This window comes from Vicugna pacos, chromosome 19 (genome assembly GCF_048564905.1).
Source record: "Vicugna pacos chromosome 19, VicPac4, whole genome shotgun sequence".
Classification (NCBI taxonomy): domain Eukaryota; kingdom Metazoa; phylum Chordata; class Mammalia; order Artiodactyla; family Camelidae; genus Vicugna; species Vicugna pacos.
Window position 1 is genome coordinate 25360357 of NC_133005.1, and position 116692 is coordinate 25477048.

General features: G+C 42.0%; 2 protein-coding genes across 9 annotated transcripts; one reads left to right on the forward strand and one right to left on the reverse strand.

The window, feature by feature from the left end:
- The first annotated feature begins 1315 nt into the window (after positions 1–1315).
- RALY (RALY heterogeneous nuclear ribonucleoprotein) lies at positions 1316–79277 on the forward strand. 8 transcript variants are annotated; one of them, XM_031687912.2, is made up of 10 exons: positions 1316–1341; positions 35806–35888; positions 71341–71605; positions 72764–72836; positions 73031–73078; positions 75081–75247; positions 75977–76090; positions 76286–76488; positions 77721–77769; positions 78922–79277. In XM_031687912.2, exons 3-9 carry the CDS (start codon positions 71350–71352, stop codon positions 77763–77765), a joined length of 906 nt encoding a protein of 301 aa, XP_031543772.1. In that variant the 5' UTR covers positions 1316–1341; positions 35806–35888; positions 71341–71349; the 3' UTR covers positions 77766–77769; positions 78922–79277. The 8 variants fall into 8 exon arrangements, with proteins under 8 accessions (XP_031543772.1, XP_072800190.1, XP_031543774.1 ...); XM_072944086.1 differs by lacking the exon at positions 1316–1341 and adding an exon at positions 1555–1845; XM_072944085.1 differs by lacking the exon at positions 1316–1341 and adding an exon at positions 1555–1839.
- Positions 79278–87701: 8424 nt separating this feature from the next.
- EIF2S2 (eukaryotic translation initiation factor 2 subunit beta) lies at positions 87702–104827 on the reverse strand. The gene is made up of 9 exons (XM_006202634.4): positions 104656–104827; positions 99579–99756; positions 97968–98071; positions 94472–94607; positions 93644–93744; positions 92871–93019; positions 91274–91330; positions 88763–88848; positions 87702–88171 (listed from the first exon to the last, which is right to left on the reverse strand). Exons 1-9 carry the CDS (start codon positions 104668–104670, stop codon positions 87996–87998), a joined length of 1002 nt encoding a protein of 333 aa, XP_006202696.1. The 5' UTR covers positions 104671–104827; the 3' UTR covers positions 87702–87995.
- Positions 104828–116692: the final 11865 nt, after the last annotated feature.

A 116692-nucleotide genomic window follows, 5' to 3' on the forward strand; every position in this document is an offset into this window, starting at 1 on the left:
GAGACCTCAGACATACAAGAAACCAAAAAAAAAAAAAAAAAAAAAAAAAAAAGAAGAAGAAGAAGAAGAAGAAACCAGAGTTAGAAGAGGTGGGGAAAGACGTAAGAACGTTCCTGGCCTTGCTTTCAAGTTGTCACCATCCCTCTAATTTGATTTCTCTTCCTTTTGATGTGAGAGCCAGAGGTCGACAAACAGAAGTATAGCTACAATTGCTGGTCTAGCCGATCCAGGCAGGATTCATTTCAAACTCTGCCCCGTTTTCGAGAATCCTCTTAGGCATTCTGGGGGGAAGTGATGTGAAAATACAACCACAAAAATCACAAGTCGGACGATGCATAGAGAATTTGTCTTCCCAGCCTTCAGGGAAGTCTATAGGTGAGGACTAAAGGTATGTGGTCCTCGGGTGCTCTGGGAAGACCCCCTCCGGCTGTTCCGCGGAGGCTGGAACACTGATTTAAGTGATAGTTTTCAACAGGAGAAATATTCAGGAGGGAGTACAAACATCCAGATCCAGATCAAACTATAAAACATGTCCTGCACCCCAAAGGGTAAATTTACTTGAATTTAACCTTTTTTCAGATGGAAATGGCACCTCCTCCCCAGACTCGCCCTCACGGCGGTGTCTCCGCCCACTCCCAACGGGCAGCGTGGAACTTCGTCCACTACGAGCAATAGTTTCCTTGAAAGTGAAAGGAAGAACCTGGTACTCCTGCCTTCTTCGTCTCTTCCGCACCCCTCGGGCACCGCCCACCGCCGCCTAGTTTGGGCCCTATCTTCAGACCCTGCCCACCTCCAGGCCTACCCCACCTCCCCACCGTCCTTTGGGTCAACCCTCCTTCCGGCTCCTCCGCAGAGGCTACCTTTGGGCCCCCTCTTCCCGCTAGGCTTCCGGGCCCGCCTCTTTCTGTCCCGCTACAGTCTTTCCACCCTTCTAGACTTCTCTTCAGCCCCGCCTCCAGTACCTTCTCCCCAGCCGCCCCGCCAAGGGCCCCTCCTTCCCCAGCCTCGCCTGAGCCTTCCTCCACCCTTGACTCCTCCTCTGGGCAGGCTGCCGTTTAGCCCCGCCCACAACCCCTCCTTTCAAGCACCTCCCTGTTTCCTGGCTCTGCGAGGCCTCCACTGTCTTCCATACGCATCTTGCGCGCCTCTCCGGCACCGTCAACCTCTCAGCCCCGCCCCGCCTTCAGCTCGGCGCTGGTGTAAGCGAGTCTCTTTTCCCGCCCTAGCCCCGCCTCCCCAGACTCCCACTTCAGTCCCTCCTTCCTGTCAGGCCCCGCCCCGGCCCCTCCTTCTTCGTCTCCCCGCCGAAGCTCTGGAGCTTTCCAAACCTAGGCTGAAGAGGTGGGGAGAGCTCGTGCGCCTGGGGAGCTGGCTGTGTCAGGGCGGGATTGTGACTCCTCGCGCTAGTGTCGCCGTGTCCTTCTCTGGATACCTAGGCGGGGGCAGGGGGTGTCCAGGACTAGGGCCAGAGCGGCGGGCGGGGCCTAGGTGAGGGAAGCCGCTCCGGGCGCCCCCAGCCCCCTGACCCAGTGGTGCCGGCCAAGGGAAGGACTCGCGGCTGCGGGGCTCGCGCTGCTGTCAGTGCGGCTGGGCGCGCGAGCGGCGCGGGCGCAGGGCGGTCTGATCTGAGAGAAGCTGAGGGGGCGGTGGCGGCGGTGGGGACAACCGCGCGTGTGCTCAGCTCCTCACGCCGCGGCCAGGGCCGCCTTCTTCCTCCGTCCCTCCCTCTCTCCCTCCCTTCCGCCCCCGTGTGCAGCGGCACCGCCTCCTTCCGCGCCGCGCGGCTTCCTCCAGACCTCTCAGCGCGGGTGAGTGGGGGCCGCGGGCGTCTCCTTAAAGGTGCGGGTGGGTATTTCTTGTTCCTTTTTGATCTCCCACCTCTCGGTGCGGGCCGCTGCCTATTTTTAGAAACTCTTCTTTCGGCCATTCTGGGAGTCCCGGGAGCCCGAGTAACTCCCGGCCCCCTCCCCCCGCACCTCCCTCCCCTTGGGTCCCGCCGCCCTGGGTCGCCGCCCTGGCCCGCCCGCGCCCGCTCCTGGACGCCCCCGGCGTTCCCTGCCCGCTTCCTCCCCGCGGGCCGAGCCTGGCCAGGAGTTGGCGGGGTGGGCCCCGCGCCCGCTCGGAAGTTGGGAGTCTTTTGTGCTCGCGCCCCGCCCCGCCCGGCGAAGGGAGGAGGAGGGAGCGGAGGCCGCGCTGGAGAGGCCTCGGGCGGGCCCGGCCCGGGCTCTGCCCTCGGCCGCGGGCTTCTTCCGGCTCTTCTTCTCGTGCTGGGGCTGCGGGCTCCCGGAGGCGCGCAAAACTGGTCGCGCTTCGCTCCTCGCGGGGCTGAGCGCCTCCCTGGCCCCCACTTCTCCCCGTCCTGGGCTCGATGCACACCTTGGGCTTAGAGAGGAACAACAGCAGGCCCTGGAGCTGAGTCTGTGTTCCGCACTTCACGCAGCCTCTTTGGCTGCGGAGCCTCAGTTTGCCTCTCAGTGAAAAGGGAGAAAGAAAGTCGCCTCGAAGGGTGTTTGGATTCAGGGAGGGAATATGTGAGAGAAGTATTTATTACCAACAGGTAACGTTTAATGGACTTGACTCAGGAACTTCGTAAGTCTTATTTAATGCTTACGACGGCCTCTGGGGTTATCCCCGTTTACAAAAGCAGAAATTAAGGGGCAGAGAGGTTAAATAATGTGCTCCAAATCACAATAGCCTTAGAAGGGTAAAGCCGTGGTGTTAGTACCTGTTACTTATTTCTTAGTGTGAGCCTGTGCAGAAGGGATTTTTGACTTAACCTTCGGTTACACCATTAGTTAAGAGGTGTAACTCCGTTCTCCCTGACCCTTGGGCCAGTGTCCACTGTGGTTGAAGTCCCATTCTGGATCTATGGGAGGGAAAGGAAGTTACTATGAATTTCTTGCTAATATTGCCAGTTAGAAGTTGTTGGGTGCAGAGACTCCAGATCTCAAACACAACTGAAGTTACCTGGGGGTTTGATTCAAGGAAGGCGTTAAGTCCTTAAGGACAATAAGGTCCGTTTTTTATATTTGTGGTATGTACCTCCCCAAACGTTGCTTGTTCTCTGTGGTGTTTATAAATCCTGACTCGGGGAAGGGGAGCAGAAAGTGGCTCAAATGAACTGCTTCTGCTCGCTGTGCCTTCAAATAGGGATTTATTTCCTCTATTTTCACATAAGGCCCAAAGGGGTAAAAGTGAACTAAAATTAACTTTGGCAAGTGTTCTGATTTTCCAACGTCTAAAGATCAGGCAGGGGAGTTCCTAGGCCAGGTCTTGAGGAGTCTCCTGAGGTTTGCATTGGTTCTTTGGAGTCTGAAGATTCTGGACTTAAGCGTTGTATATAGGAGCTGGAAGGGGTCTTAACCTGGTTCAACTTTTTTGCCTGTTCCCTTTCCTGTTAACTGAACCTTGGGAAGTAAGTTGTCTAAATTCACAGACTGCTTTAGTGACAGAATCAGAACTAGAATTCCAGTCTTCTGCCTACCTGTCCAGTAATATTTTTATTTCTACCATACTTTACCACCTTTTGAAAGGGCCACTAAACTATTTATTCAGGCCTTAAGACCAGGAATCCTGAGTAATTTGAAATCACAAGGAAGTTGTTTAGTCCCAGCATTGAAAGGAAGTTTAGCATTAAAAGGAGGCCAGGTTTTGTGCACATGTGTACCAGTTCTCGTAAGTCATCACTTTTATTGTATAGTTACTTTATTTATGGTTTATAGTGCTCTTCTGTAACCATTATCTGATCTCATGTCTCATCCAGTTCTATGAGAGAGTTCGCAGAGTTGGTTTATATCTCCTTTTTACAGTTCTAATTGAGAATTGCGGCATAGCGAGGTTATGGCACTTGCCTTACTTAGATCACCAAATTAACAATTGGTGAGGACAGGACATCTCTCATGGGCAAAGAATTTGATTTGATGTGACATCATGAACTCAGCTACTCGTGGCTCTGAGCCTCAGTTTCCTTACCTGTAAACTCTCACAGGGTTGTGGGGGACTATGAGAAATGGCTGTGAAAGTGCATTGTAGTAGTTGTAGTAGTAGAAATAATAGCTAACATTCATTAAGTACTTTCCATGTACGAGTCACTGGACTAAGGACTTTCTGTGGAGTATCTTATTTGATCCTTAGAGCAACTGTATGAGTTAGGCACTGTTATTATCCCTGTTTTACAGAAGAAGAAACAGAATTAGAGAAGTTAGATGACTTGCTTAGGGTCATGTAATTGATAATTGCAGACAAGAGAAAGCCAGTGTGCTTTTATTTATTCTTTTGTAAAAAATATACATAAGATAAAATCTACCATTTTAACCATTTAAAAATGTATAGTTATGTGGCATTAAGTATATTCACATTGTTGTGCAGCCATCACCACCACCATCCATGTCTAGAAATTTTTCATCTTCCCTAGCTGAAATTCTGTATAAACTCTAACTTCCTATCTACCCCCAACCACCATTCTGTTTTCTGTCTTTATGAATTTGACTACTCTAGGTACCTCATATAAATGGAATCATACAATGTTTGTCCTTTTGTGACTGGCAAAGCTGGCACTCTCAAGTGCCTCATGTAACCCCATGGTGCTCTGTAAATCCAAAATGATTATTAGTCCTCATCTGCAGTATGGTGTGGCATGCAGCTCCAGAGCAAGAACCTAGGCCTGATTGTACCCCTCTGATTAAGCTTCCTCCCCCTCTTTTCCCTGCTCTGTATATTAAAGTTCCTTATCACTGAAGTCTTTTTTGGAGATCTCTGCTAGCTTCTTCTGTATCATCTAAAGAGATCTCCTGCTCTTGAAATAGAACCCAGAGGACTTCCCACCCTCGCTTTGTTTGCATCTTCCTTTCTCACTATCCCAGGTTTGGGCATATGGGGCTGCAGTGATCAGGAATAGCTGTGCTATGACGGCAGCTCGGATCAGAACTACTCAGGATGATTAAATGGATTACCTTTATGAAATGCTCCCTCTCTTTGCCCTCCTCTTTCCAAAAGGCACACAAGAGGGATTAGCTTTGGGTTTCCTAGAGGGTGTTTATGGATCCTTATTGCTTGCAGGTGGTTAAGATGGAATTAAATGCTACATTTATAGTCTTTCAGAATTCCCTTTAGTTTGTCTGTGTCTTTGTGTATTTGGGGGGATGCAGTGGTGGGATATGGTATTTATGTGGTTTTTTTTCTTTACTTTTTTTTTTTTTAAGTGTTTTTTTGGTGGGGGGAAGTCATTAGGTTTATTTATTTATTTATTTAATTTTAGAGGAGGTTCTGGGGATTGAACCCAGGACCTTGTGCTTGCTAAGCACACATTCTACCACTTAAGCTATACCTACTCTCCTGGTATGTATTTATGTTTTTGTAGTTGGAATTTTGTCCTGATGCTGACAGGGGGTTGAGATGGTAGGGTTGCAGAGATGGATAATAGGTCAACAAACACAGATCTGAGCATGTTGCACTTTCCTTAAAAATGTAATGGGCCAAAAACATCATCTACATATTAAAGTCTAAACCCCTGAGTGTGATAATAAGGTCAGAGTGTATTGAATTGTTTATTGGATACAATCCTGTAGTTGAGGGACTTAAAGTCATGAAAACCAGCCAGCCACCTGGCCAACATTTGAATTGGCTACCTGTTGAGATTCTGTTTCACTGGGCACCTCATTATTGGAAAGTTTTCTATTTATGGAACGATTATTAGCATCTGCCTTGCATAATACTAAGCTTGGGAATTTGGGTGTCTTGGCAGGGAAGACAGGCAAGGAAATATTGTTAGAATTGTGACAGGGACAAGCATCTTGAGAGTACAGAGGAATGGTAATTAACCTATCCTTGGAAGGTCAGGGAAGGCTTCCTTGGAGAAAGTGGCTAAGTCTTGACCTCAAGGGAAAGACGTAAACTAGGAAAAGAAGATATTGGGAGAGTTGAGGACAAGACAGGAAAGACTGTTCTAGGCAGGAGGAGTAGCATGTCTAGAGATGGTGGTGGTAATAGGTGAGACTTTTGGCCATTTACTGTATCTACCAGGTGCCATTCTAAGCATTTAACATGTGTTAACTTATTTCTTTACATAACCACCCTGAGAGGTATATACTATTACTATTCTCATTCTGTAGGTGAGAAAACAAATCCAGAGGGGTTAAATAAGTTTCTCAAGATTCCTGGGTAGAGCATAAACATGAGATGGGTGGATGTGCAAGAGATGAGACTGGCAGAGCAGAGGCCAAGTCATAAAAGGGCTTTATTGCCCAGGCTGAAGAGTTTGGACTTCATTTTGGTGAGGGGGCCATGATCCTGCGTGTACTTTAGAAGGATATCTCTAGCTGTTTGGGGAATGGATTGGAGGGCTAGAGCACCATGGACAAAGAGACCAGTTGGAAGGCTTTTGCAGTAGTGCAGGCAAGAGGTGATGGTGTCTCAAATGAATGTTTTTTGTGTGTGTGTGTAGAGAAGAGATGGAATTGAATGATGAGATGCAATCATAGATTGTTGGTGTGGAGGGTAAAGGAGAAATCAAGGCAGACTTCAAGATTTCCACCTCGTGCAGTTGTATAGACAGGGATGCTGTTTATTAAGGTGAGGACACTGGTGGAGGAGCACATAAGAGGTGGGGAGGATTTCTCATGTAGCGTCTGCTTTCACTTACCTTCTTCCAGTTATTGATTGTAGTTCTCCGAGGGGAGTGACTGGGGAGCAGGGGTGAGGGAGAGTACAGCACAGCAAATTTGGTAACTGTCCTTGGCTAAACAGGATGATGTAGACGCTGGTTTTGGAAAGGAGGAAATATTAGCTCTTAGACATCCAGGCCTTGCACAGCCCTGAAGACTGCTTATGTTAAAAAAAAAAAAAAAAGAAAGGAAAGCTTATGTTTTCTCTAGACAACATCCTTTGGCATTGCTCTCTCCATTTATTAGTGTCCCTCTTTAAGTCACCTCTGCTTCCTCTCTGATAGGCATTGGGAAAACAAAGATGAGTCAAATAACTTGAGGAGCTTTCTTTCAAAAGGGCAGCAGAACTCAGTAGCTTAGATACTGTAGTGGAGGGGAGCGAGTGGGCTGAGACAGGTCAGATGAGAGTGGGACAGGATGGGGAGGGACCAGGAGGGATGTTTATTAGAGACTGGGGACCCTGCTCTGTGCTCCAGTCTTTGTCAGGTGGCAAAAGTCCATGCTTATTCAAAGGGCCAGGTTTATTCATTTGAGTAACAATGGGAAATAATGACTGGATGACCCCCAGGGTCCGTTCTAGCAATAACATTTTATGATTCTAGGATGATAATTTAGACAGTGTATCTCATGGAGAGAGATTTTCTTTCTTCCCTTTTCTTCCCTCCCACCCTCTCTCCCTCTCTCCTCCCATTTCTTCCTTAGTTAGGCAATGGTAGGGGTGTAGGGGTGGACATAGGAGGGTTTTCACATGAGTGTCCATAAAAACCTAGTTTTATTCAGTTTTAGCTTTGTATATAAAATGTACAACTGGAGGGGAGAAGGTGGCAAGTAGTAATATTAGCCTGCTGTCCTACAGCTGCCCCCTGGGTACTGAAAGGAAAGTTTGAGACCCATGATGGCATGAAGCTCATGGACTCTCAGGACCAGAGAGAAAGGGCATTGGGATGAATCGGGAGCCTAGTCTTAAGTCTGAGGATCTTTGGTCTGGTCCCTGAGTTGGTGTGGGCTTGACCAAGCCATTTTTCTTCTCTGGCCCTATTTCCTCATAAAATAATCTAGTGGGGCCAAAGGGTGAGGACTGGGGACAGAAAAAGGATTGGAGTTTCCTCTCTAGGGAGGAATAATTGGTGAATAACTAGAGACAGGCATCTGCTCAAGTATTATTGTTAGTTATCTCTTCTGACTGTTTCTACAGGCCTTCCTTTTTCCTTAGAGTTTTAGTGTCTTTCTGTTACTTCATAATGGCCTACATATGAATAAATGTGCTGTACCTCCTGGGAGGAGATGAGGAAGGATGAATCCTAGTCTATATCCCCAAAGAGCCATTTAGACGGTCTGCTGCCCTCTGCTCTTTATGCTGGAGTAGGAGTGGGGAATTTGTGATTGAATACTCAGGTTTTCTGAGGCTCAGACACATGTATATGGAGTGCTCCACTGACTAAAATGCAAATCTGGCCATCTTCCCAACATGCCCAGTGCAGTTCCACTGGGGGAGATAGCTTTCATGGGCTCTTACTGCTTGCCAAACTCATGTTAATTGTAATTACCTAATACTCCCTGGTTGAAGTTTACTGACAAGTCTTCCTGTCTCTAAACAGGGGGGTTGGACTGGATAATCTTGAATCATACTTTGACCTCTTAATGGTCTGAATATCTGATTTTATGGAAGTGGCTTAAGGATTCATCTCTGGAAGGAGGAAGGGCTTTGTTAGAGGATTGAGAGTATCTCACAGGGTTAAATTCTGGATTCACAGATACCTTTCAGTATATAAACAGATGGATATTGCTTTTTAGAGTGGACATATTGCTGAAAAATTGCTTGTGAAATGAATTTATCAAACTGAGTCTACTGAGTTCCATCATAAACTTGGAGCTGTTGTCCCGTGGGGCAAACTTGAAGTCTAAGACTAACAAACTTATCTAAATAGGTGGCAAAGTGTTTAAAATCATAGAATAAAAGGAAAATAAAAACCACTATAAGATTCCCAAGCAGTACTAGGACTGGAAAAACACTAGACCAAAAATTTGCATTTCCTCAGAGCTTTAGCTTTATGAGGTAGACAACTCGGCTGAAGTTACCTGACCCTTGAAATGCCATCTCTAGAGCCTGAGTAGTTCTGTTTGTCAAGATAAGAATCATTGCTTTATTCCAAGTAAGTATTCTTATTTAGAAGGCCAGATTTAGAAGCTTAATGTTATTGGCCAGGTTTTCTTCATTCTAGAGGTATTTACTTGGTATTTAGCGGTCTCCTGTTTTATTAAGGATTTCACTAAGCCTAGTTACAGGTGATGTTTGCATGGTATCTGTTGATCTGTTTGTTTAGCTTCCTTTAATTCTTTTTGTTACGGAAAGCAAGCTCAGCAGTAGATTTAAAAGAATCATTTCCAAAACTCATTATTTCTCTATGTCTGGGTTTCCTTTCTGGAAGGTATGATCATGCTACACTGAGAAGTCAAATGTTGCTCCCTGCTTACACAGACCATTTTAAGGCTTTGGGACTTTGTTCTTCCATATGGCTGTAAGCTGGCACTGAGGAATGGTGCTTCCAATATAATAATATTGCTATGTTTGAATCAGTTGAACACAAGAATAAGTTTTCTTCATACCTTAAAGACTCACCCTGAAATGCTTTTTCACACAGATTAAATTAACTCTTACTAAAATTGGGATCTTAGGTAGAGTTACCCTGCTAAATAGTTTACCTAGCTGCTGTAGCAAGATTGTGCTTGGAAGTCCAATGGCCTTCCATCCCTAAGTTCAACCATTTGTTCCAGGAATTTGGAGTACCTGCTATGTGTACTCCCTAAGGAGAACATAAAAACCAAACAACACGTGATTCCTGCCTTCAAATCACATTCAGTCTTGAGAGAGACAGGGAGAAGTACAACAGGTCCTAGCTTGTTCTTACCTCTTGCTACCCTGGCCTAGATATTTGGGTTAAGGGTTCTGACTGGAAATAGCAGAACTGATGGGTGTATCACTAGGCAGGGAGACCTATTTGAATATCTGACTTCCAGTGTTTCAGTTTATTTTCAGCCTTCCCTCCCTCTCTTCCTTTCTTCTGCCTGTTGTCCAAGGTTTTATCCTCTATTGCTGAGGTGTCTGACACCCAGTGTGTAAAGTCAAGAACCTTCAGGTAGGGGACAACATTGTCCTTTAGGTTTGGGTGTTCATACATCTGCCTAGCGCTTTCCCTGTTCTCCTCACATTAGTTCTCTGGCTGGGTTCTAGAAAGATTTGACACTGTGTAGCTTCTTATTTAGGAATGAAGAAAATTAAGTTTCATATTGAATTATTTTAAGTTTTATTATACTCAGTTTTGAAATAAAATAGCTCTCCATTTTGCTCACAAGTAGAATTATTTGAGGTGTGGTTTCTGGCTCTTAATCAATTTGTGACTTATTAACTGTGACGGAACTATGGTTCGTTGTTACTGTCTCTGCCAGTCTTCTTTGACCACTTCAGCATGGAGCCCTAGGAAATGAGGGAACATTGACTCTACCCTGTCTTGAAGGGCTCTTCTTTTTCTCTTGTCCCTACCCTCAAAAAATAAATGTTACTTGGAATGCTATGTTGTCTTCATGATTTCTTCCAACAATTTAGCCTTGTCTATGAGGTCTCAAAAGAAGAGGAAATATGCCTGTGTTTGTCCTCAGAGGTTGGGGAGAATATCGAAATCAGTCAGCTAAACTGTATGGACCCCACTAAGTGTCTTCCTTGGTGCTGTGAGGGATGTAAATGTGTAAAGCATACTCTTGCCTTCAGGAATCCTATGGTCTCTTAGAAGAGAGAAGGTAATCATGAAGATACAGCTAATAATAAGGCAGTTTTGGTGTAGAGAGTTTGGTTCGGAAGACTAAGGTCCTACTCTTGTTCCTTGGAACTAATTTGGCCAGGTAAACTGGAGTAAGTCATTTTCCCTCTCTGAACCTCCATTTTCTCATCTTTGAAATGGGATTAATATCCTATATCTTGCTTTCCTCACAGTGTTACTGTGAGGAGCAAGTTAGATAATGTTACTAAAAATGCATTATGAAACCAGATGATGCAATTTATATGTGAAGAATCCTTGAGTCATTTGTCAGAGGTAATAGGTAAATAGAGTTTTCCATAGAAGGGGAGATGTTGTTGGGCTAGAGTGATCAAGAAGAGTGATCTGGACCAGGCTTGGGATTGGGAGAAAGAATGACGGAAGCATTTAGACAGGCTATGATGGAGCAAAGGACTGTAGGCAAAATTGTTAAGGGGAAAGAGTGAGTGAATGTTCTCCCACCACATACTCAAGTCATAGGGTTCAGCTTTAGTAGTTATTGACAGTTTTCAGAGGCATATCAGATCACACTCTCATCAACTGTGAATGAAAGAATTCCTGTTGCTCCACGTCCTTGGCAACACTTAGCATTGTCTGTCTTTTTCATTTTATGTCATTCTGGTCAGTGTGTAATTGCAGATATTAATTTTAAGAACCACGATAAAAACTCTCAGGTAGCAGTACCATAAAGGGGTAGAGTGATTGGGAAGTTCAAAGAAGGGAGAGATTACTTCATGAGGGTGTGGTGTCCAAGGGTCATTTAGGGAGGAGTGAGCATTTGAGCTGGGCCTTGTAGGATAAGGATAGTCACCATGTATTATGCAGGACCATCCCAATTCTAATATCCTGTCTGGTTGTGATTATAAATTATGAAGCACCAATATTTCTGTGGCTGGACCAAATCTCCCAGACTTCCCAGAAGCAGCACCCAGGTATCTTAGTTGTTGTGCTGCTCTCCCCTCCCCCTTTGCTTCCAGAAAGTATGGTCACAGGAGATATAGGCTCCAGAGATGGGGAAAGGACATACTGTGCAACTGGAACAACTTGAGCAGAAACACAGATAGGTGACTATATCAAGTGGCATTGTATTCCTGCTAATGAGCAGAGTGGGGAGGGCATGTCCCATACTTTGTGGGTGGGTGGTGCCTTCTCATAGCCTCCTGGAGCAGGTGGCAAATACTGTTCCCAAGCCAATTTGTATTTAAATTGGATAGGATAGGAATGGCCTCTTTGCCTATGAATTACATTATTTTAGGGAAGAAATTAATCCAGCAAACAGTCATACTTGAAGTGTGTCAAAAGAGAGTTTGTCTTCTCTTAAAATGGAGGGGGAGGAAGGGGAATGCCAAGACCTAAAGAGTTTGGTGTCTGAGTGCTCATCTATTACTTGTATATTTGCTTAGGGAAAAATTGCCATTTCTTTGTCAGCTTTTATCCTGCCGGGTCGACCCTAGCTGGATGTTTATTTTCTGTAGTTTTACCGAATCACTTTGAAGGCTGGCATGAACATTGATCATATCTTAGAGCCTTTTTCCTTTGTTCTATAAGCAAATATTAGAAAATGTACCTTAAATTACCTGGTTTGGGGAAATAAGGTGGCCCTGCCTGCTCTCTGAGAGGCATATTAAGCATTAGTCAGTTCCTGATCCTATGTCAGGTCCTCGGGTATTTGTCAGGAGATACGGGGTGCATTAGAGCTGTCAGTGGGACATTGACAGGAGGGTTTCTAGGCCTTCTGTTGAGGGGACTTGTCAAGTACTTGATTAAAAGTCCGACCTGGATTCTAGACCTGACACTGCCGCTTATATTAACAATAGCTTCCATAAATTGGGTGACCACTGTGTTGAGATACCATACTTGGTAACTTGTATTCATACTAATAGAGCTGATATTTACTGAAAGTTACTGTGTGCTAAGCCCTTGTGTGTGTGTGTGTGTGTGTGTGTGTGTATGTATGTATGTATAATCTATTTAAGTTTATATATAATCTTAGATAAGGCATATATTTATATAAAATTTATATGTATGACATATTTACATATAAATTTTTTTACATATTGCATATAAATTTTAAATATAATACATAAATGTGTCTTAAAAATCATTTATTTTCACCTCAACCCTAAGAAGTAGGTTCTGTTGCTCCTTATCATACAGAGAGACACCTGTAGGTTAAGAAATATACCCATAGTCAACTGCTAGTAAACGGAGTTGCCAGTATTTAAACCTAACCAATTTGGTTTTATTTTTAATAAGGAAAATTTCAAACATACACAAAGTAGACAGAATAGGTTAATGAAGCATGATGTACCCATCACTCAGCTTCAGTAGTTATCTATTCATAGTCAGTCTTCATTTGTACCCCTACCTACTTCTCCTCATCCTGTGCTTTGAAGAAAGCTTAGCTGTCATATTTTGTCCTTAAGTATTTCATAGTGTATTTCTAAGATGATTTTTAAAAACACAGTCACAATGCCATTATCAGACCTTATAAAATTTAACAGTTCCTTACTACCGTTAAAATCCAGATTGTGTTCAAATTTCCAATTTTCTTGTAAATGTCACAATCTTATTTTTACAGTTTGTTGAGTTAGGATTCATATAAGGTCCACATGTTCTAGTTGTTTGTTACGTCTGTCTGCCCCTCCCCGCCCCCAGCTTCACGGAGGCATTGGGGATTGAACCTAGGACCTCATGCATGCCAGGCACACACTCTACCACTGAGCTATATACCCCTTACCCCTGGTTGTTACGTCTTTTAAGTCTTTTTTTAAATTTGTAAGTTCACTTTTTTTCCCCTCCCTTTTTTGTTGAAGGAGCTGGATTGTTTTTTCCTGTAGAAATTTTGCTCATTGTGTCTTTGTGGTGTGTTTAATATGTTCCTCTGTCTTCTGTATTTCCTGTAAATTTGTGGTTTTATCTAGTGGGCAATATCTCTTAATCCTAGTGGCAGCCCTACAAAAATAGATAGTACTCTTATTTTGCAGATGAGAAAACAGACTGAGAAAGGTTGGGTGACTTGCCCAAGACCTTACAGCAGCCTTGGATTTGAAGCGACCTTCTTGCCTTCAAAGCCTGTACCCTTTCCTTTTCACTATTTCCCCATTCTGTGAGTTTGAGCAAATCACTTTCAGTTCTCTGGGCCTTAGGTTCTTTGATGTGTGCACTGAGAGCTCTTACAGGAGTAGTATTCTGTGTGCCTATGACCATTTGATGGCATGATGCTGGATGCTGTGGGTGATACTCATATGAATAGGACTGTTTTCTGTTAGCAAACATCTTTTAAAAGTCTTAAAAAAAAAAGTAAGTTGACAGTGGATCAAGCCAGAGAAGAAGGCTATGAAATCACGGATTCTAAAGCTCAGGAGCTGAGTAACCTAGGACCCTGGATAGCTCCTTAGAAAAGCAGTTTCTCTGATAAAAGTTCGGAGTCGTTAGGGAACGCCTAAATCCTTTCTGTTCCAGTTATTTTCAGAGGATCTTACCCTCGGGATCAGAGGTTGCAGAGTTGGCAGCCTCTTGGGTTGTGTTTAGCCTGCAATATTTTTATCTTGTGTGGGACCCCAGCCTGGGTAGATTGGGGCTTTCACTGGAGATAATATGAGATCAGATGCCCTGGCATGTGGGCTATGAGGATAACTGAGTTCTCCTGAAGAGGGAGTAAAATTTTTGAGAATGTATCAGGGGCTGGAGCCTGAAGCTGCCCATGAGCATTTTCCTATTCACAGGAGTGGGAAGTCCCCAACTATTCTACAGGCTTCACTTCCTGAGCCCTCTACAGTGGACTCCCTGTATTACGACTCTTTGTGCACTGGCCTGTCCATGTTTAAGAAGCTTGTAGCTTAACTCCTTTGGGACTCTGAGGCAAAGGGATGCAGCTCTGATTTTTGGGTAAGCCTTTGGAGATCCAGGCCAATTTAACAAAATGCTTGGGTTTACAGAATCATGTTCTTCATTTCTCTCCTTCGTTCCACATGCTCCTTTATTGGCTGGCTCCTTTAAGGTCATATTTATTCTCAAGTTTGTCAAAGCCCACACCAATTCATGTGATTTCTTTGCTATCCAAGCCCAGTGCCAGTTGCACTGGCATTTATCACCAGGCTAGCTTTTTTCTTTGAAACAGTTAGTCAGCTGTACTTATTTTTGCCACCTGCTTGGGTCAACCTAGTTCTAGATGGAACTCTAATATTGAAGAGATTTTGCCCAGTTATAGTGCTCATAGTCCCTGGGACTGGATGAATTGTCTTAATTTTACCAGGAACTTTTGGGGCCCCCGTTGCCCAGCAAATCTGTCTTTGACTTGCCTTAGGACTTCACAGGAACAGCAAACAAACTAGTAAAGGCTCAGTGAACCTCATCCTTGTAAAATTGGTTTTTTTTTTTTTTTTTTTGCATCTAACAACTCACAAGTGAAATGGGCCTGCTGTCTCATGAAAGAAATCACAACATCCAATAGAAATCAAAACTGTTTTACTTATGAGCTAGTACCTGGTCCGTTCCCCTTGCCCTCCGCTTCAGTTAGAGCAGCTCCTGTGTATTGACAGTGAGTGACTTTCTGAGTGACTCTTGCTGCCTGTTCCCTTTGGCTTCTTGTAATTACTGTAACATCATCATCCAATGTGTGGAGGAGCATGGTAATTTCCATGACAACTGATCACGATTTCCCAGATAAAAGGAGGAAGCTAATAAGTGTTAGGAACTTGAAAAGGGTATTGGGCTAAGTTCTTGTGATGCTAATAGAATTTGGAGCTGGAAAGGAGTTTTTAGCAGCAACTGCCTGATAAAACCCTTTCCATTTATAGGCAAGAAAACAGATCTAAAGAGGTTGAAAAAGTATCATAAGGGGTCACTAGGTTGTGGAATATATGCGAAATCTTCAGTTTAGTGTTTCTTTATGCCTCCTATTTAATTTTTTAATTTTTAATTGAAGTATAGTCAATTACAGAGTATCAATTTCTGGTGTACAGCAGCATGTCCCAGTCATGCATATACATACATATATTTGTTTTCATATTTTTTATTAAAGGTTGTTATAAGATATTGAACATAGTTTTCTGTGCTATACAGAAGAAACTTTTTTTTTAATCTATTTTTGTATATAGTGTGTGCCTCCTATTTTATATGGCTTCTTTCCATTATGTCCCACTGGACCTTGAGCTCCACAAAGGTAGGAACCATGTCTGTCTTGTTAATTAATGTTTTCCCAGTACCTACCATAGGACCTAAGTATTTTTTGAGTGAATAGATAAACTATGTTGGAGTTTCTCAAACTGGGATGCGTGAAATCACAGGATAAACCATGTATCTTCCTGAAGTTTTGATGTACTCAAAATATTTTTTGTAGCTGGATTAGTTTAAATATTACTAGTAATTTTGAAGTATACTTTTATATTAAGTCATGTTATGGAATGGATGATAAATTATCTTAAATTTTTTAGAGAAATTGAGAGTGCATCAGATAAATTATAGGATCATATAGGATCATTTGATTTTTTACCCTAGAGGGTCTAGTGTTGCCAGATCACTGATATTTTTAAGAGAAGCTAAAAATCAAGTTAGGGAAAAAAAAGAGATCTGATTTTAAATGTTGGCAGTTAACTGGGTTTTTAAACAAACTTGTGTGGGTCAGATAAAACACATCCTTGGGACTGAGCATCTCCTTGTGACATATGAGATAAAAAGGTCTGGGCAGGAACAAAACTTTGGACAGGGCCAGATGGATGATGGTGTCAGGGAAGACTTCCATTCTGGGTCTGGCTTGGCTTCAAACTGGCCATAGCTTGGAGTGGAAAAAATGAAGTAAACACTTGATAGGTTAGGAAAATTCCCACGTTAAACATCACCCTCTATGGGAAGCAACTTCTATAATATCTTAGCCCGCAGCCTCACGTTACTTCCTTTGCTCTGCAGATGAAGCTAAGGTCCAGAGAAAGAAGCAGAACTTTCCTCTAGGACCCTAAGCAGCAGCCATAGATCTTGGGCAGGCCCCTGTTGGAACTCCAGACCTTTGTTTGGTGTTCCTGCCTCATGCTCTTAGGGCACTCGGCTAGGGGCTTCTGGCATACTTTGGGATTGGTTGGTAGAGGTGGGTGAACTCCCCTACTTAGTACAGCCCTATCATCCTGAGCAAAGGGAGGGTTGAGGTGGCAGTTAATAACATGCTCAGCCTCATCTTGGCGCAAGAGTCTATTTCTGTCACTAGCATCAAATTGACCTTATTTTTTCTACCTGGAAGGATGTAGAGGACAGCTCAGCAACAAAGAGCGTCAGTGCCAGGATGGACCCATCCCTCCTGTGCCTTCCTTGCCTCTTCTCTTCTTCTCTGTTTTTCCCCTCCAGCGCCTTCCTCCTTGTGTCCTGCTACCCTCCTTTGCACCCCAACCCCCCATCCTTTCTTTTTCTCTCACTGTTGCCCTCCTCCTCCATGGAAAATTCTTGTGATGCCACTGCAATAGGCAGAGCCTGGAATTGGGCCTGTTTTCCAGTTTTGAGAGGACTTGGTCTAAAGTAGGGCAACTAATAAGGAAGATTATATGTATTCTTCTCCACCTCCACCCCAACTGGAAAGATAAAAATCTCAACTATGGGCTTGGCTACAAGGCTTATACCGTCTGGTACCACCTCACTTTACTACCTTTTGTCAGCAGGCCAGTGCTTAACGTCCAGTGTTTCCCTGTGCTCCTGCTTAGGAGAATGACTGTTTTGACTATTCCCTTTGAGTAGAAAGCCCTCTTGGCTCTCTGTCCTCTACCTGACAACTCCTACTCATCTGTCATAACTGTTCAAATGCTTCCTCTTCAGTGAAGCTTTCTGTGATCTCTCCATAAACAGAATTAATTTTGATCTTCTCTCTACTTTGTTTCTAATTCTGTACTCTGGTTTTGTATCACACCTGAGTCTGCTCTCATTCATGAAAATTGAGACCTTATGGGCGAAGGGACAGTGTGCTATTTATCTGTTAACCTTGTGTTATAGGCCTGGCACAAATAGTACTTGTGGAATGAATGAAAGAACTGTATTTGTACACATACCCATGGTATAAGGTTGAATGTTAAATGCTACAGGTGAAATATGATAAAGTGTTTTGGCAGTTTACGGAATTCTTGAGAGAGAACTACTGAGAGAAATCTTGGAAGCTTCCAGAAACTGGTAGTATTTGCATATGTCTTTGAAGACTCGCAAGTTCAGTTGGCAAAGATGGTGAGAAGAACATTCAGATGGTTCGAGTAAAAGCTGTGAGGAAGTACAGGGGTCAGGCCTCACTCATTACCTCAGCTAGAATTCCTACTAGAATGTGTGCTAAATTTCTAGGCCAGCCTGAAGGAAATTCTCTCTTGTCTCCTGCCTTTTCTACCTTTTTTTCTTTCTTTTTTCCTTCCCTTCTCTCTCCCTCTCTCTCTCTCCCTCCTCACTTGCCTTTTGCTTTTGGTTTCTTCTCAGCCTTTTCCCTTTCTTTCATCTTTCCATTGCTCCAGTCCTTTTTTTTTTTTTTTTAACACTTTATTGGTTACTGTTCTCTATCTTCTTTCTTCTTTCTTGCCTTCTTCCGCAGATAACACAGGAAATCCAGGCCTTTAAGTTGAGATGTGAATCAGCTATACAACATTTAATTACAAATAACACCTCCGCTTGTGAAGCTGAGAAGTAATCATGGCCTAATTGGTTCTCATCTGTCTCTTGTGTTTTATTGGCATTGACTTTTTTAACCTCCCATGATGTTAGAGGTGTTGTTATCATTTTATTTTTTTTTTAGTAGTTGTCAAAATGTCAATTTTAATGAGAAATTTCTGTGGACAGGCCTGCCCTTGAGTGATATGAACCTTCAGGTAAAGCTGGGACTGGATAAATCAGAAATGCTCATGGGTCTGTTTTCTCATGCATACAGGTGTCTAGGCCACACAGACAAATACACACTCTTCAGTCCCTACAGGTTTGTATGCTTTGTGACATAGACACATACAGTTGAGTCACAAAGGTGCACGTGTTTCTTCTTTTCCATACACACCCATACTGTCTCCCTTACACCTTCAGGTCATCTACTTCCTCCTGCCATGTTGCTACACATTTATCCTCCTATACCCCTGTCCCACTGTTTTCTACCTAAATACCCAGAATTTTGTGTACCTTGAAAATATCTGCAACCCTGTCTCACAGACATCACACTGTCCACTCCCTTATATAGCCACACAAGTCCTTCCCTACACACAGATGCTGACATGTGTCTACTTTTCGGCCCCACATACTCAGTACCACACCATCTCCCATTATTCTTTGAATTTCCCACCTTAAGTATTTCTAATCTTCATAAGAGATATTGTAGTTTCAGACTAGTTTTGAAAGGGAAATGTCTTTGTTGACAGCCAAGCTAGTGGACCATAAGGAAGTCTGAACCATTTATGACAGATCCTTTGACTAAGGCCCCTAGAATAACTCTGTTATGGTGGAGGTGGTGAAGGCTATATTGAATAATAGCAGATTGCTTCTAAGTGGCACCATTATGAGCCAAGGTGTATTTGAACCTAGTTCCAAACAATCCTGTGATTTCAGGGGTCACTTCCACTGTAGATACTCGAAATCAGACTTTCTAGGGTAGAGCCTGGAAAGCTGTATTTTTAACAAGCTCCCGGAGTTCTTCTGTTGTGTGTCCAGGTTGGGAAGCACTGCTCAGGAGGAAGGAACTAGAAGTAAGAACATCTGCATTATCTTTCTGTATCACCTTGGACAAGTTATCTTTTCTGGACCATAGCTTTCTCAACTGGAATTTAACAAGACTCATGCTCATAAAGGGCCTTTTCAGCTCTAAAATTTCATGTTGCTTTATGATGAGTTCAATCTGGGATACTTTTCTACCATGAAAGTGTCCATTCTCTGTCTACCCTGGACAGGGCATTTCAGGCTTTGGCTAGGGGCCAGCAGAGGCAGCCTAGCCCCTGACCTTCTGTCAGAAGCACTGACACTGCTTCTAATTAGAAATGGATCAATATGGGCCTACAGCCAGGCCTTGGCAGCGTGGGAGGAGGCTGGAGGAGTGCTCCTAGCTTGGGAGAATCTGATTACTATGAAATGGATCTGGTTACACTTGTCAACACAAGGGTTCTGCTGGTATAACCCTCCTCCCTAGGGACCAGCAGGCAGAGCTGTCCTGAGCAAATGGGGAAATGGATAACTTGTATTCCCTTTTGATTGTTTTCTTCACCTTTATAAACTCATACATAATAAATACAGTGCTAGGTATATAGTACAGGCTCCCTCCTCAGATGGAAAAAATCACTTAGTGCTAAATACTGCATTAAGCCTCCTTGTGTGTTCATTTCCCCTAACAGCCTACGGGATACGTTGAAAGGGGAACTGAAGCTCAGCAAAGTGACTTGGCTGCCCTGTGTCATGTGTTTTTTCTCTGTTGTACTATACCACAACATTTCTGAGCATTTGCAGCACTGATTCTAAGCCTGTGAACTATTTTTGGGGTTTTTTTTCTTTTAAGCTAGGGCCATCCCTTACGCTTCTACAGACTGAATTGGAACTCAGGCCCTCTCCCTTGAATCCTTCAGAGACTAGAGGAAATTCCTTAAAACCAGTGCTGAGGAGGATGAGGGGAGATGATCTGCTTGCTTTGGCTTTCTCATCTCCTTTCCAAGGTCTCTAAGGAATGAGCAGGCTCTAATGGGAGAGATCAATCATTTGGGATCAGTGGGAGGGCTGAGTTAGGTGTCTGAATTGGCCCTGTGCAAGGATGGGGAAGGGACTCATGATTGGGTATTTCTAGGCATTGCAGAACCTGAGGGCTTAACTTGACCAGTGTGATCAGACCAAATTCTCCCTATAGCTGGTCATTCAACAAATATTTGTTGAGTATTTCCAATATGTCAAGGCTTGTGCTAGTACTAAGGATTCCCAGATGAAGACCCAGTCCATCACAATCTAGCATCAGACAGAAAGGGAAACAAAACACAGTATTCTGTGTATGTCTTAATAGAGGCACATAGAAGGTACTCTAGGATCACAGAGGCATGAGGGTGGGCTTTCCTGCAGGAGATAACTTTTATCTGGCTTTTTTTTTTTTTTTGGTTGGGGTAGGTAATTAGGTTTATTTTATGTATTCTTAGAGGAAGTACTGAGGATTGAACCCAGGACCTCATGCATGCTACTACTCTACCATTTGAGCTATACCTTCCACCTTCTCTCTCTCTCTTTTTTTTTTTTTTTCGGTGGGGTGATCTGGCTTTGAAGGAAGAGTAAGAATAGAGGCAGGCAAGGCAAGGAGTGCACTTCAAACCAGGGAACTAGCACAAAGGAAAGCATAAAGATGTGTCCAAGAACCCTTGATAAAGGGATGGACATTAGTGTAGTCCCTAACTTGTAGCAAATCAGATTGACAGCCCTTGCCTCCTGCTAAACTTAAGGCTATGAGTGTAGCCATTGAATGGCAGTAGCATAAGAGCAGCAGGTGGGGAGAAGGAGGTGGATTTATTAGCAGATGTGGACTAAAACTTAATTTCAGGGAGGAAACTAGGGAGGAAAGCTGAAGAGCAGCAGCCCACTGTCCCCTGGGCCAAGCCTGCAGAGATGCTGGGGGTTCTTGGCAGTGGCTTGAAAGCTTGTCTGGCCCAGGCACATGGCTTTGCTTCTCTGATGGCAAAATCCTCTGCTCCACTCAGCCTTCCCCTCCTTCCTGTGTTCTTAAAAAAAAAAAAATTAATGGAATCTGTTCAAAATACCCCTGAAATGAAATTACATTTTTAACTCTAATTACCCTAATTAAAACTTGACAGCTGTAATCCTGGAATGGCAGATATGCTAAGTACCCCATGCCTGTGACAAGCTTACTTACCCAGATGGAATGTTGTTCTGTTCTGGGCTTAGGAGAAAAATTCTTTTGTGTGTTTGTTTTGTTTTTCCCCATCAGCAGTTTAGTCTTTGGTCTCACAGCTTCCCAAGCTAGGATAGTCACTCGGGGGTTACAGGCTTGTCTAGAGCCCCTTAATCTCAATAGAGATCCTTTTGCATCCAGAGGCGATGCTCCTGATGATTCTTACCACATACCTTTGAGTTCTCTCTTCAGTTGAGATTGGACTGCATGTCCTGAGCCTTTCCGTCAGGCTTGGGTGAAATCTGCCTTTGGAGACCAAGGATCTGCGTGTGTGAGAAAGCTGTTGCTGATCTAGGGCTAAATCTGTATGTGGGATTAGTTTATGTCTGGTATTAAGGATACAGTTTGAGGTCAGGGACAAGGAGCTCTGAAAATAGGGTCCCTCTTCACATTTCTCAGAATAGGCTAGAGTCATCTAGTGAAATGCCTGGTCTTAGCTCCTACCTTAATTAGTTACCTGGCTAGACAGGGAACATGATGGGATGGGAGGGGGGCCAGCCCTTGAAGCCAACTGAAGGCTCTGTTCATACTGTGAGACACATCATGATTCTGTTGGAACCAAAGATCCCCATGTTCTAGTGACTTCCTCTCAGCCTAGAAGCCTGTTCAGTCAGTGGACACTGTGTGTTTTGTTAGGTACTGAGTTGAAAAAGACATACTCTCTGCCCCTGAGAAGCTTAGAATTGTGAGGGAGTTGGGGAGGTACTCGTGAATGAGGGACAGCCATATAGTGACTAATTATGTAAGGCAGAACCAAGCAAAGACTTCTCACAGGTGTTGGCATTTGAGCTTGTCCCTGAATAGGTAATACTGGCAAAGGAATGGAGAAGGGCAATGCAGGTGTTAGGGAAGAGCGTGGTGGAAGGTAAGAAGTTGCCTGGTGGCAGCCTGCTGTGATTGGAGTACAGTTTGCAGGGAAGGTAATGGTAGAGGATGAGGATAGAGTTTAAACTTAATCCTATAGGCAAAGGGAATCTACTGAGGGTGCAGGGCTGTGATATGAGTGTGTATGATGGATTGGGAGACAGGGTGAGTGGAGACAGTAGATTAGGTAGAACAGGTGTCAGCCTACTGGCCTGTGGGCTGAATCAGTCTGCTGCCTCTTTTTTGTAAAATTGTACTGGAATACAGCCACACTCATTTGTTCATCTATGACTGCTTTCATATTACATTGGCAGAACTGAATACTGCAGAGACTGCTGGCCCTGTACAGAAAAAGTTTGGTGACCTCTGAGTTAGAAGGTAATTATAAAAGTTCTGTAAGAGCAGATAAATGTCAGGACTAAGCCTGAAATGAATTGGAGGTGTCAAATGAGACTTTTCAGAGGGACGGACAGCATGATTTAACAGAAAACACCTCCCCTACCTATTGCTCAAAACTTTGTAAAGATCAAAGCTGCTGAAAGTCATCATGGTCACAAAAGGACACAGGATGCAAGCAAGTCCTGATTTGCACTTCTTAGCTTTGTGACCTTGGGCAAATTTTAACTTCCCAGAAGTTCAGGTGAATATGGTGAATAAAACAAAAGAATCAGATTTTTCTTCACAGAGCAGAACTCTTACTCTGCTACTTCTCTGTATTTCACCCCACAGTTTATAAGTCTGAGGGCCCTCTTTTGGGAAAGACAGATATCCTAGAAAATCTGGAACATAGTTTATAGTTTGAGTTGTGAAGTTGGGGATAAGTGGGCAGAGGTTTTGCTCTCCTGGAGCAGCTGGTGGTGTGGGAGAGGGGCTCAGGATACTTTGAGGACATCCTCTTCCCTTCCCTAACTGCTGGCACTTGTTCTGGCCAGATTGAATTTATTTCTACCCTTTAATTTGTAGAGCACATTAAGCCCCTGCAAAACTAAAGGCTGAATTTATTTCTCAGTCGCCTTTTGCAGCTACATAAGTACCACTTGACAACCCTTATGTGCCTCTCCCTGCCACTACACTGAACCCCCTATGCCTCACTTCGTTTTTCCTACAACATTGTGCATTTGCCCTATAGGATAGGAAAAAAACACTAGAAAGGAGACTGCAGTGGTGGGTTCCAAACTCATCTCTCCCTTTAACTTATCATCTGACCTCAGCCAATCTGTTTCATTTCTCGGGCCCTTCAAATGATTTTAGCCACCTCATAGGATGTAGGCTTTCCCTCCTTATTTCAATCTGGAATATTTGTGTATGTCCATACTCAAAATCTGCTTCAAATTCACTGCCTTTGACTGTGAGGAGAATAGTCATATTTCTAGCTATTTTTCACTGGCAGGGTTCCAGCAACTGGCACTCAATTTAATTACTGGAGTGGAACAGACCTTGGGGGTCAGATTCAGCTGACCCTAGGGTTCAGCAAGGCATAATGTCTTTAGGAAGGGCAGTCTGGTTCAGTAAAGGCAAACATTTGGCCCTGGCATCCATGATACAGTAGAGGGAAAAGGGCCAGGCTCTGATCTGGGCAATTATTATTTTTTTGTTTATTTATCTCATAACTCTGAGATAGGTGATATTATCACAGATAACATTTTACAGATGTGAGAACTTAGGTTTAGAGGATCATTCAGTAGACAGTGACTGACTCATTGAGGATACAGGGAAATACCTAAATATTCCTTCATCCCAAGCAGAGGAAGAGTTGTGGAAGAAACAGTAATCAAAGCTCTTAAGAGGAAACGGGAGAGCAGTTAAATAACAATGCCTAAGGATACCCAGTTTTGGCAGCCTGAGCCAGGGCTTACACCTAAGGTCTGCATGCGTGCTGTTTTTACTATAACATGCTGCCTTTCCTGCAGAAGGGTGGGGGCTGTAGCATACTCAAGGACTAGTCTAGGCTGGCAGGCAGTCTCTGAAGAGTGGCCACTGGTGGGAAGGCCTAACCTTAGATTCAGAGCTGGACTTTAGTCCTAGGAGGGCCTGAGGTGTTAGGCAGGTGACCTAAGGCAGGGGCTCTCACATGGACCTGGGCCAATTTGTAGAACACAGCATGTGATTTTATGCCTTCTGGAAGGTGAAGCCGGGTGGTCAGCACTGGCAATATCCTAGTCTACCACAAGGAGCCCCACAGTCAACTCTGTGGTACAAGAGACAGGAAGGAGGCATTGACATCCAGGCCCTGTGGCTAGAGGGTGGGAGTTAGGGCCAAGGCTGTTTTAAATATTTCCTGCCTGGAATCAGAATTAGTTTGAGGACTGGATTTGAGTTGCTGAATCCAACCTGAAATGATACAGCTAGGATAGACAGTGAGAGGGAAGCGAAGAGATTTTAGGGGCTGAAAGAAGCCAGTCTTCAGGTTAAAAAAAGTAAGAAATTAAAAAAAAATTTTTATTAGAATCTACAGATTATTTCAGTTTAGAAACTTGAACCATTTTCTTCTTAGCACAGTCTTTACATATATTCTGGCTCCTTTTCCCAGAGACCCTGTCTTCCTTTTTCTCTGACCATGGCTAGGCAGACAGGTGATGGCCAGCTCTGGGCCATAGCATCCCTCAGTCTGCTGCTTTACTTTGGGTCCTCCCCTTGAAGCTCCCAACAGTGCTAGATTTAGTTTCTTCATCTGTGAAATGTGAGGATCTGTCTAGCGGACTGAGGTCCTAGTGTTCTATATTAAAGTGGTTCTTTACTCACCAGACTTGAGGTTCATTCTTAAGGCTAGTTCTGGACCCCACCCATGGTATCTAGAGTCTTCATGTAACTGAGCTGAATCCCATAAAATTCATAGATTCTTTTTTTTTTTGCCTGACCATCTACTTGTGATTTTAATTTTGGTGTAAAATTGGCATTGTCTCTCGGATCTTGGCCACACTCCCCTGCCCCCTGCCCTGCCCTAAACTGGGGTTCTGGGGCTGAGTCCACTTCTGCAGAGGATTGTCATTGTTTTTTAAATATCTATTCAAAAACCGGTATGTGAGCTTGAAACTTGCAGTTCCAGGTTCCATGTTGAGGACACCTCCAAAGTCATTCTGTGCCATAGAACGTCTAGATGATGTGGGAAGTGCCCTGATTGGGAGTAAGGAGACTGATTCTGGCCCTGCCACTGCCTTCCTTCTGTGAATTTGGACAGATCCTCTCCTCTGGTCTTACCACCCCTTCTGTAGAATGGTGGGGCCTCTTCTAGCTCTGCTCTCATTAGAGACAAAAAGCCATCTTCTGCACAGTTTAGTTGCAGAGCAGTGTCTGGTCCCAGCTTTGGTGTGTTGGTTACAGATTATAAAGCCTTAGATTCTCTCTTCAACTCAGGAGGGGGAAGGGGAACCATCCAACTGTCTCATTAGCATGGAGAAAAGAAACAGTAATTACTTGTTCCTCCCTTGATGATTCCTGCAGGGTTGGTTCTTCTAGGGAAGGAAGAGGGGGAAACTGAAGACAGCTTCAGCTGAGGAAGGAGAAATACTGTTAACTCCCCCAAAAATGCAGAGGCAAAAATGATTGTCTTGCATGTCTGTTGTGTTCTCTGAACATTCCTCTAGGCAGCCTAGAGACTGGATTGAGTTTCGTCTATTTATGGCATGTATAATGTTCTCACACATGGACAAAGATTGGGCTCAAGGGCTCTAATATCACCTGTCATTAAGAAACCAGCTGCCCTCCAGAGCCTCTTTTTGTGATATGCTGGGCATCCTGACACCTGTCTTTGTTGGGGAGTAGAAGAGGGTTTTACTGAACCATTTTGTGACCTGGCTGCATTTTTATTATGTTGTGAGGTCATCTTTTTAACCTCCAAGGCAACACAGCCAGTTGGTTTATTATGCCAGGGCATAGGCAGCCCCACAGTAGAACTAGTCACAAGAGTCAAGGTCAGGTATTCTTGTGAGGAGGGAGGAGTCTGGTAGAACTGCAAGACTATAGAGTTTGGTTGGTCCAGGCTGGGAAAAGCAGGCCTTGCAAAGATTGAAGCAGTTAGAGTTTTGAGGCCAAGAGGTTGGGAGCAAGCTGGAACAGAACTAAAATAGATTGGCGAGTGTGGCTTCTGAGACAAGGATTGTTTGCTCTGTGGCCAGTCTTGTACTCCCTGCTGGATGTGGGCAGTTGTGCTGACTGTGGCTGAAATGGGTCTGAGGCTACCTGCAGATGAGCTCTGCCTGATTGAGCCTGGGTTATGCTGTGGTTATCTCCTGTGACTGCTCACTCCTGCCCTTGTTGCCACCCCAGAGGCCTAAAGAATCCAGCTTCCATTTTTCTTCCCCTCTCCCAAGGAAGATACCACTTCAGAAACACCTCTTTCAATCAGTCTTCCTGCACCCCCTGGAGATAGCTGTACTCTAAACACCAGGGTTTCTATAGGGACATGCTATTTAAAAAAAAAAAAATGTTTTACAAATGTAAGAGATAATTTCTTCTGTCAAAATCTTTCCTTAGCCCCCTGAAGCACCCCCTTCTTGTCCTAGGTCTTTTGCTTGGTTCTCCACCCTTCCAAAAGCCTTTGATATCCAGGCCCTAGTTCTTGCCAGAATTTTCTCTTAATTCACTTCCTGGCTTCTTTTCCCTTCTTGTCAGCTGTAAATTCCTGGTTTCCATATACTCCTGTAAGAACCTGCTTGCTCCCCCACCTCTTTTTTTTAATGGAATGCTCCAAAATAATAGTTTGGCCCAAAGGAAGGAGTGCTTCTGTTCAGACTAACTTGCAGTCATCTGGGCCACAGTAAAGTGCTTCCCAGAAATAGGGACAGTATGTACACTCAGGACACAGTACATGCTGACTCTTGAGGGGAAAAAGTGTTCATAGCATTGTATTCCCTCCCAGTATAAGGGATTTTGATCAGGTATTTTAGTTCAGTCTAGGTACCTTTCATGGCTTTTTGCCCGTTTGTTAAATCTTATAATATCTTGTCCTTTAGATTGTGGTATCCAGTTTGGCAAAAGCCCCTATCTCCTCTTTTACTGTAACAAATCTGAGAGTCCATTGGGAGGGTCTGGTAAGTCAAGTCCACAACTCTGGAACTTGATGGTGCAGTTGCATTTTATTCCTGCCCATCTTTTCCCCAGGCACGCAAAACCAACAGTTTCTTCATCAAGTACACAATGGGAGAATTGGGTCCATTCCCTAAAACTTTTATTATTGGAACCTACTTTGATATACAGAGCTTATTTTTGAGCATGAGGAAGTGCAAGGTGTATATATATATGTAGTAGAAAGAACAGTCTTTTGAGTCAGACCTATTGAAGTAAGTTCTGTTTCTCAACTGTGTAGTTTTTAGACAAATTACTTCTCTGAGGCTCAGTTTCCTTCTGTAAGATGGGGCTAATTCTATGGATTCCAAAAGGTGATTGGGAATAAATGAGAATAATTAAGGCTTAGGGCATGATACATAATAGGTAATAGCAAATGTACATTTTTTTCCTTTCTCCTAGGCCTTTTTAAATTGCTTGATTCATCCTTTTGTGGCACTTAAAATGCAAAAACAATACCTATCATTGAGTCACTTATGCCAGGCCCTGAGGTAAGGGCTTTCCCATGCTGTTTCTTTTATTTCTCCCAATAACATGTTTATGAAGTAGGAAATCTTTTAAAACAAATGTAGGAAACTGAGGCACAGAACGTAAATGTAAATATCTTGCCTAAGGTCAAACCTAATCAGATACAGAGCTGAGATTCAGATCTAGGTCTGATTCTAGAGCCTGAGCTCTTCACTACTAAATTGGTCATTACTACTTTTTGTTACTTTCCCTAAGCAATATATGATTTCTCATGGTTCTTATCCTCTTTCTACTTGAACCTGTTGGGATTTGAATGCAAGTAGTTCTTGAGCTTTTTCTGTCTCGGTTGGTGCCTGGCTGTCTTTATTTTATTTTGTTTTGTTTGTTTTTAATGGAGGTACTGGGGATTGAACTCAGGACCTTGTGCATGCTAAGCACGTACTCTACCACTGACCTGTATCCTCCCCCTTGACTGTCTTTTGATGGAGGTATAGACAGTGACACTGTGTCTTCCACAGCTCTTCCTGATTCTTTTTAGTCAGAGCAGATCCCTTCAACTGAAAGGTGGTACAGCCCTATTTTTATTTTATTTCATTTTTGAAAGAAATCATCCCCTCATTCCTTTGCCATTCATATTAAAACAAGTAGATTTGAACCGTTAAATTGTTCTTAACAGTCTTGTTTGATCCATCAGGAAATCCTTCAGAAGAGTAGGTACTAATAACCTAATTTTATAGATATGGAAACTAAGGTCCAGGAAGGTGAAATGACTTGACAAGCTCATACAGTGAATTAGAGGTAGAGCTGGAACTAGCCTTTAGGTATTCTCTCAGCCCAGTGCTCTCCCTACTAATTTATTTATTTTCAGATTTACTTTTTATTGAAGTGTTTATTGATTTACAATGCTAGTTTTAGGTGTACAGCAAAGTGACTCAGTTATACATATACATATATATTTTCTTTTTAGATTCTTTTCCATTGTATGTTATTACAGGAAACTAAATACAGTTCCCTGTGCTATATAGTAGGTTCTTGTTGTTTATCTGTTTTCTACTAATTTAGTAAGAAGAGAGGCTGTGTGTGTATAATATGCAAGTCAGATCTAAAGTGGGTCAAGCTGTATTAGAACCCAGGATCTAGAGAGTTCTGAAGGGACCTTGCCTCCTTCATCCATATTTTCATCCCAGTACATTCACACACATTTGAGAAATTTAGCAGAAAGGGAAAAACACTTCTCCCCTTAGGGTTCAACAAAGCTTTCATGATAGGGAGCTGTGGGGTTGGGTCCAGAGGATGTCTGTATCTCCTTATCATAGGGAAGGTTAGACTCCCAGGGCTTATTAGCCTGGAGTAACCCTTGTAGAAGAAGCAGAGGAATAGAGGAAGAACCTGCATATCTTCTGATTTCTGCAAGCTTCAGCCTAAACCAGGTGAGTGAGGGTTGGGCTGGAGCAAGACAGTGGTGACAACTGAGGATGGGATCCCTGAGGAGCTTCACTTTACCTCCTGCTGACAGATTTAGTCTGGGATTTGGATAAGCAAGTTCCCTTCATTTAAAGTTTATAAGGAGGAATTCCTACTATTCCTCTTAAAAAAACAAAAAACAAAAAACAACTTTGTTTCTGGAATCAGAATAAAAAAGAAACCTTTCCCAAATTGTAGGCGTCAGACATTTTAATCCTGCCCAGTCATTCCCTTCCTTTTTGTCTTTTTTTTTAACATTTTTTATTGATTTATAATCATTTTACAATGTGTCAAATTCCAGTGTAAAGCACAATTTTTCAGTTATACATGAACATATATATATATTCATTGTCACATTTTTTTCTCTGAGCTACCATAAGATCTTGTATATATTTCCCTGTGCTATACAGTATAATCTTGTTTATCTGTTCTACGATTTTGAAATCCCATCTATCCCTTCCCACCCTCCGCCCCCTTGGCAACCACAAGTTTGTATTCTATGTCTATGAGTCTGTTTCTGTTTTGTATTTATGCTTTGTTTGTTTTTGTTTTTTTGTTTTTTTGTTTTTTTTTTTTAGATTCCACATATGAGCGATTTCATACGGTATTGTTCTTTCTCTTTCTGGCTTACTTCACTTAGAATGACATTCTCCAGGAGCATCCATGTTGCCACAAATGGCGTTATGTTGTCAGTTTTTATGGCTGAGTAGTATTCCATTGTATAAATATACCACATCTTCTTTATCCAGTCATCTGATGATGGACATTTAGGCTGTCTCCATGTCTTGGCTATTGTAAATAGTGCTGCTATGAACATTGGGGTGCAGGTGTCATCCTGAAGTAGGGTTCCTTCTGGATATATGCCCAGGAGTGGGATTCCTGGGTCATACGGTAAGTCTATTCCTAGTCTTTTGAGGAATCTCCATACTGTTTTCCACAGTGGCTACACCAAACTGCATTCCCACCAGCAGTGTAGGAGGGTTCCTTTTTCTCCACAGCTTCTCCAGCATTTGTCATTTGTGGATTTTTGAATGATAGCCATTCTGACTGGTGTGAGTAATACCTCATTGTAGTTTTGATTTGCATTTCTCTGACAATTGGTGATATTGAACATTTTTTCATGTGCCTTTTGATCATTTGTATGTCTTCCTTGGAGAATTGCTTGTTTAGGTCTTTTGCCCATTTTTGGATTGAGTTGTTTGGTTGTTTCTTATTAAGTCATATGAGCTGCTTATACATTCTGGAGATCGAGCCTTTGTCAGTTTCATTTGCAAAAATTTTTCCCATTCTGTAGGTTGTCTTTTTGTTTTACTTATGGTTTCCTTTGCTGTGCAGAAGCTTGTAAGTTTAATTAGGCACGATTTGTTTATTCTTTTATCTCTGTTGCTTGAGTAGACTGTTCTAGGAGAACGTTTTTGAGATGTATGTCAGATAATGCTTAGCCTATGTTTTCTTCTAGGAGGTTTGTTGTATCTTTTCTTATGTTTAAGTCTTTGATCCATTTTGAGTTTATTTTTGTGTATGATGTAAGGGAGTGTTCTAGCTTCATTGCTGTACATGCTGCTGTCCAGTTTTCCCAACACCATTTGCTGAAGAGAATGTCTTTATTCCATTGTGTATTCTTGCCTCCTTTGTTGAAGATTAGTTGACCAAAAGTTTGTGGGTTCATTTCTGGGCTCTCTATTCTGTTCCATTGGTCTGTATGTCTGTTTTTGTTTCAGTACCATGCTGTCTTGATGACTGTAGCTCTATAGTATTGTGTGAAGTCTGGGAGAATTATTCCTCCAGCCTCTTTCTTTCGCTTCAGTAATGCTTTGGCAATTCTAGGTCTTTGATTGTACCATGTAAATTTTATTATGATTTGTTCTAGTTCTGTGAAATATGTCCTGGGTAATTTGATAGGAATTGCATCAAATCTGTAGATTGCCTTGGGCAGTGTGACCATTTTAACAAAATTGATTCTTCCAATCCAAGAGCATGGGATATCTTTCCATTTTTTAAAATCTTCTTTAATTTCCTTCATCAGTGGTTTATGGTTCTCTGTGTATAATTCTTTCACCTCCTTGGTTAGATTTATTCCTAGGTATTTTATTACTCTGGGTGGTATTTTAAAGGGGATTGTTTCTTTACTTTCTTTTTCTGTTGATTCATCGTGAGTGTAAAGAAATGCTACTGATTTTTGAATGTTAATCTTGTAACCTGCTACCTTGCTGAATTCTTGAATCAGCTCTAGTAGTTTTTGTGTGGACCTTTTAGGGTTTTCTATATATAGTAACATGTTGTCGGCATATAGTGACACTTTTACCTCTTCTTTTCCAATTTGGATCCCTTTTATTTCTTTCTCTTGCCTGATTGCTGTGGCTAGGACTTCCAAGACTGTTGAATAGGAGTGGTGATAGTGGGCATCCTTGTCTTGTCCCATATTTTAGTGGGAAGCTTTTGAGTTTTTCACCGTTGAGTGCTATGCTGGCTGTAGGTTTGTCATATATAGCTTTTATTATGTTGAGATATGTTCCCTCTATACCCACTTTGGTGAGAGTTTTTATCATAAATGAGTGTTGAATTTTATCAAATGATTTTTCTGCATCTATTGAGATGATCATGTGGTTTTTGTCCTTTCTCTTGTTGATGTGATGTATTACATTGATTGATTTGCGTATGTTGAACCAGCCTTGTGTCCCTGGGATGAACCCCACTTGGTCATGATGTATAATCTTTTTTATGTGTTGTTGGATTCTATTTGCTAAAATTTTGGTGAGGATTTTGGCGTCTATGTTCATCAGTGATATTGGCCTATAATTCTCTTTTTTTGTAGTGTCTTTGCCTGGTTTTGGTATCAGGGTGATGGTGGCTTCATAGAATGAGTTTGGGAGTATTCTCTCCTTTTCAATCTTCTGGAAGAGTTTGAGAAGGACTGGTATGCGTTCTTCTTTGTATGTTTGGTAGAATTCCCTGGTGAAGCCATCGGTCCTGGACTTTTATTTGTAGGGAGGTTTTTTATTGCTAATTCGATTTCATTCCTAGTGATTGGTTTGTTCAAGTGTCAGTTTCTTCTTGAGTCAGTCTTGGTGGACTGTATGTTTCCAGAAACTTGTCCATCTCCTCTAGGTTATCCAGTTATTCTTTATCTGCTCTCCCTTTTACCCTGTCCTCTACTTCTCTTTTCTGTGTTAAACACCCATCTTCCCTTTCTTATCCTTTTCTCTTCTCACCTCTCTTCATCTCTCCCCTAACTCCTGAAAACAAGTATGGGGAAAGGGCACCATCAGCTGGCAGATACTAGAGGTATCCAGGCTGAGAGTCAGAACATGAAGCTTGAGATTTTGGACCTTAGAACAACATTAGTAGGGCAGGTATTTTATTCACTGGCAAGTTCCCCAAATACTTAGCGTCTCCTACTTGCCAGGCTCTGTGTCAGATACTTGGGCTATTCCAGTTAATAAGACCCTAAACCTGCCATAAGGTCACAGTCTTACGGAAAAAATATAGCAGCAATAAACCTCTTCTTCTCCCCTTACACCCCCGCCCCCCATTCAAATCACTGGATTTTAATCCTTCACAGTTAATCTGGGCCTCCTTTCATGTTGCTACATAATAAGTAGCAGACCATGAAGTAGGCTAACACATAGGCTTTGGATTAAAGTAAAGCAGACCTAGGTTCAGATCTTAGCTCTGCTACTTACTAGCTGTTTGACCTTGAATAGTAAACTTAGCCTCACCCATCTTCAGTTACCTGGGCCATAAGATGGGCGTGCCATCACTTGCTTCACAGAGTATTACGAGGATTAATAAGTGTAACACCTAGCCCAGTGCCTGGTGCATAGTAGCCCGTATTTTTCTGTCACCCTGCATCAAGGCCTTGCTTAAGCCCTTACTTTTATGAAGCTTCTGAGGTCACTTCTATTCAGACTGATTTCTTTTTCCACTTTTACAATACATAGCATTCTTGGAACTATTAGGTCCCACCTAATATTCTTAAGTAGTCCTTTGTAGGAAGTTGACACAGTCCTACCCTTAACTGCAAAGAGCCCAAGGATAAGGATTGTTCTCATTCATTCCTGCATCCTTTATAACCACTATCCCAGAGATGGGACCATGGCTTACGAGGCCCTGGCAGTATTTTTTGGTTGATTGGATAGAAGACTTGGGGTTTTGCAGCTGACCAAAAGAGCTAATAAAGACTTTCTCCATTTTTCAACTATCTTTACCCAGTAAAGGAGAGGATGAGCATAGAAACTCTCAGAGTTTCCCATCTTAACTCTTCCTCTTTCTTCCGTTATTACCTTGATTCTGACAAAATCCCTGTATTGTAGGCAGGATTGGATTTGTATCCTAATTTTGTAGTTAGAGAATCTAAGGCTCAGATATGAACTCAGGTCTCTTGTTAGGAGATAGATCCAGAGTACGATAAGAGTAGCAGAAATGTGAACAGAAATCTTAACTGACTAGGTCTTCATTCTCTGGAACAGCAAGAACCTTTACAAGGAAGAAGAATAGGGGAACTGTAGTGCTGAGGGTTTAGTGGTTGGTGAAGCCAGAGCCAGATGTAGTTATAGCTAGAGATGTTTCAAGAACATGACAGAGAGAAGGGTGAGAAAGTGTTCAGGATAAATTCATTGGATTGCTAGCCCTTGAAGGTTAAGAAGGATTTGAATATGTACCAATGAAGACAGGCATTCCAGGTGAGACAACAACATAGACGCAAAAGTATGGGATCTGGAAAGCCCACAGTAGAGGTATGGCAGATGATAGATGACCAGACCATGGTATGAGAGTCTGTAGAGAACAAAGCTTAGGTGACTGGGAACCATGATTGTTTTTGAACAGGGGAGTGGCATTAGGAACATTAGTCTGGCAGTGTGGGCCCAGTGAATTGAAGTGGGAGGGGTGGAGGGAGACTGGTGAAAGAGAGATCAGGGAAGAGGCTACTACAAGAGCTTGCCCTTGTAATGTCAATAAATTCTAAGAAATGTTCCAGCAGTGCAGGCAGGCAGCAGATAATGAGATCCTACCAAGAGGAAGTTGACACAGCAGGAAATAAAGAAGATGGTTTGGATGCAAGCTCTTAGAGAAAAAAAACACCAACCCAAAGCCACACACCACAAGGACTTGGTAATAGCGGGAATGGGGAGTGAGAAAAGAGGAGTTGGAGAGCATGAACATTCGGAGTCTAAAAATGTACTTGGGAGAATTTTTACACTATTTACTGAACCGTAGGGGCTGGGAAGTAGGAGATGAGTTCAGTTTGTTGACATGTTATTTGGAAGTGCTGATAGTCCATTCCTAACCAGCCACCCGTCTAGTGCCTCTGCTTTTGTACTTTGACCCTGGCCTACAGAGATCCTTTAGTTCCTTGTGTTTACTGCTTTGTTCCAGGACTGGATTCCCCCCACAGGTCCCTCTACCCATGTCGAAGAGCAGCTATCACTTCACTGAAATAACATAGTACATGTAAGGTGCTTATCCCAATAGCAGGTTTATTTAAAGTGTGTATTAAATGTTAGTGGCTTTTCAGTGGCTGTTGTTAACATCATAGTTTTATGATCCCAGTAGCCTCTGGAACTCCTGGCTGAAGGACTCAGGAGTCGTTAAACCGGTATTCAGTAAAAAGCCTGGACTGTAAGTAAAATAAAAGAGGATCTCAGGCTTGAGGGTAAATAGGGACTTTGAGTCATTCATGTCAGCTAGGACTAGAGAACATGTTTCCTGTCTTCTTTCTTCTGTTTTTGAGAAGTGGTATAATAACGTGGTTAAGAGGGCAAGCCCTGGAGTTTGGACGTCTGGAGTTAAAGTCCCAGGTTTACTATCTATTAGCTGTGCAGCTTTGGAAAATTTACTAACTTCTCTGTGTCTCAGTTTCCCCATTAGTAAAATGGGGAATTTAATAGCACACCAACCTTAAAAGAGTGTTGTAAGTATTAAATGAGTTAATACAGATAGAGGGTTTACAGTAGTGCCTGGCATGTGCTGCTATTCACCTTACCTGGTTACGTCTATCCCACATTCCAAGTATATATGGGAGTTTCTCCATTTTTCAACTATCTTTACCCAGTAGAGGAGAGGATGAGCATAGAAACCTGCAACCAGTCTCAGAGTGCTTGAAAATTTGTCCTAGCTAGGTTCCAGGTTATGTATACCTGGAACCTCATTTTCCTCATCACTGCATTCTAACTATATTGACTGTCTTGTTCCATGGCATAGCAAGTTTATTCTTGCCTAATATTGCCTCAGGTCTTTTGCACTTGATATTTCCCCTTTCTGAAACACTTTTCCCTCTGACCTTTGCAGATCCTGCTTCTTGACTGCATTCTGGTCTCTATCTAATAGTCACCCCTTAGAGAAGTCTTTCCTGACCATTTTATCTAAAATAGACCCCATTCTCACTCCTTGTCATTCTTCCTTCTCTTACTCTGCTTTATTTATTTATTTTTTGGTTTATTTTTCTTCATACTACTCAGTACAAACCTGAAATTATGTATTTACTTGGTAACCTAGCTTTTGCTAGGATGCAAGACATGTAAGGGCAGGACCTTTGTCTGCATTGACCTAAGTTCATGCCTGTTCTGAGCAAGATCCTGACTGACTTCTCTCTCTGTTATAGGTGAGCTCTGTTCCCTAAGGCAGTTGGTGCTGACCCTGTAACCCAAAAGAGGAAATTGCTGGCTGAGCTCAGCCTTGGTACTGGTGAGTGAAAGTACCTAGGTAAACTCTGGGCAAATTTGGGCCAAGATACAGGATAACTAGATTGGGGGCTTAGTTTTACCCTTAGTACAGGTACTTAAATATAATTACTCTCCTACTCTGTGCCTAAAAGATTGTCATAAGCAGCCTCCTGTATTGAGAGAATTGAACTTGCTTTCTTAGAGCTGCCATGAGACAGCCTGGGATCATTTGCCGTGAATAAAGCAAAGCAGGCCCAGTTCCTTCTGGAAGCAGCTCCTTCCTCTGCCAGCTGCTTTCTGCTGGGGAGTATCCCGGACCTCGCAGCTAAGCCCATTCTCTCATAAGTTCTCTTAACATGACTTCAGAGCCCTTAGAGACTTTCCTGATTTCCGTCTTGATTGTGACCTACCAAGCCCAGAGTCAGCTTCAGAAAATCTTGTGGTTTTATCAATCCTACAGAATGTAATCATGAATAGTGGTGAAGATGGGGCGATAGAGTGGGGCTGTATGATGGGGAAGCTTAGAAGGAAAACTGAAGATAGTGAGACAGGAAAAGAAATCGACACATGAAGAGCCAATTGTGTTATGGATCTCATTTAAATTAGACAAAACCTCATTTTATAGGTGAGGGAGTTGAGGCTTGGGAAAATTAGTTTGCCTAGGGTTTACACCTGGGAATCCATAAAACTATTAGAACCCAGGTCAGTCTAACTGAATACCATTGTTCACGCTGACTTGGCAGACTTTCCTTGGACTGCTGATACCCCTGGCATCATGATTTTTCTAATAAAGTTCAAGAAGACAGATCTCCTTAGGGATTCAGAAAGGAGGTCTAGCTATTTGAGGGGCCCAGCAGGCCAAATAGGAGTTAGGGGTCCCTTCTGAGCATTGGCATTTTTAGTGAGGGGGGCCAAGAGGCTGAAAGATATGAAGAACCTTCAAGCAAGCAGAGACTTAGGCTAAATATGACTGGAAAGAGAAGAAAACATCTGTAACACATGGGATGCTATAAATATTTGGGCCAGCACAGATAGGGACCCGGAGAACTGAGTTGCAGTTGGGAAACCTAGATTTTTATCTTCTTTCTCAACATTTGCCTTTAGATAATCTTCATTTCCCTCTTTGTAAAATTGGACCCACACCTCCACATATTTATTTTGTGTACACCAACCATGCAGAATGTTGTAGAAAATCAAATGAGAAATGCAAGTTGGAAAGTTTTGTGAGTTGTAAAACAGCATGACTGAAAAGAGAGAAAGTGAGAAGAAAGTGTTACAAGTATTCCTGGCATCTCAGTCCCTGAACTATTTGCCACCCCACTCCCCAAAAGTAAAAGGGAAGGTTTTGCTCTGGAAATTTAAACTGTAAATTTTCTCCGGTGCCCTTCCCTCCTTCCCTTCTTCTGCAGGCCCTACCCAGAGTTCAGTCGTTCCCCAAGTTCAGTCTTTCTAGGGCACAGAGACAAAACCAGGCAGTATCGGCAACCATGACTTGCAGCATGTGGGCTGCAGAGCGCAGGTTTAAATGCACTCATACACCCTGGTTCCAAGACCACTGCTGGTACAGATAAGCTGTTTTCAAGAGCCCATCCTCAGCATGTGTCTGTACTCACTGACTAGTTCCACTGGGTTGTTGCCATGTTACCTGCTGTCATCTCAGAAGAGGAGGGCTATTCCTATTTTGGCCCTAGGTTCCCTGCCTTACCACCTCCCCCTCCCCACCCCGCCCTGCCTCAACTGCTCCAGAAAAAAATACTTATACTGTAGTCTAGTATTGTATCAGAAGCCATGGGCATTCTGGTTTTCTCACCATCTCTCTCTTCGCCCTTGGCCAGTGATATAGGTCACTCTCTTCACTGTAACAAGGGGCATTCTGTTCTTTCCTCGGCCTACCTGAGGGTACACAGGGTCTGTTCCCCCAACTTGATGCTCTTGGAATCCCTGTTGGCCAATCTTCCCTCCTATGCTGAAACTCCAAGCTCTTGCTGTCACCTCTTTTTGTCTTGGTTGATCTAAAAGTTCTATAGCTTCTGGCCTTTTCATGACCTGGGCATCAGGCTTGCATTTTATTGTTCTTGTAACAACTGCCCTGTGAAGAAGTTCCACTATTGACTATTTTAAAATATAAATGATTCCATATAAAAAAGTGTATAATATACTGATATCCATATAGTGGTTTATTTATCTCAATTTTTCAGAGTCCAACTATTAAAAAGAAGGAAGCAAAGCATTGTCATCCTTAAGGCCTTGTACATCACTAATTTATTCCTGTTTTCACATGTAACAAGTAAAATTGCTTAGCAATCTGGTTTCTAAACCCTCATAAGATTAAAAGCAGCATATAAAAAGGAGAGGAGGAGCTAGCATATTAGCAGCAGCTAGAGGTGAGAACTGAAAGCTAACAGGGAGAGGTAAAAGAAGAATCATAAAGTTAAAATGAGTATGAAGGCCATGTTTTAGGAGCAACAGCCCTATAGATATCTATGTACTTCAGTAAGGTGGGGCTAGGTAATTTTTAAAGTAGTTCTAGGTTCTTTTTGAAGGCCAGAGGTATCAGAGAATGTATAATTACTTGTAGTGTTTGCTATATTATCAGGTGCTATATTGAATGCTCTACATAAATTGATTTCATTTTGATAACAGTTTGGGAGATAGGTGGTGATATTCTCATTTGGTAAATTACTGAGACTTAGGGAGGGTCACACAGGCAGTGATTGAAAGAGCTCAGCGTAGAACTTTTAAGAATCTGGCTCAAGAGAACCAGATTTTTTTTCTATTACTTTACATTGGCTCTTTCCCCATGACGTAAAACCCTGGTCCTTCTCAGCCTCTTGGGCCAGTGGTTCCTGTTTCCCCCTTTATTCATTGTCTTGTATATGAACTTATTAAAGACATTCATTCATACAGTTTGTATTTGTTGAGTGTCCACCATGTGCCAAGCACAGTGTTAAGTGTTTGAAATGTAGCAGTGAAGAAAATAGCTTTCTCTCATGTAGTCTAAATTCTAGTGGAGGAAAAACAAATAAGTACATATGAAGAAAAATGAAGCAGGGTAAGGGAAAAGGGAGGGACTGTTGTGATGAAAAAGGCCTCTGACATTCATTAACAAAGAAAAAAATCCCTCTACATGATTATACCAGCTATGACCTCCAGTTTAGTGATGAACAGAATTGGTGAGAGTAGACACTTTTTTTCCCAGTTTTAGGGAGAAAATATTCAGTTTTGTACCATTAAGTATGATGTTAGCTGTAGGATATTTTTGTGGATGACTTTTATCAGGCTAAGTTCTCTTCTATTCCTAGTCTATTTGATGGATGTTGAATTTTGTTTGTGTGGTTTTTGTCCTTTATTCTACTAACATGGCATTACATTAATTGAGTTTTGGATATTAAACCAAACTTGTATTCCTGGAATAAATCCCACTTGGTCATAGTGTATAATCCTTTTTGTATGGTGTTGGGTTTGGTTTCCTAACATTTTATTGAAGACTTTTTTCATCTGTTTTCATTAGGGCTATTGGTCAGTAGTTTTCTTGTGATGTCTTTGTCTGGCTTTGGTATCAGGGTAAAACTGGCTTCATAAGTTGGAAAGTGATCCTTCTTCTATTTTCTGGAAGAGTTTGTGAAGGATTAGTGTGTGTGTGTGTGTGTGTGTGTTTTGATTATTTGATAAAATTTACCAGTGAAGCTATGTGGGCCTTGGCTTTTCTCTGTTGGAAGATTTTTAATTACTAATTCAAATTTTTTTTTTTTTACTCGTTATAGGTCTACTCAGATTTTCTATTTCTTTTTGAGTCACTTTTGATAATTTGTGTCTTTCTGGGAATTTGTCCACTTTGTCTAAGTTGTCTCATTTTGTGGCTTAAAGTTGTTCATACGATTTCCTTATAATCTTAAATACTCTGGAAAGTCAACAGTGATATCATTCCCGGTTTTGGCAGTTTGTATCTTCTTATTTTCTTGGTCAGTCTTGCTAAAGGTTTGTCAATTTTGTTGATGTTTTTTGAAGAACCAACTTTTGTTTTCATTGTTTTCCTATTCCATTGATTTCTTACTTTAATCTTTATTATTTCCTAACTTTAGCTTGCTTTGGGTTTAGGTTGCTCTTCTTTTTCTGATTTCTTCTGGCTTAGGTTACTTTTTTCAGGCACTGTGCAGCCCAAATGAAACTTTTCTACAGGCTTGACTGACCTGTGGGCTGTCATGTGCTCCTGATGTAGTCTCTGGAGCAGTATCTGGAGACTCAGAGAGGGCCTAACTCAAAAACAGTTGGGGAGAACAAGTGGTCAGCAGTATATGCATTACCAACAGGAAGGGGCCTAGGGCTCAACCCATATGGGCAACGTGGATCCTGCCTGCCCCATTTGTGTGAAGGTGGGCCTGAGATGGGGTGGTGTAGAAAGTAGTCAGGTAACATATGGAAAGCCAAGAGCTCCCCAGACTTCTGAGGAAATTTTGCCTGATACAGAACTGGAGGAGACGGCTGCCCACTTCATAGACTTCAGAGGCAAATGGCTTTGGAGGCCTTGCAGAATACCTCTGTTGCTTCTTAATGAGTGAGATTCTAAGCAGAGATTTGATTCCATCAAAGAAATAAGTCTTAAAGGCAGACCCAATAGGTAAATATTGATATGGGAAGAGATCTAAGCAACCCATGGACTTGTTGGGTACTTATTTGTGGCCTTCAGTTTCTTCCTCTATAAACAAGGAGTAACAGTTTCTACCCAGCCAACTGTGTAAGGCACATTCCAAATAAGTGCTAGATAAAACTGTTAGATACTGTACGCATGCAAAGGACTGTTAATGTTAGTAATTATGGTCCTGGGGAACCTCGGTTGGAGTTTGAGAAGGTCCAAGAGCAGTAGCAATACATCATCATCCTTCGAGGTGTGGAGGATGAATGTCTGATCAGAGCTGATTTTGTAGCTTAGAGGTTCATTGTCTGCCAGTGTAGTCATCAGATGGCTCTTGGAGAATTCTACAGAGAAAATCTGAGGGAGGCCACCAGAGCAGCTCCTATTAGAAGCAGCTGTTCCTGTTCTCTCCCCAGCCAGGAATTTTGCCCACATTTTATTACTTTGGTTCCAGAGACAGTTGGCTTTCTTGAGGGTTGCTGTCAAGGGAAAGCAATAAGGTCCAGCTCAGTTGAAGGGACAGAGTAGTGTACACAAGGCTCTAGGCCCTGTGTGCCCCTCCTTCCCTAGTTTTCATTAAAACTAAAGAGGATCTTTCTGTCCCACTGGAGCAGCATGCCTGACAGAAAAGGGACTCACAGGTCTTATAGATCACATCAAACTAGGACATTGACTGTGGCAGAGAGGTAAGGTTCTGAGCCTGAGAATAAGGCCAAAAGATCAAAAACCCAAGCTGGGAAACAATGCATTAGGAAACCAAGGTTCATCAGCACCTGTGGTATTAGAATCCTGACATGAGTAGGACATGAATAAAGGAGACTTAAGATCTCATGGGGAGGATGCAAAAAAAAAAAAAAAAAAACACAAAACCCCAAATCTATCGTACAAAAGATCAGGTTAACACAAAAGCAGAAATTGCTTCTTTTGAGTTGTCTGTCATTTTGTATTATTAGAGTCTCCACTCCTCCTCTCTACCTTCATCTCCCTCCCCTCACCATCTCTACAATTAGCATAATGTCAAGATTTACTGTACTAAGTGCATAGGGCAAGAGATGAACATTATCTACAGTATAACTGGTCTTTGGGAAGATTAATTAACTGCATCTTTCCCACTGTTTTATATATTATTAAAAACCTTAGGCCATATGCTGCTGGAGAAAGAGAGGAAGCTTTAAAACCAAAGGTTTGAATCCTTGCTCTGACATTTATTTCCTGTATGACTAACCTCTCTGAGCTGTAGTTTCCTCATCCTCAAAATGGGAATAATGCCTATATGGTTACTATGATGCCACAAGGAGATGATAAAAAAATACTGTCTTGATTGAGGTTCAACCACTAGTAGTTGAAATAAATTCTGATGCCACGTGTTCAGTGTCACTTTGTAGTAGGAGGTGAGTGTTGTGACCCAGGCTCTTAAGCCTAACTCAAGCTTGAGAAAGCATTTAATATCTCTGGGCCTCAGTTTCCTCAGCTTCAAAAAGAGGGAATGAGAAGTAGAAAGTTGATCTGTAATTGCTGATGTGTCTCTTCCAGTTTTGTCCTCCAAACATACTTGGTCTGTAGTTTAAAGGGAAAAAAAAGTCAGGAAGAGCCAAAGGAGACTAAGCTTTAGTATTGCTTAAGGCTGCAGCAGGGACAGTTAGAAAGAAAGAGCCATTATCTACAATAAGAAGTGTCTGGGAGTCTACTGCAGGGACAGTGACCTGCCTGTCACCCAGCATTTGGAAAAGAAATATCAAAGAGAAGATCAGAATGGCCCGAAAGTTGAAGACTGAGTAGATAAAAAGTATGAGACCATGAAGCATAGGACCCAGGTGTCCTCCATTACCCACTTTCCGCACGTTCCCAGTCAAGCTTTTCTCTTTTTGTAGGCTCCATATCCCCATCTGTAAAATGAATTAGGATATGTATTCTCTAAGGGCCTCTTCAGGGCTTCCTAAAATTTCTTGTCTACTCTGGCTCTCAAGTTGGTTTGTACCCCAGCTTTGCCCTTGGTGTTGAAGATTTCATTAATAGGAGAAGGCTCCTTAACTAGCCAGGCTTTGTCTAGCACTAGAGTATGTATTTAAAATACTCTTGAAACCACAATTTCAGGCCACTAAGGATCATAAGATTTTTCAAGTCCAGAAATTCCTTGGTCTGCCTGGTCTGACCCCCTTACTTGCCACTGAGAGATGAGACAACAGAGTAGAAAGACTACGGGCTTTGACAACAGACCTTGAATTCAAATTCCTGCCAGCATTAGCTTAATCTCTCTGTGCTAGAGTATCATCGTCTGAAAATGAGAATAGTGATGATAGAGTAAGCACATAGAGAATTGTATTTGGAGGCGAAAGAAAAAACAGGCCTGAGAGATGATGCTACCTGCTCAGAGCAGAACCCAGGTCTCTTGTGTCTTAGTCTAGGGTTTTTTCTTTGAAGCCAAGGTCAGCTGTACCCATATGTATGTAGTAGCAAAGATCGAAACTGAAAGCATGTCAGCTTTCTTAACATCTCCTCCAACAGTCTTCTCAATTCCCTTGTGGCCTGTGTCAATAACACAGCTCGTACTTGTTTTAGAAACAAACGCTTCATAAGCACTTCCTGTTTGATTTGCTCTGGCTGGTACAGGATCCAGATGCTCTTAAACTAGCACAAGACTCTCCAAATTAGCCCATTCCCATGCTAAGCCACTCACAGCCCTGATCCGTTGTTGGCTGAGGTTTGTCCCCTAGTCCTCTTTACCTGTCGTGTGAATCACATTTGGTCATTTTTCGTTCTTTGCCCTTTCCCTCTTGATGGAAGTCGCTTTTATTGAGTGCCCACTATGTGCCAAGTATTGTGATAGGTATTCTAAATTGATTATCCCCCTTAATCTTTATAACTCATTAAGTTATTAATAGCTCCAGAGGGAAAAGCTGAGCTTCAGTGAAGTAAATGAGTTTGCCAGAGGTCTAATACCCAGTCGGTGAAAGCTGGGGTTTGAACTCAGTTCCTCCTGTCCCCATAAACCCCATGTACTTAGTATAGTAAGCTCTTTCCTGAGTATCATACTGCCTACGGCCTCTGCCCTCCAGGAGGGTAGAGTGTTCAAGAGTGCCCAGGAAGGGGCATTCAGTGGCTTTAGTATAACGGGAATATCTTCCATGCCTACAGTACAGTTTCACATGAGTTGCTTCTGCTCTGCCCTGCCTCAGACCAGCTTCTCTAGGATCCAGGTGTGTGGCCAAAGTTCCAAGCACTAAACAAGAGGCCAGGTTTCCATCTTCAATATGGAACACAGAGTCTCTAGTAAAAGTGTACTTGTTTTCAAAGTTGAATGCGGGGAGTATTTCAAGCAGTAAAGTAAGCCCCTTACTTTTGTGCTCAACTCTGAAATGCAGAGAAGGTACATAGAGGGTCTGTACATCTCAAGTGTGATGAGCCTTCAGGGAGGAGATATATACATGTAAAAGATCTAAGAATAAGATTGCTCTAATAGGTCTTCAAATCTGTAATTGCATTTCAGTTTACAAAGCACCTTACTTGTAGAGATTTTTCTGAGGAAACTGAAGACATCTGCCTTTATGTGGCAGAGTTAAGGGCTAGAGTCCAAATGCTTAGTCTTGATAAGCCCTCCCTGAAAGGGTTCTGCCCTGACTTTGGGCCCTACCCAGTGTTCATTTGCAAAAGGGCAGGCCTTTAGTCTCTCTCTGCCCTTGTCTGAGCCCTCCTCTGCCCACATGTCCCCTTCCTCACCCCTTCCTACTCAATTGCTAGGGCCTTCTTAATGAAACCCTCTTCTAATGATGTTTTTAAGCACAGGGTAAGAGGAGATAATTTTGGCTCTGTATTTTCCCCAGGACCGTTAGTTATAAAATGATGGAATTTTATATGTCAGAGTGGGAAGAGATCTTAACTAACAGTCTTCAAGTTTACAGAGGAGCCCTTTATTTAAACATATAATCCAACATCTGAAAAAAGAACTGCTCTGGTGGGGAGGGTATAGTTCAAGTGGTAGAGTGCATACTCAGCACGCAAGAAGTCCTGGGTTCAATCCCCAGTACCTCCTCCAAACAGAAATCAATAAATAAACCTAATTCCCTCCCCTACTAAAAAAAAAAGAAAAGAAAAAAAAAAAAGAACTGCTCTGTTTGAAGTGGTGGTAGGGGCACCAGAGTCCACCAGTTCAGCCTTACCCTCTTCATAGACAGCCTCTGAGGCATCTGCCTCAAACCTGCAGGGCTGCCAGGAACAGTTTGTAAAACAACAAAATCAACTCTCCCCATTTATTTAATTGTGAATTGAGGCCCAGCAAGGGGCAGTAAATAATAGGCCCAAGGTCACACAGTGAATTAGTGGCAGGTCTCCTGACTCTCATCCTGGTGCCCTTTCTGCTACACTGAGCTTTGTCATTTCGTAAGTCACCACCTGTTCCACTTCACTAACATCCTGTGCCTGGATGGCAGGCTTCTTTTGCCTCCTGGCGTCTGGTTCCTGTGAGTTAGGCAGGCCTGTGGATGTGTGTACTTTGACAGGGCATAATTCTCATACATGTGGTGAGCATATGTCAAGTTTTGTCTAACTCATTGATGTGGGAATTAGCAGAAAGAATAACTGAGAAAGTGAATTTATGTTGTTAGTGGAAAAAGGATAGCTGAAATTAGGTTGCTAAATTAGATCCAAAATTGATTAATGTTCTAATAGAAATGTAACATTTCATATTACCTTTTCTACTTAAAGTGCTCCTTCTCAGTTTTCTATACATTAACCCATAACTTTGCAGAGTTTAAAAATATTTGGGCTCTGTTTGTGAATAGTAAGTCAAACAAAATTCCATTCTCCAAGAGTATCAGACAACTCTCAGATGAATACTAAAAAAAGTCCTAACATGACTTAAAAGGTCACATTGTCATCTTTTTGCCTTACTTCCAGTTATAAATTTCCTTAACATAGTACCACTGAAAATGATCATAGCCTCTGGTATTAAAGCTGGGTAGAACTGTCCCAATCCAAGAAGGCATCTTTCTGCTCAGGGAACAGACTTGGTTTCTTTGCTGAAATTTCTGCAGGTAACAGCCATCAGTAAGACCTTGAGCTGTCTGCTACAGCCCTACTCACTGGCTTGGACCTTGGCCTTTGCTAATCCCAGACTTGCTTCTTCCACTGTATCTGGTCACAGAGATTTTTTTCCCTGCTTCTGGTTACCCTCTGGGCCATTTTAGATGCAAAGAGTTCAGAGTTCCATCTGGAGGTTTTGAGCAGAGTTCTACTCAGGTAAAGTAGGCTTTCATTCTGTAGTTTTGTCTCTGAACTGTTTTGCCCATCTTCTCGTTCCTTACTGCCACCATCCAAGGCCAGATCTTACTGAGACTTTTTAATTGTCAACTAACTTGTCTCTCCATCTCCTGTCTTTGCCCCTGAAATATAACCTCCCTTTTCTCTCCATAGATTTTAAGATACAGATCTTATTCCTATTACATCCCTGCTCATAAAACCTCTAGAATAAATCCAGTCTCCTTAGCATGACATTCAAGGGTCTGCAAATTCTGTATCTCCCTCTTCTTTCCAGCGTCTGTCCAGTCCCACAGGAGTTCATATTAGTGGGTAGAAATATTAGGGAAACCAACTTTTGGATAATATGAAGCAAGAATCACCTGATCAAGTCTGCCAGTGAAGGTTAGGAAGTGTTAGTTGTGGTGCTATGTTAACATCCAATATGAAACATTTGTGTCAGTCACAGGGATAGGTTCTTAGGGATAAGGAGTAGGCAAGTACATGGTTTAGGCCTTTGGAGATACAGTTGATCAAGGAAAACAGGTAGATTAAGTAGACAACAGTGATGATCACTATGTGTGTAGTTGTGTTAGGATGTGATTGTTAACATTTGGAGATGATTTTTAAAGATCCGCTGAGGCAAAGCAAATATTAAAAATGGAGCCAAAAAGACAGGTTAGACCTAATCCCACCTGTGCTTGAACTTCTGAGATGTTTACCAGTTCCACAAGCCCATAAGTTAATCATAGCATAGCATGCCAGAATTGGAAAGGGGATTTAAGGACCAGTAGTTCATACATTGATGCATTCAATAAATGCCTAATACTGTTCTTGTACCTGGGATATAGTAGTGAATAAAACAAAGACTGTTTACATGGAACTTGCTTTAGTGAGGGATCCAGAAAATGAATAAATAAATAAATTAAATTAATTAATTAAATAAATTAATTATTAGATTATTTCTTATGTGTTATGAAGAAAAGCAGGGCTAAACCCAAAGGTAAGAGCATGTTTGTAGAGAAACTAGAAGGCAAACAGTATGGTTGGAACAGCACTGAGAAGAAGGAAGCAGAAGATGAGGTTAGAGAGGGCAAAGTTGAGGCCAGAACATACAGGGCCCTGAGGTCCATTTGGCCAGTGGGAAAATAAGGCTAATATTCAGGGCCACATACCAAGTTCGTAACAAGGCCAGGACTGGTACCATCCTGGTTCAGTCTCCCTTCCCTCCGTGCTGTCTTCTGACTTTTACCCTAGATTAACTTGAATCCCATTTAATTCCTTTATTCTTCTCTCCCTCTCTCAGCTCTCTTTCACTACCCCTGTGCTCAGGGCTCCTGTCACACCATTGTTCTGTTTCTGCTTTGCTTAATCACAGCATTAGCATTTCTCAGACTCATATTTGCACACATGACCTGGTAATAGTGATTCCTGAAAAGCCAAAGCTTGACAGGTCCTTAAATATCCTTTAGTTTGGTTCTCTGGTATTAGAAACTCAAAGAGGATAAGTGGCTTGCCCAAGGCCACTTATCTAGTTAGTGCAGAACTTGATTGCTTTTGCTTCCCAGTCTTTGGTCCTTCATTTTCTGCATGCTACCTCTCTTTCTTTAGTGTCCAAAAAAAGGGAGTCAGGTTGTAACCCACATAGTTGGCAAGAGCAGCCAGCATTCAGTGGCCCTCTGTCATCTGCCCTTGAACTTTTTATTTGGTTTTTGTTGTGTAGTTTTACTATTTTATTCTGGCCAATGTCTTTGAACTGCCACCCTTTACAAAGACTGTATGTTGCTAGATTTCACACCCTTGTACACTCTAACCCCCTACTTCACCCAGCAGCCTGCTCTTAACCTCCGTTCTACATCCAGGCTTGTCTTTGAAGCCCAGCCCCAGTCTCATCTTGGGAGAAGCAATGTTGAAAGAGCACAGTGTTTGGAATTAGATATATTTGGATTTGAATTCTGGCTTTGGCATATACAGGGACAGAGTAATCCTGGACAGCTTATTTGACCTCTGAGAGCAGTTCTCTCATCTGTAAAATGGGGATGTTATTACTTGCTTGTTCGGCTCATTGGGAAGATTATTTAAAGTATTATATGTATACACTTAAGCATTCTGTAAAGAGAAACTTAGTCATTCTTCCTCAAAGGCCCATTCTTAGTGCCCTCTCCTTTTTTCCTAATTATCTAATAGCTAACACTTCTTGAGTAGGTTTCTATGTGCCAGACACTTGCTTTTAAAATTAGTACTTATAGTGCATGTGAATCTGTAATTATCTCAGAGTAAAAACGTTTAAAAACAACTTTGAACCACTGACCTAATTTTTCTATATTTATTATTCTTGCTGTAAATAGGTAGGTGCCAGGTTAGGATTCAGTATATGCCTTTGTTCCAGTTGTCGCTATTTTCTAGCTATCTAAATTTGGACAAACCTCTTGATCTCACTCTTAAGTGTTTTTTCCACCAGAGCCCTAAAATTCTGTCCCATAACCATTTGGAAATTTTGACTTGCTTACCCTCTCATCTTAGAAAATGTGCCTCTCTTGATGACATTGCAGTGGCAACTGGCCCCACCCTGTGTGACTTAGGACAATATGGGAGACAAGAGAAGTAGGTGCCTGGGAGTCATTAGATCAAGGATTGGTAACTCCTCACAAATCAGATAAATCAAAAGATTTCTGGGGTAAGAGTCTGGGGGTAGTGTTGATGGTGACTCTACTTGGATTATGTTCTGAGGATAAGTGGGATGGCCAACTTCATTGAATGGAACAACTAGCAATACACAGGTGCCCTTCCTTATTCCGTGGGCAAAAGACAGTATGTTAGTGGCAAGTGTCTACCATGGCCGTGGCTGCCCATACGCCATCTCTGCCATTTAGGACATCAGTTGCTGGCCCTGTCAGCCCCTAGGCAAGGTTGCTGTGGTTCGATAGAAAGAGCCTAGTCTCTGGAATTGCACAGATGGGAGTTCAAATCCCTGCTTGCGAACTACTGATTATGTTCTTTAACTAGCTCCTTAGTTCTTAAAATTCTTACTTTACTTCTTAGAGCCTCAGTTTCCCTGTCTGTGAAATAGTGCTGTTGATACCTACTTTGGAGGTTGTTGTGAGGATTCAAAATACCATAGGCAAATAGGTGTCACATAATACCTTATACTTAGTTGGGTGAATGGCAAGTTGATCTGCTACCAGATTAGTTAGCTTTTTGAAGACCAGTATTCTTGGAAAGTGGCATTCAGGTCAGGGCTGCTCTGATTCTCTGACCACTTCCCCACCCACCCCAGAAATACCCTGGAATTCTTTCCTTCCTCAGGTTCAGGCCCCAGAAATGTTGGGCAGTCTCTGTCCCACCAGGTGGCATATCTGAATAAGTAAGATTGTTACATAGCAGACATAAAGGGCCAGGGCAGGTAGCTCAGACAGCAGCTGATGAGAAAAAGGCTTCTCTCTGTTCCCAATATATTGGTCCTTGGGGATCCTAGCTTTGAAATGCTAATTGACATAGGAAGGAAAAGATTCATTAGGCTCTGGACTCATTAAAATGCTCTGCTGCTCACCTACAATTTATTCTTGGCACTTCATCACGAGGAATTAAGTAAACCAGTGGGTTGAGAGGCTGCTGACAGCAGAGTTCAGTGTGCCTGATGCTGCTTGTGGGCTGAGGATGTTGGGCCTTCCATACTCCAGAGCACACAGCTGGCTTCAGAAGTTTCTCACCCTTAGGACTTAGCATGAGTTGAAGTCTCATATATTTTCAGTACTTAAAGAACCTTCTGAGATCATTCATAGATGATAGCTTAATTATGGATGGTCCAGAGAAGAACTGGGGCTTGCTAGAGATCATGAGCACAGTAGTGGTGGAGCTAGAATTGGAAACAAGTCAGGCCTGCTGACTTGCAGGCCAGGAATTTTTCCCTTGCATCACCTTTGTATTTCTAGATTGAGTATTCCATTCGTTCAACCTCCAACAGATACATTTGACACATTCTCTGTGCCAGGATTCTATGATAAATGAAACAGACATAGGGGGAGAGGGAATACTTGACTCAGTATTGAGGGGTTAAAAAGGCCTCCAAGGCTGAAGGGTTGAGTAGGAATTAGCTTGCAAAGAAATAAATGAAGAGCGTTCAAGGCCAAGGGATCAGCACCTTCAAAGGCTAGGAGACTCTCTCCAGGAATGGAAAGTTTGAGTCTTGCTAGGGTGGAGGAAGAGATGATAAATCAAGACAAGTCGGTCTGTGAGGTTTGGACCACTTTCTGTTGTAAGAACCCTGGGATTAGGAGTCATGCGTGTTCTAGATGTGTTTCTGCTACCAGCATTTTTAAACATTTTTCTTTTTCAGTGTGCCAGTGCTGGGCATTAAGGTACAGAAATGCATAGGATGTATGTAGCTCTGTCCCTCAGAGATCTGTCAGTTTAATGAGGCTAACAAACTAATAAATAGTAGTATTTATTAGTAAATTAAAGTAATACTTGCCTTTGTTGGAGAAAGTCAGAGTTGAGCTATGTGTTACCATCAGTATTTTCTCTGGGCTTTATCTTACCTGTCATGTGGTGATAACTACTGTCCTGTGTAGCTTATGAGCTGATGGGAAGATAGCTTTGTAATGACTGATATTTGTGTGACATTTTGTGGATTACAAACCACTCTTCCATCATTAATTAGTTGAATCTTAACTATAATCTTATGATTTAGGAAACTTCCCACCAATTTATAGACAAGGAAACTAAGACTTAGGAATGTTGAGGTTTGTTTATGGTTTTATAGCTTTTGATTAACAGAAGCTAGAATTACAGATCCAAAACCTGTGCTCTGTGTTGCAGTATAGTGGATCTGAACAAACTTTGAAAAGTAGAGAGATTGCAACCTTTTTGTCCCTTCTTTGAGTGTCAGGTTTCCCTCTCCCTTCACTAGAAATGCAAAGAAAACTTCATTGTGAGAAAAGCAGACTTACATTGGCTGGAGAGAAAGAAAAGGTACTTATTTCAAGTCTTCCCCAGGCTGGTCTCTAAACTTTTAAGACCATGTGCCTCAGTGCTGTCAGCTCCTGCTCTTCCATCTCATGCCATTTACGGAGTGCTGTCTCAACTGTTACGTCATTGGCTACACATAGCAGCTACTTTGATTATTCAGTTCACACTATTCTTGAATATACCCTATGAGCCAGAGAGACTTGGCTATACAAGAGAATCTCTGGTTAGGCTCAGACCGTCTTGGTGCAGTGCCTTCCTCTAAGAACAGGGGCTTGGGTTATTTACTTCTCTGTCTGGCTAGGGCCTGGTTCCAAGAATAGTTTGCCATTATTTTTGGCCTTATTGTACCAGAAGCTGAAGGGAGCAGATGGTCACAGTAGTGTGGCTCTTGAGGTGTGATCCCAGGCAGGGCTGGAGGATGAGTTGAGAGCCCTAGACCCATCTACTGCTATTTATGTGTCCAGATTCCTGCCAAAGTATTTTCCATCCCAGAGCAAGGTGAAGCTGGCCAGCCCTCCTTCCAGTTCCAATCACCTCCTCCTGCCCCCTCCTCTCCCCATATGCAACATACTTGTTTGTCCTCTGAATAGATTTCATACAAAAGCTTCTATGATCTGCTGTCCCAAATGACCCTTTGAATCTATTGCCCATGCATGTTCCAAGATTTAAGGAGTCTCTCCCCACAGCCAGTCTGGTATCTCCTTTATCTACAGGCCTTCCAACAGGCTCCTGCACTCTGCTGTTTTCACTCCTGACTCCTTAAGCACATTGGCTGCTTGGTGTGAATCTGACAAATACCCTAAAGAGTAATTAACACTGAGAAATTGACATATTTCCTATTTATCCAAAATCCTAACTGGAAAATTCTAAGGAACACTGTTTTGAGGTTTGTGCGGTGACTGGGATAAGGACAGTGGATGTCCATGATGGGAAGCCTGTAAGAACCTTAAGTACCTCAAAAAATCATGAAAGGAACTATCAACATGTGTTCAAAATATTTCCAGTGTCCCTGATATTCATGTACATTACAGAGTCCTTTCATATCTGTTATCCCCTTTGAGTCTTAAAGCAACACTTTGAGCGTAGTTGTGCAGGGATTACTATTCCCACTTGACAGCTGACACCAAGGAAGGTTAGGGAAGGTTAGTGATTGTCATGGTGGTAGAGCCCCAAACAAAACTAAGATTTGGAAGACAAGTAGTCCTGGGTTTGAAATCCGGTGCTTCCCACATTCTAGCTCCGTGAGCTTGGGCAAGTTACTTAGCCTCTCCAAGCCTCATCTTTCTTGTCTGTAATAGGATAACAATATATTTACGTCTTATGGTAATTTAATCTAAAGATTGAATAATATAATGTATGGAAAATGGCAGCACAGTGTAGAACAAGTATTAGGTGCTCAGTAACTGTAGGTTTCCCAACTAAGTGTTTTTAAATGTCCTGTATTCTGAGTCTTTGAAAATTAGTACTCTCACTACAGTAAAATAAATTGTAATAAATAAATAAAATGTAATAAATTTCTGTTAAGCAGAGTATCATTTAAGTGCCCCACTGGATTAAGAGAACTGGATTAGTGGAAAGCAGGGATGCTCCAGGCACTGGCTGAGTACTTCTGATTCAAATCACGGTGGATTAGAGCTGACAGAGACCTAGAGATCTGTTCCAGTGTGTCTTCTTCAGAAGAGATGTTAATCCAGGAAAAGTCAGACCAAATAATGCAAAGTACATCTCTTTACCATTGACTTCTCAGAGCCTTAGCGTGCATGTGACTGAAGAGGAAGGGATGGAGCATGCCAGTTTCCTATTTTTATTTGATCTTGGAGCCACTTTTCTTAGGAACTCAAGATAATGTCTTGAGGAATGGTGGTTTTTCATGGAAGAGTTCATGCAACACTGATCTGGTTAAATTCTTCCATTTTCTGAGTAAGGCCATTAAAGTCTGTATCACGTTTATGGAGCCAGTCCACAGTAGAACCAAATCTAAAGTTCAGGGTGCCTGACTCCTTCTTGGGCCACACCACTGTTTGCATTCCATTATTCTTCCTCTTCTAGCCAGCAAATCACTAAAATTACAGGGGATTCTGCAAACCACTAATCAGAGAGCATTGTTTGAGCATCAAGCTTTTTGTTTTGACATGTTTGTGCCAGTAAGCAGGCAAATGAGGAAACAACAGGCTTAATGGCCACCAAATGTTTCCAAACAGATGAAAGACCAGGGGTCAGGTAATTGTAGCTCAATGTCTGGAAAGGTGCCTCTAACCTACAGAGTCTGTTTAAGTCTGTTCTTGCTTTAAGAAGTTTCACTTGCTTCCAAGGAGCTCATCCAAGAGGCCCAAAGTGCAGAGGCCCCAGTGATGAACACTCTGACACCAGTAACTCTGGGAAAGATCCTGAGAGGAGTTTGAAGGGAATGGGTCAAATTTCTATTCTTCCGTCGCCATCTCCACCGTGGAATTCAGTGCTGCTGGATTTCTGTCTAGACCCTTACAGGGGGAGTTGTCCTTGGCATTTGGTGGGGGCTCTCCTTCCTTTTACTAAGCCTTCTAGTTTAGACCTAGTAATAATATCACCCTTACTTTTGCAGAGTGGTATAGTAGACTTTTCGAAACCATCTGATACTCAAAACAAACCTAAGTTACCTTCCATGTGTCATATGAGGACAAGGCTCAGAGAAAGAGTGACTTGTCCAGGGTCTGACAGCATAATTTAGTGATATGTTCATTGTTGTATTACAGGTGCCTAGTGCAATCCTGACATACAGTAATCCTCAAATATTAAAAAGAATATTTTTGATGTCACTATTTTTTATTTCAGCCATTTTGATGGGTATATAGTGATATCTCTGGTTTTTTTTTAATTTTAATTGAAGTGTAGTTAATTTATAGTGTTAATTTCAGATAAACAGCAAAGTGATTTGGTTATACATATGCATACGTATGTTTTTTCTTTTTGGATTGTTCTCCATCGTATGTTATTACAAGAAATTGAATATGGTTCCCTGTGCTATACTTAGTCCTTGTCCAACAAGGTCCTTGTTCTCAAATATTTATTAGTTGAAAAATTAGTTCTTTCTCAGGACTGAACTTCAGATCTTCAAACTCTATGCCCAATGTTCTTTCCATTAAACCACCATGGTGGGGCCCAGCGGTTGGGCTCATCTCAGGGTCACCAGATAATTCAGATTGGGTCTCCTTTGCTGAGTTGATTGTTGACAAGGACAGCAGTTCTAGGCTTTGTTGCTCTCTGCTTGGTGAGGACCTTGTACATTTTCCCCACCACCAGAAGCCCAGATTCAGCAGTTTCTAGGCTGCAGATTCAACTTCTCTTTTGAGTCTCTGCTCCCTGTAGTCTACTGAACAAAGACACTGTTGCTTCCCAGCTTTTTGCTCTGCCCTCCTTTGTTCTCTTTCTCGTCAATATTTTGCCTGTGCTTCTGCCCTGCTAATGGATGAGGAACTTGGGCTCATCTCAAGAACACCACAGTTCTCTTTTAAGGAGCTGCCATGTCAGGTACACTGGGAAGCCATTTACTGACACTGTGTCCACCTCGGATTCTTTCACCTGTTAGGAGAAACTCACTGAGCATCTACTGGTTGCTAGGGCAATGCTAGAAGCTGGGTTTGCAAAGATTAATAAGAGTCTCTACCTTCTAGGAGTTCAGAGTCCAGTGGAGAGAAACAGATGTGTAATTATAAGAGTGCAGCGAATGTTGCTGAGGCAGAGGTCTGTAGAGAATATCAGGATCCAGAGGAGAGAGTGACTATATCTGCCTGTGGGATGGGAAACCAAGGCTTTCCTTAAGAGTTTTCATCTGGGGCATGATGTCAATGGCTTTGTGCTCAGAAGACTTCTTCTGGCTCCAGCCTCTATCACCAAATCAGAAATTGGTTCTGGGCCTACTTTATTAATGAAACAATCTCTCTCTTAACCTTTCTCAATGTTGAGAGTGTGATATTTGGAGCCATCTATTAAATGGGACCAATAGTAATTAATTTCATTCAGAAAATTCCTGAGTACTTAACTTTCTGGTACATTATCTAATTCTCACAACCTATGGGGAAGGTACTGTAATATTTTTCCCATTTTACAAATGAGAAAACTAAGGCACAGAAGAGTTAAGTCATTTACCCAGAATTATACAGCTGATAGATGGCAGAGCTGGGATTTGAACCTGGTAGTCCGACTCTAGAGTCATTGTCTTAAGAGTCTCAGAAAGGGCCATTGTGACCTTGTATAATTCTTACTTCAAAAAGTTGTAAGAACGGGAAGTAAAATACTTAGCAATGCATCTACCATATAAGAAGCAATTACAAATTATAATGATCATTTATTATGTTACAAAACAGCCTTTCCTAAAAGCTGGAGTGGATTGGGCCCCTGCCAAGATGTCTTCATTCTGTCTCCCCCCCAAAGTCTCCTGTGGCTTTGTTACCTCTACTGCCTGCTTCTTTGTTTCTTAAAGGATGAGGAAGGGGGCGGGGTCAGTAGTACATGGAGTGCAGTTCAGCAGATACTCTCCAAACACCTACTCTGGGCCAGGATCTATCCTGAAAGACAGGAGGGATGCCAAGATTAGATAGACAGTGCTCCCTGCCATCCAGGAATTCACAGTCTAGGAGGGGAGGTGACACACAAATATTTTAATACAGTCTTCTCATGTGGGTCTTAGGCAGTACCTCAGACCCCGTTGCCCATGGCTCATACCACAACTAGCAGGGCAAGAATGACTTCTGTTATATTAATTGTTTAAATAATTATCCTCTTCATATCCTTGTCATCATTAAAGCAGATGTTATTAATGTAGAAAGTAGTAATACCTTAGAGAAGGTCAGCAGCTACTCAAAGGAGACTTATTAACATGCCCAATTGGAAAAAAAAATTTATTTTTATAGGATGGGGTGGGAATGGGCACTGCTAAACTGCCAGTAAGTCCAAGGGAATCCTTGGCTTGAGGAATGTGTGCTATGGTGAAGGATTTATGTCCCTTAGGCCTCCCCTCTGGCCACCCAATGTGCTCCTTAGTTATCACATACTTTATAGTTCCTTGTACCCAGGCATATTTTTGTATTTGGCAGAATGAACAAGAAGGAGGAGGTAGCTTTCTGAGGCAGGACATTTGCCAAGAGAGGCAGTGACAGAGCATCTGCTGAGATTGGCAGGCACTATGCCAGGGCAGCAAGGGTTTCATGAGTGTATGTGTTACTGCATGAGGTACCTCCAATTAGCTGATCCATGAGCATTATTGGAGCCCTTGCCATGTGCCTAGCAATGTGCTAGGTAATGTGAAAAAATACCCTAGAAGTCCTGCACTGCTTGGTAACAGAAGACTAACATAAGAGACACAAGGAGTTGACACAGATGAGATGCTCCAATCAGGGATTGATTTGTGTGATTCAGGCTCTCAGCACCTGTAGGGGCTTATGAATGCCTTCTTACTGAGCACTGTCCTGCATGTGACAGGAGTGGGTCCTGGCTCCTATGAAGTCTAGGCTCTTCAGCAACCCACAAGGCCCTTTCTCATCTGGCCTCTTCCTGGCTCTCTGCTACCATCTATTGCAACGTGCAGTCTTACACCATACACTGCAGCCAAACCATAATGCATGTTATTTTTTACTAAGTATGGAAGCTCTGTCCAGCTTCCACACCTTTGCTCATGCTGTTTCCTCTTTCCTAAATGTTCTCTCTCATCTGTGTGTGGGCTAACTTTAACTCATCCCTGTGGACAAAATCAGAACTTCTTGATGACTCCTCTGCTCTGACTCCTCTACCTTCTCTACCTTCTCTACCTTCTCTGTTGTCCCTTTGGTAAGTGACATGCTTCTGAGTTCCCCTGTGTTCCTGTCATAGCCCTTATCAAGGTGAAACATAGGTTCTGATTATCTTGCGAATCCCCACCACTGGACTGTGTGGACTGTGAATTCCTCCAGGGCAGGGATTGTACTGTATTCACTTCTGCACTTTGTATAGTGTCTGGCAGAAACGGGTGCTCAATAAATGATTTTTTGGTAAATGAGTAAATAACTAAATTTTCAGCATGTTATTCCTCTGCCTAAGACCCCCCTATAACTTCTTTGTGGCATTCAAAACTCTGTAGACTCAAAAATTAGCATAACAATCACAGGAGACTATTATCTTCACGTATACATGAAAAAAACAATGAAGATTTGCTTTCCCCCTACTAATTAACTCCCCCTTCCCCAAATACATACAGTAATACATGAGTCTGGTGAGGTGCCATGAAAGGGGCATTCATTGGTGATAGCAGTATAAATTGGTACAGCACTTTTGGAAAACAGTTAGGCAGTGTGTCTCAAGAGCCATAAAAATTTCATACATTTTGACACAGTAAGTCCACTTCTGGGACTCTGTCCTAAGGAAATAATCCAAAATTATAGAATGAACTTTCCCTCAGATGCTGTTGTTTATAATAGTGAAAAAGTGGAAAAAGCCTAAATAACTACCTAAGCTGACTAGTCTAAACTATGATTAAAAAATAAACTATGATAAATCCACTCATGGGAAAACTCAGTTATTAAAAATTATAACTGTTTGAAAATGGTACCTATTGAAAACTATGCAGCAATAAAGATAAATACATATAATGTATTATAATATTAATTGAAAAAATTAGGTTATGGGACTGAATAAATGATCTAACTATGTAACCCAAAAATAATGCACTGGGAGGAAGTATACCAAGATGCTAATAACAATTGTTATGTCCTATAGAGGGGTTGGAGTTTAGGTGATTTCTTAAAGTAATTTCAAGAAATAAACACACTAGTGCAAACATTCATTGGAATTAATGTTTAAGAATTTTTTTTCCCCATGGAGTATGGATTTACTTGAAAGTTTCTGGGGTAAACAGTTAAGTACTTTAACCAGTAAGTAATTTTAAACATTGGCTTTTTTTTAATTGAAAAAAATTTGAAATATTAAAGTAAAACTTTAATTTTAGTTTTAAGGAAAGGAGTCACATGGTGATACTATTCTAGTGACTGTGTGGAAGATGAATTTGAAGAGTGATAATAAAAATGGAGAGAGAGGGCTTCATTCTAAAAATACTTAGGAGGCAAAATCAGCAGGGCTTGGTTCAGTATGTCAATCAGGAAATGATTCAATATGTGGAGGGGAGAGGTGTACGCTGTGTAGAGAACTTCAACTGAGGGAATTTAATGAGTTGTCCAAGGTCACACAGTAGAAAGTGGTTGATTCTGGTCTGTCTTTGTCCAAAACTCATGCTCTTGCTCCTACAGCTGAGACATCTCTTAAAGTTTTGGGGAAACTTTTTTTTTAGGCCAGCTATTGTAGTGTAGGAATTTATTTAGTGTAGTGTCTCTTTTTTGAGGGGAAAGGAGGTCAAAAAGGATTAGTTGATTCTTTCCAAGATGATGACAGCGGAGGGGGAAAGACCATAGAGGCCACAGCTGCTTCTGTCATGATCATTTGAATAGATTTGTTTAGAAGTTCATTAGGTATTGGTCATGTTATGCTTGTAGTTTTGGGGGCCTGACTTTTTTTTGTTAAGTTGTGGTTCATTGGTTGACTTTTATTCAATGCTTGTGGCAGCAGGGCCTCTTGAACTTAGGTATGCAAATGTGTACCATATTACTTGCAAATGAGCATTGTGGTCATTATGTCGAGTTTGTTAATGATTCAGCAGCCGTGGGAGTGAGAGCGTTCACATCGGTAGCCTCCAACAAGGGGTAGTGTCTAAGCAGCTCCCTGAAACGAAAGGGTTTGCCTGAGCCATAAATGCCTCATTTCCATATTATAAGGTGGTTTTGAATTTGTCCAAGAAAAGGTGGTTTTGAATTTGAGTCTTGTTTTGGAGTCTGATACAGAGCCCTTCAGGAAGAATTCAGTTCATACCAACTTGCTCATTGTGTGACCTTGGGCAACTGCCTGTCTCTCTGCACTAGGATTTACTCATCTGTAAAGTGGGTGTGACTTACAATCTCTCAGAGGATTGTTGTGATGAAATTGGTACCTTTAGTTAGTTAAGGGGCTTGTAAACCACAGTAAAGGAATTGGACTTCATTCTTGGTGGTGGGAAACAGCTGAAGAGTCTTAGACAGGAGACAGAGACACACTTGCTCAGTGGTTCACTCAAGAGGCAGAGCTTAGTAATGTTTGTGGAATTAATGTTGTTACCAGAGGGACAAAGGGAGAGAGGCTATGATAGTGGCATCATTCTCAGTGGTCCTCTTTGGGCCAAACATATGGCACTGTGGGATGATGCTTAGAGCCCTGAGTTACGTTTAGATCAGTACTCTGGAGAGAGGTCAGTTTTCTTCCCTTCTCTTGTCTGAATGTGGGAAATTAAATATATATAAATATATGCCAGTGCATATGTTGTTGGCAGGATCAATCGTTTGTGGGCTTTGAGGGGTGGTATTGGGTGTTTTCAAGGAGAAGTATTGTTGTAATGAAAAAAATATTGACTCCACATGAAAGGATTTTAATCAACTGCCCTTACACCTGAGGGGCATAGTGCTTGGCTGCATTGCCAAGTTGTGCACCATCCACCCTCTGCTTTCAGCCGACTGGCTTACTGCTTAGGTGACCGTCCAGGAAGACCTGCAGCAGCTATTCGTCTCAGGAAATATCCCTGTGTGCATTTTTGTAGCACATCTCAGGTAATGATACAATCCCATGTTATTTTCTTTGACCCTCACATCAGCCTGCGCTGCAGGTGGGCAGAGCAGGGATTTTTATCCCCATTTCACAGGTACGGAGTCTTGGACCTCAGAGATGTGAAGTGCCGTCCCAAGTTCACACAGCTAATAGAAGTGAAATTCAGGACCCAGGACTCTATAGGCAAGCAGGAATTCAAAGCTAATAATCCTCTATTACTATCTTAACTTAAGGCAAGGCCTGTTGTGGGAGGGATTCGGCCACTCTCCCTGTGTTCCTCTGATACAGGCTGAAGAATGGGGATGCGTGCACTGCATGGCACAACTTTCTGCAGCCTTCTTCAGAATAGAGTATCCACAGAATGTGGAGGTTCCACTGGAAACACAGAACAGTGAGCAAGCAGAGGTTTCTCGCAATAACAGCCCTTGGAGCCCTGTCCCCCAGAAGAGGAGTCCAGCCTGCCTTCTGGGTCCTTAGGGTACAAAGAGGCCTTTCTGAGAACCTTCACTTAGGGCCCTCTTTACCCACCCTCTTCTCAAGTTGTATTCCTGGGGGCTGTTTTACTCTAGATACTCATTTGTTTATTTATTCAGTACTTAATGAGTGCCTACTACTGTGATTCCTTTTATGCTCAAGGCACATTTCCAGATTCTCAAATTTTGGCAGCATGCTTGAAGAGAGTTTATTACATCCATCATGATAGTATTCTTTTCTTGATCATACTTCAGCTCTAGATTAATGTTAAAATAGAGCTCACCACCTTTCATACTCACAAGGAGAAGTTCTTCCTGGTTCAACAATAACCGTAATAATAACAGTAACAGCAGCTGATATTTGCATACTTTCTAATTTGTTAGACATTGTTGTAAACACTTACATGAATTAGATTTTTTTTAAACATTTTTTATTGATTTATAATCATTTTACAATGTTGTGCCAAATTCCAGTGTAGAGCACAATTTTTCAGTTATACATGAACATAGATCTATTCATTGTCACGTTTTTTTCTCTGTGAGCTACCATAAGATCTTGTATATATTTCCCTGTGCTATACAGTATAATCTTATTTATCTATTCTACAATTTTGAAATCCCAGTCTTATCTCTTCCCACCCCCCGCCCTCTTGGCAACCACGAGTTTGTTATTCTATGTCTGTGAGTCTGTTTCTGTTTGATATTTATGCTTTGCTTGGTTTTTTTTTTAGATTCCACATATGACCAATCTCATATGGTATTTTTCTTTCTCTTTCTGGCTTCACTTAGAATGACATTCTCCAGGAGCATCCATGTTGCTGCAAATGGCGTTATGTTGTCAGTTTTTATTGCTGAGTAATATTCCATTGTAAGATTGTTTTTATTCTCCAGCAACCCTAGACATACAAATTACTGTCCCCATTTTATAGGTGAGATAACTGAAGCATAAAGAACGAAAGACACTGGAGGTAATGCCACACAGCTAGTTCAGTGGTAGAATAAAGGCATTTTGGCTTTAGTGATTACTCTCTTGACCATATTACATGGCCTCTCACATGGCAGTAAACATTTAGGCTTTGGCTTCTGCTTGATGGCAGGCCCCTATACACAGCAGCAGGTAGTACCTCTCTCTACACCATGTCATATGGACCCACTTAACTCCGGGTTTTGCTGAAAAACACCACATTAGCTCAGAACAAAAAGAAATTTTGTACACTGTTGAAAATTTAGCCATGCACCTGGAAAATTCAGGGTACATTATTATGTCTGGCCCACTAGTTGAGAGCTACTAATCTGCCCCAGCCAGTCACACTCTTGGGTACATAGTGGCATTCAGGAATGAATCCAGTATCCATCTTGCTGTCAAGAAACTTCCTAGAAGACTGCTTTGTAAACAGCCATAACACAAGACTGAAAATTAGAAATACCAGAAAGAGTTAAAACGTGCTTCCCCTCCTAGCTGGTTTCCTCATGTCCTCTAGTGTGAGGGGAGAGGGTCTAGGAGTACTCGCCTCTTCAGGAATATACCTTCCTTTCAAATCCCCAGGCTTCAGGAAAGTGTTCAGTGCTTATTAAGCCTAGATCAACTTCACTTGCAGCATATAACATGACCTAGAGCAGATGACCAAGATAAATCACCTTCAGAAGTGTTTGGTGGCAAATCCTTGAATCTGCTTACCTTTTTCTCTCTTTCTTGAGAAGAAAGGGAAAGATCAGGATAGTTTTTGTAAATTAGTCTATCACCAAAGTCTACAAGAAATCAGGTTAAAGGACTTGAAAGAAATGAAATAAACTCATTCTTTGTTTGCTTTGCTTTTTCTGGAGGTTGACAGGGATGGGTGAGAGTGGCTTAGAGCTGTGCTACTCAGAGTGTAGCCTGCTGAACAGACGAATGCTTGTTCGCAAACTGTTGCTGGTTTGTGATGAGTACAGAAGTTGAGGGTAAATGCTTAGAAATTTACAGTAATTTGACATTTTTATTGTATTTTACACATATATTTGTCTGTAATGGATTAGAAATTTAAAAAGCAAAACAAACCAACAAAAAATGGGTCCTTTGCCACAAGTAGTTTTGAGAAGTACTGGCTTACTTAGTGTGACAATGAAAAAGAGCTTCAGTCTTCTTGTCTCTAAAATGAGATTAATAATACCTACCTCAAGATGTTTTGAGAATTACTTGATAGTAAATAATATTTTGGGATATTTAATATGTGCCTGCCACTGTGCATTATACATGTATTACTTAAATCTCACCACAACTCTGAAATAAATTTTGTACCATCCTCATCTTTCTGAGACTTGGATAGGTAGAGGAACTTGTCAGAAGTCAAACCTGAAGTAAATGTGAAGGTGGGATTTGAATGGGAGCTGGCACTCTCAACTGTTATGCCATGGTCAGTGTTAAAGAGCCTGGCATGCAGGAGGGTTCCCTGTCACTCCACTCTCTCTACTTCACTAGAGGTCTGGAGACCTTTCTCATTCTATCACTGACCCTTATTTATTTTGTGACCTTGAGCAAGGCACTTCTTTAAACCTTAATTATCTCATCTACCCTCAGCGATAGGGGCCATGTTTTTTATTAATTTTTGGTCCCCCAGCATTTAGCTGGACAAGGCTTGGCATATACTGAGTATTGAGTACTGAGGCAATTAATTACAGCAGATAATCTCTCTAAGGGTTTTTTCAGTCTCCACTTTCTCTGAACATCGTAAGTACTTTATCCTCTTTCCTTTTTGAGCATTATATTCCCCATCTACTCTAGCTGACAGCAAGACCTCACTTCCTTGTACCTGTTTGTCTTAGGCAATCTTGATCCTAGGTACTTTGAGACAGCCCATGTGATGCCCATGTTTTTACTTGTTTGTGAAAACAAACCCCACCAGGGATAACACAAGAATAGGGTGGAAGGGGCTGGCTCACAAAGTCAGAAACATGTTCTTACTCCACTCTTATCCAACGGGGCCTGGACTTAGAGCAGCTCTGCTGGCAGCCCTGCCAGGCCTGAGTAATGGCTGCAGCCTGGAGCAGGGTTTTCCATGAGCTTCTTCGGGTCTCCAGTAATTGGAACATGGCACCTTCCAACTCGTAATGGATGGCAGAATGAGAGGGGCATTTGTCACCGCCTGACTTCCCTTCGGGAAAGAGGCTCATAAGTCACAGCTGACATACCCTTTGATGACTTTTAAACTTCATTTACAGAAAATAATAGCTGTAATCAACCAACAGCAAGCAGTGACTAATCTTGCCACATTATCACTGTGAGGAGACGGTCCCTTAAGGTGTGGGAAGGGGGAGGGAGCCATCCCCCAGACTCAGAGCAAGTGCTTATTGGCTCTTGCACTTGAGGGTATGCCCTCAGCAAGGCTCCATGAATTTTTCCCCAAAGAAACAGAAATTGTTAGAGGTTGACCTGCAGGTACAGGGCATACCTAGCACAAAGCCATTCTAGGTCAAGGTTAAGAGCACCAGATCTTTTCTCATACAGACTGATCCCAGCTTTGCCATTTTTTTGGCTTGTGTTGTGTAGGACTAAGCTCCAACTGTTAGTTTTCCTCATCTGTGAAATGAACACTATATATGTGTGTATACACACACACACAAACTATCACCTACTTCGTAGCAGACGACATTGCAGTTCCTAGCATGTAGTAAGTGCTCAGCAAGTATTGGTAATGGTTAACCCTGGAAGGGCCCTTTATGGTCATGTGCTCCATGGTCATGTGGTGCATCAGTAGCAAAGCTTATTGGATAGTGGGAGGGATGTCAGTGGGAGCAATCTAGTAGGTGTGAAGATCAAAGGCTTTAGAACCAGGCAAGTTTGCTGTCTTTTTATACTAACACCATTTAATGTAACTGTGGACAGATTATTTACGTTCTCCCTGAGCTTCAGTTTTCTTCATCTGCAGAATGAAGATGATTCTAGTTATCTCGTTAGGTTGTGATCAAGATTATTAGAGATTATGCATATAGAGCTTCCAACACAATACCTGATATGAAGGTGCTGCCTATTAAATAGTGTGTTCCCTTTTTGCTCTCCTTCAAGACAAGAATTAGTATGCAGCTGTCAAGGAAAGAGGAGATAGCACTGAAGAAATTCTCCTGTTTCAAACCTTTATTTCTAGCCCTATCCTGTACATACTTGAAGGAGGAAGGGCAGAATAGGGGGAGCAAAGAGGAGACTGGTATGTTTTTATACATTGTTCCTGCAGTTCTTCCTGCCAGGTGTAGCTCCTCGCCTTGTCACCACCCAGTAGGAATTCATTTTAAACATGCTCTCTTTTTCTAGAGCATTCTATGATGCTCCTGCCCCTTCTCTAATATCCCAGACTGCTTTGCTTGGGCTGCTTCTCGGGCAGTTGACTTCAGCTTTGTGGCCATGGTGGATGTCCGCTGGTAGACTGGGAGAGTTCCTTGAGATGAGGTTCCAGACCAGTTGCTGGATGAATGAATGAATGGTTCATTTGTTAGTTAACACCTGGCCCATAATTGGCCCAGTGAGTATTTGGGTATCTATAACTATGGTTGAATTGGGAGGTAGATGTTTGGGTGACTTCTTTGGCAAAAATAAAGAGGTTGACTTTCATTTGTAGTTTGCTAACTCTAACTCAGTATTGGGGATTGTAGGCCCAAGTTTATATCTACCCATTCTTTGTTGCCTTTCCCTCTGTAGCTATAAAGGCTGCTTGTCGCAGATACTAAACTTCAGCCTACGGCCACAGTCGGGGATAGAGTTAGAGTGCAAGATGCAGGGAAGGCGGGTTATATACTCAGACCACACTGGGGAGAGAGGACTGAGGCCCCAGCTCTACCTTCTGTTTCTGCTTTGGGATCTCCCCTCAGGGCCTAACAGATGCTGATACCAGTGTTCTAGTATGGGACCAGAGACCTCATAGTGTGGCCAAGAGATGAGTCAGTGGCTCAGCAAGGTCTGGAACTCTTCTCAGCCAGTGAGTGTTCTTTCCTCCCCTAGTCCTATCCAGTAGTGATTTGACAGGTCTGAGGAGGGGGCACTGTTACGAAGTTTCTAGGTTTGGTTCCAGATACCAGGACAAGGAAGGGAGCATGTATAGGCCCCCTTTCCCTGACTCCTTTATTCTAAGGTGAGGTGTTGGAGCATTGGGAGATAACCGTAAAGAGCATCAGGGCAGGAACGTGGAGGATCTAGAGTGCCAGGCTAGATTCATCTGTTTTCATAGGGCATAGGGCATTTGAGTTTCTTATGTAAACATCTACTGGTACCAGCCATTATATTGAGCACTTTACACATATTATCTCTAATCTTTACCCCAATCCTGGGAGATTGGTATAATTCCCATTTTGCAATTGAGGACTCTGAGGCCCAGTGAGATTAAGGGACAAGTCCAGGGTTATATTTTGTAAGTGGCAGAGCTGAGATTGAAACTCAGTCCTGTCTGACTACAGAGCCTGTGCTGTTTCATGTGCGTTGCTTTGTTATTAGGAAACAGTCAAGAAACAGGTTCTTGGAGAGAGGGCTTTCTTTTTTGTTCTTTCTTTTTTCAGTTTTATTGGGGAGAATTATTACAGTTCGACTGCACATACACATTATAGAGAGGTCTTTCTTAAAAAGCAAGTAAAGAACAAAGCCCATGAGCACTGTTCCCCAGCATCTCCACAGTTCCATCACACAGGAGAATACTCAAGAAATGTTTGTTGAATGACTGAAAGGGATAGGATTTGGGTAATAATAGAAATAGGTATAATCCCCTATTTGTTTATAGTATGTTACAGATGCAGCAGCGAACTTTCACATCAGTTAGCCTATCTGATTTTTATACCAGATTTGAAAGGTAATCAGGAAAAAGATTGTTTCTGTTTTCAGAATAAGGATGATAAGGCTCAGAGAAATTACATGACTTGTTGCAGGTCACATGACTAAGAACAGCAGAGCCAAGCCTCCTGGACTTGTAGCCTACACCCCTTACACTTCTACCCATCCCAGGTGCCCTCAGTGTTCAGCCTGATCGGAGCTGGGGTTTCTCATGGGAGTGGGAATGGTCAGGAACTAAAGAGCACTCCTTGGGAAATTAGTCTTGTCTGGTCAGTAATGATCATTTGGGCAATACTAATGAGTTGGGGCCTGGCGAATTTAATGAGATTAATGGATGTTCTGTCATCCCTGGCTGCCTGGTAACCTGGAGTCTCTGGACCAAGGAGACCCTGGGCACTGATCAGTATAATTGCTTGGCTTTCTCCAGAAATAGCCTCCCCATCACTAATAGCTATTTTCCTTCAAAATCACCCAAATGTCTTCAGGGTTATCTAAGGGCAGAGGTCTGGCCACAGGCTGAAATGACCACTCATCCCCTTGTTGGGGAATAAGGCCAGAGGTATCTAGCAGGACCAGCCAAGACAGAGGCTCTAAATAGCACTGGGAAGTTGGGAGTGGTATCGGGACCAAGAACAGCAGCTTCTTTTTTGAAATGAGTATTTTAAGAAGAGATCCCAGTGCTAGGGAGGATTTACAGAGTTGGGGAAATGAGCGTTCTGGTGATGGAGTGCCTCAGAGGTCAGGCTGAAGACTAGATCCTGATAGGCAGGATTGGGAGGGCATGAGGGTTGATGAGGCAGAATCAGAGGCTTAGGACAGTTGAGACGGTGGCATGTAGAGGAAGCCTGGATTCAAGTTCCCAGCTACTCCCTTTACTAGCTGGGTGACCTTAAGTAAGACATGTTACCTATGTTGATCTTCAGCTTTTTCATCTATAAAATGGAACTAACAATGTCAGGATCAAGGATATAAACTGGCTTTCTTCATTTAAGTCCTGTGAGGCATTGTAGTAGAAAAGGGAAAAGGGCAAGGACCAAGGACCAAGGAGAGGGTGTGACTGGCTCAGGGCGACATTCTCATCATGGGAATCAGTACCCAAGGCATCTCTATCCATAGGGTTTTGGAGTCAAACAGATCTGGGTTCCAGTTCTGGTTTTGCTCTATTAACCAATTACTTTGTCTCTCTGAGCTTCCTTTCCCTATCTGAATTACCTCTGCATAGGGCTGTTGTGAGAGTTAAATAAGATGAGGTGTGTAAAGTCTCTTGACACGTTGTTGGCACTCAGTAGTAAAGAGGGTATTCTTACTGTAATACTCCTCTGAGTGGCTCATTTACCCAAAGTTCAGGGGTGCAGGTACCTTTTGGGCTTTTCTGCCTTTACAAAGCCCTGTCACTTTACCACATGTTCAGGCTTGGTTCTTGTCTTCAAAACATAGCTTCCATCTGAAATGTTTCAGCTGGGAAGAACTATTTATTTTTGTAAAAATTTCTTCTGTTCTTATCAGCTTAGAGAGCAAGCCCATCCCATTGAGCTGTAAATTGCTTTTCAAAGGCTATGTCCCTGGTGGATTTTAATTAGCTTAAGGGTACAGCTTTTATGCAGCGATTGTTTCTCCAGCAGGTAAAAGTGACGATACTTATTTGGGAGCCAGTCCCCAGTTTTCCCAAGGATAGCAGATCTAGACTGCCTCCTCTGAGCTCCTTGCTGTCCTGGGGGCTTGTCTCTCAACAACCTAAAAGGAAATATGGAATATAAGAACCCTAGACTTAGAGTCAGAGGACCCATGGGGTTCTTGGCCCTGCTACTCATTGGCATCCTGGCCAAGTCTGTTCTCCTCTGTTCCTCAGAGTGAGAGCGTATAAGCTCCATGCTCACTAAGGTCCCTGCTAATCTGACATTGCAGAGGTGTCTGGGAACAGGTCATTTTCTTACCTTCTCCCTTCTCCTCTCCCACCACCACCAAGAACAATCCCTCTACCCACCTCTCCTAAGCTCATTGCTAAACATGGGGCCTCTAGGGGCTGCAGACACTTTGCTTTTAATTACACAGCCAATCTGTGAGGCAGAGCTCGGCCCAGGGGGAAAATAGCTTATCAAGTGTAGCAGTTCTGTTGAATAGGATGTCAGTATTTTCTAGGGGTCCCATTCTAAGCTAGTGGGAAGCCTCGAAGAGCTGAGAAAGAATTGTGTGGGAAGGATTGAGTTGGGGATGGTTGGTATGTGGACTGGGGTGTTTAGGAGGAGGTGCTTGGGACCTCAGCCCCCTAGGAACCCCCATCCCCGCTTCTCCCCACCCCTGCTTAAGGGCCACAGCTAACTGTTCTCACTTGTGGGATATTATCCTCACTGCTTCCTCCCCAGTATTTATTGAGCATTTACTGTGCTCCAGGCTTTGTCAAGCTTGCTTCTAACATTTGCAGGGCAGAACAAGAGTATAATATGTTCAAATATTTGAAGGCTATAACTTATAAGCGAGGCCAACAAATTGTTACATTCATAACAACCTGGAAGACCATATCTGAATTTGGGATTCTGTGCCTGAACCTAGAAGTACTGGGAGAGCTTTCTTTTCATTTGCCACCTCCAACTCCATTCTTCGATTTTAGAAGCTTTGTGGACATGTGTGTGTGGGCACTCAAGCATTTCTTTACCTCCAGAGATACCTGTCACCACAAGAGTATGCACAGCAGCAGCACAGCCTACCCTTTGAGGAGTGCAGGCCTTGAAAGCAGATTGGGGGCTGTTTAGTTGGGGAATACAGGACTTGAGTGCCCAGAGTATGCACCTTGGCTTTGCAGAGCGGCCACATACATACACTTCCCAAGTCTCTTCTCTAGAGATTGAAAAACTGACCCTGTGTGAGATGGCTTCTGACTGCCTCTCCTTGGCATTGTTCAGAATATTCTCCAGTCTGACCTTGCCCCTTATCTAGAATGGGCCCACAAATGGCATTGTTAGTAAAACAGAGAAGTTCAACTAGTCAGAGTAATTACCAGATCTATAAAGAGCTTCACAGTTTGCAAAGTCCTCTTATATACATTGTCCCAAACCACAGGTGATGAGAGAAGAGACTGGGTAGGGCCAAACCCAAAGGACTTTGCTCACCAACCACGGAGTGAATGCTGATACCACTATAGCACCAAACACAGGTGCTCAGCAGTGCTTTCTGTTCAGTGGTATTAGAGGCTCCTGGCAGAGGCATGAAGGAACCCAGCAATAGTCAGCTTGTCATCCAGGTAGGAGAGGGACTGTCAGAGAACTGTGAGGACTGAGAACCCACATACATTGAGCATTTCCTGTGTGTTAGGTGTTTTCATGGGTAATCTCTTTTGTGCCCCTCACTGTTTATAGATGTTGATGCTTGGATCCAAAGGCAAACTGGGAAAAAAAGAATCTGTCCTTCCAGGCCAGTTCTAAAGCTGGCACCAGCCCTTTATCAGTAGCAGTGCCCTCTCAGCCCTCAAACTTTATTATCCTTTTTGTATGGGTGGGGGAGGGGAAGCAGAAAAATAATATTTTATAATTATTTGGATATCAGTTTTGACATTTTTTATTTCTTGTAATGATGCCATATTTATGCAATAGACATTCCCAAACAATTTTTATATATTAATTCCTTGGAGAATGAACCATTTTCATTCACTTGAAAAACAAATCACTGAATTTCACCTTTTTCATTGGGGAAATCCTTTAAAAATTTCCAGCTGGTAAGAGAACCTTCCCCTCTTATTCTTACGCTCCATCGTTTATCGTAGAAATTCACGTGGTAAAATCTATGCTGCCTCTACAGTATCTTTTTTACATAACTTTTTTCCATTTTTAAAATTCTTCCCTTGTTTGCTCTTCACTGTGTTTGCTTGGCCATCCTTCGACTCTCCCACCGTACTTACTCCTTATACAGGACCTCCATCTCCTATAGTAAAACGTCAACCTTTATTGTCTTTGATGATGCGTACTTGACCCCAGTATATATTGCAAGCCCACCCTCGGCGCAGGTTCTACCCCAGGGTCTTTCACAGGTCCAGCCCAAGGTCTCCTTGCAGATAGTGCCGTCTGCTGGTCAGAATGTGCCAGCTTCTAAGCTGGTAAGTTACATGAGAAAGGAGTCTCTTACCCTAGTGGGACAGAAGATGCAGATTTCCCAGCTTATGCTCAGTTCTTCTCTAATTTACAGAAAAGAAGTCCCCCTTGCCCAAGAATATTAGGTAAATAGGTAGACATTTATGATTAACCTAGGCTGATGAGAGTTTTTATACATGCTGCTTGGTTCTTTAGCACCTTCTGCTAGTGAGTGGAAGACTGGGCCAGGAAGTATAAATTCTAAGGCTTAGCTTTAGGCCTTTCCTACTGAAATTGAGCCTCCTTTCCCCTTTCTCTCTGAAGCCTGTGCCCAGATGTAACTTGTCCAGGGAGGGAAGTAGGAGAGATTTGTACAGCTCTTTGGGGTAAAAAAAAAAAAATTGCCTGAGCAAAGATTAGATGCAGTATCTCTAAGCAAAGGGGACAGGATTTGAATGGAATTTGAGTAAGTATAACATGGATAACTCTAAAAACATTATTAAAACTATTCTCAGGTAAATATGCTGATTTTTTTTCTCCTGTCTTTTTTTTATTTTTACATTTTTTATTGATTCATAATCATTTTACAGTGTTGTGTCAAATAAATATGCTGATTTACTGTAGTACAGTTAACCCTTGAACAATGCAGGAGTTAATCCCTGTATAACTAAGTTACAGTCATCCTCCCTCTGTATCCTGTATCCACTGTTCTTCCACACCTGCAGCTTCAACCGGCCACGGAAACCATGTGTTATTGTAGTGTTTACTGTCGAAAAATATTCACATATAAGTCGATTCATGCATTTGAAAGTCAGTTGTTCAAGGGTCAACTGTATTTAAATTGGATTTAGCTCTGGGAGGGAGAGTGATAAAGTTGGGAAAAAAAATGGGCTTTAGGGACCATTAACCTGGGTTTGAATGCCTGTTCCTGACAAGTCAGTGAACTTGTTGAAGCCTGTTTCTAGTAAAATATGAATGACGATAATAATAATCATTGTGTCTTGAAATTATTCAGTATTGTGTACTACCTTTAGCTCACAGTAAGGGCTCAGTGAGGTTTATCTAGCTCACCTTTTTCAGAATACCAGTAAAAACAGCCATGGTCCATGTCTGGGTCAGACTGAGCAACTTTCATAATATGATACTGTTCTGGAGCAAATATTACTTATAATTACCATGTGACCTCTTTGTCATGGTTCTACATTTAAGGAACAGTAGAAAAGCTATGGAAGATCTTCAAATATAGATCCTGCATGGGTTAACATTTGAGATGAGCATTAAAGAAGTGGAGGAATTAGAGTCAACGTGAAACTGATGTAATGTTATAAACCAATGTAACCTCAGTTAAAAGAGAAAGATTTGAGTCAAGCACCAGGGTTCAAAGCCTAGCCCTGTCATTTACTGGCATTGTGATCTCTGACTGTGCATTTCCTCCCTTGTAAAATGTCCTGGTTCTGCTTATCATGTCAGTATCATATAGATAGGTGTCAGAACATGTGTAAAGCACCTGGTATGAAGTCAGCAGCCAGTGAGATGAACAAAAATGGCAAGGCTGGATGCTGTAGGGGTGTGTGTGTGTGTGTGTAGGAAGGCACAGAGCAATCCAGTTTGGCCTGATTATAGGCCATGGGCAGCCCTTGAGTCCAACCCAGGGTCCCAGCTTCACAGTGGCTCTCTCTCTTCAGGTGGTCACCATGTCCTTGAAGATCCAGACAAGCAATGTAACCAACAAGAATGACCCTAAGTCCATCAACTCTCGGGTCTTCATTGGAAACCTCAACACAGCTGTGGTGAAGAAGTCAGATGTGGAGACCATCTTCTCCAAGTATGGCCGTGTGGCCGGCTGTTCTGTGCACAAGGGCTATGCCTTTGTCCAGTATGCCAACGAGCGCCATGCCCGGGCAGCTGTGCTGGGAGAGAATGGGCGGGTGCTGGCCGGGCAGACCCTGGGTAAGTGTCTCTCCATGGCCCTGCTCCTGGTATTCTCCTGGGCAGGTGCTGACCTGGACTCTTTTGCTCTTCTCTTATCCTCTTTTCTGTCCCCTAGCCCCCATACCCCTGTCGGAGATGTTATAACTTAGTTATTAATTATATTAAGTAATGAATTAAGTAGTTACAAAATCAGTGCCTATAGGGGAGAATTTTCTTGGAAGTTTCTTAAAAACATTTCTTCCCAGCTTTCACAGTGCCTTTAATGACAGGTCTTAGGGTTCCAGTTAAAATGCAGATTCTCCAGAGAAAGGGAACAGGGTGGCCCAGCCCAGCCTCTTACATTCAGCTGCATGACTTATGTTAGAACCCTTTCTGAGAGCCAGGAGAAGGGACTGGTAGCATAAGGTGAAGCAGGTGCCCTTGGTCTTGCTGTTACATACTTGCAGTGTAGCTGTGTGGTGGTCTACTTTGGGGCGTGTGTAGTGTTTGTATATATTCACATGCTTCTGTGTATTTATGTATGTTTGAGAAGGGATATGTACTCCTGAATATGTGGTATGTGGATGTAACAATGTGTGGAGAATGTTATGTGGACACATATCTTACTGTGGAGAATTACATGTGTATCGGAATATACTTGAGTGTGTAAGCAGATAAGCATGTATTCATTTACCAAATATTTACTGAGATTCTGTCATTTGCTAAGCACTGCTCTAGGCATAAAGATCTTTGGTAGAATGTTTGTGTAAATGTGCATTGGCTTGTTTGCATTTGGGCAGTTATGTATATGATATTGGAGCTAAGTCTGAGTGTGGTTGAGAGCGTGTGATCTTACTACCTGGATATGTGAACACACGTGTGGGTGTGTGTCTGATGTATGTGTTTACATGAGTGTACTTGAGAATGCATATATGTGTGATGTACATAGTGCCTGTGTGTGAGTGATAATTTCAACACGCGTGCATGCGTCTGGATGTATATGAGTATGTAAACAGGCATATCCATGTGATGTGTGGGTATGAGTCTAATTTGTTAAGACCTTTGTTGTTCATGTTAGTAAAGTCCGTGTGTGTATCATGTAAGCGTATAAGTTGCTGCACATGTGCATGAGGGAACACATGTATGGGTGGCCCACTGTCCTGTCAGCATCTGACTTCACCTCCTCCCTCCATACAGACATCAACATGGCTGGAGAGCCCAAGCCCAACAGACCCAAGGGACTAAAGAGAGCAGCATCTGCCATATACAGGTGGGGCACTCTGTCTTGTTTGTCGGTCTCTGTCTCTGGGTGGGATTGGTCCCTCTTTCCATAGGGGGAGTGAACACTGGTGGTGACGGTATGACATGCCTAGAGTTTGGGGAGGCATTTGGAGATGAGGGCCTGTGGAGAGTGGGCTGAGCGGCTGTCCCTAAGCCCTGGCCCTCTCCCCTTTGTTTCCCCAGTGGCTACAGCTTTGACTATGATTACTACCGCGACGACTTCTACGACAGGTGAGCAGGGGAGGGGCGTGCCCAGGCATGAAACAGCCAAGCTGGAAGGGTCCTGAGAGATTGCTGGTGCAGCCCACTCAGTCCTCCACATGGGAACCAAAGCCCAGAGGTGTGGACAGGCTTTTGCCAAAGGCTGCTCCACAAGTTGGTGGCAGAGCTGGGACTAGAGTCCAGTTCTATAGGTGCCCAGGCCAGAGCTCCCCCCACCCCACATTGCCTCCCAACTCTCTGACCACCCTTTATCCTCCTAAGCCTGGCGTGGGACTTGATGGGACTGGACAGCCAGGGGACACATAAATGTAGCAAGCTGGAATACAAAACAGCTGCAGGATCAGGTGCAGAGTCAGGTGCAGGGGGTTCTGAGCCCTTACATTTCTGCTATTCAGTTTCCTTACCAACCTGAGGTGCCCTGTCACCTGAAAGAACCTCAGTCTGAGCCTTTTGTATTTATAGCCAAAATGCCAACAGTCCTTTGGGGGTCTGAATTAGTCCCTGGCCCATCCCCAAGCCTACCCAGACCGCAGCCTCGAGGCTGTGGGCGCCACTCTGTGGCACCAGCCAAATTCTTGAGTGGAAATTATGATAGGGGCTGGCCCAAACTTGTCCCCTTCCCTGTTTCTCCCTCCCTCCCTTTCAGTCTGCCCAAGTCTGTCCAGGAAGAACAGAACCTCTCTGAGCCTCAGTTTTCTCACCTGTGAGTAGTTTCAGGAGTCAGCGCAGTGTAGTGGAAAGTGCCCTAGCCTGGGAATCAGAAGACCTGGGTGCTAATCTCAGCTCTGCCACTGAAGTGATTGCATGACTTTGGGCAGATCCCCTCCCACTCTGTGAAATGGGCTTGTGCCAAGTGATCCCTCGGGGCTCTTCCAGCTCTGGGATTCTGTGGTTCAGTGATTCTGACCAAGGCCAGAGCCGCCCCCTCCCCTTAGGGGCAGAAATGCAGGGTCTGGGACTGGGTCCATTCCCAGAGACTCTCCATCTCCAGCCATCACCATTCCAGGGCAGGGGCTCCCTGAACAAAGAAATACCAAAACATGGGACACTGAACTACCTAGTGATGCCAGGTTTCCTGGCTCTCATCATAATATACCCCTGAGGCTGCTGTTTCCTGCAGAAAGGTGGTAGCAGCAGCAGTGGTGGGAGAGATCCCTACTCAGCCTACTGAGCATTTGCCTGATCAGGAAAAGAAGCCCTCCTGGAAAGGGCTGGGTGATGGCTTTGGGGGGCAGCATACTGTCTTGGACAGAGGGTCTGATGGGGCTGCTCAACCTTGATACTCCACTGGGCCTCCTGCCCTCCATCTCTGAAGTGAAGTAAGGATGGGGACCCAGAAAGAGGAAAGGAGCTTGGATTCCAGCCTCATGCCGTTGAGGTCATAGGCCCCCGAGTTGAGGGTCTCGGTACCCTGGCCTTTCACCTATCCCACCTTCTGACTTTTGTGTTTTTAACTGAGTTCTCTCATGTTCTACTCTTACAGCAGCCTTGGGGGTTGCAGGGGAGGGCCACAGAATTTGGGGTAGCCATCCTCGCCAGGCAGATGGAAAAACTGAGGCTCAGGCAGGCTTAGGGATTGGCTCCCACTGCCACACCTCTCTGGTTCCAGCTGGGGATTTGTACTGCTTTAGGGAGATTTGCAAACTCTGACCAGATCTTGTGGTGACAGTTGACTGAGCAGGTAATAGAGTGGGTGTCAGGGTGATTTCCATTCTGGGGCTGTTCTCAGTTTGCTCCTTTGTTGAATGAGGCTGTGACCATTGCCACCTGTCACCTCTCCTGCCCTTACCCAGTGTGGCTGGTAGGAAAGGTGGATGTAGTAAGGATTCCAGCAACCATTAAAGTCCGGAAAGCCCTTCCTCTTCATCCCTAGGACTTGCTGGGAGCAGGTGTAGGGATGTAGTGCAGACTGCCCAGCCCTTCACCAGCCATACATGTGTTGGTCTAGGGTCAGAGTGCCCCCTGGTGGCCACAGGCCATTCTGCAGCCTCTGGCCCATTTGCTCTCACAGGCTCTTTGACTATCGGGGACGCCTGTCGCCAGTGCCAGTGCCCAGGGCGGTCCCTGTGAAGCGACCCCGCGTCACAGTCCCCTTGGTCCGGCGTGTCAAAACCACCATACCTGTCAAGCTCTTTGCCCGCTCCTCAGCCATCACCACTGGCTCAGCCAAGATCAAGTGTGAGTGACTATTATCTTCTTCCTAGATACTTCTTACTTTTTTTATTAGCAAAATAATAGAATCACATTTTTTTACATTGGATAATAAAGAACAAATCTTCCACAGTTCTGCAGCTCTAACACAACCAAGTGAGTATTGTCATGCATTTCTAAGAGGAAGACTGACGTTGGAGGAGGAGGGGCTTGGATTAGGCACAGAATCCAGTGCTGTGACATGGAGTCCAGTGAGAAGATGGTGTCATCTTTCTTTTAGTAGGGACAAGGACAGGTCCACACAGCCCTGCTGCTCCACATTGATTCTGGTATGCACATACTGTGGTCAGACAGGCACTCAGGAAATCTGATTGTAAAACACCTGCATTTACACATCTTGGATGACAGATACCACCATGTAATACAACCAGACACATGCTTGCTCAGGTGCTCACATAGGTTCACACCACATGTGTCCATTCTTACCCATCCCCAGTTCCTTTCAGAATTGGGAGGTTGGTGGGAAAAGATCCAGGTTCAGAAGGATAGGCTGGTCACTTTACGAATGGCCTCTAGAAAGTCTCAGGGGGAAGCTATAGGCAGCTCTGGCCTTTTCCCTGGCCAGAAGAAGAACCATGGAAGAGGACAGTTTCTGCCACTGGTCTGCCTTCCTAACTGACAGAATGGGGCTAGGGTCTCATGTTAGTGTCGAGCTCCAGCCCTCAGGTGACAGCCATGTGCTCCCTCCACTCCCAGTAAAGAGCAGTGAGCTGCAGACCATCAAGACGGAGCTGACACAGATCAAGTCCAACATTGATGCCCTGCTGGGTCGCTTGGAGCAGATTGCCGAGGAGCAGAAGGCTAATCCAGGTCAGCTTCCGAGGGTCCTTGCCCACCTCAGTGACCAGGGGCACAGGACAGAATGTGGGGAGGGGCCAGTGCATGGGGCAGAGAGGGGCTGTGGCCTCCAATCCCACCTGGACCCACTATGCTGAGGCCTAGCTTCCACTAAGGAAGCCCCAGGCTGAGTTTTATTCCCCTCTTTCCCACCCCTTCTCCCTGAAGATGGCAAAAAGAAGGGTGACAGTGGCAGCGGCGGCGGCGGCAACAGCGGTGGTGGCAGCGGCAGCAGCAGTGGTGGTGGCAGCAGCCGGCCACCGGCCCCTCAGGAGGACACAGCTTCTGAAGCAGGCACACCCCAGGGAGAAGCACAGGCTCGAGACGACGGTGATGAGGAGGGGCTGCTAACACACAGCGAGGAAGAGCTGGTGAGGGCATGGCTGGGAAGGACTGGGCCTGGATTTCGCACTCTTGGTTGCAAGAGGTCTGCTGAGAAAGGGGGAACCTCTGAGGTGGTTGGCACCCCTGTGAGCTCCCTCTTTCTTCCTTCCCAGGGGTTCTAGTCTGGTGAGGAAGAGGGGGGAATGGCGTAGGAATAGTTAGCTATTTCAGCTGCCAGTCAGAGGACAGGGGCAGACCCTTCTTGAGCCCAGGGCCCTTTTAGACTCTGTTTTCTACATAGTTGGAGAAGGGAGAGTCACAGGCTCAAGGAAGCACACATGGTCTTCAGAGTTCCAGGGAGCAGGAGTGGTATTGCCTGGGGAAAGCCACAGGGAGGGTGGGTATGTAGAAAATCCTTCACCTGAGGATTTTCTACAAGCCATTGTTGCCTGAGCACAAAACAGGCTGTCTCATGAAGGATGAGGGACTGAGCTCCCTGTCTATTACTGGAATTCTTCAGATTGAGGCAAGGAGCTTATATTAAGTGGGAAGGGAGACCTGCTTCTGAGTCTTTTAAGATATCTGTTGTGTGCCTGCTGCTCATTTGCCTAACACTGAGCACCAAACCCTGTAGTTTACACTTTTTAACTTCATTTAACCTTAACAGTGGCCCTGTACTGTGCGAAGGATTACTCTTGTTGCATTTTACCCCATGAGGAAACTGAGAACCAGAGGAGTTGAGTAGCTTGCTCAGGGCCTTGTAAGCTAATGAGTTGAGTCAGAATTGGAGCTTGGATTTCTTTAGCAGATCTGTGACCTTCCTGCACATGGCTGGGTTCTGGTGTGAGGACAGATGGGCTCATGGCCATAACAGTTAAGAGGTCCTCCTCATGCCCAGCTTGTCTCTTCTTTGAACCTAGCCTGATAATCCATCTTATTCTTTTAGTACTCTCCATAAAGGCCCTAATGAAGGCTTAGATGCTCCTAAGATGGGGAACTCATCAGTCTACTAGACTTTCAGCCTCCTCGAGTCTGAGGAGGTCTTTCTATGCAGAAGCGTGTCCTCTGCCACAGCTAGAACTTACTTTACTGGTTCTTTCTCCTGAGGGGCCCTGTTGGGATCCCAAGCCAGCCTTGTTTAGTTAGACTGGTCCCATAGTTATTCTCTTTGGCTGTCCCTCCCCCTTTCTGAGAGTGGTCTAGGTGTGCTCTGGGCCACCAGGCAGGCCAGAGCTTGCACTGAGTGATGTGTGGTCCTTTGTTGCCTCCTCCCTATCAGGAGCACAGCCAGGACACAGATGCGGAGGATGGGGCCTTGCAGTAAGCAGGTATGGGGGTCCTGGTGGGGAGGGGTGCAGTGAAGTGGAGGGCATGCCATGAAGTAGACCTAGCAGGGTAGTACTGTCCCCAGAATGAAGGGCCCATCATCCCCAGCCATTCTGCTGCACCCCTTTGTGCTAGGGGTTTGGTGGATTGCAGGAGCCATGGATGGGCTAGCCGGGTCCACGCAGCAGGAGCTCATTCAGCACGCTCCAAGCCACATTACCTGTCTTCACTATGAGAAGCTCTGAGTCTAGTGGAGGAAGACAAACCATTGACACCCAGTATGCTTGGGATGACAGGGGCTAGAGAGCCAGAGGGTCAAAGAGGCATGTGGTGGGAGTGGGGCATGTAGCTGAACCTGTTCAAGATTGAGGGAGAAGCATCTGAAGGACCCTTAGCAGAGGCACAGTGACCTATGTATGGGGAACAGCCAGGAGCCTCCTGTGGCTGCAGTCCCAGCTCTGAATAGGGAGGAGGGAGCTGCTCATCATCAGAGGGTGATGATTGTGTCAGGCTTAGGGGCTGGGACATGATCCTTAAAGGAGGAAATGTCCTGTGTGCCCAAGTCCCACAAGGGCTGTGATTGTGCCAGTGTAGCAGATGCAGAAACTGAGGCACTGAGGTGGGTAGGGAGATACATATTTTATAAGATCCCATGGTGGTAATTGGTGGAGCTTAGATTTGAACCCACTGGTGTGTGGCCTCAAAGCCTGCTCTCTGATTGGTATTTACCACCCTGCTCTGCCCCATTGTTCAGGGCAGCCAGGCCACACCAGCTCTGCCAGCACTCTGCCCTGTTCCTTGGGGGCCGTGTTCAATGCAAGACAGGCTTAGGTGGAGGAAAGCCTAACAACATAGATGTCCTTACACATGACACATTCATGTAGGAGATGCTCCACCTTACATTTAAGTTTTTGAAGCCTTTCTTCTTGGAGCTTTGTGGTTTAGTTTTACCTGGGAGGCGAAGTTTTACCTTGGAGGGGATTAGGTTTTAATTAATTAATTAATGTAATTGGAGGTGCTGGGGATTGAACCTGGGATCTTGTGTGTGGTAAACATGCACTCTACCACTGAACCGTCCCCCCCCCAACCTCTGTTATTGAGAGCACAAGGGGCTTTTCCTCTCAACCTTAGACTCTTGTCTCTCTCTCTCTCAGCCTGACAGGAACAATGGCCACTGGCAGAAGGGTGTGCACTGTACCAGACCTCAAGCTGGGCACCACCCCCCCTCCGGGTGCCATCCCCAGCAGGTCCCAGAGGAGAGCTGGCAGCAGGCACCTTCTCCCTGACACATCTCAACCAGTGCCACATTCTCTGCAGGTGGAGTTATTGGCATCCCCTCCTCACACACCCTCCCTGTTGGCACTGCCCAGGCGAGAGGGCAGAGTACGGAGTTTCCCCACAGTCTGCCTCTCTTCCCCAGGACACTCCCACCTTGGGGTTTTTCTATAGGTTTGGAGGGGGGGTGGGGGCACAGGGAGGGGACCCTGACAATAAAGAGATTGGATCCCAACTTGCTCTGAGATGGGATGGTTTGTGTCTTCTCACGAAGGTACCCTGAGCCTCCTGCCTAACCAGAAAACAGATCTGCTACACCCTCTTCTGTTCCTCCTCCACTCCTTCCTGTCAGGAAGCACTGTCTGGGATGCCCAAAACTAATCCATCTGGGCCTTAGTTTCCATGGCTAAAATGAGGATAAAAATGGCGAGTAGGGTTGTTGGGGAGGGTCAGATGTGCCAGTGCCTATGAGAGCACCTTTGTGGTTGAAGAGCCAAACGATTTTGATACACTTGATCAGGCAGTGGTAGGTCCGGGCCTCAGTTTCTCACTAAGTCTGGTCTTTCCCAACTCCAAAATGGTTCTAGAACCCATCACTTGCCTAAACCCTTCTCTGTCTTAGTTTAGGACACTGTTTTTTCACGGGGATCTTGGGCAGCAAGGGGAGAGAGGGTAGAGGCTGAGGGGTCTTCTGACTCTAGTAAGAGGTTGCCATAGCATCACAGGTAAACCAGCTGTTATCCTGCTCAGTGTCTGGCTGAACTCTTAGAGTAGATGCTGGGGAAAGATTTAGGTGTTAGTAGGGAGAATGAGGTAAAGTGACTTATAATTTACTATTTTAAAACCTGGTCATTGAGTTCTCATGTCTCAGGTTTCTGGATCAGTCTGAGAGATCCAGACCTGGAGGGAAAAATAGCCCCTTGGAACTGGTCAAGACTTCAATCTGGAGAGATGAAGAGGGTGTCCAGAGGAAGGGGCTAGGTCCACAGGGAGTATCTCATGCCCATAAAGAGCCCTACAGTCCCTGAACCCACAGTCTGTCTTTGCTGCCCGGAATGTTGAGCCCAGCTCTAGCCAACCCACTTGCAAAGCTGGGCAGGTCTCCATGTTCCCATCTGTACAAGGTATGGAACTGCTGTCCTGGACTGGAACTTGAGCAAAGTCCAAAGAAGGGGTTTTGGAGTCTGGTAAATATCATGTTGAGGGCTGGCACTGTGTTTCTTTGTCCCTAGAGCTTAGTGCTATGTGCCCACTGTATTGTAATAACACTTCTAGACTCTACAAGGTCTACCTTGTAGACCTTGTGCTTGACTGAGACACTCACTTTTCAGAGGTTAGGGGCCAGGTAGAAGAGCAGGGGCCATGGGGTTCCTTAATAGGCCAGGCATAGAGGGCCATGAGAAGAGCAATGAAGACTCTTTGAGGGTTGGAAGCATCTGCTCTACCTACAAGCCCTGCCTAAACATCTTGGCACCAGGACATATCCTGGACAGAGTGAGAATGGGATCCCCATACTGGCACCCCAGAAAAGCCCTTGAACTGAGAAAACTCACATTTGGGTCCTTGCTTTGGGAGGCTCACATCCACAATACCCTGCATTACACATGCCTGTCCTCCCTGTGTCCGGGGCCAGGAAAGACTTCTCATCTCCCATTCCACTGCTCAACAATTTTCATTTTTCTGTCCAACCTCTGAAAACCAAAAGGAGGTCCTGAAGAAATGTGATAACAGATTCTGCCTAAAGGACTAATATTGTCTAGGTGCGATCAAGATCGGAAGCATCAATTGTGATCCTAGCAGCCATCTTGAAGGAATATGACAGCCAGGGGGTTTCCTGGATTGTGAGCTAATTAAGGCTTCCCCGCTGTACTGCTGCCAATAAGGTTTATGACCCTGACAGTTCTGTTTCTTTGCCAGGTCTCGGTTTCCTCATCTGTGTGAGGTTGGCCTGGATCAGGGATAGTAAATGGGCCTTATTTCAGTTATTAACTGTTGGTATAACAAACTACTCTGAAATTTAGTGCCTTTAATGAACACTTTTTAGCCTCTGGTTCTGTGGCTTGGCAGTTAGGGCCGTGCTCAGTTGGGTGATTCTTCTGTTTTATCTCAGCTGGGCTCTCATATGGCTGAAGTGAGCTGGCAGATTGGCTGGAAACTGGTTGGTTTCAGGTAACCACCCACTTATCAAGTTGTTGGGCAATGGGGGCAACTGGGCCAAGATATTCCTAGCATCCAGCAGGCAAGACAGTGTACGCTTGTGTCATGCTTGTATGATTCCATTGGCCAAAGGAAGTCATATGGCTAAGCCTAGATTGCTCTTTATGGCCATAATTTGTTTTTAATTTTATCGCAGGCCTCATTTCCCTTGCCAATTTAAAGCATCTAGTAGAAGCAGTTTTTAGACTATGAGGAAATAGTAACATGGTAGTTTGGTAATGTTTTTTATGGGAAAGAATTGAAATACAGGTATGTGAGTGTTGGGTATTAGCTAACCCTGGCCAGGACGTATCTTGTCCCATAAGAACATATATTACTGTACAGTGGGCCATCTGATGAGACCACAAAAATACATGAGGTAGAGCAAGGCAAAAGATTCTCAGCCAGGTGTCCTGGGTTTGGATTGTTTGCATTTGCTCCACAATTATTTAGGTGACCAAGTCACACTTTCCTTTTTAAAAACCCTTATGTGTTATATAACGGTTTGGTTATAACTGGGTTTTTTTTTTCTGGTCTGGGACCCAGCCACCATGCTGTGAAGAAGCCCAGGCCACACGGAGAGGCCATATGTACATGTTCCAGCTGACAGCCAGTATCAACTATCAGACATGAGTGAGGAAGCCTTCAAGATGACTCTAGCCCAGCCACTGTCTGAGAAGTAAGAAAGAACTGCCTAGCTGACCTCAGTCAAAGCTCAGCACCATGAGTGAGAATAATCAAATGATTGTTGCTGCTTTAAGCCACTAAGTTTTGGAATGATTGGCTGTATGTCAATTGATAACCAGAACACAGACTGAGACTCAGAGGGGTTAAGTAGCTTGCTCTACCTTGGGGCTGGGTTAGGAGTATAAACTTTGTGTTGAATTGAGTTCCTGTCCAGACTATTTGTTGTGTGACCTTAGGCAAATCATTTAACCTCTCTGAGCCTCATCTTCCTCATCTGAAAAAGCAGAAAAGAGCACATTCTTATTAAGACAATACTTAAATAAATGAGAGCGCTTATTGCCTAATTCAGATTCAGGTGATTTTCTCTTAAAAATAACAGGCCATAATTTCCTATTTTTTTAATACTTATTTTTATACTCACCTTGTTTGAAGCATATTTCAGGCAGCTTACAATGAGCCAAAAGAATATTATAAAAGCAAGACAAAGGAAGGTAATAGCAAGGAGGCTTTTTTTTTTTTTTAGTGTTCCAGTGTCTATGAATTTATTGCAGTCAAGAGCAGTATCAGTCCAGTCACTAGGCCCATGGGGCAAGGCAAGCTGGTCCTCCTGCTTGTGTGAATGAATAGATACCTCTATCCTCTGACTAGTCAGTGGGCTCTTGGTACACACATACCCTTCCATGCACCCCCAGTGTATCTCCTGTGGGAGCCCAGATGATCAGGGGTGTCTTTCCACAAAAGTGCAGCAGCCGGGTCCTGTTTGGACAAGTACATGGGTTTGGCTCTTCTGGGTATACAGAACAGAAAACTTAACAGGGTTATTTACCCATTTCCACTTTCTGACCTCGACCCCATCTCCCCACCCCCCAGTCCCTTCTAACAATAACCCCTCTTATTCCTCAAACCCCACCTTCATTGTCTCCTCTGTACCCTGCACATCCCAGTGTCTAGCTCCCTGACCACACAGGGAGCTGCCTAAGGTGAGAAACTGTATCATCCTTGCCCATAAGGGATTTTTTAAAAAAGGAAAGTGTGACTCGGTGAACTACATAATTATGGTGCAAATGCAAACAATCCAACCTAGCATTTACCTTTGTATTCTTATATACTCTACCCCTGTAGCATTTGACTACAGAAAGTGGGATAGAATTTATGTATCTACCTATCTATTTATCTACCTACCTATCTACCTACCTATCTCACATCATGCCTATATATAGGCATTTCCTGGGTGCTCTGTTAACAGATTGCATTTTCTTTTTTAACCCTCACATCAGTCCCCTGGAGTTGGAGATACTCATCCCGTTACCGATTGGGAAACTGAGTCTCTGGGCTGAATAAATTGCCCAAAATCATGTCACTTGGAAGAGGTGGAAGCAGGATGCAAACCTGGGCAATTGCTCCCTACTTGTGGGTCATAAACGAGTCTCATACTCCTCCCGATTCTTGTGACAACAGTCTCTCCTGGCTCTCCTCCTCCTCTGCAGTTTCCTTTGCTGACTCTTCCTCTTATGCCAGCACCTTTTTATCCTTTTTAATTTTCTGTGTAGCTTCCTGCCTGACCAAACCCATGGCTTCAGACTCCACATTCATACTTCCATAATCTCCACCTCTAATTCAGTCCTCCCCAGAGGATATACAGCTATCTAACAGCTGCACCTGAATGTCCATGAAGGCCTCAGCTGAGCCCTGTCCCTCACCCACCCACCCCACCCGATCTTTTTCCTTATGAATCCTGCATCTTGGAAAATGGCATCACAGTCCACCCTGTTGCTCAGGTCAACATCTTCCACTTCTCCCAGGTATGTCTTGGCCCTAACCTGTTTTTCACCCCACTGCCTTGGTAGGTTAAGCCCTTTTTATTGATTACTTAAATTTTTGCAGTAACGTCTAACTAGTCTTCTTGCCACTTACTTCCCATCAGTCTTTCCTCTTTACCACCATCAGTTATCCACTGCCCAGTGGGTAAATTCCAGACCCCTTAGCATGGCATATAAGCCCTTGAGGATCTGACACCTTCCTTTCTCTCTAGCTTAACACCTCCCCTCCCCAAGTCTGCCCTCTATTCTCAAGCCACATGTAACTGTGATGAGAACTGTTTTTCTGTCTTTATAACATGAGGAATGTTCTTTGCCTTCTACTAGCTAACCCTCATTTATCTTTTATAGTTCAGCTCAGAAGTCACTTTCCCAGACACTTGGCTGGCCTGGGTTAGCACTGGCCACTCCCGTGTGTTACTTTTATCACAGTTTTTACAGATTATATATTTACAACTGATTTTACTTATCTCTCATTTTTACTAAACTGTAAGCTTCTGGAGGACAGGCTCTGGAGCCCAAACGCCTGGGACCACATCCTGACTCCCCATTTAACAACTACGTGGCCCCTTGGTCTGAGTCTTCATTTCATCTGTAAAATGGAAGCAATAGTATACCTACCTTAAAGGGTTGCTGTGCTGATTAAATGAATAAAAATATATATAGGCATCTAGAACAGGGCCTGGCACAAATTAGGGACTTTGGCAATACTAGCCGCTTATTATGTAAATGATTACTTAAAAATAGCGCAGAGCCTGGGCCACATGAGAAGCATGTCACAGTGCACTGGTCTATCTGTGACTGCAGCAGTCATAATTCTCAGAGGCCAAAATAGTTTGATAGTGAAGCTGTTGCCCAGCGTGATATGATTAGGTTTGGCCAACTTCCCATGTAATATTTTGGCTTTAATTTGGTTCCTGGCTCATTTAAAAGCTCATGAAAATCTGCAGCTGATGAATAAAACTTTATAGAGATGCTCCTTAAAATGGTGGTGTCCAGTATGAAGACTAGCTGTGTTAAAACAGAAGCCAAGCTTAAATCAAAGGGCAGTGATTAGAAAGGTTTGTTACCAGGGAAGGTTTGAAAGGACAAGAGTAATGGCAGGCACTCAGCAGGTGTTTAGTCCTCACCACCATTAATGTGACAAAGCTCCAGGGACTAGGCCTCTTGCAAATCCTTGGGAGAGTCTGGTGCTTCTATGGCCAATGGTGGCAGGGTTTATCAGGATCACTGAGGCAATCATCCTGTCTTGAAGCAGGTCAGTCTTTCTTTAACAAGGTCAGTAAACCCACTATTACCATAAAAATAGGAGGAATACCTACCGTCCTCAGGATTTGTACACTTGGCAGGGCCACCCTTTGGGAAAAGAGATATAGGCTTAGAAATACTATCAGCCATTAAGTCTCCTCCCCTCGGACCAGGGAAATTCAGCCTAAGGGAATAAGGCAGACCTGGGTTAAGCACACTTTTTTGAGATAGGCATTTTCTCATTTTATAGATGAGAGTGTGGGATATAATCAATGGTAGAGGACTACCGCTCCAGACTGTTCAAAGCCTATACTCATAGCATTATCAAGAATTAGCAAAACCCACCATTAGGGTACTAACTTAATAAACCATGGCATAACAACAAATAGACTCAGGCAGTTTTAAAAACTTAAGAAGACTGTACTAGCTTGGAAAAATGTTCTTGGTAGGTACTAAAAGGCTCTATGGTGATAGGATTATGGGAATTAGTTTTTAATTATAAATTCATCTTCTCAATTAAAAAAAAGACTACCACATGCTATAAAGCCCAACTTCTAAAAATGCATTGTAAAAAATAATGTCCTGTTCACATGGGAAGCCTTAGCATTGCCGAAGGAGCGGGAGGCCATATCTGGGGCCTCATACACCACAGCAGTACTTCTTCCAGGCTGTCCAGCCTAGCATTTTTTCTAAACACTTACCCTGCAAAGTGTTTTGGAGGGAGAAGGGACTACAAGTCTGCATATTCTATGTTCCTCTAAAAGAAATTCAAATATTGGAAAACTACCTACAACTTAACCTACAAGCTAGGCACTGCTTGCTCTAGGCATGGGGATACATCAGTGAACAAGCAAACTGTTAGCACTTATGGTGGCCTGAGGGGAAATGGCATTTTACATGCATGGAGAGGGACCTCAAGTGTGGGATGAGCTAGGATACCTAGGAAAAGCTTAAGATTTTCTGAAGTGGGGTTGGGGACAGGTATAGGGTTTTCTAAAGACTAAAGGTAGAACTGCATGTTATATGCTAAAGAAAATGCACATCAGCACACAAAACACTGTTCCTTAGGCAGTCATGGAACATGTTTATCTAGTCTCAAACTCTTATTTACCATGGGACCTCCCCTCCCATCCCCATCCCTTGCATAATCAGGAACACTCTTCAACATTCTTTTCTAAGATGCTTTGGAAATGGTAGTCTGGTTCCCTCCTTGTAACCAGAACACAGCTCTTGATCAGAAACTCAACTGCCTTTGCTTTGTTACTATAAAAGATTCCTTCCAGCTGAGTTGTGGTTGGTGTGAGGTAGCAGAGACAGGAGATGGTACTGTGACCTAGGGCAACCCATTGTTTTGAATGGGTTAGCTATAGTCAACCCAGTTTTAACCAGACAGTAGTTCAACTGCACTATCTTAAAGGGCCAGGATCAGTCCAGAGACTCTGTTTTGGGTGAAGGTAAGAAATGGTATTAAATTGCCAACAAAACTATGTGCCAACCTGTCACCAAACTGTAAAGTCCCATGTCTTCCCCTAAGGGGGTCCCACTAAAGAAATGAACAAAACACACATATATATGCACAAAAGCGCTAATTACACAAGAGGTACTGATCCTTGCTTTATTCACGCAGAAACATCTGACATTGGGAATTTTGTGGATGTAGATACAAAAGAAGGAAGATGAAATCATAAACAGCAGTTGAGTTCATCTGGGCAGTGGTGGCAGCTCAGCCAGTGTGTAGTCCCCTCAGGACCCACTGGGTTGAGGGAATGCTCTGCCCACTCCACCGCATCTTGGCCAGGATGCTTTACAACACTTGGCCTGTACTTTAAAATTAAGGGTCACAGTGATTAAAAACAACATCGTCAAGACATTCAGGGCTGAGTGACTGCCCCTGGAATAGTCTGGCAACAAGAAAGTAAGGAGCAGAATTATGCCCTTATCCTCGGCAAGTGCGTGCAAGGCAGATCACAGCAGACATGTAGGATGATGTTCCCAGTGCTCGGTGAAGAAATACCTTTTCAGCCAAACCCTCAAGAAGGCAGAACCAGAAGGAGGCACCAGAAGCACCACACAAGAATCGTCACCTCTTGGTTTCTCATGATCGTATTCAAAAGCTACTTTAATACAGAAAATAGAAAAGCATTTGTGGTGGGCCCTTTTCAAACCCAGAACACAAGCTGGGGAAGCAAGAAAAGCTTCCTCTAGCATCATGGTTTGGACTTCCAAAAGTTTTTTCTACTGCACATGCCACAGTGCTTCCTCACCAACAGATACCCAACTAGGGTTTTTCTAGGTGTGTCAGTTACAAGACACACTTAAAATCTAAGCTTCTCTTAGTGGCCAATAAGGAAGAAAATTCTGAGAAAGGTACTTAGCACCTTGAATTCCCTCGTGGTAAAGAAGACTCGGCAGTGAGGTAGTGGCAACAACCCTCACATAATGAAAAGAATTCAAGTTTATATAATCATTCCCTGGACACTGAAAATAGGCTGTCTTCCCAGATTGCATGCTCCAACCACCCTCTCGTATGAAGCTGTGTCTGCTTCATGTTTCTCGAGAAGCTGAGAAGGAAAATGGCTACCTAGCTGAAGCTTCTCAGGACAAGGATACAGAGACCTCGCCAGAGCCCAGGCACAAACTGTTTTGCTGAATTCATTAAGCATAATTTTTTTATAGAAAAGAAAACTGAAGGACAAACCAAATTGAAAGAATCACTGTTATAATAACTTTAATTTATCTTGCATTTTACAGAAGTCTATGAACGATTTTAAAAAAGCACCGCCTTACCCCATCACGTTTCTCTGACAGTTGTTAAAGTAGGCAATGAGTAAGTCAACAGCTTGAGCATCGGCATCTTGCAAGGATTTCAGACCAACAGCCAAACACCAAAGAACTTGGCAGCTTTTCTATGTTGTTTTTAATACAATGGTATATCCACTCTGATGGTAACCCTGTCCAGCCACATCTCCACAACACACTTCGCAAAATCAGTGGTGATTAGCAAATTAGTTAGCTTTGGCACGGAGCTGTGCTCTTTTGCCCGTGACAGCCTGGAAGCCAGTTTTGATGCTGGCAACAGAGCATCGAGAATGACAAGTTTCACACTGTAAGAAATAGAGTCGGGTGTCCTTTTGCAGGATTGTGTCTGGTGATCGGCATGTGTGACAGGTGACATATTCCTCTGCAGGAAAAGCAACATACAGAATTTAGATGGTAGCCACAGTGAGCGAGAGATTTCTTCTCTCTAAAACACTTCACTGAACTCCACAAGCCCACACTGGCACCCACACCAGGGAAGCTTAGCTATACTTAGCTATTCCAGGGGACAAGAAGACACAAGTTATCTCCATGTGATGCTTCAGATACTGAACCATGGGTTGAAAAAAAGAATGTCCAAAGCAGCAGCAATGCTTGCCAGATACCTACTCTTGGTTTTGTCTGCAGGAGAGCCACTGAGAGAGGACTTACTAGCTTTCACAGGTGGGAACAGATCTGCCAATTTTAAGTGATTAGGAAGGAAACAAAGCTGGGCTGGGTCAGGCCTGAGTGCAGACAGATTTCTCTGACTTGGCCTTGAGCCTGGAACCAACCAGCAGCCTTGATCAACTAGGTCTTCTGAGGAAACCCCAACCCCTCACCATACCAGTCACTTCCCTTCATCTTTTAAGGCCACCCTTTCTAGCTTCATTACAAACCAACAGCTCTCCCCAAAATATTGCAGCCCAATGAGAATATCTCAGAGTGATGTGTTGAAATTAAATTATAAACTTACTGATATATCTTCTCAAAACATTTTCTATCTGTTTCTGTTGGAATCTTCCCTTAATTACAAGTTGGTTATTACCATCTATAGAACCACTAGGAAAGAAAACAAAAACATCTCCATTATTATTGTTTTTTCCTGTAAGGAATCAAATTCCAGGACCTTTACATTTGATAAATTTAAAATATATTCAATGGTATGGGGTAAGTTGTAGGAAAAGTACCGACTTCCCAAAATTTATTTTTAATTAGTAGTTGGTGCCTGATGGCATATCCTTACTTCCTAACATTAAATTCAATTTCAATTAATAAAGTCACCAGCAACAAATTCGATTTATAAATGATTTCAAGTCTAAAACAAATTAATTCCTTAACTGTCTGTGTGATGACCCATTCATCCAAAGGAAAATCACACGTGTACTGAATGTATACTATTAATATATAAAAGGAGCTAAGAATATCTTAAAAAAAACTAAGACCTAACCTTTTGATTCAGTCATATACAGTTGATGAATATGTTCTAAAATTGATTGTATTTAACTATGTAAGCATGTTAAAAACCACTGGCACAGGGATCTATATTCAATAGCTTATAATAACCTATACTGAAAAAGAAAATATATATATAGAAAAAAACTGAATCACTATACTATACACCAGAAACTAACACAACATTGTAAATCAACTATACTTCAATAAAAAACAAATCATTGCATTGTACATTTAAATGTGTGAACTGTATCTATAAAATTATTACAACCTCTCTCCCAAAAGCACAGCTGAAATCACAGGCCTCATATTGTCAATGGTGCTTAAAGAGAAACTTTTTGAAAGAAGTTGCTGACAAGTACTTTTAAAAAAGCAAAGCTCTAGGCTAGACATCACTTGTTAAAAATTGCAAATCACAAAGTGAAACAACAAAATTCACCCAGGCAGCATTAAATTTATACTTGTTCTGTATCTCATTATAAAACTGACTTTCGCAAGAATCTCTCCTATAATTCTCCTTTAATATTTTCCTGTAAGGGTTTATTATCATCCTCCATGGACCCAAACCCTTAATCTGCAGGCTATGGTGATTCCATTGCTTGATGTAGGAAAATTTTTCATTCATTATCAAAAGAAATTTAGTTTTCTTAACAACCCTGTAATATTTTAGCCCACTGGCCATAAGTTCACTGGTCACAACTTGTGACCTCTAAAAACTGTAAATTATTTTTCTGAGAAGTAGGAAACACACTGCTAGCTTTCATTCTTTCATCAGTTTATGCAAATTAAAAAATAAACAATGACTGTAATACATTCAAAATGTAGAACAGATAAACAAGATTATACTGTATAGCACAGGGAAATATATACAAGATCTTGTGGTAGCTCACAGCAAAAAAAAAAAAGTGACAATGAATATATGTATGTTCATGTATAACTGAAAAATTGTGCTCTACACTGGAATTTGACACAACATTGTAAAATGACTAACTCAATAAAAAAATGTTTAAAAAAATTTACATTTACAACAATTCTACAACAAAGCCTACATATTTACCACTGGTCAAATAAATTACTCCTTAGCCCCACAGCAAGTATAGCCAATCCCAAACTGAGTTTCAAGAGTAGGAAGAGAACGGAACACCTTAGCTATCTCTGTACTGCCAGCAAGGAAAAGGATTAAGACTTTAAGCCCAAGCTCCTGAGAAAGGCAGACCTGAGTTTGTATCTTGATTGTGCAATTAACTAGCTGTGTGACCAGCTACAATTTCACTTCACTGAACCTGTTTCCACATCTGTAAGACAGGGGTAGTGTTAGTTTCTACTAACAGTTCATAGAGCTGTTGTACAAGATTTGAGATAGTACCCAAAAAAGTGTTTGGCACACAATGGGTACTCAGTAGGTATTAGTAATATTTATTATGCTCTAATTCTACAATACTTAATTTTAAAGGGACATTTGGCTTCCTAGCAACTTAAGGCCAAACTCATTGGGATGGGATCCATGGGATCCTGCCTCTCCCCACCACCTTCCCAAGTGGGGATGGACAGGCTTGGTGTCTTCAACAAGTGAGCCCTAAATACAGGGGAGTAGCTATTTAATTATGAATCCCTATTTCATTGTTTCTCCCCTACCACTCATCAATCTAAGTTATATTTCATCAATAGCCTATATATAATTTAGAAAATAGTGGCTTCCTCTGAAATCTGATCTTTGCTCCATAAAAAGACCCAAGAATTCCAATTAATGACAAGAAACTCTAAACATGGCAGAGCCATGGTATTCATTCTGGTACACCAAAAGGCCTGTTCACATGAGCCACCATGACCCTTATTTCCTATTCCCAAGCAGCCAAGCTAAGCTCTCCCATAGAGATGAACTGACTTTCTTCCTTCATTAGTCTAAAAGTTCCTCTGACAATCAGATGCATGTTTTTCCTAAGCATGTTACATATTCTTTTCAAGATAAGTTTTTATGAAACATCCAATAACTATATATAAAAACTATATATAAATATAAATAAAGTCTTACCTTGTACCCAACTCAGCCAATAAAAATGCAAGGAGATGTTTGGGTTGACGATGTAATCTAAAAAGACAGTGAATAATATAAACCTTATCTTTCATAGAAATCTAACCAAACTTCTAAAAACACCACCCTGTTCACTGCTTTAATCTGTGATTACTCAGCTATTAGGTGAATTTCAGTACAGTTCATCAAACTCTGACATGAAGATAAATATGACACTATTTCTTTACATTTTAAAGCCCATAAAATATTACATTTACAAATATATACCTATGAGTAAATGTCTATAAACGGACACTTGGCACTATTTGAGCTTATTCCAATAAGTAGGTACTACTATTACAATTTTTAAAAGTTATTTTTCCTGAAAAATGTAATGAGTAAGGGTTGGTGGAAATATAATAAAACAGGTTGGCACTTACATTACCAGTGTGAGTATAAACTGGTATAAGCTTGTTGGAAAATAACTTGCCAATATTTGCTATAAAAATGTTCATTCTTTTTGACCTGACAATTCCATTTTGGGAATTTTTGCCCTAAGGCTCTATTCTGAGTTACTGCCCAGATACATGTATAAGGATGTTTCCTAAAGCTTTGCCTCTGATAACGAAAACTTGGGAGCAACCATGTCCAACTAAAGAACTGTTAGAACATGTTGTATAAAGCCTAAAAACATTTATAAAGGTTATTTAATGTATGAGTAAAAATTTCATAATATATTAAGATAAAAAATGTTAAAAACCAATATGATACCAATTTATTTTAACATATTTATATGCATAAAGCTAACTAAACATAAAAATATTAACCTATGATTCCCTATCTCTTAATGGACTCACAATTTCTCATTTTTTAAGTAGGTCTATATTATTTTTAAATTCTTCTGTAATAAGCATATACTACTGTCATCAGCAAAAAAAATCTAAAACCTTTTAAGTTATGCCTATAAGCAATGAAAACAAGTGATTATTTCTCAGCGGGGAATTTTTACTGACTTTTTGTTTGTTTAAGCATGTATCACTTATGAAACTGAAGAACAAACAGGAGATAAGGTCAGATGCCTTAATAAACCTGACAGAAAATGTAGCTGAGGAGCTCTGAGAAGAGCCAGGACAGTGACCTAGGCGTGAGACAGGCATAGAGTGCAATGATAATTAAAAAAAAGTTGAAATCTCATCAACTGTGTCTTGACAACAAGTATCCAAGAAAGAAGCACACTAAATTTAGCTGCTTTCCTGAAGCTCACTGCTTATACTTGCTTGTACTTGCTTGTCAGGCCCATTCCAGCCCGATGAGCTTTTCTACCACCCAGGGCTCCCCAGCCCCTGTCAGGGGACTACATTCAGCCTCCTCACTCTTCACTCCTATGGTTAGGATCCTCTCATGGCTCAGCATGAGGTGGCTTCTCTCATCTCTGGATAATAAGCCTAAGAACTATGAATCCAAAGAACTCAGACGTGAACCGTGACCTCCCTTAACCCAACCCTGGCATCTGTGCATTCTCTTTCTACCTGCAGTAAAGTCCTCAATGAGGATATTTAACACATACTCCACTGAGAATCTGGTATTTGGGATACAGACTTCGCATTAATCAACTTACAGTTTACAGATATCTGTAAAGTTGACAAAAGAAGTTTTCTTGGTTCCTACTCGGACGACCTGTGGTGGTTTCATGACAAATTTCCTTTTCTCTCCAGCAACCATATCTGGATTCTTTTCCCTCATGATGTTGAACACTCGATTCAGTAGCTATAGAGATAAAGTGGTATTCATGTACATTCTCATTAATAGCAGGAGTATAGAGTTCCCACCCAAGTCACTGTGCTTTTCTTTTAAGCAGAGCGAAGTTTACTTTTTACTAAATGTACACACACAACACATGTTCTGGGAGTTTCTTGAAAGCAAGACTCAATCCTCAACCAGGAACTGGTCCATTATGGATGCTCAGCAGTTCCTTGATCAAAGTTAAACAAGGAACCCATACTAATTCTACTGTTTCTGTGGGAAAGTATATGCTACATGGAAAAGTAAGATTCAGGAAGCCCAAATAAGCAAATTCCAGACTACCCTGGCCCCAAATTAGCCACTCCCTCTCCCTACTGTCCCCATTTGTCCCCTCCAGTGGGGCTCCAGTGACCTCAAAAGTTCATGGATTCAGATGGAACAGTGAGTACTATGACCGCCACACTGTGGACCACCTGCCCCACACATGGACATCAGGCAGTGTTGTGCATTGGCTGTGTTACCTCTCTGGGTCTGTTTCACTACTGAATTGTACTTCACTGGCGGTTCCAATTCAAGGAGTATTTATCCTGCTTTTCTTTGAGGTCTGGTGAACAGTTTAGCCGCTTTTCATTACAGAATTTGTCTTACCTCCTCATATGTGTAGTCTCTTTCTGAGCCTGCCCAAGCAGGGCCTGTCTGGTTACTGAATGAAATACCATCATCTTTTTTGCTGTCTTCATCTTCTAAAGCTACAGATAACAAAGACTGTAAGAATGAGGGGGAGGGCCTGATACAGTAACAAAAAGGGGGAGAAGGGAGAAGCAGATCTAGAGAAATGAAAGCTTCAAAGGCATTTGTCTTCCATCCCACAATGCATTCACAACAGACTCAAACATAAAGGCATCCAGGCTCACAAATAACCCCTTATTCACTGAAGACATGGATGTTATGACTTTCATAAACCACCCTTAATAGAGACCTCTCTAATTAGGAATTTTTGGTAATACAGACACACTGAATTGTTTCTTGATTTAACAAACATAAGATAAAATAATGTGCTCGGATAATTAGAGGAAAAAAATGTCCAACTGTTTTGTAGCACTTAAGAAACACACACATCCATAAAAACCCACCTGCTGACTATACTAAAGTTCTCTAAAGACCCTATAGCACTTAGAAACTAATGAAACAGCACTTTGGGCAAAACAAAAAATTTTTAACATTATGTAAAATTCAGTTACAGTAGTTTTCCCAATAGTCTGAATCAGTATGTTTTAATGTAATCACAAGTGCCAGTTCTCCCCCGATGAAATCTTTAATTTTCATTATCAAGTTAGATTCTATTTCCTTTTAGCTTCCATTATTAGGCAGTGGAAATAAGGGGCAAGAAAAAATAAAAAAGAAGCCTGCCCATGAAAGAGACTAGGCCAAAGGCTTATGTAGCCTAGAAATGAGCTGCTTAGCCCCCAATATTACCTTCATCTTTCTCTAGTATTTCATCCTCATCTGGGAACTTGACGTTCTTCTTTTTCTTCTTTTTATTGCCAAGCATAATGTCAAGGTCATCCTCTGGTTCAGCTGGTTCTTGAACATCACTATCAATCTTAAGATCCTAAGAAAGTGAGATAAGACTCTCAACATTTTGCTACTAGGATTATTATGATACATATATATATACGTTTCTAATGACATGGCCAGACGTCGTTTTAGAGGGAAAAAAATCAAATATTCAAAACTGAAATTACAGATCAGGAATGTCTCTCACAGGTGAACCAAACTGGTTCAAAGCTTCTGTCATTTAAACTGGAAAAATTTCAAGACACTTTTGTGGGATTGTTTCCTTTTTTTCAATCCATCAGCCTTGGGATGTTATTATAATTATTGTCCATGTTTTAAACCAGACCACTGTCAGAATTACCTGAGAAACAAAGATTCTTAAATCTTCTCCGTGACAATCTTCAGCAGGAACAGGGTTCAGGGAATATTTTACGTAAGTTTCTAAGTATTCTGATGCAGTTAGTGGGAGGGTTCTTTTTCCTCCTGACATTAAACACGTGGTGTTTTTCCACACTAATTCTCCAACTCTCTGACACTAACTAGGTGACCTACAATTCAATTCAATTCAATTCTGACACGATCCAGAGTTAGTGAGACTCCTTGGGTTTAAGGGCTCAGACCCACAGGACTTTCTTCACTGAGGCAAGGGCAAGTATAGGGTCCCCAGGTTTCCCACACATATGTCCTACTTGGATTCAAATTCATATTTTCCCACTTACACCTGTCCTCCCACCACTAGTTCAGTAATTTGCTACGACTCACAGAACTCAGGAAAACACTTTACTTAACTATTACTTTATTATATTATAAAGGATACACTCAGAAACAGCCAAACGGAAGACATGCATAGAGCAAGGAAAGGGAGGTGGGGGGGGGGCAGGCAGGTGCAGTGCTTCCATGCCCTCTCCAGGTGTAACACTTTCCCAACACTCCAATGTGACCACCATCCCTGAAGCTCTCCAAACCTCAATGTTAGAGGTTTTCATGGAGGCTTCATCATGTAGGCTGTGATTAATTAAATCACCAGCTTTGGACCAAACTCGATCTCTAGCACCCTTTCTCTTTAGAGTGTGTGTGTGAGAAAAGTTCCAATCTACTAATCATGGCTTGATGACCAGCCCTCAACCTGAAACTATCCAGGACCTTCCAGGCACCAGTCATCTAAAAATACACTTATATCCAGAGAATCCAAGGGTCTTAGGAGCTGTGTGTCAGGAACCGGGAACAAAACCCAAATATTTATTTTTTATTGTATCACAGCCAGCCTGGCACCAGACTGTGAAAGTCTTTGGGAATCACTTCAGTAGATGGTATCATGAAAGAGGGAAAACACAGAACCCATGGAGAATTAGGGTCATGTGATGAATGAATGAAGAAAAGGTAAAGCCTGATTCCAAGATTAGCTGCTATAGTCATGGATGTAAACAGGGCATTTCACAGCCTTGAAATGAGTCATAAAACCCCGAGAAGAGCAAAAAGGGCCAGTCTCAGTCTCCAGCCTTCTAATCTTGCCTTCCTTTCACCAGCATATCCAACTCCCTATCCCAAGTGTGTCAACATTACCTATCAATATCTGTATTTGTGTACCGACATCCTGAACTACTCTGTAAATGGCTATAGTAATTTTAGAAATCTTATCAGCAGAAAAGCTGTAACAGCCAGGAGCAAATGAAGCTCAGTCTTGAGATCCCAAACCCAGCTGAATAGTCTCAGTGCCACATCTGACCATCAAAGACCAATCAGTGTATTAGCTAGACAATACCAAACAAGAAACCAGATATTAAGTTAGTCTCTAAGATGAGAGCCAATAAATGAGAAACTTACATATGCTAAGTATAAATTAGCACATACCAGCCAGCTTCCAGTCCCATATAATTACTTATTTTATCCCAGTAAGATTTATTTCTAAACTGAGGCTAAGACTCAGTCAAAGGCAGAGAATAGCACAAAGTGTTTTCCATTTTCAAAAGCCCTGTAAAGTCTGAAAATTCAGGGGGAGAGTAACCCAAGACCTTAAAAACCACTTTAGTGTCAAGTTAATATCCATGTCTTGCCTGATAAGGGTACTTGTAACAACCTCTTATGCTACGACTTCAATAGCAGAGAAAAGTATCCAAGCACTAAATAAGAATAGAGCTTACAAGTGACTCTTCAGTACAAAAGCCATGAGAGAAGGTGACCAACAAAACCTTGTTAACCAAGACCACCTGTGACACATCTCTGATTTGTCACCTTGTTACTCAGGATATTTATACCTCCTTGTTCAGTATAATCTGAGCATTTCTTTCACAATTTCCCTAGTAGGAAGAGAATTCCCAAACGGGAGAAAAAAAGATAAATCCGGAGAAAAGCATGTTGTTCTAAAGAACTCTAAATTATTCCTGAACTAAAATAACTTCTTGAAAACGGGAAAAATACCTTATTCATTTCAGTACCCTAACAATTAGCACACAATGCCTGACTCACTATCATCACTAATACATTATTTGCTGAATTAACCAAGTCATCAAAACTGTGACACTGTTTCCAAAACTCAGTGAATTACTGCTACATGTGGGATATATCTTATTTACCTGAGTTTGAGAAAATAATTTACGAAAGAAAAATTCAGATAGAGGGCACAAAATGGGACAACTTAGTGCATGTGTATGTGTATTCTTACTCTCGCTCTTTCTCTCTCTCTGTATACGTGAAATTGCTATTATCCTGGGTTTTATAAGTAGATGTTTGTAGTTTGTACTCTGTCCAAGATTCCTGGACAGGGTCTTTAAAACGGCAGCTCTAAGTAAGGGAAGAACAGACTTTCAGCTCCTTCCTCCATGCATCCTCCTATTCACCTATCTACCCACCTATCTACTCCTTATTCAAAAGAATTTTGAGATATTTGTATTGGAAATCAATCCAGTAATAAGGCAATCACAGGGCCTCAAGTACCTCCAAGATCAGAGAACTCCATAAAATCAACCTGAGTGCTCTGGTTCTTCTATAGGCCACAAAATCACTAGCCACCAACACAGGCTGGGGTTCATTCTTTGCTGTTCAGAGGTACACACATAATTTTGTGTATCCTTAACACGCTACCAAAAGTTTAACAGAAGAAACCACAGGAATATTTGCTCTACAGGATTTCTCACTTACAGAAATATCTCTCCTCAGCCAATCTCAGTAGATTGACAAAAGGCATTTCATAATCATCTTAATGGTACACAATACAACGTGTAAAATCTAAATTTACATTCCTTTGAACCATTATCCCTTTAAGGTACCTAGGCAGACAATCCCAAGAAAATGACCTTAACATGGTGATTAAATAACAAATAGCAAAGCTAGTAAGAGATGAGACAGAGGGAAAAACACCAGCCATTAGAACCCTTCAAGTGGTCAAATTTTACCTTCAATAAGAAAGCAATACTACCTTTACACCTTCTTCAGCTTCATCAATATCAAATATCTTTTTTGTTTTTTTCTTCTTTTTCTTCTGATTAAAGAAGTTCAAATCATCTAGATCATCAGAAGCATCTAAAAAGACAGATAATTGAGATTATCAATTATTAATAAATAGCAGAAGGCAAAGCATCAAATTACGAGTTAAACAAATGTTTCAGCTATTAATTAAGTCACCAGAATAGAGAGATTGGTATTAATTAGCACAGTAGTTCATCCACAACCACAAAGGTTACGGTTCTGAAGAACACAACTCAAAGCTTTGTTGGAAAACTGTTAGGGGACCATATTGGGAATATTTAGTAATCTGACCATATCATGCCTCATTGTTCCCACGACAAAATCAGGGCTCTAACATAATTTCCAAGGCTCTCCAGCTTTCTCTCTCTACTTCTGCCTACCCTCTTATCTCCTGTATCTTAAATCTTAGTTTCAGCCCAACTGAATTACCTCTGCTTCTTAGTGCAGTGTGTGATCTCTCACCTTCAAGCCTTCCTATGGGCCCTCCCACATAGCTCTTACCTTCACCGCACAGGATCTTGGTTAAAATTTACTCCCACCTAAAAGTCTTCTCTAAGTCTACATCCCCTTCCCCCAATTGGGTTAGGTATGCCCTAGGTGCTTCGATAGTACTTTCTGTCACTCCAACAGAGGTACTTACCAGCTTACTTGTCTATCTCCCTATGAGATACTAAGGGGCTATGGCTTTCTCACCTAAACCTAGTGCCTAACTCAGTAAGTTATTCAATCAATCAAACAATCAATCAACAAAGGGCCTTAAAAAGTACATTACGTTCATTAAAATAAGGCTATAATATGAATAAAATGAAATTTTATCCACCGTTAGTGAGTAATAATGGATTTGGTTCAGTAAGTTTTCCATTTGTTCTGCCCTACTATACACTAGGAATATTTTAAAACCCCTCTGCTACAAAAGTTTTTCAAGAAGTTATTTATGAATTCATCTTGTCTATTAAAAGAATGATTTACTTTCCAAATTTGTTTTAAGTATGTACAAGATGCTTGTACATGTAGCACATGGTAGATGCTCAATGAGTGTCAGTTTTCTCTGTCCCTAGCAGTGTCTTCTATTCAAAAGACATAAATATATTTACTGAATCATTTATTTCTAATACCAAAATAGTGTCTATGTTAGAACAAGAGTGAATAACCAATGCTGGTTTCTAAACCCAAACATTTTAGGCTGTAATTTAAATATCTTCTATATATTTTCAGAATTGCTTAAGACACAAAACTGACTATCTTGGTCCTATTTCTTTTTGCCTACACTCAAATACAACCACCATTAAAGTTAGAAAAGAAACCTCCTGACAGGTTAGACTGGAAAACCAGCCCTGAAATGACAGTTCTGTCATCTCTGCCATGTGCATTTGGTGGGAATTTCCCTGAAACAAGTCTATCAGAAATCTGGCAAGGTCCCATGCACACAGAATGCTGATGACCTCAGCTTCACTGGAACAGCCTTATCAGACTGAGAGGTCACTGTGTGAACAAAATCCAAAACACTGATGGAAGAGAACCAGGTCTCCCAGGACAACAGTGACTCATGTCCACCACTTACCTTTTTTCCTACTATCTTCTTCATCAGCTTCTACATCTTTCTCCTCAGTGGGTTCTGGCTCCACTTCTTTTGTTTCTGAGGGCTGGGTTTCTTCCGTCTGGGCATCCCCTTCCTCATCTAACATAAAAGGCTTCTTCTTCTTCTTTTTCTTCTTGCTCATAGTAGGATCAAAAATCATCTATTTAAAAGATAATGAAAAAGTGATTGTTTTTAATGATGTTCACATTCCAAATATGCTGTATTCTCAAAAGGCATACCCTTAAATGTAAAAAAGTATTTGATGCATTAAAGTACCTAAAAAGATTTTGCAAAAAAAAAAAAAAGAAAAAGAAAAAAGAAAGAAAATCCACTCAACCTTTTTTATACTATTAGAAGTTGGAGGGTTCCCCCCAAAACATGTGTATATGTCTTTTAATTTATAAATTATCACAAGATACAGCAACTTCACTTATAGTTTCATGAGCAACTTTAGAGACTTTATAAACCAATCACAGATTTTAGGGAAGGGAGCTTAGCAATAACCTATGCTTCATCCCTTGCTTAATGGATGAGAAAACCAATGCACAGGCAAGTTATACATCTTTCATTTAAGGTTGGTAAACTGCGGTTGCTACACCAGAAGACATGACCTGATAAAAAACTAAAACATTTTGTCATGAAATTCAGACAAATCTTTGGATTTGGAACACAATGGAAGGAAATCCATTAGAAATCTTTCATACAGCAATCTCTATCTGAGTAAGAGAAATTTCTATGCAAACTTTTACTCTGGTTTTTGTTTCTGGACCATTAAAATTTTTTTTAGGTTATTTTAATCTGATGTGTAGTAGAGAACAAGTGAAAAACTAATTTGTAACTTGTTGCAGATGGTTTGTAAAAATCACTTGGAAAAAAATACATAGTTATTTTAAACGTAATAGTTTAAACAACATATAGGGCAGATGCTGATAGTGAAAAGAGTGAAATCTTAAGTCAAACAGGACTGGATTCAAATCCCAGGTCCTTTTTCTCTAAGTCCCTGACCAATCTTTGTCCAAATTCTACCATGCTTAAATTTACCATTTTGCACAATGATCTGCTGTGACAGCACAGTAAAGTGTTTAAAAGCACAAATCTGAAACCCAACTGACTGAATTAAAATCCTGGCTCTGGCTCTTACCTCACAAGGTTATTAGGATTAAATAAGTAATCAATATCAAGCACCTGGCACAGAAGTACTCAATAAATGTTAGCAATTATTATAATTTATGTGATGCTTTACAGTTGATGAAGTATGGTATCTCTTGATTTCTATTACTGAAATTTTATCAACTCAGGGTGATTTAATTTCCAAGACATACCATGAAACTCTGAAAAAAAACCTCCCAAAATTGATTCTAATTAACTTAAATTTCTTCATATCCCAAGTACATTAAGGAAATCAAGCTACACTGAAACCAAACTATGGTCTGTAATTAGGTAGGGTAGAATCATCATCACCCAACAGAGAAGGATCTGCAAAACATTCTGGAAATTGATACAGCCTCATTTCCAAGCCTCTCCTACTTTAAGAAGGATCTAATCATATAAACGAATAATCCTGAAATGCAATCAGTCTGAGGAACATAATCTGGCAAATTCAGAGAAGAGGATTTAAGAGCCAGGAGGAAGGGGTTCCCCACTGCTGACCTACTGGGTCTTGGGGTCACCCTACACAGTGTTATAATCTGTTTCAGGGAGGTAGCTATAAATCATCCTCATTCTTGAATATGGCTATCTGGCTAAAGGACAGACAACACTCCACACACTATAAATCTGGTTTTCTGCCAGGATTTACAACTCATTTATTGCATTTTTTTCAAGTATCAAGTTCTCCAGAATATTAACCATCTTTTAACTATTATTTAGCAAGACAGACCAAAGATGAGAGGGATCCTGAACTCAGCAAAGGACATCCTCACAACTGCCCTGTTAATCCTGAAAAACATTTGTATAGGTCCCCAGGGAAACAGTTTGGTTGTAAACTTATAAAGGGTTATAAACACGCAAGAATTATACACTGAAATAATTAACACCTCTCTCAATTACCATGTCTGGATATTTTAGACATATATTCATCTCCTCATTTTATTCACACCACTTGGCAAGGTAAAGTTTAAAAATATGGAAACCAAGGATCCCAAAGCAGTACCCAAAGCAGACCTCTCCCAAACCACAGGGCCACGTCAGTCTTCACTGAAAAAATTGTGTTTTTTTATGACTTTCATATCTGACTTAACAAATTATCACATTCCAAATGTTTTATTTGAGACTAGTTGGGAACTGAAGAAGTAAATAGTTGCTCACAGTGCAGTTATGGAAAATCAGACTCTTCCTGAGCTATTTTTCAAGTCCACAACAGTTTTCTCTTTTCAACTTCCCACGTTAGGTTAGGCTGGAGGTCAGGAAAAGGGGTATCAGCAAAAATTACCCTGACAATAACCCAAAGTGCTTCAGCACATTGGAAGCCTACTCCCATCGACCATACCTTACCCAATATAGTAACTTAAAGCCCATACCACCCCAGAAGGCAGGGTTACAAAAGAACCCAGAGAAGCAAGGTGAGCAGACCAAAAGGTGTCTGCTCTGGGTGATGGGATTCTGGGAGATTTTTATTTCCCTTCATATTCTTCTGTGTTTTGTAGACTTCAGATAACATATATTTCATTTTTAATCAGAAACTTTTTTTTAGTTTAAAGATTCTTTTGTATAACACTTTACCATGTTGTATGAAAACCTGATGTTCTGATACTTTTGAGTGGGGCCTAGTAGTAAATAATATTAGCTACTGACAACACTTTAATGCCTCCAGATTAAGGAATTTTTCCTCACTAGGTAGCACCCATATTTCTAGAATACTGGTTTTTAAAGGTCATGTTTCCACTAGTTTAAAAGAGATTGTGTTTTCTTGAATTTTGGGCTTAATCACCAGGTTTAAAAGGAAGTGTGTGCAGTTTATGCCAATTATATATTAAAAGACTAATGAAAAAAGAAGGAAATGTGAAGAAAAAAAGAGATAAATTACGTCTTAATAGTAGGTTTTTAACTCTCTATCCTGGCCACCAGGCAGGACTACTTCCACTCTTGGGAGTCCCTGGTAGTTTATAAATCATTTCCATGTACAGATTTTTTCACTTGATCCTTACAAGTCTGTAAAGCTGTCAGAAGTTAAGGACTGGCCGAAGAAAATTTTTAAAAATTAAACAGTATTAGAGGAACCCGAATCTGCACATACATCCAAAGTGGAAGCCAAAGGCTGGGATTCTAGTCCCATTTACTTACTGTGTGATCTTGGGCAACTGAAGCCCTAATTCCCTGTTTATAAAATGGACTGGTAGACCTGAGAAATGCCAAGCTGCTTAATATTTTATTGACTTCCAAAGTCCTCTGTTGGAATGCTGGTTCTGACAAATCCTCTTCACCCTTCAGTAGTATTTCATTTCCTCCAAGATTTGATCCCACTGCTAAAACTGAATCCTCCAGCCCTCCAAATCGCTGTTAATGGCTCTATTTCTACCTCCTACCTCCTGTAGCAACTAGTAGATCTCTTAGAACACTTGTGAGCTCTTTACCATAGAAAACACACACAGAATAGCACTCCACAGTACCTTGTTCTATTTAGGTACTTCATTAAAAGTTATGAAAATCTTAGAAAATGGGTAGAAACAAAATAAGAATGAGACACTGACACTCGTAACTTCTGAAATAGAGTGCCATAAAGCAATGTCTCCATGACCTCCAAGAACGATGTACTTCTTTCCTAAGAGAGCAAGAGCCTCCCAGTCATCTAAATGGAGGCTATAATACATAGACTTGGAATTCTATTAGTGGCTCAGCCATTTACTATTTGATCATGGGCATTATACAACTCTCTAAAAAGCCTGTTTTCTCATCTCTAAAATGGGCGTAACAAAGCCCCCCATCTTAAAGGGTTGTCATAAAAATCAAATGCGAGATTGGAATCCCCTCCAGAATAAAATTCAAATTTCTTAATTAGGTCTTCAAATTCCTCCATGAACCAGCCACTATCTATATTTTAAGGGATTAACTAACTAAACTGGAGAATATTCTGCTTTCTGTGAGCACACTTACTTGCTTTAACCACTCCCTTGCCCTGGGACCAGGCCTTCCCACTACTTGTGGAAATTCAAAGCATTTTCAGGGCCTACCTCAAAAAGCCAAAACTCGAAAAAGAGGAAAAATTTCCTCTTCCTCTCTTTCTCTCCAAGGCCTTATAGGCCAAGCACTTGAATGTTTACAGAAGTGAATTACAAATTCAAGGGGCCAAAGCTTAAAGCCACATTTCATTTTGAGCCATTTGGTTAAAATGAATGGGATGAATCTGGCCAAAAAAGATTTGAGAAAATTTTCTGATGTACAAATACGACGGTAGAAAAAGATCCTGGCAGCTCCGCAGCCTGACTTCCCGCTGACGTCGCTGCGAGTTTTGCTAAGGAAGGTTCAGGGACTCCCGCTCTAAAACTTTCCGAGGTTAATCACTTTTTCAGGTTGAAGGATCTTATACTCTCGTCCTATTCCCCTCACCCTCTGGCCTTAAAAAATAATAATAATAATGCCCCAGATGAGAACAAGGGTAGACACGGGGTAGGGTAAGCCAGCCCATAAAGTTTTAAACGAGGGCGCTGAACAGGAGCCGAAAGAGGCTCTTCTCTGCACCACCAGCGCCCAGCGAGGGACAGCTGGAGCTGTAGCGTCAAATCGAAACGAAGGCAAGGGTTGCCAGCCCAAACTCAAGTCAGCTGGGCCATTAACCAGACATTCAAGCCCTCTCCTGGAGGGCGACTCAACGTGCTCTCCATTCCGGAAACGCGGGCCACGGAAGGACGCCGGCCTCAGCGTCGCGGCCCTGAGGAGAGCCGGGCGAGGCCAAGCTCGCGGCTCCGGAGCCCTCGTCAGCTCTACCGCTCCGGGCCGCCTAGGCCCGGCTGTCCCACATGGCGGCAGCCGGCCACTAGGCCGCAGGCCCGGTCTCCCACATTGGGGTGCGTTTGGCTCCCTGCCTCAGTCCTTAGCCCTAGCGCCTGCCTCAGGCCCTCACCTCGTCCCCGGACATGGCTGCGGCTCGAGTGGGCTCGGCACGGACGGAAAGTCGGACGGGTCAGCCCCAGGCCCCGGCTGCAACGTTGCTCCTGCCGACACCTCTACCACCACCGCACTAGACTCTTGCATCAGCGAAAGGGAACGACACCCCGCCCTCACCTCCCAAGCGTTAGAAGTGCGCCTGCGCAGAGCTCGCCAAGGCGCAGGCGCGCGGAGGAGCCGACTTAGCGCGCGCGGACTGGCGCGAGTTACCAGACGATGCCACGGCGCCAGGCAAGCCGGGACTCGTAGTCCGTATAGAAGAGGCGGGCGCTTGCGCGGCGGTCGCCCAGCAACCCGTGCGCGTGCGCGACGTCTGAGGAAGCTGGCGGGAAAGTTTCGGTCTTGCCGGCGGCTTCTTTCTCCTCAGGTTTTTGAATACAGAACCCGCGCTGTTCTGCATTCTTGTGGAGTGAATTCCGGGCCGCTTTTCCTAGGTTGGGGTTGTGGGTAAGGTACTCAGTAATATGAACCCACTGGGGCTGTAGTTTCCCTGCTACTACCTCCACCGTGCCCCCTTGGGTTATTTTAGTGTTTGAGGAACTCGAAGTTGGGGCTAGAGACGCGCACTTCACTAAGGCGGTTTTATTTCATGAAAAATTTAACCCAATAGGCTGAATTTCAACTTGGGAGGTCGGAAATCAAAAGCCTGCTCACTGTAGTCTGGAGAGAAGACGTCAGTCCCTTCAGGGGACGCAGCCTGGCAGTCTCCTTGAACGCTATAGGTACATTATGCAATTCTCCGTGAGGCATAGTAATAGTTACTCTTAAGGAGGCTGTCACTGTTGTCAGCGCCTTCCAGCCAAAGGCCATCAAGAACATCCCTATAGTTGAACAAAGCTTGTCTCCTTGCAAGGAGGGGAGGCACACCTTGAGGAACAGGGGGTCATCTCAGAAAGAGGGTACTGGAAAGAATTTACAGGATTTGGGCTTGTGTTAGGTAATTTGGGAGAGGGTTCAAGGAAGCAGGCCTTCTAGTCTCTGGCTTGAATGACATTAGGGCGTGGAGGAAATTCTGGGATGGGGTATTTTAATAATTCATGTCTAAAACGGGACGAGAACCAAGAGAGATTAAAGCTATGATTGGTTGAGAAGCAGCAGTACTTCATGTTAGCCAGGATAGGGGGATATTTGGTCGTGTGTGTGTGTGTGTGTGTGTGTGTGTGGTTAGAACAGTGTTCTTTTTTGTTTGTATTCAGGCATGTTCGTGGAGTGGTTTTGTTTTTGTTTTGATCCATCATAGTCACAGAGTGGTTTTGTCTCATGTTAGTGTTCTGTGAAATTGTGTGTGTTTAATGGGGAAGCATATCCTGGTTTATAATGCCATCCTAGCTCCCACTGTTCAGGGGCTGCTTTTCTCCATCTTACTGTCCTTCATGTCGCTTAATATATGTACTCTACTTTAGCCTCATAACCACTCTCTGAGACAGTCCACAAATATTTACTACTCCCCATTGGATACTAGTTTCTAATCTAAGTGTGGTAGGTAGAATTAGATCCCTTCCTCCAAGGAGCTTACAATTTAGAATGATCCAAGTCCAGGCAATCTGATGCCAGTGGCTGCTGCCTTAACACCTCAGAATCTATTTCCCTAAGGAGGCTGCACTGCCTCCTCAGTAATCTAAAGTGACTGATATCTGTGAATACCATGGTTTCTCAACAGCAGCACTTTTGACATTTTGCACCAGATAATTCTTTGCTATTGTTATTATGTTGTTCTGTGCATTGTAGGATCTTCCATAGCATCCCTGGCCTCTATCCACTAGATGCCAATGGCACTCTTCCCCTAGTTGTGACAACCAAAAATGTCTCTAGTCATTACCAAATCACCCCTGGTTGAAAGCCAGTAGTGTGTACTATTTATCTCCTCCTGGTCTCTGAGAGGTAAATGGGGCATGACAGTCCCCAAATCACTTTGAGTGGAGAGGCCTTGAGAAGAGAGGGAAACAATGTGGCCTAAGTTTTTGAAAGTTCTTTCCACTAGAAAATGAAGATTGAGACAAAGACAAGTGGGAAAAAACCAGGGCAGAAGAGAAATTGTAGAAGTGGAGAGGAGCCCATAGGGACCCACCCTTAAGGTACTTAGTTCACACTAACAAAGTTAGTTCATGGCAGCAAAGAGACACAAAGTCTTAATGAGGCTTCATTTGTATTCCTGGGAAATGCTGGGATGCTTGGCAAACAGTCTTGACCACTTTTGTGAAAAGATTCATTTTCCTTTACAGCATGGTATTAGAAATTACTTTCTTCAGAGATTTCAGGCTATTCCCAAGGTAGTACTTTATTTTCTAGGCAAAGCTAACATTCTCTGGGGAGCTGGCAAAAGTCACAAAGCAATGGTAGCTAAGCTTTTCCAGATTTTCCAAGAGATAGATCCTACTTAGATTAAGCTAATAACATCGACACAAATAGTTGTTTGTATTTTCCTAACCTCTTTTATTTAGGAATCTGTAAAACATATAGATATTTATTAATTTTCGTCTCATAATGGTGAGGAAAATCATTATCTTCCTATTTTATAGATACAGAAGCCAAATTATGGAGTCCACAAAAAATTGTGAGAAATCCAGAACAGCCTACTGGAATCTTCACTCTGGGCCATTCTTAATGCTCAGCATTACTCCAGATCTCCAGCTTCCCAGCAGTAAGCTAATGGTGTTAATCCTTCCATTGTATACTAAATTTTACGTTTTAATAGGCTTTAACATATTCTTTAGTCACGTCACTTGACCCATAAAATAGCAGGCCTATAGAGGCTATTACTTCAAAATTAAATAGTGACAGTACTTGAACTAGAGCCCAGATGTCATGATTTTTAGTCCAGTACTCTTTACTTAAGCAAGCCCATATATCCTTGTAGGTGATAATTAACTTACAGAAAACATAAGATAGAAATTATAATCCACACAGAAATGCAGATCTATTCAATCCTTTTCTTCCATTACATGGGGCCTTTACAAATTAGGTTTGATGAGTAAAACAGAAAGTTGCTGAGATATTAATGAAAAGCATCTAGTAACTCTGAGATTTATCTTTGGGTTGATAAAATAGACAAAGTATAGTGAGCACCCCCTCCTCAAAGAAGTCTTGGATAGTTATCCTTCGAGAACTAAACTAGCAGAAATGAACTCTTAATTATTTAGTCACGTATGGAAATGACTTACGAGATAATGTGTCACCGAGATGTAGGAATCTAGTCTAATGAAAATTTTATCTCCAAATACCATCATTATATCAGCGATTCTCAAATTCATTATTTCCAACCCAAACCTCTCCTCTGAGCTGCAGCTTCACATATTCAAGTGCATTTTTCTTTACATTTGCTTGTCTCACAAAGGTCTCAAAGTTACTGTGTTTAAAACAGAACTCTGGGTATTTCCCACTGCAAATCTTCCTCATCTCAATTAGCTAGGCACTGCTTTCTACCCAGTTGTTTTATTCAGAAACCTGGGAGTTAACTCAGTTGCTTTTTCCTCGCTTTCTTCATCCAACTCACTGATTCAGTGTCCAAAATAAATCTCAGATCCAGCCACTTCTATTTCTACTGCCGCTAGCCTGGTCCAGGTGATTATCATCTCTTTCTTGGATACTGCAGCAGTCTCCAGTTGCCCCTTTCCTTCATAACACTTACACAGTTTGCTTAATTTATTTGTCAGTTTTTTACTTGTGATTTCATAATCTTACTTCACTACTAGAATGTATATAAATTTCTTGGAGGTAGGTACAAAATCTGTCTTGTTCACTCTGATATCCCCAGCACCTAGCAGAGTGCCTGGTTCATCATAGGTACTTCAATATTTGGTAAATTTTTCTTGAATTTATGGATGAAAATCCAGTAGTATACAAAATTTTAATATAATTCTTACATTAATATAGTTGAAGTTAGAGCCTTTATTTAATCATATATGGTAAAAATGACTGAAGCTAACATAATTAAAATTAATAGTATTACAATATGTCTGAAAGAATGTTAGAATTGAAATGGTTTTTCCTAGAATCCAGAAAAAGAGGAATCTGCCAGGATTTGGCCATGATTTTTCACCCAGAAATGTACAGGATAGAGGAACCATAAATCCGAAGAAAACTATTAAGCAAGTCAGTAGCAAGTACACTTGTTCTAGAGCATAGATATTTTCTTAGGCTTTACATGGGGCCTGAGTGAAATGGACCTTAAAACCATCTGCTTCTCTTTTTTCTGGTCATTCACCACAAAATATTTTGATTACCAACTTAGATTTCCTGGTATTTTCACACTTGGAAGGAAATGCTCTGGGCAGCAAACACAAAATTTTAGTCCCTGAAAACATATATTCCACACTAGAATGTAACTCTGCAAGGGCAGGAAATTGTTCATCACAGCTGTGTTCCTAGAACCTAGAACAATGCTTAGCTCAAAGTAGATCCTTTATACGTGTTTGATGAATAGATGGATGTGTGTTAGTAAATTAGAATTATACTTTACACCACATTTTCTTATGAATTTAGTTGTTGTGAATCAGTCCTCAGGTATCTGTTTCATGCTAGATGTATAGGGAAAATCAGATTTCTGGTCTTGAAGGACAAATATGAGATCCTGAATTTCAGTGCTCTACTTCAAGTTTCTGTGAGACCCTATTTAGTTAACCAGCTGACTTCCTCTGATGTCTCCTTCTTGGTTTTCTGTAGCTCCATTCATCCTCCATCTAGCCTAAGAGTTTCCTTTTAGAAAAAAAGGAAAGAAAAGAAAAAGTCCAATGCTGCTCTCTTGCCTGAAAATCAGTTAATTCTCTGGTACCTTCAGTATAATAGTTACCCACAGTCTACCCCTCGGGCTCTCCTCATCACTCTACTCTCTACCCTTCTTTCTATTCCCCATCATGTATTGTAAGGTCCAGCCACACTAAATCACATCATGTTTGCAGAACATGCTGTTCCCATGGCTGGAATGTTCACCCCTTGTCTTCCCATCTGATGAACTCCTGCCATCCTTTAAGATTCCGCTTAGATACTACTTTTTAACAGAGCCTATGATTTCCCTGAGGGTGGGGGAAGCTATTCCTTTTTTTCTACTTGTCGCTTCTCATTATTACAGCCCTTATAATATCATATTATGGCTATGTTTGAGATCCCAGAGGGCAGAATCTGTGTCTTACTCATCTTTCTTTGCTTTTCCAATGCCATCACATGTTTGTGAATGCAAGAACCTATATGGAGTGATAGGTATGAGTGCTAATAACTAACTTGCAAGATAGCCTCCTTCCCAAGGGAGAATGGGAAACTTCCTAGCTGTATTTCATTTGAGATAACTGGGTGTGAACACAGTCTGGAAAGAAGTATACTTTGCATACTCCCTTTATGATTCACTGTAAAAGGAGATAGATCAGCATGCCTTTAGAAAGGCATTTAGTGTACTGTGCACACACTCAGCACCTTGGATTGTCACTACTTATTCCACATCTTTTTCCCTTGCTTTTGAGAGACTCTAAGCCCCAACATCTAGTATTTAACACTCATTAGGAGCACAATAATTGTTTGCTGAATGTATGCATAAATTAAAAATGAAATAAAAAAATAAATTTTCTCTCTTCTCTTGGACAATTTAACCCCCTCTTTTAAAGTATTTGAGGTGCCAGGTGCTCTTTAAAGCCTTTTCTAATCAATCTAACCTATAATTTTACCCTTCTCTGTCTTCGTGTAATACTTATCATTTAGACTATGCTATTTGCATTGTTATTTACTTTTACGTGCATATGTCCTTTCTTTCCAGCTAGATTATAAAATCCTTGAGGGCAGTGACTGTGTATACTGTTGCCTCCTGCAGTGTGTTACAGGATCTTAATGCTGTAAATTGTGGGTGCTGTTACCTAGGGTTACTTAGTGTCTTAGCATCTCTACAGAAGTTTTCCAAACTCATAAGAAAACGACTTCAGATACCACCTCACACCCACTGGATGGCTATTAGGGGAAAAAAAAAAAAGAAAATAACAAGTATTAGCAAAGATGTGGAGAAACTGGAACCCTTTTGTACTGTTGGTTAGAATGTAAAATGGTGCAGCCACTATGCATGGCTATTCCTCAGAACAAAATGGTGGCTCCTCAAGAAATTAAGAATAGAATTACCATATAATCCAGGAATTCTAATTCTGGGTATACATCCAAAAGAATTGAAAGCAGAGCCTTGTAGAGATATTTGCATATCCATGGTCATAGCAGCATTATTCACAAGAGCCAAGAGGTGCAAGCAACCTGAATGTTTGTTGATAGATGAATGGATAAACAAATGTGATATATACATGCAGTGGAGTGTTATTCAGCCTTAAAAAGAAGGAAATCCTGAATGCTACAACATAGATGAAACTTGAGGACATTGCGCTAAGTGAAATAAGCCAGTCACAAAAAAGACAAATACTGTATAACCCCATTTATATGAAGTACCTAGGGTAGTCAAATTCATAGAAACAGAAAGTAGAATCATTCGTGGTTGCCAGGGTCTAGGGGATGAGGGAGAATAGGGAATTTTTTAATGGGTATAGAGTTTCAGTTTTGCAGGACGAAAAGAGTCTAGAGATTGGTTGCATAACACTATGAATGTACTTTTGTGCACAAAATTGTTAAGACAGTAGATTTTACGTTATGTGTATTTAACCAGAACTTTGTTTTTTTAAAGCACCAAATAGGGAGTCAAAAGACCAAGTTGGAGTTCCTAGTTTATCCTTGATGACTAATTAATCTTGAACAAGTCAGTTTTTCACTCATGCCTTGGTCTCTTCATCTTTAAACAGGATAGTAAAGCCTGCCTGGCTTCTGAGTTTGTGTGAGGATCAGATAGAAAAAGCAAAAACACACCAATAACTCTTAAGATAATTTTTGGAGTAGTAGTTTTTCCAGTATTCCAGTGTCCCTGATCTCTTTTAATGTTCATTACAAGTTTCATGTCTCATTTTTAAAGATGCCTCAGCAATAACCTGTTACCACTTCAAAAGATATGTATGCTGAACTCCTTCAATTTGGGCAGCTCACCTTATAATTTGGTCCTGGGAAAACAGCAAATAAACAGCCTTTATGAGGACTATTGACCTAAGATGCAAATTACTAATGTGGTTTAGCATTAACTGGGGAAATACAAGCTTTGGATTTTCATGTGAACATAAGAAAACTGGCCCCAAATTAGGGGGATAAAAGGAAGAGTTAGTATCTACTGAGTACCTACTAAGTGTTAGGCCCTATAGCAGACGTGCCATACGTTATCTGTTTAATCCAATCCTAACAACAGCCTTGTCAGGTTAATAATATTATACTTATTTTATGAATAGGGAAAAAGAAGCTCAGAGAGGTTAAGTCACTTATTCAAGATAACACAATGAATAACAGAGATGTAATTTAAGTCCCGATCTGTGTGATTCTGAGGCCCATGCTCTTTCTACTCTGTTATATTACCTCTCAAAATATATTTGACTGTGTCTCTTGGAAATAGAACTAATGATAAATGTTATATATTTGATATATATTCATACATTTATATCCATTGTGTTACATGGTCATTACAAGTAAGATAGGCTGTGATACGGATGATTATCACCACTTTACAGATGATGAAACAGAAAATTAAACTTACCTAGTATCAACCAACTATTAAATAATAATAACAGGACTTGAAAATAGGTCCTGAAATTCTCAGATTTTTTCCACATCAGCCTCATGAGAGCAGAATTTTATCTCTGAATTTTCTAATTCTGATATATTTTTTTAACGGGAGCGAAAGAGTGAGCATGTTTACAGTCTTGCAATTCTCATCATACATGGACAGATTAAGCACATATGTTCATCCCTATTCTTGCCCCCAAATCAAATGACAGTGAGTTAATGATGGAAACTCACCCAGCCATCTTGCTCTGTTTCACTCCCAGAATGCAAGCAAGACTTATAGTCTCCAAGCAGGCTACCAGGGAATTAATTTTGGAAGAAACTTAAATTTGAATAACCCCAGAAGGAATATCTATAGAAACATACTTGAGGGTCTCCCAGCAAAACAAATAGTTCCCCACTTTATTATCCTGCAATGAAACCCTCCAACTGACAAACTTCCTGATAACCTAGAGCTTCCAAATATCTTTGTAGTGACTCACTCTTAAATGTGAAGGGACAGCAAAGGATCACCAGATAGCTGAGATAAACCTTCTCTAAGAAACACGGCATCACATAGAAATGGAAAAGAGAAAAGAAACTCAGGAAACAGAGACAATATAGAGAGCAGAAGAATATTTTTTTCAAAGCAATAAGCATCTTTTGCCTCTGATGGTATAAAATAGTGCATCCAGAAAGCAAAGACAAGATGCTTCAAAAAAGGGAACAATAAGAGAATAACAGCTCTGGGAAATTAAAAAATTAATAGCAAAAATAATTAATAGAAGTATTAAAATTGAGAAAATCTCCCAGAAAAATAGAACAAAAAGACAGAAATGAAATAAAAGAGAAAAGATAATTTGAGAATGAATCCATAAAGTCCAACATTAGGCTAATCAGAGTTCTAGAAATAGAGAAGAAATGAAGGGGAGGAAATTATCAAAAAAATTTTAAGAAGATCTCTGATAACTGAGGGACACAAGTTTACAGATTGACAGAACCTACCAAGTGCCCAGCACAATGAAGGAAAAAAAAACCCAAACTGAAAGTGATACGGCACATAATCATGAAATTTCTAAGCACAAGGGATAAAAAGAAGATCCAAAAATCTTGTTAATAAGAGGTGAGGAGGGAGCAGGGAAAATGGAATGGATTTTTTATAAAAGAGTAGGTAATAAGAACCCCATATTTCTTAACAACACTGGTGGTTAGAAGACAAACAGTGCTTTCAAAATTCTGAAAGGAAATTATTTTCAATCTAGAATTCTGTACTAAATCATGTTATCAATCAAATGTGAGGAATGATTAAAAATATTTTCAGGCTTGCAAGGATCAACAATTTACTAACCCCTTTCCAACTTTTCCTGAGACACTACTGGGGGATGTGTTCTACTAAAACAAGAAAGACAAAGATAGAGGTTTTAGGAAAGAGGGAATCAACTTAGGAAAGAGTTAAAAGGAAGTCCTATGATGACAGCTGTGCAACAGACCTAGGGAGGGACAGTCCAGATGGAAGGAAGGAGTACTCCAGGGGAGTATTTCCAGTGAAACTGATAGAGTATATGACATGTTTGACTGTGTTGGAAATAGTTGAGGCATTTTTACTTTTCTATTGGAGAGTCTGGAAGAATTAGTGATAATGATATAGAAAATCTGGCAAACAAAAACTGAGGCAATTAGTAATTCCAAGAAGAACAAAACGCTGCATAAGAAGGAAGTATGATCATAATATAATTAATTGATACAGAAGTAAACCATACTTATAGAGTCATAATAAGGTTAATATGAAACATTGATTTAATTTGAAATATTGTGATAAAACAATATGGGGAGACTGGAGGGAGGAAAAGCATAAGGTGATGGATCTTTATCTTTTATGTTAGATATTGTTTAAAACTTACAAATCAGGATAGAACTACAGTAATAAGAACAGCACGGTTTTGGTACAAAAACAGACATATGGACCAATGGTACAGAATAGAGAGCCCAGAAATGAACCCACAAACTTTCGATCAACTAATCTTCAACAAAGGAGGCAAGAATATACAATAGAATAAAGACATTCTCTTCAGCAAATGGTGTTGGGAAAACTGGACAGCAGCATATAAATCAAAGAAGCTAGAACACTCCCTTACACCATACACAAAAATAAACTCAAATGGATCCAAGACTTAAACATACGAAAAGATACAACAAACCTCCTAGAAGAAAATATAGGCAAAGCATTATCTGACATACATCTCAAAAATGTTCTCCTAGGGCAATCTACCCAAGCAATAGAAATAAAAGCAAGAATAAACAAATGGGACCTAATTAAACTTACAAGCTTCTGCACAGCAAAGGAAACCATAGTTAAAACAAAACGACAACCTACGGAATGGGAGAAAATTTTTGCAAATGAAACCAACAAAGCCTTGATCTCCAGAATATATAAGCAGCTCGTAAGACTTAATAAGAAAAAAACAAATAACCCAATCCAAAAGTGGGCAAAAGACCTAAACAAGCAATTCTCCAAGGAAGAAACACAAATGATCAATAGGCACATGAAAAAAATGCTTAATATTACTAATTATCAGAGAAATGCAAATCAAAACTTCAATGAGGTATTACCTCACACCAGTCAGAATGGCCGTCATTCAAAAGTCCACAAATGACAAATGCTGGAGAGGCTGTGGAGAAAAGGGAACCCTCCTATACTGCTAGTGGGAATGCAGTTTGGTGCAGCCACTGTGGAAACAGTATGGAGATTCCTTAAAAGACTAAGAGTAGACTTACCATATGACCCAGGAATCCTGCTCCTGGGCATATTTCCAGAGGGAACCCTACTTCAAAAAGACACTTGCATCCCAATGTTCATAGCAGCACTATTCACAATAGCCAAGACATGGAGACAGCCTAAATGTCCATCAACAGAAGACCGGATAAAAAAGATGTAGTATATTTATACAATGGAATACTCTTCAGCCATAAAAAATGACAACATTATGCCATTTGCAGCAACATGGATGTTCCTGGAGAATGTCATTCTATGTGAAGTAAGCCAGAAAGAGAAAGAAAAATACCATATGAGATCACTCATTGTGGAATCTTTAAAAAAAAACAAACATAAATACAAAACAGAAACAGACTCATAGACATAGAATACAAACTTGTGGCTGCCAAGGGGGCGGGGGGTGGGAAGGGATAGACTGGGAGGTCAAAATCTGTAGATACTGACAGGCATATGTAGAATAGATAAACAAGATTATGCTGTATAGCACAGGGAAATATATACAAGATTTTGTGGTAGCTCACAGCGAAAAAAAATGTGGCAATGAATATATGTACATGTGTAACTGAAAAATTGTGCTCAACACTGGAATTTGACACAACATTGTAAAATGACTATAACTCAATAAAAATGTTTTAAAAAACGTACAAATCAGGAAATAGAAGTAAAAATATTTTATTTAGGAAAGTTTTGGTAAATAAGAAAAGCAGCAAGTGAAAGTCTGGGAGGGTATCTCAGGCTTTGAGGAAGCCACTGCTTTTTTTCTTTCTTAAGACTGTGTGTGTTAAAATATGCTACTGCTATGTTTTGTTATGAGCCTTGTAGTTCTACATGACTTTTTTTTTTAACCATAAAACTTTTAAAGTATTTACATGTGTTACCTTGATAAACATTTAAAATATCAAAGATAGAGAAAGAAAATATTTAGCATCCACCCAGACCTATATTATAAAATGACATTATGAATTTTCTTTATAGAGAAGTTCTGGAGGAATACTAGAAAATAACAACCCCAGATATTTGAGAAAAATAAAACCTTAACTATTTACGCCATTTTCTTTGAAGTATCATATTTAACTTGCAGTGTCACGGGTGCTGCCTTCCCCCAAAATGAGAGAAGTAAGGTGGAATGCTAGAGCATTGCTCTCCTCTGATTTCTAATCACTCTTACTGGCTGATTGGTAACAATTATGAAAATGAATCTCATTGATCTTTTGGAATCTCAAAAAGATGTTATCCTCAAAATTTATGTTGTGAGACTGTCTCATGTATGGAATTAGGAAACCTAGGTTTAAATCCCCTTTCTATGACTTATTGGCTCTGTGACCTTAGCTGTATTATTTTTCCTGGCCCTCTCATTTTCCCTGTTTACTCCAGAAGCTGAATTGCAATGAAAAATGTTCAAGAAGAACTGCTTCATGCTAAATCCCTCAAGTAGTAAATATGCTACAGTGTACTTATTAGGGATTATTCAGTCTTTTCTATTAAACTATAAGAACTTTTAAAGTACTAGCTATGTATCTTTGCCTGTGAAATTTCCCACATCTTATTATTACTGTTCTCTGCTTCTAATTCCTTTGCCCATGAGTGTGAGCTGGACTTAGTCATTTGCTTCTAACAAATA

Excerpts from the sequence above, each read along its gene's own strand:
- RALY (XM_031687912.2), top strand. The coding sequence starts at position 71,350 with ATGTCCTTGAAGATCCAGACAAGCAATGTAACCAACAAGAATGACCCT. Across the intron at positions 71,606-72,763 it reads GCTGGCCGGGCAGACCCTGG|ACATCAACATGGCTGGAGAG; the intron begins GTAAGTGTCTCT and ends CCCTCCATACAG. Across the intron at positions 72,837-73,030 it reads GCAGCATCTGCCATATACAG|TGGCTACAGCTTTGACTATG; the intron begins GTGGGGCACTCT and ends TTGTTTCCCCAG.
- EIF2S2 (XM_006202634.4), bottom strand. Across the intron at positions 94,608-97,967 it reads AAGCTGAAGAAGGTGTAAAG|GATCTTAAGATTGATAGTGA; the intron begins GTAGTATTGCTT and ends TCACTTTCTTAG. Across the intron at positions 93,745-94,471 it reads AATACTAGAGAAAGATGAAG|CTTTAGAAGATGAAGACAGC; the intron begins GTAATATTGGGG and ends TGTTATCTGTAG.